The following is a 144,179-nucleotide window of genomic DNA, read 5'->3' on the forward strand; positions in this document are numbered from 1 at the left end:
GTAATAACTTACACATTATTTTAGCAGCATAAAATGACGAGGTTCGAACCGGTTCAGAGGCATTTTAGCGGTTCGGTTCAGGTTCGGCTAGAAATTTTTTAGCGGTTTAGGTTCGGTTCAGGTTTGATAAAAAATACCGGTTTTTAGCGGTTTAACGGTTCGGTTCAGGTTCGGTTTGGATCCTTGGTATTTAGACGATGGGACCATCTGTGGCCCCACGGCTAACGTACTTAGCACCTTAAAACACCTGGGAATCAATTCTCAATCAATCGGCCTGGCAAATAAAACAAAATTATGTTTTTTAAACAATAAGCCACAAAAGTTGGAAGGCTACAAAATCATTGCTCCCGATAGTTTAACCCTACTTGGGACCTCATTAGCCAATGCTACCATGTCTGAAGATTTCCTTCATAACATTTTAAAAGCTTTTACAGCATGGAGCACATTCTATGTCACCTCCTGGCACACCAAAGTTTATTTTTAATACCCAAATGCCTTTATATACCTAAATTTTTGAACATTTTCCGATCATCATCTTTTTTCAAAAACAACGAATTCATATCTATAATTCAGAATAAATTTAAAATATTTCTAGAAAAAATTTTAAACATAAATTTAAACTCATTCAATTGGTCACTTGCTCAGCTACCTTCTAAACTTGGCGGTTTAGATTTTTTTCCACTTAATTTTTTATCCTTATCATCATTCGCATCCAGATTATCAAACAATTCTATGATTATGCCCTACCGATCGTTTATTGATGACGCTATTGACAAATGGAAGGCAAATATACCCATTAACACTGACTTTCCATCAATCATCACACACAAAAAATTTTTCACACCTTTAATCTCGAAATACCAAACAGATATATCAGTCAATCCACCTTTAGATTGCATTCAACTCCTTCAATTATCTGACAGACTTGGTGGTCATGAATGGTTGGAATCACTCCCTAGTCGTAACCTTGGTAATCTCTTATCAGATGAACAATTGAGAGTAACCACTGGTTTACGTCTTGGATGTGACATCGTACAGCCTCATGCATGCATTAAATGCAAATCACCCGTCGATTCAAGGGTAGGTATGGCCTTAATTGTATAAGTCAAGGGTGACACCAACGCCACACAGCAGTAAACCACGTAATAGATAGAAGCCTAACAGCTGCCCACATTCCGAACAATCTTGAACCATAAACTTATCTCAAGTAGATGGCTTAAGACCTGATGGTATAACAACCATACCTAGGGCCCTCGGTAAATCACTTATATGGAATTACACATGTGTCTCATCATTCCCTTCAAACATAAATTTCAATTTAATAACACAAGCAGAAATTAAAAAGACAAACAAATACAAAAATTTTAAAAACTTCATATTCACTCTAGTAGTGACCTCTACGAATGGGCATTTTTCGCCTTCAACATTTATGTTTCTAAAAAATCTGGGTAATAAAATACAACTTTTCACAAATGAACCCAGAGAATTTATTTTTATTCTACAAAAAATTCAAAAGAAATTTCTAGACACTATTATGGTTCCTTTTTGGAAACTCATGATTAATTATGATTAATAGTTTTTTAGCTATGAATTTTAGCAATGCAGTTTGCCAATGCAGTATTTAGTCATACCAAATTTTCCTAATTATTTTTATGAATCAGCTAAAAATATTATATGTCAAATCATCATTAACATTTACATGTGATATCACCTTCCATAAACTCATAGCCATTACCCTAAAATATCTAGTATTATTAAATATATTAATTTTAATAAATACTTCAAAATAACTGGCATCATTATTCTTAACATAATTGACATAAATATGTGCAGTTTCCTTTTATTTTAGATTACCATTTTTATATAAATCTCTGAGTAAAATATTTGATACTATAACAATAGTCTTCCCATGATATAAAATGTTTTTAGATCTAAAATGGAGATAATTATTTTCTATAATATTTAAGAAAAATCAGCCCTTTTTATCAAAATCGCATATTTTTTATCAACGAATCGAATCCTTTCAATTATCGATTTATAGGCTTTATTTGGATATAAATAACCTGTTGATTATTAATGAGACTTGATAAAAAAAAATTCATTTACAAAAAAAAATAAAAAATACGCACCGATGACATGTGACGTCACAATGACAATACGTATCGATGACATGGCGTCACGATGACAATACGTATCGATGACATGGCGTCACGATGACAATACATATCGATGAAATGACGTTATGATGACAATATGTACCAATGATATGACGTACCGATGACATGACATCATGAATGACGTAGTGAGGACATCGGAAAATTATAATATAGATTATTTATATTTTATAAAAAAGGGTTTGAAACATTTCAAGTATCAAAAACTTTTAATTAGACCTAAAACAAATTTTTAAATAATTTTCAAAATTTTTTCCTCGATGAGTAAAATGCAAGGTCAACGTGCCAATTTATTACTAGACCTAATGGTTTTAGAACTTCTTTATAATATCAAAAACTTTTAACTAGGCTTAAAGCATAGTTTAAAAAAAATTCATAATTTTTTTCCTAGTGGAATAAACTATAATGGAAGTGCCAATTTAATGGTTTTGGAATTTCTTTCTAGTGTCAAAAACTTTTAACTAGGCTTAAAATAAATATTTAAAAATTTCCTTTATTTCCTCGTAGAATAAAATATAATGGCATTGCCAATTTATTACTGGAACCAAATATTTTAGCATATCTTTCTAATATCAAAAACTATAAACCCGGATAAGACAAATTAGTTTAATTTTTAAAATATTTTGTCGTCCCAGCAAGCCGAAAGCCAACCCATAGGATTGATCTGATGGGTCAGCTAAAAGCTTATTGGATTGGGTCTGATCTATGTCTAAATGTGTTGTTGGCTCGGATTTAAAGTCGTTTTTCATCTCAAACATTGCTGGGTTTTAGACCAAGTCGACCAGCATTTTAACAACAGGAGGTTAAAAATTTCTGCATAATAAGTCAATATTATTAAAAGAAAGCTAATAGAGAGATAAATTGATTGCATTGATACTCAAGACATGATATCACCAGGGTACTAGTGGGGGGGGGGGGGTATTTTATATATAATATGTCAACATGGGTATTGTTATATATGGTATTCCTTGATTTATTTTAGTCTAGTTTTTTATCCCTCTTTTATTTAGCCTTAAATTAAAAATAGTCTTTTTATCCCTCTTTTGTTTCGCCTTAAATAAATACATAAAAATTAAATATAGTTTTATTAGGTCTCTCTTTTGCTTGATTTAATTACATTATAAAACATATGGTTTTTATGTCAAAGTTTTTCATACTTCTAGATTCCTTAGTAATGTGTTCAGTAAATATAAATTAGATATTTAGGTCCCGGAGATTGTCCTGAATCCAAAGGTATAATTTGAGTTTTCCGAAAAGCAAGGGGGGGGGGGAGGTTATTCCCAATTATGTAAGATAAAACTAACACAACTCTTTTTCAAAAAAACGTTCTTTTTTTTTGCTTTGCCCAATTAGATTTTAATATATAATTGCGATTTTTATTTTTCCTATAAAAGGGACTTATTTTTATGTTTACGAGATATATTTTTTTGGTTTATAATCTTATATTTTTTTAAAATTTTAATAAAGTTTCTGTCCGTTTAATATTATTATGGCCTATACTATCTCATGGACTGACTGGAGAGGTTTTTCCAAATATACTACTCGTAATCAAAGAATATTAGGCACCCGAACCCTTGTGTAATTATTTACACCGGTTTTGGTTGCAAACAACAAATATAACCGATGGGAAAAAGGGATCATATTCCTCACAAATTGGACCAACTATTCGGCAAATTAAAGAATATATTTTCTCCTGATGTGTAGAAAAAGGGATTTCTTAAAATCAATAAATCAATCGTAAAATTGGCTGATCCACCAAACCAAGCCTGCTACCGTTTAAGAAACCGAAAACAAAATCCCAAGGAAACTATAGCCCAGTACATGGAATCTCTGGTCGAAATCGCACACAGTTGCTTTGAAAGAACGATTTATTTATAGCAACACAATTCATGTCAGGCATATCAACCACTATAAAATCTAAATTACTATCCCTAGCTCCTACGCATTTTCAAGAATATATGGAAATTGTTATGAAGAATTAATGGAATCGTAGATAACGATGACCAAAGAAAATTATGATAGTATGCAAGGCCCAAATTCTTTTAGATAACAAACCTATAACCTAAGATACATCCACCTAGAGTTGTTAATTAGTCGAGTTCTTTCGACTACGACTAATAGTCGTAGTCATGGAAATCGACTAAAAACTTTAGCGACTAAATTAGTCTATTAGTCGACTAATTTGGCCGACTAATTTAGTCGACTAAAATGACTAATATAGTCGACTAAAAAACTAATTTTATTTAGTCGACTAAAACGACTAATTTAGTCGACTAAGTTGATCTATTCAGTCAGCATAGTCGACCCATTTAGTCTACATGCTTATCGATTAATTTAGTCGACTAAATAAATTTTTTGAGCCTAACCGAACCTGACCACTGTATAATCGTGGTTAGTCTAGTTCTTCCGACTACTTGAGATATCAGAGAAGATAAACCATAGAAAAGTCGCAAATCTCATATTCGTTATTTTTAAGAATTTTTTGTTTTTCATCAAATGGGCAAAAATATACATGTTAAATTAAAATTTAAATTAGGATGTATCATAGAAAAGTAACAATTGTCATACTCATAATCGTTATTTTTGAAGTTTTTTGAGTTATTTTAAAGTAAATAGGTAAAAATATTTTGTAATCATATTAAATTTAAATTTAAGTGAAGATGTACCATAGAAAAGTGACGATTGTCATAATTGTTATCTTTTAACCTTTTTGAATTTTTTTAAAACAAATAAGTAAAAATATATATTGTAAAGATGTTAAAATAAAATTTCAATGAGGATGTACGATAGAAAAGTGATAATTGTCATAATCGTTATTTGTGAACTTTTTTGAATTTTTTCAAAGAAAATAGGTAAAAATATATATTGTAGCCATGTTAAATTAAAATTTTAGTGAAGAACACAGAAAAGTGACAATTGTCATAATCGTTATTTTTGAACTTTTTTGTTGAAACGAGCTGACTTTTATCCGCCCGTTTATTCTATTAGGCGAGAAGGAGAACACACTTTTTAATTAACCATTTAAATTTGAAAGTAAGGAGATTGATTTGTAAATCTACACGTATAAATAAATTTCTTGTTTTGAAAACTATTTAAATAAAAAAAGATTAAGTTTTGTTAATTGGTTAGTTGTGTAATCCCCAGACCCGTGGTTTGGGTCTAAAAATTGACTAAACCAGCTCTGATCATGAGCCTCGGGAAAAGACCCGGGGTTCACACACTTAATCGCCAAGCCTAATAAATGCGAACATGTATTTTCTTTGAAAAATATTACAAAACGATACTGAATTTGTTATTATTTATATAAAGTATTTAAAAATAAGTGGTGGGGGAGGGGGGGGGGATCAACTAAACCTTTTTTCACAAAATCGATTTTCATAATTCTCCCTCAAAAAAAATTTTTCTCGCAATTGATCAGACGTATCACGTTTTCTTTAAAAGTCAAAACAAATCTTTTCCTCTTTTAATAAATTTTTTCAAAAAAGCAAAAATATAGCCATTCATGGCACATTTCCCCTATAATATCAATATTATTTTTAATTTCATATAATAAAATATCGAATCCCGGAAAAAACCCCCGGATAAAAAACCCCCGGAAAAATACCTCCAGAAAAAAACCCCGAAATTTATTTTATTGAATTTACTTAAGACCTAATAATATCGGTATATATTTATTTGGATTTAATAAAGTTTAGGCAAATTAGTATTTTAGAAAAAAATATTATGGAAATATAATTTAATAAAAAATTTTTTTAGGCCCCAATTCATTACTTAAAGATTACTCATGTACACCATAAAAAATGCTGATGTTCAATTAGGTACTGGGACAAAAAAATACCCCAGTAAAATAACCCATGTATTACTAATTTTCGTTAAAATTATTTGCTATAAATATCCATCCTTAATTACTATATTAAGTAGACTAAATTTGACAAAATTTGCAATAAGATCTGTTTATTTTATTGAAAAATCATTATTATATATATACAAATTTAATCATTTAGAATAATAATTATATCGGTTGACATCGAATAAAGGAGGAAATGGCCCTCATAAAATCTAATCTGGAAGGCTTTGCACCCCATCACGGTATATTCCTCGCAAAGTTTCTTTAACCGAATCTGGGTATTGTAACTCTACAATTTTGTTTTGGTGTCCAAATATCTACACGCCATCGTTCAAGTTTGGTTTCATTGGCAGCCATCTTACATTTCATTTTTTTAATCAATACCCAGATTGATGGGCGTTTATTCCCAACCAGATATGAAAAACGATGATTCCAACCTTCGCATTGATTATTTATGTGTTCTTCATCGGATAAGGTGCTCTCATTCACGTTCCAAGTTTCTGGAGGAAGTTGAGGCACAATTAGACATGTCTAGGATTGAGAATTGCTTCTTATGACCCCCCTTGACTCCATTGATGTAATTTTTATCGAAATATTCAAGAATTTCTTTACCATTGGTTGGAGTAACCGATTTCAGGAATTCCATTGCATTGCCCATATCACATAAAGGAACAAATGCTAACGTCCATTATGCCACAAAAGAATCTTAGGGTTTCATCGATTTTGTATTGGATTTCCAGACCTAGCTTTTGTATTTTTCTATGGGTACTTTGACACAATTGGTAAAGCATCCTCTGATTATGATGTGATCCCATAATTGAAAAAATAATAAAATAATTTAACATATTAATGATCATACCAATGACAGTTTTAACCGCGCTCATAGCAAACTTTTCGAAATCCATGTATATATATATAATGGATCAGGAAATAAATCCTTTTCTTGTTTAGACTTATTATTTCGAATATTTATTGGTAAAATTTTGTGTTTTTTCTTGAGTACTGAATAATTGCATAAATTTTCTGGGGATATAAAATTTCCACCCATATCAATATATGATGCCATGAGCACTCACTTATAAATTTATTTATCAAAATTAATTATTGCTAGGTATACTAAAAAAATTAAATGAAAATTGAGAAGAAAAAAATTGAGAGAACATCAGAAAAATAAAGATTAAAATGACTTAAAGGAAGAATGGGAAGAAAAATATAAATTGAGAAAAAAATTTAAGAAAATTTGACAAGAAAAAATTTTTAAAAATTAACGATTTTCCTTTTTTTGAATAGGAATTTTTTTAGGGTCTTTTTGTACATTTTTAAAATTATTTTAGAAAATAAATGACCAATCCCTCCCCCGTTTCTCTCTCCCATTCTTATTTAAAATTTGTAACAATAGCAAGATTTTTTGGTTCTTTAAATTATTTCAATTTAAAATATATTATATTTATTATCTTAAATTTCAATGATTATTAGATGGCACCAGTAAGTTTTTGTTTGAAATTTTTATTTAAAAAAAAATTCTTATATTTTAAAAATTTTTTATCCCGTTTCTCTTTCCAAAAATAAAACTATTTTTTAAAATAATCTAATAACAAATAAATGGTTCCGTCTCAACGCTACACCCTTACTAAAAATCATAATTTAGTAAGCATAAAAAAATATTCGATTTAAATTATGATCAAAATATTTATGATAATATAAAATTATTATTTATTCATATTATTTGTTATTATCATGCAAATATAATAATGAATCCAAATTTTTTGTGTTCAAAAGCGTTCCTATTTTTAAAAAAATACCCGCAATGTCTAAAAATCGAAAGGCTTGGTAATACGAAAGGCTAAAAAATAATATTGAAAATAAAAATAACAAAGAAAATGATTAATGAGATATTTGATTGAGACTAATGGTTGTCGTATTTGGCAATACTGACGAGGAATCAATTATCTTATATTTCAATTATTAGGCAATTTATTTTTTAATAATCATTTTATATAAATTTTAAACCTTTAAAAAATCTGTCATTCCTTTATTGTTTATAGAATCAAATGGCATTAAATCTAAGCAGCACATCAAAACAAATTTCGCCCTATCAGATTTCATATTTATTTTAAACATTAAAAAGATATTTAAAAAATATCAAAATTATTAGAGCTGGAATGAAACAAATTATAAATTAGATTTAGTTTTAACTTTCAAAATGCTTTACAAATTAATTTAATAAATTATATATTAAGTTTATACATTAAAAAGAAATTTAAAAAACATAATAATTAGAGTTGGAATAAAACAAATTATGAATTTGATTTAGTAGTAACTTTCAAAATAAAGTTTTACATAATTTTTTTATAAATTATATATTAAAAATATCTCAAAATAGAGCTGGCAATAAATAAACTAAAAATTTAGTTGTTTTAAACTTTCAAAATAAAGCTTAATAAAATTAATTTAACAAACCAGTTAAAAATTTTAAATGAATAATAATAAACAATAATACAAACCTAAGAGCCATTTTTTATCTTTTATATTGTTCCTGCATCTTGGAGTTGGCTTTAAAAACATTTTTATTCATTTTTTCTGATAGTTTGTGATAATTAATTAAGTGCCGAGATAGATTACTTGTACTTATATTTTTACTAAAACATTTTATTTCATAACTAAAATATAAATAAAATATAAGTCTAAAATAAATAAATTACTGTGAAAATGAATTATGTTTATTCGAATCTTCCTCATCTTTTTTCGCCAATTTTAAACAAGGTTCACAATAAATATAATCAGGCATTATTGTGCTTTTCTTAATTTCATTCTTCAAAATAAGATTTCCAAAGTATCTCCAGACATAACTTGATTTATGATTAGTAGAGAGAGTTGTTATTTCATAATTGTTTATAGGGTGGTTTAAAACGTGCAAGTCCATAAAAATAATTAATATGAATAGTTTGTGGAAATAAAATATGATGTATGAATGCATGTAAATGATATACACTAGTCTATTATATATAGCAATAGAATACAATTCATATTTTAATTTTATTAATGTTAGTATTCAAATTCAAATTAAAATAATAATAATTTAATATATAAATATAATTAATATGCTTTCTAAAAATTACACACGCCGCGCCGCCACTATAATAAAACTCGGCGGATTTTCCGGCGTGAATAAAAATGCCGGCGGCCGGCGTGAGCCGGCGGCGCACAGGTCTATTTATAGTTCGTTTATACACTTTATATATTTTTATAATAATGAATTTCTTTTTGTTTAAATTAACAGTGTCCTTTTTATTATGTATGTATTTTTTTTAAACGAGTTCATCAACCTTCTTTGAACTATTGTTATTTTTGACCTTACAAGGTTAAGAAAATATTATTTATAAATTTTTTAAAAAAAAATAAATTCAGGTTCATTGACTTTGTATTTTGAACTGTTTTAATATAGTCTTTAAAGGTTAAGAAGATTTGAACTGTTTTAATATAGTCTTTAAAGGTTAAGAAGATGTTTATTTCGTTAAATTTTATTTTATTATTTTATTTATATATATTATATATATTTTTTTTTACAATGACCTATGACGATTAAAAAAATATCCCGATGGCCATGATTTTGTCTTAAATATTAACTAACTTGATAAATAAAATAAATAATTGACTAAAGGTATGATAATAAGAATATCATAAAAATGATAAAATAATAAATATATGTTTTATATAGTTTTACCTATCTTTTTTTTTATTGAGAAGCCAGCATGTTTATTTTATATATTTTTTAGATAGCATCTGCAGACTGACTTGACATGGTGCCATGGGTAGCTTACCCCTTCCCAGCAGAGGTCAGATAGACATTATTTTGGGGAATTTTTTATTTTTATTTTATAGTATTTGATTTTATATAGTTTTTCAAGAAGTTAATTTAGATTTAATATTTTACATCTTTCTTTTAATTTATTATTTGGTTCCTAACTATAAATAGTGTCAGATCCCTCCATTGCCACCATGCTAATATAGTGTCTATAGTATGGATAAGCAAAAAGATATCGAAACAAAATTTATTTATTATAAAATATAACTGACTATAAACCTAATAAATTCTATATTTATACTTTTCAAAAGTAAATAACAGTCAATGTAACTATTAGATTAATATTATATTAAGTGAAAGAAATAATATAATAAGTACGTAAGGTAAAATTTAAGTTAATATAATTCAAATAAGTTAACATTCCTCCCTCTGTTCTTTCTTCGATCTTTCTGTGTCCCTCGTAGTAGTCGTGGAACCTTTCCAATCGTTTGTTGTTTTTGTACGTTCTTCTGTCTCTATTATCCTCGATCCCGTTTTGTTGTGGTATGGGGGCAAAGCCACCAGAAAAATGAGACCGCTATAAAAAAATACCGGCCATAGCGTTGCCCGTCCGCCCCTGATAATCAATAATAATGATCATAATAATATCCATAATAAAACACAAAAAATACCTAGAACACTTCCCTTATTTTTCAGAGGTATTCTCAGGTATATTTAAATATATATATATATATTTTACAAAAAAAACTATATTATCATATTATACAAAAAACGATTTTTATCAAAAAAACAATTTTTATTAATTCACTTCATTGATCGTCATTTCCGCCAATTCCTCCTGCACTTCTTCAGCAACCACACTAGTTTTTAGCACAATTGGTCGTCTCACCTTTTGTTCATATACCTTTTTCATCGGAGTCTTTCGTATATTGAAATTTTTCTTATTATCTATTGGCATTTTTTGATCATCATGAATCTTGGGAAATCTTGAGATTTTGTTCCGCTGAACTTCCTTGCATTATCACAGGATTATGGAAATTTGATCTAACGTAATTTATTATTTGGGAAATCCACTGCTTTATGTTCATTTATCCCATGCATAAAACGTCAAATGAAATAGTGTAGATCGTTGAAATTTAGGCATAAAAATTGGTATCAAGGACATCTTTTCTTCTATCTCAGGCTTACCTGAATTTTGATTTACAAGCTCCATCCAATATGTGCTTCATTTATTAATAGCATAGTATTTGCTTATTTTAAATAATAGGTTTACATCAGTTAATAATTAATATACTAATTTTTTAAATAAAGTGTTTAATTTTAATTTATAAATTTCACACAAACAAAAGCAAAACCCTCCTTATATTTTATATTATTTTCAAAAATTATTTCAATAAATATTATGTTTAAATTATTTACATTTTTATTTTATCCACTTCTTTTTAAATGACTTTCTCATACCTAACTCTCCTTATATTTTATATTATTTTCAAAAATAATGTCAATAAACATTATGTTTAGGTTATTTACATTTTTATTTTATCCGCTTCTTTTTAAATGACTTTCACATACCCCCTTTTTTATTTACTATCCACTTAACCTTATCATTTCTTTTATTTTATTAATCCTGTATTTATATCCCTTTTTATAAACAATTTTATGCACATGTCTTAATTCCCCATTTCATCATAAAAGCTTACTATTTATTCCCCTCGAACATATTAATTGTTTATAAATTTTGCTCACATGTCTTTTATTCCACCATTTCATCATAAATTAAATTAAATTAAATATTACAATTATTCCCTTCGAACATATTAATTGTTTATAAATTTTGCTCACATGTCTTTTATTCCACCATTTCATCATAAATTAAATTAAATATTACAATTATTCCCTTCGAACACAATTTACATTACTCCCTTCTTTATCAATCTAACTTTTCTCCTTTTCAATTTTTTAATTACCAACTTGTTTTTTTCTCATCTATTATCTTATCACCATTTGCTGTTTTTTTATAATTATATTTTCAACCATATACAAAGTTTTTCCATAAAGTACCAACCTAGCAACATTCAACATAACTACAACATTCAACATGATATCACATTCTCTTCATAAATGGACTACGCGATTCATAATCATTTACCCCCCCCCCCACACAAAAATTTAATTATACAATTCAAACGATTCAATTTTACATATATACCAATTTTTATTTAACTCGATCTCTTAATTGATCACAGTGTTACTTCTACACTTTGATTTTCCATTATTACTGAACACAGTTTTTTCCCCAAATTTTCTTCAACATTGCCTTTTTCTCAATTTTCACTTTTTCCATACATTGTAACCCACACTAATTGAGTCACACTGTATTTTACTTGATCATTATTCTCCTGATTCTCAACAATTTCCGTGTGTCTCAACATATCCAAAAACATATTTATTTTTCTGCCCAATAATTTTTCCGCAGGTGATTTGCCATTATTACTCATAGCATTATTATAATACAGCTGCAATATCCACATCTCCTCTCGGTCTTCTGTAGTTTTTATTAACCAATTTTTTACTACCATCATCTCAGTCTGTCTATTTGAACTAGGATGATGGTGTTTTTTAAATCCAGTAGTAATAGATGCTGGACCTCCATCCAATACCATAATTTTAGGTATTCCAAATCTTGAAAATATTTTTTTACAATATTTCAACACAATTCCTAGTTTAATCCATGTACTTCAGCAAATTCTATCCACTTTGAAAATCTACTATTAAAATAAATTTTTTCCCTTCCCACTCAAAGAAATCTAAGTGAATTCTTTATGGCCCTTTTGTTTTTCGGCCAACTACTATTTTTATCTTTATGGGGCATGTTGGCATAGGAATATTTCGCAATTTTTTCCTAATTTATCCATTTCTCATTCATACCCGGCCATCTTACCCAATGATTCTATATAATTCCTTAATGTCCCGCATGCAATATATCCATCCTCTTAAATTCCAAGGAATAACAGCTCTATTTCCTCTCATGATACATTTATCCGCTATCGTTAATTCTGTTTCCACATTTTTAAATTTACTTCCCTGATCATTCCATGGTTTTCTTCTAGACATTCATAATTTTACTAAATTTAATTCTTTATCTTTCAAAGTATATTTTTGAATATCTTCCCATTTAGTAGGACTACCTTTTAAAACTCTAGTTAATGTTCTGATAAGAGCTTTTTCCCCAATTTCATCTTCATATAATCATATCCTGTTTTTCATCAATATCTCCTATCTTGACAAAAGGTCCGGTAAATGATTTTCTTTTCCTTGTCTATATTTCAATTCCAAATCGAAACTTCTCACCAACATTAACCATCGTTGCAATAAAGGAGAGATCATCAATTCTTTATTATCCTTTTTAAACAAATGTATCATAGGTTATGATCTGTATATATCACAAATTTTCTTCCAATCAAATATTCTCTGCACATCGTCAATCCAAAATTGACTGCTAAAGCTTCTGTTCAATTACCGAATATCTTCTTTCTACATCTTTGAATAATCTCGTAAAAAAAAATCACTGGTCTCGCCACTTCTTCTATCTTGTGCAACAAAGCTCCACCCATTCCTTTATTGGATGCATCAACAGTCAAAATCACTTTTAAATCACTATTGAAACATACTAAAATAGGTTCCTTGCTAATTTGTAATTTTAACAATTCGAACGCCACTTCTTGTTAATCTTTCCATTCAAAAAGTACATTTTTTATTAATAATTCATACAAAGGAGCTGATACCCTTGCAAAATCTTCTATAGATCGATGATAATAATTTACACTTATAAACGATTTTATCTCAGCTTTATTCGTCAGTTTTCGCATGTTTGCAATACTTACCAAATTCTTATCCAACGGTTTCATTTCTATTTCATCTATTTTATGCCCCAAATATACAACTTCTGTAACCCCCATAACACTTTTTCAATACTCGCTCTTAATCCTTTAACTCGAATTCTCTTAAAAACTTCTTCCCACCTTTGATTTTGCTCTACCGTTTCCCGTGTAATAAAAAACACCTTCTTACCCCTGAAATACACAGCCATCGTTCTTTTGGTGCTGAAACACTAAATTCAAATAGCAATCTACAAAATGTAAATAATCATTTAAACGTTGTTATTGTTAATTTTCTCGTAGATTCCTTCATAGGTAACACATATTAAAAATATATTTTTGAAAAATACTTTGCTTTTATAATTCGCTAATATTTCTTCAATTCTAGGTAATGGGTACTTAACCTCTACAACCCAGGGATTCAAAGTTACTCTAAAATCCGCACAAATCCTTAACTTACCGTTAGCCTTCCTTGCCAAAACTTGTTGCCAATTCACTATATCCAATAAAGCAAATGATTCCATCACGTAACTAATTATATATCTTTTTTTATTTCTGCTCTCTATTCAAAAGGCACTCTACGTCCTGCACAATATTGAGGTGTATATCCTTCTTTTAAAAGTATATCCACTCATAATCCGTCAAACAACCCAATTTTTCATCAAATATTTTTTTTTATTTTTTCTTCATGGCATTCCCACTAAATTTTCTTCTCCACACTTTCATTCTTTAATTTTTTCCCTTACCAATTTCACCGGATAATTTTATGATACAGGTAATTTTTCCCTCTCCAAATATGAGTCCTTACAAATCTCATCACATCTTATATAACTATTTCCCAAAAATTATCTTATTGTATATTTCCAATGTAATATCTTCTTCATCTATTTCCGAAATATTATCATCCAGATCAACCGAAATATTATCAACTTCCAAATCAAGAATTTTCTCAATTCTTTGACTATGTAACATACTTTTATCATCTTTATTATCCAAAATATCAGGCTTCTCCTGACCCATTTTATTCCTCATAATTTTTACATTTTTCTGAATTTTCTCAGAATTATTTACCAAATTTTTAATTTCACCACTCTTTAACATTTTATTTTTCACAATTTCTTTTACCTTATTATCAAAAATTTCTTGATTATTATTACCATATTTTCAATTTTAATATTCTCTAAAACCTTCCACCAATTTATTTTCCATGTTCTTAATATCTACCTCTTATATAGAAGTTTTTAATATTTCATTATTTTTATTATTTTTTTTCCCTCGGAATATATTCAAAAAAAAATTATTTTCCTGTCAAATTTTCATATCCAATTCAATCCCGAAATGTATCAATTTTCCTTCTAATATCCAAACATATTATTTCTTTATTTACGGTAAATTTATTTCCAATACCATAATTTCCGATATGGTTGCTTACAAAACATCGAAATTTCATTATTTCCACATTCACTTTACCCTTGGACATTGATCATAATTTTAATTTTTATAATCTTCCAGCGTTAAATCTGTAAATTACATATTTGTATATTCCTGGTTGCATTTCCAATTTTATAAACTCCATAATTCTTATTTTCATTTTATTCTTAACATTCATTGTCACTTCCTCCATTTTTTATTTCATTCTTAACATTCATTGTATTTTCACATATAATTTTATTCATTTGATCCGAATTCTTTAATGTAACCTCTCCAAATGTTTTTATTTATCATACAGTCATCCTACTGTACAATCTTTCGCATAATGTCCAATATTACGGCACTTAAAACAAGTTATATCTCCCACATTGCTTCTTTCATAGGTATTTTTCCGCTCCTTTTTAACATATTCCACAGCAGGAAATGCTTTGGAATTTCCTTGTTCATTTTTATAACATTTATCTTGATTATGTCCAAAATTTCCACAATTTTCACACGAAATCATAATTTTTGTTTTTCATCTAACAGTTTATAGGAACGTAACAATCTTCTGCATTATGTCCTTTATTTCCACATCTTTTACATATCTTCGGTAACACTGATTTATTCTTTCATTATATTACATGCTTATACCATACTTTCCACAATTATAACATGCTCCATTCTGTCTCTATTCAGCGGATCCTTCTATATACAACTCTAAATCCATTCCCCCCTCTATTATTTCCATAATTTTGTTCTATTATTCTCTCATTTCACTTTTCATTTTTCTCCTTCAATTCTTTTATTTTTATTTCTGCCATTTCTACTTTCAATATTTGTTTTTCCCTTTTTTCTAACTCACCTTTCTTCTCTCATTTCTCTTTTTCATTTTTTCAATTTCAATCTCTTTTTTTATTCTCATTCCATTTTTATTTAATTCTCTTTTTTTTATTTTCATTTTCCATATCAATTTCCTTTTTCAGAATCTTTAATGATATCTGGTTTATTAATATTAATTTCACATTTCCTTTTTTCAGAATCGCTAAAGATATCTGCTTTTAATATTCCGCTTTTTTTCCCATCATTTTTCACAATACACATTTTCATTATAAAAATTATCCATTTCTTTTTTAAATTTCCCAATTTTTTCATTTTTCTCCATTTCCATTTGATTCAATATTCTTATTCAATTTATATCTTACTTTCCATTCCTTTTCTTATATCAAGAATAAACCATAACCCATAATATTAAGATTATCACTATTCCAAAGTAAATACCTAATTGAGAAACATTTTTAATTTCAAAATAATTGGTTTTAATATTTTTCCTATTCAGCATCTTAAAATTTTATTTTTAAACTCCAAATTAAACTTTATAATAAACTAATTATAAATTTTATTAAAAATATTTTCACAATTTTAAATGATAAAAAGTAAGCTAATGCTGTTAGCGTCAATGTGTTATTTTCGGCAATGTACACATTGCCTGATTTTTTTAGGCAATGTGTTACGGTGGTAGGCATTGCCTAAATAACCAGGCAAAGTGTACATTGCCTGGTTTTTTTAGGCAATGTATTTTATTTTATAAATTAATAAATTTATAATTTATTTGAGAGATTAATTTATTATTTAATTGATATTAATTTAATATTTATTTGAGAGGAATTTATTATTTATAAATTTATTATTTTTATAATTTAAAGATTTTATTAGATATATTTTTAAGTAATATTTTTAAGATTGTCAATGTTTTTTATATATTTTTTTGAGATTTATATAAATATTTTTATATATATATTTTTTTTTTATAAAATAAATTTTCCTTTATTTTCAATTTTCAATTTTCAAATAATAAATAATATAAAGTATTAAAAAAAACGAAAATATAATATTTTATGTTTTAATATATTTAAAAATGTTTGAAAAATATATAATAATACTATTAAAAAAAAGAACGGAGATGGTGTGACGCAGGGAAACAAAAATGAAAAAGGGACGTGAGTGTTGTCTAGGATAGCTCTTTGGTTAGAAGACTACCATTGAAACTGATATAATTAGCTTTGAGAATCGCTATAGATAATCGTTGACGAAGAAAAAAACCCTCTCGAGGTTCTTCTGAGAGTTTGCTGATTTGTGATCCTAAGTTTTTGAAAAATGCTAAGGCGAGTTTGCCGAAGGTGCCAAGAGTGGTTGATATGATTGGGATGAAGCAATGATCGTTCATTATTTCTGTGTATTTAGAAGTTTTAAGTTGTTCCTTCTGGTCAAGGATGTTGATGGCGTGGTTGAATGGGGCCAAGGGGTCAATACAGGAATAGTCCCATACCAAAAGTTGGCCTCTCCTCCATGGGATTTGAGAGATCCCGTCAGGACGTTTACCGTCAGATCTAAAAAGACCCTGTGGTTCTAGAGTGGAAGGAATTTGGGCGGATTTCAGTGCATGTTGGATGATTGTATTACATTGCTTGTGTCTGATGAATCGTCCATTGCAGGAGCGACAATGTAAACTATGTCTACCCTTCGAGTCAACTGGCGAGTTGCACCCTGAGCAGATGTGAGGGTGAGTGATGGAACAATTTAGACGAATGCCGATGGCGTGGTTAAATTCATTGTTGGATAGCTGAAGCTGAAGATTGGTAGATGGGATGGCCTCAAGAAACTCATGTCCCGTACCATTGAGCAGGGAAGAGAATAGGGTGCGGTCGGTAGATTGCATGCTAGATAAGAGAGTTTCAACGCAGCGAGCAACTACTGGTGCATCCCAGTCTTTCTGTCTATGGGTTGTGGGGGGATGAGAATCAGCATTGATCCTTGTTTTCCAAATATCCATAGCCACGATTAAGGAAAGGACTTCTTTAGAATTATGGGCGGTGGTTATTGGCTTTGTCAAGAGACTACTCGATATGAAAGTAGTTATTGCTAAGTCATGTGAAGATCTGATGCCGAGACCACCAAATTTGGTTGAAAGAGTTGCTTGAGCCCAAGTGGTTTCGTTGAATCTGATATTTACTATTTTTTCGGTTAAGTCCTTTATTCCTTTTTCGTAAGCTTGGAGAGGAATAGGATATTTAAAAATTGGTGTTGACCGAAGTGCGTAAAGCTATAAATAGTGTTGAAATCCCACCTTATTTGCTTGAAAATGATTCATTAATAAAATGTGTGTATGGTAATTCTATAGAAATTGCTGATATAGATAGTCTTTCTACTAAAATAATATTAACCACCAAAAATAAAATTGCACTTACCCTCAACAACGATATCATTAATATAATTTCAGGCCCTATCAAACATTATTATAGTGCAGATTCCATTGAAAGCGATAATAAGGATGATATAATGAATTTTCCAATAGAATTTTTGCATTCACAAACTCCATCCGGTATGCCACCTCACAAGCTAACACTTAAGGTTGGTACAATTGTTATGCTATTACGCAACTTGAACCCAAAGAAAGGACTTTGTAATGGTACCCGTTTAATCATACGACATTTACATATTAATTTTATCGACGCTGAGGTATTGACAGGCACTAATAAGGGTTATCGAGTTTTTCTCCCACGAATAGATATAGCTCCAAGTGACTCTCAGTTATCATTTACTTTAAAAAGACGACAGTCTCCTAATTCCCGCTTTTGTGATTACAATAGATAAAAGTCAAGGACAAACTTTTGATCATGTAGGCTTATTCCTCCCTGAGCCCGTCTTTGCCCATGGACAACTATATGTGGCTCTTACTAGATGTAAATCTCAAAATAATATGAAAAATATGATTCTGCCATCAGAATTACAAGGAAAAATTTTAAAAAATGATAAAACATTCACACAAAATATCGTATATAATGAAATCTTAAATTCATAATTTGTAAGAAATTTAAAAAAGTCACCAACTTTGTTATTCACCATCAAATCACCAACTTTACATCATCTTCAAAAACGAAACCATCTTGAGCAAAGAAAAGAGAACTTCTTCACCATCGCTAAACCATCTTCCTCACCAACAACAGTAAATTCTATTTTGTAATTTCAATTTACATATTTCAGGTTATTTACGGCAAACTACGAGTAAGGATATTACAACATCATCTTCAAAAACGAAATCACATTGAGCAAAGAAAAGAAAACTTCTTCACCATAGCTAAACCATCTTCCTCACCAACAACAGTAAATTCTATTTTATAATTTCAATTTACACGTTTTTTTTCAGGTTATTTACAGCAAACTACGAGCAAGGAAATTACAACATCATCTTCAAAAACGAAACCACATTGAGCAAAGAAAAGAGAACTTCTTCACCATCGCTAAACCATCTTCCTCACCAACAACAGTAAATTCTACTTTATAATTTCAATTTACACGTTTTATTTCAGGATATTTACGGCAAACTACGAGCAAGGAAATTACAACATCATCTTCAAAAACGTAACCACATTGAGGAAAAAAAAGAGAACTTCTTCACCATCGCTAAACCATCTTCCTCACCAACAACAGTAAATTCTATTTTATAATTTCAATTTACACGTTTTTTTTCTGGTTATTTACGGCAAACTACGAGCAAGGAAATTACAACATCATCTTCAAAAACGAAACCACATTGAGCAAAGAAAAGAGAACTTCTTCACCATCGCTAAACCATCTTCCTCACCAACAACAGTAAATAGAGATTCTATTTTATAATTTCAATTTACGTTTTTTTTCAGGTATTTACGGCAAACTACGAGCAATGAAATTACAACATCATCTTCAAAAACGAAACCACATTGAGCAAATAAAAGGAACTTCTTCTCCATCGCTAAACCATCTTCCTCACCAACAACAGTAAATTCTACGATATAATTTCAATTTACACGTTTTATTTCAGGTTATTTACGGCAAACTACGAGAAAGGAAATTACAACATCATCTTCAAAAACGAAACCACATTGAACAAAGAAAAGAGAACTTCTTCACCATCGCTAAACCATCTTCCTCACCAACAACAGTAAATTCTATTTTATAATTTCAATTTACACGTTTTTTTTCAGGTTATTTACGGCAAACTACGAGCAAGGAAATTACAACATAATCTCCAAAAACGAAACCACATTGAACAAAGAAAAGAGAACTTCTTCACCATCGCTAAACCATCTTCCTCACCAACAACAGTAAATTCTACGATATAATTTCAATTTACACGTTATTATTTCAGGATATTTACGGCAAACTACGAGCAAGGAAATTACAACATCATCTTCAAAAACGAAACCACATTGAGCAAAGAAAAGAGAACTTCTTCACCATCGCTAAACCATCTTCCTCACCAACAACAGTAAATTCTATTTTATAATTTCAATTTACACGTTTTATTTCAGGATATTTACGGCAAACTACGAGCAAGGAAATTACAACATCATCTTCAAAAACGTAACCACATTGAGCAAAGAAAAGAGAACTTCTTCACCATCGCTAAACCATCTTCCTCACCAACAACAGTAAATTCTATTTTATAATTTCAATTTACACGTTTTTTTCTGGTTATTTACGGCAAACTACGAGCAAGGAAATTACAACATCATCTTCAAAAACGAAACCACATTGAGCAAAGAAAAGAGAACTTCTTCACCATCGCTAAACCATCTTCCTCACCAACAACAGTAAATTCTATTTTATAATTTCAATTTACACGTTTTTTTTCAGGTTATTTACGGCAAACTACGAGCAATGAAATTACAACATCATCTTCAAAAACGAAACCACATTGAGCAAATAAAAGAGAACTTCTTCTCCATCGCTAAACCATCTTCCTCACCAACAACAGTAAATTCTACGATATAATTTCAATTTACACGTTTTATTTCAGGTTATTTACGGCAAACTACGAGAAAGGAAATTACAACATCATCTTCAAAAACGAAACCACATTGAACAAAGAAAAGAGAACTTCTTCACCATCGCTAAACCATCTTCCTCACCAACAACAGTAAATTCTATGTTATAATTTCAATTTACACGTTATTATTTCAGGTTATTTACGGCAAACTACGAGCAAGGAAATTACAACATCATCTTCAAAAACGAAACCACATTGAACAAAGAAAAGAGAACTTCTTCACCATCGCTAAACCATCTTCCTCACCAACAACAGTAAATTCTACGATATAATTTCAATTTACACGTTATTATTTCAGGATATTTACGGCAAACTACGAGCAAGGAAATTACAACATCATCTTCAAAAACGAAACCACATTGAGCAAAGAAAAGAGAACTTCTTCACCATCGCTAAACCATCTTCCTCACCAACAACAGTAAATTCTATTTTATAATTTCAATTTACACGTTGTTTTTCAGGTTATTTACGGCAAACTACGAGCAAGGAAATTACAACATCATCTTCAAAAACGAAACCACATTGAGCAAAGAAAAGAGAACTTCTTCACCATCGCTAAACCATCTTCCTCACCAACAACAGTAAATTCTACTTTATAATTTCAATTTACACGTTGTTATTTCAGGATATTTACGGCAAACTACGAGCAAGGAAATTACAACATCATCTTCAAAAACGAAACCACATTGAGCAAAGAAAAGAGAACTTCTTCACCATCGCTAAACCATCTTCCTCACCAACAACAGTAAATTCTACTTTATAATTTCAATTTACACGTTTTATTTCAGGTTATTTACGGCAAACTACGAGCAAGGAAATTACAACATCATCTTCAAAAACGAAACCACATTGAGCAAAGAAAAGAGAACTTCTTCACCATCGCTAAACCATCTTCCTCACCAACAACAGTAAATTCTACTTTATAATTTCAATTTACACGTTTTATTTCAGGATATTTATGGCAAACTACGAGCCATGGCAAAACATTAACAAATAAAAGTCAAGATACGGTGATATACCCGACTAATGCTTAAAATTCTTACATTCCTCTCAATTTTGAAAATATTTTAAATCTCCTTTTTTAGATAAAATTTTCTATATTATAAAATTTATTATATTATATTTTTTATATGGCTACAAATGCATATGTGTTGTAACCCGATAATCATCAACTCTTGAAGTATAAATATTTTTTACATTTTCTTATAATTCATATCTTTGTCTCTTTTTTTCTATTTCTTCCTTCTTTTTTTCATTTCTTTGCTCCCCTAAAATCCATCTCCTACCTTCACGCGGGGAGTGAACAGCAATTCTGACTAACAGGAGCTCTGGTAAATAATGTTAGTATTTAGAGTGCTAATAAGAGATATTGTTTCATTTTTGTAATTTTAAATAAAAATTTCTAAATCACATCTCAAATTATAATTCCCCGTCATTCTTGACGGGTGATCAGTGTCTGATAAATAATGTTAGTATTTAGGGTGCTAATAAGAGATATTGTTTCATTTTTGTAATTTTAGATATAAATTTCTAAATCACATCTCAAATTATAATTCCCCGTCATTCTTGACGGGTGATCAGTGTGATGCTAATATGAGATATTTTTTCATTTTTATTCATTTTTGTAATTTAAAATATAAATTTCGAAATCACATCTCATAAAATAGGAAAATTTCTGATTCATCCATCATCAAATAAAGGTAAAATATATTATTCATCAGTCATTGAATAAAAAAGACAATTCATCACTCTTAGTCTTAATGGGTTGGAATTGGCCTGAAGGAGGAGGGGGAGGGGTAAAAAGAATTATCGTAAAAGAACGAATAAAATTCTCATCCCCGTCATTTTTGACGGGTTATCAACTAGTAATAAATAAAACACAAAAAATACATAGAACACAATGATTATGTCAAAAATATTTTTTGAAAATTAAATTTTTATATGAAAGAAAATACCACCTTGATTATGTATCTATTTGATGTGATCGGCGAATATTTAGTTATAGTGTAATAGTTTTTACGAAATAATTTAGTTATAGTATAATAGTTTTTACGAAATAGATTTTATCGATTTTTATATGTTTATCGTTGTTGAAAAAAAAGAAAGAAATATAATATTATTACTGTTTTTGTGTAGATTATTTTTGTATTTATTTTTTTTCGCGATGTTATATAAAGTAAAAAAAAAAAAAATCATTATTATTCCTTCTGCTCAAAGAAAATTTGAAAAAAGAATTTTAGCATTTTTAGTTAAGGAAGGAAAAAGAAAATAAAAATATATCAAGTAAAAAAAAAGAAGTATTTAAAATTAAAAAGATTAGGTCGTAAGTTAGAGTTGTAATAGGTTAGAAAATGGTGGCCAAGAACTCGCGACCTTCTAAGTGAGCAAACGATAGTGAGTTTAGTACCCATTTGTTGGGCGGTTATATTCAGCAAGCGATAGTTAAGAGTTTAATACCCAATTGTTGTGTGGTTACATTGAGAAAGCGATAGTTAAGAGTTTATTACCCATTTGTTGGGGGGTTAAGACAAAAGAACAAATTATACGAAAGTGCTGCCCAAATTTTGGCCAGAAAAAACCTGTTACACGGAAGTGCTGCCCAAATTTTTACGAATATAAACCTATTAAAATTCGCTCAAATTTTTACTAAATAAGCCTAGTACATGGAAATGCTGCCCAAATTTTACGAATATAAACCTATTAGAAATTCGCTCATTTTTTTTACTAAATAAGCCTAGTACACGGAAGTGCTGCCCAAATTTTTGCATATATAAATCTGTTAGACGAAATTTACCCAAAATTTTAGTAAAAAAGCCAGTTCCACGGAAGTGCTGCCCAAATTTTGTTAAGCGTAAGTCTGTTACAAGATTTACAAGGATTTTGTCATATATTAACCTATTAAGTGTGCATGTTTATGTGCATCATCGGATTATTTACGCTCCTTGTAATATCTTACTTATTGACATCACAAATAACCAAGATTTTTATTTTGAAATTAATCATAAATTTTTTATAACACCAGGATGAAAAGTTCAATTTGTTAAATACTGGGAGGTTCAGTATGATATTTTTGGAGCGCTGGCTATACTATTAATATGGATATGTAGTTTATTTGGGGCAGGAGAATGAGGAGTCGCAGTGTAGGAATTAATGGACAAACTTTGACCATTGAGGGACATAATGGAGAGGATATGATGGGTAAAGTTACTTGGTTACCGGTTCAGGAGTTAATTAAAGGGTGGATGGATAGCGATATAAACAGTAATATATGGTTCTGATAAACAAAGTTTAGAAAATAATCAAGTGTTGAGACCATGAGAGCCAAGAGAGAATTCTCGGGAAAGGAGATTGGAAATAAAAATTTTGAGTCTCGAGGGAGAGTAGTAATGAGTTGTTATAATTGTGGTAAGGTCATATGCTCAGAGATTGCAGTGAGGCGAAATGTTTTGGTTGTGGGAAGTTAGGACATATAGCCCTTTATTGTCCAGGTAAGCAAGAGAGATTAAGATGTGCGGGTTGTGGTAGGTTTGGGCCTAATAAAGAGGAATGTAATGCGAACAACTACAATAACAAGAGTGGTTTTCCTTAGAGAGGTATGAGTCAGAATGCTTCAAATGTGAGGATAATTGAGCGGGAGAGAATGGAAAAGGTGGGGGCAGTTAATGTCCAGGAATTGGAGGAATAAAATATGGAATGTTTTCGATGCCGAAAGGGTGGGCATGTGGCGCGGGATTGTGAGAATTTGTGACTATATGATATTGAAAAAACTGCAGTACGGGTCGGGGCAAGACGGTTAAGAGGGACAAGGACGGGGTTTAATCAGCAAAAAACAAATAAGGAGGAATGCGTAAATATGCTACAAGAGGGGATAGTACATGATCCTTGTCCTAGAGTGATGATAAATTTAGGGGGAAGAATGGTTCCCAAGTTGTTTGATACAAGCAGCCTTCGGTAATTGGATATAATCTTATATTGCTGATAAGTTTCAGCAGATAGAGGAATTATTAATTACTTCCAAAAATTAAAAAGAATTGGTCCATGGTAGTTTTTGGGGAGTATTTTCATGGTGGGGTTGTACCAATAACGAGTGAAGAATATGCTGGTATGACATTGAAAGAGAATGTGTTGCCGGGAATTGAGACCATGTTTAATGAGGGAACCATAGAAAATAATTCTAGGAGCGAAATAAGGAGCAATAATTTAAGGAGCGAAACTGATCAAAATAATTCAAGGAGCGATAATTTAAGGAACGAAATAAGGAGAAACAATTCTAGGAGCGAAACAAGGAGCGAAGCAAGTCAAAATAATTCAAGGAGCGAACCAAGGCAAAACAATTCTAGGAGCGAAACAAAGAGCGATAATTTAAGGAGCGAAACAAGAGACAATGGTTAAAATAAAATAAAAAATAGATATGGTTTTTAGAGATTTACTTATCTCCAGGTTTGGGAAAAAATTTTGAAAATTACTATGGGTTGGCCAGGCTTGAGAAAATTTTTTTATAAAATTATTTGGGCTCGGCTTGGAAAATATTTTTTAATTATATTGGGCTGAGCTTAGGGAAAATTTTTCAAAATTATTATGAGCTTGGACTCTTAGGATTTTTTTTATTATTAACTTTGGGTCAGACATTGGCCTAAAACAAACTTTTTTTGCAGGCCTGAGCTCGGCCTGATCAAAAAACCAAGGCCTATGAAAATCTGATTTTGATTGTATTTTTAAATTCATTATGATTGTTTAAATATTTTATTTCAGTTCCAACTACCAAAATTTTATGATCTTTCATTGGGCTTGGAAGAATTTTTCAAACTTATTATGGCTTTGTATTGCCTGGGAATTTTTTTAATATTAAATATTAGGAATAAGTAATCAGTAATATTTAACAAATAATATTGGTATTATCAAGTAAAAGCTTTAAATTTATTTTTACTCAAAATAGTATTTACCCTTAGTTTTAATGGATTGAACATGGCCTGAAGGGGGGGGGGGGTAAAAGAATAAAAATTGGACATTATTTTCAAATAACAGATAACACTTGAAAAGATTATGAGATGATGGTATCAAATAAACTGATGAAAAATGAAGCGAATCTTTGAAATTAAATGAAATAATATTTTTGTTTGGAGAGGTCTGTGAAGGTTGGGTGTGTTGTAATTGTGTATTTTATATTATATATATAACTTTATTTAATATCCAATGTCAATCAAATAATGTTTATATTTAGTTTCATATAATATCCAATGGCAAAATTATATGTTATACATGTCAAACATCAATATGATAATACTATGGATTAGATGGAAAAAAGTGATCATCTGACAACCAACTCCTTTGTTGTATAACATTTAAAATAATGATTGTATTTGATGAATAGAATATATGTTAATATATTGGAATTATTTTACTGGTCAATGTTTAAATTGGAATTATTTTAAATGGTTCATGGTTTAGGTCCTGTTTGTAAAAAATAATATTTGTTCGGATTGAACCTTTAAAAAAACGGGTCAGACCTTCGCAAACAAGCGTATTAAAATTTTGTAAAAAGAGAATTTAAATTTCAACACTAAGAGAATTTAAATTTCAACACTAAGAGAATTTAAATTTCAACACTATTCTTTAAAAATAATATTGAGCCGTATACAATTAAAAATTTTCAAGATTCTCTTCTGTCAAATTATATCTATAAAGAGGAAGTATAAACTTTAGGGCCTGAATTAAGTAGATGGAACCATCAAATAGCGTTATAGAATCAAAATATTATTGATATTTTTTAGTAAAAACTTATTATAAATCATCTTTAAAGAGTTAAAACATCAAAGGGGTTCAATACTGTTTGGAGGCATTTTTGAAGGTTCGGTGACAATTTTTTTACGGGTTTAATGGTTCAGTTTGAATCCCTTATTTTTATATATTATTAAAAATAAAATTTCATTTTTATTTAACTTATAATTATTCTTTATATAATAAAAATATTAAATTAAAATAATTTTTCTATTCAATATTTTTTGGGCCAATCATTTAAATTTATGATTTTTTTTTAAAATTCAAATTAAACTAAAGAAATTAGGAAATAATTTTCAATTATGATCCAAGTCCCTATAAGAGCCCTGCAAATTTATTTTGTTTTGTCTCGAGTACTGTTCGAAATTTTTAATTGAAAAATATAAATTAAACGCGTTTTTTGTCCTAATTCCAAGGGTAATAAAAGAAGAAAAACATCAATTTCTATTATTTTTATGCCAGTGCCCGAAAACAATTTTTAAAAATTCAAGCCTATTCCAGACCTATTTTTTATTTTCAAATTGCATGGCTCTCCTTATAATTATGAGGAAATAACCGATTCATATCTTTATTCTTATAATAGTCAATAATCATAATAATATGGATTAGAAAAAAATCAATATTTATTGAAATTCGTTCAAAGATACAATTAAAAAAATATTAATGAAAACAATTAAATTTCTCGTAAATTAAAGGCCTATTTATATCATAATATTTCCCATCACATAGATTAAATATAATTTTTTCTCTCAAAAGCCGATTTATATAATATTTCATTTTCAACTTCGTTAGTTTAAAAAAATCTTGGAAGTATAAAATATTTAAATTTTTTGAGTCTAAACAATATTTTAAGATTCGTCTCCATCTACAAATATTTTTAATAACATTGTTAGATTTAATGATGTAAATCTGATCCATATTTCTGTCATGTATTTTATTACATTTTATGCACGTATGATTTTGAATAGTCGATATATCTAAATTTTTGTGGCAAGCACCATGTTGATATTTCCTGCAAATGTTGCATACTAACATATTTCCTTCTAATATATCCTTTATTTGGCAAGGACATTGTATATTATAGACATTAACATCATCATAGTTACTACAAGTTTGATCCTTTGCAAGAGGAAGTGGAGAATTTAGATCACTTTCATAATCCAAGAATGTCGAAATATTTTTGTTCGTTGAAGCAATCTCTATATCCTGCATAAGATTTCTATTTGTAAACACATTTAACGATAACATATGCCATTTTGTTGTCATTTGTCCTATTTTTAATTGATTTAATTTACATAATTTGTCGAAATCCCTCGTAGAAATAAATCCAGGAGCTTGGTAATCAAGTGGTGTTATATCCTCATAATAAAAAATTCTCATAGATACTCGGGTATTTCTAGGCAATTTGATAAAAATATTTTTTAATTTCTCCAAAGATTGTATAAGATTTAATGGATTATCGGATTTATAAGAAGTTAGTTTATCAACATTTTTGTTTTTTTTAATTTTTACTTGCATTTTATTATTAGAACTAAATTGGAATATATAGTATTCTATAAAATTTTTTGCTATGTCCTCTTCTATATAGAAACCCATTATGACTTTTTTTAAATATTTCTTTTTGATGGCATCATAACAACCTTGCATCATTTTATAAACATAATAAGCATTCGGATCATGTTCATCAGCTATTAAAACGTTCAGATCCATACTTTTATCTTTTATTTTTTCGAATGCATTCTCAGGAAATATCTTGCGAATATATAATATGGAAGAAACAGAGATGCCGTAAACTTTTTGAATATAATTGATTGATAATTTTTCATTTAATTTGATAGAACTTTTAGATTTTGTTAATTGTAAAGTCATTATTAGAGCAGACGATATTTTTTAACATAAAATGAATTTATAAATAATTTTTGTTTTGTTTTGATAATTCATTGCTAAAATACGGTAAAATAAATAATAAATATTTTAGTAAAATAAAAGCCCATAAATTCTTTAACTTTGATTAATAATAGTATTTTTGGTTGACTTTATTATACTTGTACCAATTTGGTGGAATATAACATTCTAAATATTTTATATATTAAGTAAATATAATCACTTAAGCCATTTTTTTATTGTCGATATTTTTAAAAATGCATGAAAAATATAATTCAATACTACATATTACATTACAATACCATATTTAAATAATTACAGAACATTACTACAATCACTTTTTATATGATAGAAGTTTAGCGTTATTCATATTTTCTATTTGAATTATTATTCTTTTTTAATGCTGGTATTTTAGTATTTTTAGAAGATTTTTCACCGTTTATTGTAATAGGTGGTTCTATATTGTTTCTTTTCGTTAATTTTGGAAGACCTTTAGGTCTCGTTAAGTTTATTTTGTTGGAAAAGGTTAATGCATATGACACTCTTAAATTACTGTTTGCGATTGATTTCATTTTTGTCAATGGCGATGAGCAATCCCTTTTAGATGCTTTTTTTGATTTATCATGAATATTTAAGTTTTTCAAATATATTTGATTTTGTGAATAATCTTTTGGTGAGATTTTTTTTGTAAAAGTGCGTTGTTTTACCAATAAATTCGGAAACATCTTCATGTCAAAATTAGTATCACAAATATTATCATCTAAATTATTTTGATGGTCTAAATTATCAAAGCCTGGAGGTTCATTTATAACTCGGAATGAATGCTTATTTTCTAAAATTTTAATGCCGTCATAATCACTGTTGAGATGGTTATTATCTGAAATACTGAGATGATGATTATTTTCTTTTGAAATATTACATAATATCTTTGGATTACTGAAAATATTTTTTTTAGAATACAAATGAGTTGAACAATTATTTTCGGTATTGAAACTAGAACTGAAAGAATTAGTCGAAGATGTAATCATATTTGCATCATATTCACTGTCGGATACAAGTGATAACTTTTCATTTTCTATATAGATTAAATTTTCTTGAGAAGTGAGGCAAAGTTCTGAATTATAAATTTTAAAACCATAATCATTGTAGTGGACATTTGCAATATTTTTTTCTCGGAACTTTAAAGAATTTGTAGATGAAGTGATAAATTTAGGTAGGGATGAAGATTCAGTAACATCAATATTTGTTGAATTTGAGGTTGGAAGAGACGTATATGATATATTGTCACAATCATAAAAATTTAAAATATCGGATGATTCTGCCTCTATTCCTACATAATTGCTTTGATACTGAGATTTATTCTGTATTGAAGAATTGTTGAAAAGGTGGAAATTTGAACTTGATTTATCAGGAAATAGATTTACATTATTGGTATTCTCAAATATTCCATAATTACTTTTTTCATCAAAATTTTTATAAAGAATGTTAAGATTTGTGGTATTATAATAATCATTCGCAACATCTTCAATGTATCCATAATTAGTTTCAAGATTAAAAGATAAAGGATTATAATTTTTTGGTAAAGCTGAAATAATACATTGATCCAATAATGCTTTATCCAAAGGAGATGGATCAGAAGTCAATGATTCTTGACTTGATGTATGATTTGAATCGTTTTTATTCGAAGAAATGATTACGTCTGAAATTAAATTCATGTTATAATTTATATCTATTGATTTATCATCATATTCAATTTTTTTATTATTTGAAGATTGATTTATTTCAAAAAGTTTATGAGAATCTATTTCAACATCGTTCTCATCTTCAATTATTAGCGGGCTTAATGCATCTAAAGAGTCATGATGAGAAAAAATCATGGGAGTGTTCTCTACCTGAAATATATATTTTCGATCGGAATTATTTATATGATCATCATGAAAAATGTGGTCAATTAATACATTTTTAGGCAGAGAAGAGCTAACTTGGTTGTGAGGCTTTGAGGAATGTATTGAAGGTGCAAGAAAAAATTCGTCATCATATTCTTGTTTATTAATATTGTAATATGTGTTATCATCAAAATTATCAAGAATTTGGTAATTAGCAATTGCGATTCGAGGAAAATCTTTTATATCGTTAACAAAATTATTCGATGATATTGGTAATATATTGTCAAATGAAGAACTTTTTGAATAAGTGGCCGGTGTATCTTCAACATAATATGCTTTTAATTCTTCGTCATCATTCAATAAATTATTTTGAATAACAAAAGGGTTTTGTTGAGTGAAATAATATTGAGTTTCTTTCATAAGGACCACAGGATCATTTTTAGATGGGGATGGTGGCCTAGTGGCGTGGTAAGGAGTGCCTTCCGTTGCGTAAGTCTTTATAGCATCTTCAAACTCATTATCGTCCAATTTATTTTGATTGTTACGGGATTGTGAATATTCTTATTTACAATATTAATTCATTATAGTGATTTGGCCGACCATCTCAAAATTGAATGAATCTTGGCATGTTAGTTATTTATGTTGTAAATGTTAATAAATCCAAATTTTAGAGCGCCGCTCAACCATATCCAAAGATATACTTCTTCAAAGTCGAAAATCGCTTAATGCGTGATTTCATTAAATCTTGTTTTTTTTTAAAAAATACTTAAAATAGACTTATGATAGAGTTACAAATAATTTATCATTTTATAGCTATTAAATTTTTACATTGGAAAATATCGAAAAAAATTAAAAAACATTCGTATTTCCGGTAAAAATAAAAAATTAACATTAAGAAGGGATATTTTTTGGGTGTTGATATTCTCTAAAAATGTTTATTATCTTTATATTAAACTATTTAATAAAAAATCTAGATAGCCTTTTTGTTTTTTTAATTTTATAAATAAAAAAAGGTATTGATAGATGGCGTTAAATTAAACAATATTTATAATATAATAATAATATATTTAATATAAATATGTACTATAGTGATATTTAAATTAAAAAATCGATTAAGTATAACTAATATGATGGGCATTAAGTAAGGAAGCAGCCAATACGGATATGGCTATTAGGACGCTATATTTTAAAATTTTATATACAAACAATTATAAAAGAAATACCGCTTGTTTTAATCATATCACATTTTGTGCTTATTTCCTGAGGTGATATGGGATCTAATATTGTTAATATTTGATTAAAGGGCAACCATATCTTTTCCTCAATTGTGGGGTAAAAGATGGATGGTGATGGTCCATGGGGATATAAAAAGGAAATATATATATAAATATATCCTCAGTAATTTCATTCTTTTTTAGTACTGTGGCTAACCACCAAAAATCGTCATAAACACATGTTACGAATTCTTTATATGGGCAAAAGTCAAATTATCGGCATTTGAGATATTGTTAATTAAAAGTCCTCTGCATATGAATATATTTTTGATTTAAGTTTACTTAAACTCAAAAGAAATACAGCATGTATTTCCCAAGTTAGAATGGAACGAGCTAAATTGAATCTTTCTCGTAGATTAATCTCTTCTAAATTGTATTGTTCGTTGGATAAATATGTAAAATTTACTGATGGCATGTTTTGTTAAATCAATTGTGTTAAAATGTGTCCAGAACTGGTGCGCTGAAGGCTTGAGCTGTTGCTAATCTTTTTAATGTTCCGCCAAGGCCGTCACATGGACTGTTTCCATGGGATGTAGCTGAAAAATGCCATTCAGCTGCTACACCAAATGATTTATGATAGATTTATAAAAAAAATTCTATTTTTATATTGTGCAGCTGATCGGTCAGAGCAGTATTGGCTTTTTGCTGAATTGATTGGTCAAAAAAATAACGATAGTAGATCCAAATAGTGAAAGGATATATCTACAAATTATGGCCCCAGGAATTTCTATTAATAGGCCCAAAATGGGATATGATAAAAATAAGAGATATGTTTTTATAATAGTTTGAATATAAAATTTTAAAATATGTTTATTTTACAATATAGCGTCCTAATAATAATCAAATCTGCATGCCTGCCTGCTATATCGCCCCAGGACATCATATTGTTTATACTCAATTGATTTCAATTTTTATCCCAATACAATTCATATTTTCATTATATATAATAATGATTTTTAAATATAACCATCTATATTATCTTTTTTATTTATTAAAATAAAAATAATTCAAATAAAATTAAAAAACAATGAAATTTTTTATTAAAAAGTTTAATATAAAGGTCATAAACATTATTAGAGAATATAAACAGCCAAAAAAAAATCCCTTCCTAACAATGTTAATTTTTTAATTTATCAGGAAATAAGAAAACACTTGGAATTTTTTAATTTTTTTTCGATATTTTCCAATGTAAAATTTTAAGGGCTATTAAGATGATATATAATTTCTAACTCTATTTTAAGTATTTTTTTTAAAAAACAAGATTTAATGAAATCACATTGCGTGATTTTCAACTTTGAAAGCGTATATCTTTGGATCTGGTCGAGCTAGCACGCTAAAATTTTAGATTTACTAAAATATACAAAATAGGTAATAAAATGATATATAATTTATAGTGTTATAAACGAACTAGTTCGTGAACGAAATTAGTTTCAAAATCTTCAAGTTCCAATTTAAAACGTTTGATTGTAATATTAATTATTTTATTTTATATAATATAACTAAGTAAAATGAATCATTATATTTGAAGAAAAAATGCATTTGGACTATTTGACCCCAACAATAACGATAGTTATTTTAAAATTAAAAAAAAATAGTGGCCTAAAATATGGTCAACCATTGATAGACGCAGTATTAAATGGAACTAATAAAAGGTAATAAACCTATCAATATCAAATTTATTACATATATTTTTTTTTTGAAGATTTAAACATATATATGAAAGTCAATATTCTTTCTGCAATTATACATCCAGTATTCAAGCTTCAAGGGCCATGGATAAAACTTCCACAGAATGCAAGAACTGTTTATATCGAGATATCTTTTTTTTACGAGAAAGTAGACGATGGATTGGAGAAGGATAACTTATCTCGATTTTTTGAAGCAAAAGACAAAACAATAAATGTTTTTGATAAATTCCCCACGTTAAAAGAGTTGTTTATTAAGTATAATACAGCAATCCCCTCATCTGCCCTTGGAGCGCGTTTTGAGCAGCTAATGTCGTATTAACTCCCAAGTGTTCCTGGCTATCAGATGAAAATTTTGAAAAACAATTGTTATCAAAATTTAATAAGAAATTTTTTTATAAATATCTTTATATTCGCTATATTATATTATATTGTATTTATAATTATAATATCAAAATAAAATTTTATTATTTTTTAACATGGCTAATATATTGTGTTAAAAAATATAAGACATTTATTTATATTTAAATTTTAAAAAAAATTTATTATAAAATTTTGATTTTTTTGAAAGTGAACGTGAACGCGTTCGATTTTTGTCAGTGAACGTTGAACGCGTTCGTTTTTTTAGAAACAACTCTATCTTAAGTATTTTTTTTAAAAACATGCGCGATTTTCGACTTTGAAGGCGTATATCTTTGGGATCTGGTTGCGCACTCTAAAATTTTGAATTTACTAAAATTTACAAAATAGATAACTATCATGCCAAGATTCGTTTATGACGTTTAATGACCCATATATGAAATCATACTTTTATAATACTATTGTAATGTAATATGATATTCATTCCTTTTGTAATTATCATAGACCCTAGTATAACGATTTTGGTAGCAAAAATGATGAAGGCATGGTTTAAGGGTTAAACATGATATTCCATACCAAATCGATAACCTTTAGGCTTAACCCTTTTGATTTAATAAAATTTTGCATACTGTGAGGCATTAGGAAGCATCGAATCCAAAATTTTAGCCTCTTAGTACTAATAGTTCTTGAGATGTTAAGAGTTCCAAAAATGACCTTTTTGAAAAATACGATTTTTTAAAATTGAGATAAGTTAAAAAATAATGATGCTAAAAATAAAAATTATATCTCATTTTGTAACTCTATTAATGGCCTTTTATTAAATATTAAGAATTTTATAAGATAATAATGTTGCAGTTTTTATTTACGTTATAAATTTTGACCTGAAAGCTCTGTGTTTCGCTTTCGAAATTTCTTTGAATTTAATATTTTATTATCCACTTACATTATATCTATTTGCAGAGAAATTTAAACTTGGGAAAGCTATGGGGTTTTTAGTTATTGCGATTTTTAAAAAAATAGCTAAAAACGCTCCTATATAAATTAAAGCATTTTTGTAGAAATTATTATTTTTTTGTGATTTTTTCCATTTTTGAACATAAACAATAAGATTATCTAGCATTAATATCATGAAAAAATATCATTTAAGTCGCCGCTGATAGGCTTATTTATTGTTATTACTAGTGTTGTTAAACGACCCGATTTTGAAAAACGGCTATAATATTTTTATTTTAAATAGCCTGAAGATTTTGCTAATAACAAAGTTTGGACATCTAGTAGCGGAATTTCGAGGCTTAGACGATATTTTTCAGGCTAAAATATTGTGTTAGCCGTTTATAAAATTCGGCTCAAATCGTAAAAATTAGTTTTTTAAATTTCCTAAAAAGATAGTTACAATTCCGATATCTCCTGCAAGAAATATAATAATTAATTGTTGAAAAGTAAAAGCCATTTTTTATGCAACTGCCCTGCTATATTAATCAATTTTTATTTTACAAATATTTCAATAATTATATCTCTTTCATAAAATTATTTATAATGTAAAAATATAAATATTCAAATTAAATCCTTTTAAAAAATCTAAGCACTATGATTACAAAAAAGAAACTCAATTTTCAAACATTGAGGCGGAGCACTAGAGCTTATCGCAAAAAAATCTAGAAAATATAAATTCTGACAGTAAATAAGAAATAAATAATATCACAATTAGCATCTACATCAATAGATACAATCAATATTACTTTAAACTAAATTTGAATATCTCCCATTAAGAAAAATAAATTATCCAAAAAAGAAGCGAAAAATCAAAAACTATTTCAGATAAAATAATTAACAATCCAGAATAGGTTAATTGCTAAGGCAAACTTACAAAGGCCATATTCAGATCAAATAATTATGCCTGTACAATTTTTTAAATATGCCGAAGAGCGCATAAAAGGTATACATTTTTATTATGCTACTATATGAGGCAGAAAAAATAAGGCTAATTTATTATATCTATCTCAATACCTGGGACACAAAATTCACGCAGTGTTTCCAATCTTCTTATCTACACGATACTAAAATATACCCCAATTCGCAGAGGTTTATTGTGAAGAATATCGTATCCTGAAATTAGAGGATATATGACTTGTTTGTAAGAAAGCGATTGGTGGTTAGAATTTATGCAAAAAGTGGATGTAATTAGAGATGAAATGAAAATAAATTTTCTTCATCCAAGGGACGAACTAAATCTTTTGTTTATCCAGCGATATCAGATCTCCCATAATAAGAAATAATATTTTAACAATGCCATCAAAGACGAATTAGAGTACTTATAATTTATTGAAAAACGAAATTATCAAGGCGTCAAAAAAAAACATTAGTTGAAAGCCGAAAATAAGTAATATCTTTCATGAATTTTAATTATCCTATTTATATTTGCAAAATTATAAAATAATTTTATAAAAATTTAAATTTTTTCAAGGAAACGATGATTATATAATTTTATTTCATGATATTATTGCTGGAAAATCTTATTATTTACATTTTAAAATAATAATTTTAATAAAAATAATGGCAGCTAAAAAACCCCATGGCTGTCCCAAGTTTAATTATTTTTTTATAGATATAATATAAGATAATAAAATATCAAAAAAAAAATTTGGAAAGCTAAACTCCTAGAGCTTTCAGGTTAAAAATTTATGGTAAATAATAGCCGCAACATTATTATTTTACAAAATTCCTTAATAATTACTAAAAGGCTTTTAGTTACAAAATGAATATGTTTTTTTACATCATAATTTTTTCAAATTATCTCAATTTTTTAAATATTTTTTTTTAAAAAAGGTCATTTTTGGCACTTTTGACCAGGATTCATATGCAAAATTTTATAAAATTAAAAGGGTCCGGCAGAAAAGTTATTGATTTGGTATGGAATTACCCGATAAGCCCTGGAGTTCGCACATCAAAAATGCAATTATTTTAACTGGTTCGAGAACATTATAAGTTCCAATCGGAAATTTTTTTAACGAGTTCCGGTTGAACAGTTAAAACAAAATATTTAAAATTATTTTTTTAAGGGAAATGGATTAAAATTAATTCATAAATATCAGAATAAAATCTTATCTAAATTTATACTTTTTATTGAAATAGGATTTATTTGCAATGGAGAGGGAGAGGATGTTGGAATAGAGTCTCCTAATATTTGAGAGTCATAACTTTGAATATCAGAAGCTAGGGAGTCTAATTCGTCAGATTTCTCATAATGAGAATCCTTATCACATTCACTTGGTAGGGATATTATGGAACTCTGCGGAGAAAACATCATAGGAGTTTGTTCTGGAAGATATTTCAAATTTTCATCTTCATACATTTTTTCTACATTATTTTCTTGATCATAAAATCTACCCTTAACATCCATAAAATCCTGATAGTTGTTATTTCCTTTAGAACTGTTAAATAGGCCACAAAGAGAACCATCAAAAATACGTTCTATAGTTTGATTTAAGATCGATGGTTTAAGGTTGGTATTGCATAAGTATATCTTTATATATAAATTATAATTATTTAACATTAAATATTAAATAATAAAGTTAAATATCCATAATACCTCTTCATTCGATTTGTTGCTTATATTTTCGTCGAGAAATTCTAATTTGTCCGTCAAAATATTTGAATATAAATTCAATATAATATTCCATGAATAAGTAGATATAGTCTTGTGTTTGGATCGTAATAATTTATTAAACATTGTAAGAGCTCCATTCAATTTGAGAACACTTTTAAAATGATCAATATCTCGATTTGGCAAAATTTGAGACATTGAGCAGATAATGGCGCACGCATTGGAAACTATATTTAAGCTTGATGATCGAAGATGAGTAACTAAAGCGGATATAGTATTTTGCGAAAACAGAGAATCGTTATTAATATTTAAATAATCTTGAGCACATTTCTCATCAAAAACCATGGCGAAAATTAGATGTTTAAAAATTCCTCCACAAATTTCTGTAACAATTTGAGGCATATTAGACGAAATGGTAAGATCTCGAAAAAAGAGAACAGCATTTGATGAACAAAGTATTTTCCTATAAATGAAAGTCTGATTTGTCAAATTCCACATGGCGTTTAGGCTAATTATGAATATTTCTTTATTTTTCTTCATGGTTTCCATATTAGTGTCACCTAGAATTGACTAAAAGAATTTTTTAAAATAGAATAATAAATTTATTATTTACATTTTCCTTTTCAATACAATGTGCAAGATCTTTAATAACTTGGAACAGAATTGGAACGAATTCCAAATACTTATTAGATGTCAATACTTTAATTGTAAAATCATCAAGTCTCCAAGTTATATTTCTGATGATGGATAAACATATCTAAATTGATAAATCATTTGAATTTTTTTTTAAAACAAACTCCATTTATAGTCATTAAAAGCAATTTGAATATTTATTGAAGAGTTCAAAATGTTAGATTCGGCCTAAAAATTTTGATTTTCAAGTCCTGTTCGAAATTTTTTGGCAACCTGGAGATATTTTTCGGTTCGGCCCGGAATTTTCAAAATTTCGTTGTTTTGAATAATTTTGGCTATATTTTGCAAATCGTTTCAAATGAAAATATGAGCAGTAAATGAAAAAATATTTTCCTGATCAATTATTTATTTGCGAAAATGGAAGATATAAAAAGAGTTCCGTGAAGTTGGCCTAACGATTGGAAGCACTAATGATAAATCATATGCCATTTTTTAGGACTTCAAACTGTTGAGTAGCCGAAGTTAAGGAAAAAATGTTACAAGCAAAAACAAAAACTTTGGCCAACTTCAAGCGTAAAAGTCGATTGAAGGCACTAATGATGAAACATATATCATTCTTTAGTTTCAATCATATTTATAGCCGAAATTAAGAATAAAAAGTTTGCGAAAAAATAAAAATCAAATAATGGCGACATGCCAAAATAAAAACCATAAAAGCAGAAACATTTAGTTTTTCATCAATATTTAGTGCTTAATTAAAATATTTAAATTCCGTTATTAATTTAGTAAACTACCTTATAAAACAAAGTTATAAGATAAATAGAAATTATGACGTCACGATATAGGGGTGAAGTTGGCCGAACTATTGGAAGTAGTATCGATGAGACTTATATCATTTTTAAGTGCTTCGTTAGTAGAGGTTAGTTCTTCAATCAGTTTAGTAGCCCCTATTAAAATAAATAATTTATTAAAGAAAAAAACAAAAATAAACAAGAAATGGCGACTTTCCAAAATAAAAACTATAGTAGTATTTAACATCAGGTTTTCGCCATTATTTAGTGATTAATTAGTAATTTTTGATATTAATTTGGAAATCGCAATATGAAAAAATAGTTAAACACTAAATAAATATTTTGAAGTCATACTGGCTAGCAAAACTATGGAAGCACTACAATCAGGCGCGTACGCAGGAATTTGATGTGGGGGAGGGGGGGGGGGATAAATATAATTTTTTTAAATAAAATTATTGTTATTTAAAAATATTAAGCATAAATTTATTAGGACTAATAACTATTATATTTTGAAGTCATACTGGCTAGCAAAACTATGGAAGCACTACAATCAGGCACGTACGCAGGAATTTGATGTGGGAGGGGGGGGGGGGGATAAATAAAATTTTTTAAAATAAAATTATTATTATTTAAAAATATCAAGCATAAATTTATTAGGACTAATAACTATTTCTAAACAAATTTAAATTAATATGAATTATAAAAAATTAAATATATAAACCGGTATATAAAAATAAATTTGAATTAAAAAATATTAAAAGATATAACCGGCCGCATATAAATACTTTAAATAAATCTGAATTATAAAATATTAAGTGAATATAACCAGGATATGAATGACTATTAAATAAATAACCTATAATAGAAATTTAAATTTTTTGAGCCTTTAAAATTTATATATAAAGTATAAAAAATTTAAATGTTGGAAATATGAATAATTATATTTTTTATGTAAAAGAAAAATATATAAGACATTCAAAAATGATTGCACAAAAAATATTATAGAAACATTATATTTTTATAATGTAAAATCCAATCTTCGTTGGGATTGAGCTAATTTTTCAATTATCTCATCCGTGCTTGGTGTCAAATGCCTATGAATATTCAAAAGGGCCAGACCATTCAATCTACTTTCAGAAGTTGTACTTCTTGTGTACGTTTTTAATCTTCTTAAAGAAAAGAATGTTCTCTCATTAGTTGCAGTACTAATGGGAAGAGTTGCTAATATATATAATAATTTCAATATATTGGGAAAATAATCTAAAAGATGTTTGAAATGATGCAAAGTATCCATAGCATTTGTTGGGACTATATCAACCATAGTTAATCTTTTATACCATAGTTGGCATTCAGCTAATAAAGCATCATGAGATATATTAACGTCTTCATGATAAAAATCTGCCAAATATTTTTTTTTCTATCACCATCTGAAAAAGGTTCAGAGGGCTTTTGCGGAAGTAATATCTGCAGATTGCTAAGTGCAGCTTGATGAATTAAAAACCGTTCATTTACTTGGGTTATAAATGTATCCAAAAGAGGTATAAAGACATTTATTTTATAATATTCTTCTATTGACCTTATATTAATATTTGGACGATAAGCTTGCCTTGCTGCAAGTCGAGGTAAACAAATATTGAATTCGTATAGCCCTGCTTTTGATTCAACAATAACATATAAAATATGAAATTCCTCATCAGCAGTAGCTCTAATTTCCTTGAGTTCTAATAAAATTGTCTCTGCTATTCTCATCAACTCAATCAAATCAATATCAGGTTTTTGAAAAGTATTACATAAAATAATTGTATAATTAAATAATTTATTAATATATTCTAATGCGAAAAAAAAATTTGGTGTATTGAATCCAGTAACTTGCTTGCTTCTGAAGAAATATCTCTTTCAGACCATTGTGATATTTCTGTAAGAGCATTAATAATCGGCTTTTCTAACTCCATAAAAGCTGTTACTGCTTGATGTAGAAGACTTCATCTTGTTGGACAAGTTTTTTGCATTTTTTTTCTCCCAGATATAATTCTGTTCAAAATATTTCGACGCTTGGGGTATCTAAACAACTCATAGATGCTAGATATTTTACCTGATATAAATATTAAAAATTTAATTTAAATAATTAAAATTATACCTAAGCAATTTGATATCAATGGTATAGAACATGAATCCGATTATGCTAAGTTGAGTGAATGGGCAGCACAGTGGACATATATAGCTGTTGGGCATTTTTTTTTAATAAATGCCTGAAGCCCATTGAATTGTCCACTCATTGTACGTGCTCCATCATACCCTTGCCCACGTATCATATTTATATTTAGCTATATTTTTGAAAATAATTTTATAATAAGATTAATTATTACTTTTAATTTTTTAAGATTCTCAAATATTACATCAGCTAAAGCAGACCCAGTCATGCTTAAAACAGGAATAAATTGTAGAAACATTTCCTTGATAATGTTATTACGAGTATTTACAAATCGCGCACACAATGGCATCTGCTCAATGCGAGCAATGTCCGTGGTCTCATCTGCCAAAATTGAGAAGCATGGGGCAAAATTGATTTCAGCAATCAATTTTTCTAAAATGATATTGTTGCAAATATCAATTATCTCATTTTGTATCCTAGGGCTAAGATAAGTAGCATTTTTATTGCCACTAATGAGGCTCTCCATTAATACAGGATCTCCTAATGCTTTAAATTTTAAAAGTCCACGAAAATTAGCTTCGTTATCATTATTATTAAAATTTAAGCTTCCTGAATCCTTGTGGTCAGGTAGGCTAGGCCTTGCAAGCCACAATATAAAATAGCCTCAATAGTTAGTTTTATCTTACATCTATTTTCTTTTGCGATTTTAACCCTGTTTTTATCAATAAGAGATGAAATGAGAATCATATCCCCCTTTTGAATTAATTCTTTTGACGAAATCATCAGTTCACAGCTTTTGTGATAATTTGTTTTCTGATGATTGTCAAAAATTTCCCCCGAATCTTTGTATTTGTTGAAAGGAGTCTTAACAAGAGTGTTAAGCGTAACTAAATTTCTGCCAGCATATCGTGGTACATACAGGACATATATTTTGCAATACGCTCCACTGTCTCGGATGGAATATGCTAGCCATAACCATCTAGTAAAATAGCTATTTTGAAATTCGATTAGCACATAAAGTTTGGGGATATTGAAAATTGAGGGGTGGAATATAAATCTATTATTAAATGAAATTTTTATCATAGGTATCTTTAATATATATTTTTTTAAGAAGTATATGTCTTTCTTCTAGGCTAATATTATCTTTAACTGAAAAATTTGGCTATATCATATGGATGATAATTGTACTCTAGTTTTGTAAAGATTTTAGTTTTAAGTTTATGTCTAAATATTGAGATGTAAATTAAAATTATTTTTAAAAAAATTATTGCTGCACATTGTTGCAATCTCATTTTTTACTAAATTAAATATCGAAAACTATTATTTATTAAATAGTCTAAGTTATTATAAAACTGCCCAATATATTTTTAGAATAACTAACCTTTAGATGGCTCTATATCCTGACTCTCAATTATTCTTTCAACAATTCTTTCATTATTTGCTATTATGGGAGGGGTTTTTTGCTAAAAATATTTTAATATTAAGATTTTATTAAATTATTATACTATACTTTTCTGCTTTTTGGTATGATTTTCACTATCTTCAGTGTTTTAAAAAAAAAATCTAATATCCATGACTGGAAATTTGAAAATGGGAAATTTAAAAATAATAGATAAATATTACGCCAAGGAAAACTTGAAAATGAAATTAATTGATAAAATAAATTTAAATATTGTTCCATATTAAAACTGGTGGTACCAAATTTTTCAACAGTTCCCATTTGAAGCTTAGACAACTTTTGTAACGTGCAACAAGATAAGATATCTAGAACCTTTCAACATAAAAACATGCAATGAAATTATCATTGATATTTCAGTTTCTTGAAATAACCTTTAAATGAATATGTAATAAAATATGATGTTGCCAAGAAAACAGTTAATAATCAACAACAATAGTATTTTATAAATACAGAAAATATTAACATTGTACTCATATCCCACATTGAATATTGACTATGTTTCATTATGAAATCAGGTTCTTGAAAGAACCTATAAATGAATATGAAATAAAATAAGATGCTGTCAAGAAAACACTTAATAATCAACAATAGTACCTTATAATTTAATATTACCATAATTTCATCCTTATATCAATATAAAGACATTTCAGATAAATACAAAATATGTTTAAATACACAACATGTTCTGTCTGTTCTAAAAACATTTTTGTTACCAAAAATGGGAAAATAGCGACCCCTGGCCCCCGGAAAAATAGATGTCCTCTCTCAGGTGTCTCACTAACAATAGCCCAAATAGACCTCCCTTCATACAGCTACCCTGCTTTAAATAATGATATTCAACCTGTTTTTGATGCACCCTCCCAACCTCTGGAATGCTCTACCAATAATTCTCCAATCCCAGTATGGATAAATGATCATTTATATAATAAACTACCCTTGACGATATCTAGAATTCCTCGAGGAGTTAGAACACTCACGGCCAATAAACTTAATATGACTATTCAATCACTCAATAATAATATCACCAATGCTGACAACTGGAAAAAACTTTTTGACTTTTGTTTTACCCACTTGAAGGCTCCATCAACAAAATTGAACTTAACAAAACAAATTAAGTATCAATTAAAGAACCCAATCCTTAACAGCAATGCCTTTTGCTCTTCAAGACCTAACTATAATCATAACATCCCAAATTTAAAGGCTAAACTTATCAGCCGTAAAATTAACGCATGTAATATTAAAGCAGCTTTAAATTTAGCAGTGTCCGAAGACACCATATCCCCTGACAATTTGGACACTATACTCTTATTACAATCTATACATCCCCAAGATTTTAATGAATTACCACCACCACCTCTATCCATTCCTACTCCTCCTTTAACTGTCAAAGAAGTTACTAAGGCAATAGTCTCTTTCAGAAAAGACTCCTCAGGAGGACTTGACGGTTTTAGAGCAATATATCTTCAGGACCTTACCAAATCAACAACCACCAACATTGAACTTATACACAACATAACAACTCTACTTAATCATATTTTAAACGACAACATACCTTCTACTTATTCACGGTGCACGCTTAATAGCCTTAAACAAAAAAAATGGCGGCATACGCCCAATCGCCGTCGGCTCTATTTTCCGTCGAATTATATCTAAAATTATTTTTACCCGCATTAAAAGCAAGCTCACCGAGCGATTAGTTCCCCATCAGCTTGGCTTCAACATACCTTCCGGTTGTTAAGCAGCCTCCCACGCCACACGTATCCAACTTCACTCCACTAAAAACTGCATACTAAAAGTGGATTTTAAAAACGCCTTTAACTCTTTAAAACGAGAACACTTTTTCCCTATTTTCTGCGACGCTTTTACAGAATATTCTCCATATCTTTTTGCCTCTTATAACAATTCATCCTACCTTAAATTCAACAATACAATAATTGAATCAAGGCAAGGCATTCAACAGTGTGATCCCCTTGGACCTGCCCTTTTTTGCTTAGGTATCCAGTCGATCATTGAATCGATAAATCGTGAGACAAATTTGACCCTTAATGTTTGGTATTTGGATGATGGAACCCTTGCTGGTCCATATGATGAACTCCTAAAAATAGCGCCTATAATAAATAATCTAACCAATATTACAGGGTTGTCTCTTAATAACAACAAATGCGAATTTTATTCACCAGATGAAACCTTTATCGTTCCTCATAACTTCACACCCATTAACCTATCCAGGTTCACACATCTTGGATCTCCAATAGGCGGCAATAAAGCAATCGAATATTTCAAAACCAAATTTCTCATAATTTCCACCTTTTACATAAAATCCTTCAATCCTTCAAGTCCTTCCCTCCCATCAAGCTTTCTTCCTTCTCAAAAACTTTTTCTTTATCCCAAAAATCCATCACGCCTTCAGCTCTGCCCCACTTTTCTTATACCCGGAAATTCTCACCCAAATAGAATTAACAATCAAAGACTCTTTAGAAGGAATCCTTAATATAAAATTCAGCCCTAATTCTTGGATGCAGGCCTCTTTACTCTCGATATTTGGGGGTCTTGGCTTAAGATCACCCGAGTCACTCAGCCTTGCTGCCTTTTTAGCCTCAGAATCAAGCTCACGCTTAATTATTCTATCACTTAACAATAACCACACAGACCCCCACCTTCCCCACGCCCTAGCAATCTGGAAAGAGAATTCCTTCTCCGCTCCAATCCCCACATCAAGAAAGCAACATGACTGGGATCTTCCCTTAATAAGCCACTCCGTTGAATATCTAATATCGAGTGCTGCTTCTAAGGGATCCCCATCAATCCTTTCAGATTTATTATCTCCCATTACAGTTGATCATCTCTTTCTCCCACAACTGCAAGTTCCACAACTTTTGCCTTTCCTATTGGGCTATGAATGGTTAGAAGTTTTGCCCAGCTCACACTTAGGACTTCTCTAAACAAACGAGGAATTACGCATAGCAATAGGTCTCCGTCTTGGTTGTAAAATACTGGCCAACTCCACATGTACATTATCCCAACCCGTTGATTGTTTTGGACATCATCCTCTTCATTGTCGATTCTCTAAAGGTAGACATTCTCGACACAGTGCATTTAACGGCACCATTTTCCGTGCTCTACCCTCAGCTCAAATTCCAGCAACCCTCGAACCCTGTGGCCTCTCAACCGAGAATAATATACGGCCAGATGGGCTGACATTAATACTATGGAGTATTGGAATTCCATTAGCATGGGACTATACTTGCATCGACCGATTTGCTCCCTCCTTTAATAAAAACTCATTCATACGAGCTGAAAACTCTAAAATTAATAAATACACTTCCCTAACCAATTGCAATCTCATACCAATCGTATCCGACACAACCGGTTTTTTTGGCAATCATGTCCTAACCTTCTTCAAATCCCTTGGTAAAAAAATCCGCGCCATCACTGGTGACCCACAGGAAGGCTTCTATCTCAGACAGCGCATATCTATTGATATATGCAGATCTAACTGCATTGCCATCCACGGTTCTCTTTCTTGACCTCCTCCCACCCAACATACAATTTACTATACTAATTATTATTTTTTTTTTATTATACAGTTTTTTATATAAATTTTAATTTACAAATAGTTTACATGATATTTTTAATAAACTAACTTAATACATAAAAAAAAAAAAGTTAAAAAAAAAATATATATAAAAAGAACGAAATATGAATGATATAAAAAAATATAAACAATAATATTTTTGAAAAATATATCCGGCATCTGCATTTTTGGCTTTCCCCCGCTGCGTACGTCAATGACTACGATGAAATTTATATCATTCATTAGTGCTTAGTTAGTAGAGGTTATAGCTTTAATAAGTATAGTAGCCCTAGTTAAAATAAAAGTTATTAACATATTAAACAAAAAAATGGGGATACCAAATCAAAAATTAGAGAAGAGAAAAACATTCTATTTTCGCCATTATTTATTGAATAATTAGTAAATTAAAATTCCGTAATTAATTTAGTTAACCGCCTTATAAAAAAAGTTTAAAGCAAAATAAATGTTTCAAGGTCAAATTTTAACTAACGAGATTATGAGAAAGCACTAAAGATTAAACATTTATCAATCTTAGGTGCTCCTTTAGTAGAGATTAGTGTTCAGTTTAGCATCAATTAAAATAAAAAATTTATTCAAGTGAAAAAAAACAACAAATTGCGGTTAGCCAAAACTGAAGTAGTGCTAATTTACGCTATTATTTAGTGCTTAATTAATAAATTCAAATTTAGTAATTAATTTGGTTAACCGCCCAAATAAAAATAGTTATACGCTATCATGAATTTTAGTTATATTTAGATCTCATTATTATCAATATAATTATAGTTGCCGATTCAATAAAGTATGTAGTGTCATATCAATCCTTCAAATTTTCTGACACCTCTCTAGACGCTTAAGAAAATTTTAGAGAACCCATATCTAATTGAATATTACGTTTCTATAGATAGATTTGAACAATTATATCCAAACTCCTCTTTAGAAATTGTCAAAACGACTAAAAAAGTTATTAATAATAATACAAGTCCAACTCCATGTGGTCGAAAATATAATTCTCAAGCGTTATCTCTTTTTATTCAAAAACTGTTACTCGATAATATATATAGATTATGGAATAAGAGTGATATATTTTTCTTCGAATATTATTACTACAATATTTAGATGGAGGAATAAAGAAGGAAAAAAATTGTTAAAAATGTATGGAATAAATTTCAAAGAATAAAACAGAAATTGGCGAAAATAGGCATATAATCAATAAAACATTCTATATAAGAAATTATAAACAAATACTAATATAATAGGATTGTGGGTTGTAACATCATTATGGCTGAATTAGAGATATTATTTAATTTTTGATTCATATAATACAATATAATTTTATTTGAATTATATAGGATAATTTCATATTCACAATTTCTGTTGTCATTAATGTCATATTTTATATAGGGGCCAGTGCAAAACCATTTGATTTGATAAGCTCCCAAGATAAAAACATTCTTCAACCCTAAAGTTATATATATTATTCATTCGATATTTTAAAATAAACCTTATTGTATAGGAATAGGAAACGTCAGCAAATACTAATATATAAGATCGGTATAAATAGGATATTTTCTAATGATAAGGATGTAATTCTTAATACAACATTGAACTTCCTCGACATATGAAATTCTTTCTGTTAGTTTGATAATCCAATACAACATTGAACTGACAAATGAAATTTTTTCAAAACTCTAGCATAATATATTTTTTAATTTAATTTAAATAGGAAGTTTCAAGGACTAAATTGTAAAAGCAATGTAAAAAAATGTTGAAGAATATTAATGGTCAAACTTTATTGTTAATAGTATTATGATAGCTTATTATAACAGTACTAGTAGCAAACCCGTCAAGAATGACGGGCGGATTGACTTTTTGCCAACAATTTTTTACCTTTTTATTTATAATTTAAAGCCAAATAAAGTTAATATTGTTAGATGAGAGTTTTTCATACCTTATTTACCACATTAGCTAATCACATTATCTGAATACCAGAGCTCCCTTTAGTTAGCATTGCTGTTCACTCCCCACCGTGTGAAGTTTAGGAGCAAAGAGAGGAAAAAAAGATTGACTAAAAGATGGAAGAAATAAAAAAAGTTAAAAATATTTAATAATTGTTTATAAATTCATGGTTATATATTTTCAAGCCATTGGCATTTGTAGGCACATTGGTATGTCTCCGTGGAGATTTATAATTGCCAAATCACTTAGAAACGCATTAAAACAAAGGCACATTACTGATTCACACATCAAATTTTTGTTTAAATTAACTTATCATATCTTTTGTCAAAAATTTTCTTTCTTTCTTTATATTCTAATAACAAGGCTGGATGTCTTTTGCATACCATGGATTTCATAAGGTCGTTACAAATTTCCCAGATTCCATCTATTCGTTTTGAATAACATGTTCTATCCCTGTGGACACAGCAGGTGGTATAAAAATAATTACTGTTCTAAAAAAAATAACATTTCACATACTATTTCAATATTGATTTTTTGTTCATATGATTTACGGAAGAATTGAGCAGGAAAGGTGTGTTCAATCGCAACTGCCAAGTTTTGAATACCCGTTGTATTTATAATGTTTCTATTGGTTGGTAAATATAAGCCATTTCTTATAATCTCCATCTTATAGCACTCTTTATTACTATATATATTTTTGAAACATTTGTCGATGATATAAAAGATAGTTGCTCACATGATAAACGATATAAATCATTAGTATTAGTAACTAAAGTCTTGGGAAACATTTTCACCATTAATTCAGCTCTTATTGTATATTTGTTTATGATATATTTAATAAAATGCAATGTTATTTATTATATGATCAAAATATGAGAAATATAATTGCTATCGCAGCAGGTCACCGCCACCCCTTGGGAAAATGCATTAATAGGACATGTATTCCCTATTAAAAACTGTTTTGTCTCTATAAATGATATGTCATTGTAAAAAGATTTCCATTTCTTAATAATCACAATTTAATTTTTTAGTCTTCTAATAAGTGCAAAATTTCAGGACAGCGAGCTCCATAATAAAAATGCATTTTCTTGCTACTGGCTTTTCCGCCACCACCTTCCAGTTTTCAAGTAATAGCTTTTCATTAATTGAAACTTTATTAGTCGTAGAGGCAGTTGGTTGCCCATATTTATAATGTATTTGCATAATGTTTGATCATAAGGGATATGTCCTCAAAAAATAATGTATCATAATATCTGGGCAATAAATATAATTTTTCTTTTACAAATATTACACATTTAGATTTGGCTCTATTTTCCAATTCTATCCAATGATAGATTACTGGTTTTATTTAAATCAATTATCTCAACATCATCGACATCATAAATATCAGTTTCCATTTTCTAAGTCTAGATACAATAAGTTTTATGTATCTTTTAGCATTTCAGCAATTGTCGGGACATATTTCAGTACCGTTAAATTCGCTAGTACATGTGATTATTAAAGATTCTATTATCTTTTCTGCCTGCAAGGACCCACATTTAATTAACATAGCCAGTGTGCGAATTTTTTATATAAACCCTGCCATCTTCAACTTAATACATAATCAACTCTAATATAAATCTTGGGCATGTTTAATTTTTGTCCCATTACTATATTAAATGAATATTCAATATTCGGATTTATAAAATTCGCTATCGATCTAGCCACACAGTCTAGCAAAGCTAAAGAATGATTGGTTACAACTATTTTGGGAATTTTTGAACCACTTTATATCCATATATTTAACTAAAGTATCGTGGGCCTCAAAGAGCATTTTCACTATAGATCTTTGACTACATTTTAATTTTATTTCGATTACTTCCGCATATAAAAAAATATGGCCTATTTTTTGTAACCAGGGACTGTAGCATCAATTTGAAGTATCGATACATCTGTATCCTGACAATATTTATTGTATATACACATTTGATCTAGCAACCAATAATGAATATAAAATTTATCAGATCCTTCGGTATATTTTAAAATTAATAGTGTATTAATATTATTATCCGTTTTCAGATCAAAATCATTTTTAAAAGTTTGCCTACATTTTCTTAGAACATTTAAAGAATAAAGTGTAGTTGGTACTACCTTGCTAAATTCCATAGATTGGTTGGCCGTCTTTTTCTAATTCAATGCCAATTTTATTTTTTCTCAAATCACTTAATTATTTTTAAAAAAAGAGATGCATATGTGATTTATAATTAAATATATCGCAAATTAACTTTTTACTAAGTTTATCATGAATTGAACTAATCATATTCATTCTTAATATGGCCGTGCATTGTTTACAATGCGTTCTATAATAATTTTTAAGCATCCAGATAGGAAAGTTTCATCTGACTGGTGATGATTTTCTCAATGATATGAGTCCAGTCAGATCGTAACTTTGCTAAATCATCGTCGCAAGGATACATTTTATCCATTCATCGATTAAAATTACTATTTCAAACTGTTCTTTTCCTATTTTTTCGTCTTCAAATGTATCTTCCTCTTCCAACAAGTAATCATTAAATTCATTTTTAGAAACTTTTCTCTGCAATTAATATAAAATTAAATATAACATAAGAAATTAGAATAGAATATTGAAAAATACTACTTACCGTTATCATATTTTCATTTATTTTTAGAATATCCCAGAAAATATTTTTGGAACGGATATAGGTATATACAGACTTCGGTGACATTAATTTAGCAAATGCATCACTTATCTTTATCCATGTAGCAGCTGAAGTTCGATTAGTGTCCTTAATTATATCATTTTTGAAAGTTAGAAGGGTCTTATTTATAAATTCAACTGGTACAGCTGCTAATCTAGGCATTGTAGTTTTGTTTGATTACTAATTAAGTACATTTATTCAAAATGAGACAAATTCGATGTATTTAAATAATTTAAAATAAGAATTGAAGACCGGAGATATTAACCAATTGTCTTATTAAATTTAAAACTGATAGGGGTAATTGAGGAAGGTTTAAGCACTTTTCGTTCAAACCTGAATAAATTCATTAATATTAAACTTATTTAAATAAATATTCCGAACCAAGGTTGGCAAACCGGTCTATTGACTGGTCAAATAAGGTCAATTCCCTCAAAGTATAGTCTATTTTAAATAGTTATTATATATTTTATAGAAACTATTTTTTAGAAAACATCATTTGAAATTTTTTTTGGCACAACATTAATTTACTTTGGGCACGCTGACTAACAATAAGTGTAGTGTTTATAAAGGGCTCATTTTGAGCCGATTTTTAAAAACGGTTAACTATATTTTAGCCAAAGAAAAATTGCCTAGGGCTCCAGATTTCGCTAATAGATGTATAGACCTTTGTGCCAGCTATGAGCAAAATCTTCAAGCTTGAGTAAAATTTTTGTGGATAAAATGTTGAGTTAGCTGTTTTTAAAAATCGGATGAAATCGAGCCGTTTAACAACAAAATAAGTGTGTTACACCAAATAAGAGTGTTTAAATAAAAAAAATTATTTTTTTGATATTTTGATTAGAGGCTTTAAAGTATATTCATAATTAAGTAAGTTGATAGGGGAAAATTTTGTAAAAATTAATATAAAATATTTAAAATATATTATTAATATTTTTGATGGGTTTATCTATAATATATATAAAACCTGTGTCACAACAAATTTAGCCAATAGTAATCTTTTGAAAAATATTCGTCCAATAGAAATCATCATGCAAATGTTAAGCTTGCAATTTCTATCATGTGATTATATATATTTTTAATGATGATTTTATATGATACCCAAGATACCTAACCAGAAGACGTTAAAGATAATGGTATTTATGTTACATATGATTTTATTTTAATAAATATTTCAAATTGTATACTCAAGGTAGATAAATTATTAATAAATGAAAATCTATAAAATTAAAATATATAGCCTGGCCATTTCATCAGAGGGTTAATATTTAGATTTCCACAGTATCAATGTTTAAATTATCAAATATATTTTCTTATAATAAAGATATTATTGAAGAATGAATCAATGTCATGAGAAGATGCAAGCTTACTCAATACTCTGGAGAACAATGTAATTTTGCAACTTGGTAAATCAATGGAATTGTTATCATGGAAGCAGATTTTGGTTTTGTTATTTAATACAACTCAATTGCCGTTAGCATAGCTGATATTTTTAAAATTTTGCCATTTATTACATATAGGCTATCGTATAGGATATTCCATGCTATGCTTATAACTTTCAACTGAATACCTCTCTTATCTTTTTTGAAGATTGGCCTTTCTACATAAATTCCATAGTTTTGTATATTTTCTCATCCCTTCATAATTATTGAATGTATGTTATTCATATAACTTATTAAAACATTTTTGATTAAATGTATAACCATTTTGTTTTACTTATAAATAATTTGACTATGAATGGAGTTAACCTCCTATTATTTGTTAAATCTTTTTATTTTGTACCTAAGTAATAAATCATTTGTTATTTGGAGGGGTTGTGGTTTGTTTAAAATTTAAATTAGGATGAACATATTTTCATTGATTTTTATAAGGCATGGTACTTTAATATGTATTCATGAATTTCGTATAAATAGCAGGAGCTAACCAGTAGAATGATGGGTAAATCAAATATTTCCACTTCATTTGATGATAAATTATATTGAAAATTTTCCCAATAATATAAAATGGCAAAAAAAAATTACATATTAGACAGATTTAATTCTTATCAACCCCTTACATAGGACCAAATAAATTATTATGGGTTTTGCTGGGCTTGGGAAATATTTTTCACAATTAATATGGGCTGGATCTGGCTTGGGAAAAATTACTCAAAATTATTATGGTCTTAGATGCTTGAAAATTTTTTAATTTTAAATATGGGCTAGACATTGGGCTGAAATTTTTTTTTAAAGACATGGCCAGGCCTGATCAAAAAACCAAGGCCTATGCAACTTTCATATTCTGATTGTATTTTTAAATGCATGACTTTTTACATATTTTATTTCAATTCTCAACTACCAAAATTATTATGGTTTTTGGTGGGTTTGAGAAAATTTTTCAAAGTGCGTGGACCTGGCTTGTGAATCTTTTTAATATTAGATATTAGGCATAGGTGTAATATTTAACATAAAATATTTATATGGTTCTCAGGTAAAAGCTAATTTAAACTCAAAAGAATAGTATTCACTCTTAGTCTTAATGGGTTAGCTTTGGTCTGAAGTAGGGGTGAGCGGGGTTAAAAAGAATCTATATATGGTTTTTAGAGATTTACCTATCTCCAGGATTGGGAAAAAATTTAAAAATTACTATGTGTTGGCCAGGCTAGAGAAATTTTTTTTATAAAATTATTATGGGTTGGGCTGGGCTTGGAAAATATTTCTATAAATTATTTTGGACTGGGCTTAGGAAAAACTTTTTAAAATCTTGAAAAAATTTTTATTATTAACTATGGGTCATACAAATATTTTGCAGGTCTGGGCTAGACCTGATCAAAAAATCAAGGACCATGAAAATCTGATTTTGATTATATTTTTAAATTCATTATAATTTTTTAAATAGTTTATTTCAGTTCTCAACTACCAAAATTATTATGATCTTTCTTTGGGCTTGGAAAAATTTTATCAAAATTATTATGGCTTTATACCTTGTTGGGAATTTTTTAAATATTAAATATTAGGCATAGTGATCAGTAATATTTAACAAATAATATTGATATTATCAAGTAAAAGCTTTTATATTTTGACTCAAACCATAATATTTACACTTAGTTTTAATGGATTGAATCTGGCCTGAAGGAGGAGGGGGTAAAAAGAATGAAAATTGGATATTATTTTCAAATAACAGGTCATAAAAGTAAGGAGAAAATTCTCATTCCCCGTCATTTTTTATTATAGCCTTCCCCATTTGAAATTATTGAAATCTTAAGACTACTAATTTATACTGTTATTACACGGATCGGTAAATTTATAACTCAACTAGACCGAAAACCAATTTATAAAATATAAATAATTTGTCGAAATATTTAGGCCAATAAATTAATATTTTTTCTATATTTTAAACTTTTGTATAAACTGAATTAACTACCAGAATTGTTGTATTCCTGCATAATAATATTGATAAAATAGAGATCTATGTATAACTATAAAATTATGAATGAAAAATTTTATAACCAAAAAATTATAAATGAAAAATTTAAATACTTAATTTCTCGGATAAATTAAAAATCTGAAAAGGAATAATTTGCTAAGCTTCTAAAATATTTTATAGTACCCAAATATGGTAGATGAATTTTTGGAAACAATTGATAGACTAAGGGGAAAAAGACATTTGATTACTTAGAAATTTTTATAGGGTATTTAACCAAATTAATTGCAGAATATAAATATAATTTAACAAAATAATTGCAAAACAAGATGTTTATTGCTGTTCTAATTTTGTTTTGGTAGGCCGCCATTTAAGTTATTTTGTTAAAAACATTTTTATTTATAATAAACTGATTAAAGCACTAACATCTACTAACGAAGCACGAAAGATTAAAATAAATTTTATCGTTAATGTTTCCATAATTTTGCTGGTCAAAATTTAACCTTGAAACAATTTTTGGCGTATACCTATTTTTTTTGGTCGGCTAGCTAAATAAATTACGGAATTTGAATTTATTAATTAAGCACTAAATAATAGCGTAGGTTTAGCACTACTTATTTTTTTTGGTTAACCGCCATTTGTTGTGTTTTTTTTAAATAATTTTTTTTTTTATTTGTGCTACTAAATTGAACACTAATCTCTACTAAAGGAGCACCAAAGATTAATAAATGTTAAATCGTTAGTGCTTTCATAATTTCGCTGGTCAAAATTTGATATTGAAACATTTATTTCGCTTAAAATTTTTTTATAAGACGGTTAACTAAATTAATTACAGAATTTTAATTTACTAATTAAATTATTCAATAAATAATGATGAATATAGAATGTTTGTCGCTTCTCTAATTTTTGTTTTGCTGTGTTGTCACTTTTTTGTTTATTTCGTAAATAACTTTTTTATTTTAACAGGGGCTACTAAACTGATTAAAGCGCTACTATTAATGAAGCACTAAAGAATGATATAAATTTCATCGTTTGTGTTTCCATAGTTTTGGCTGGCCAAAATTCAAGCTCAAAACATTTATTTAGCGTATAGGTATTTTTCATATGGCGATTTACTATAATAATATCGATATTCAAATTTACTAATCAAGCACTAAGTAATGGCGAAAAGCGGATGTTAAATATTACTCAAGTTTTTGTTTAGACAAGTAGCCATTTTTTGTTTTTTTCTTTAATAACACTGTGTGACAAATTTCGACTTTTTTTGGGAGAAAATAAAATAAAATGTTTTAAGACAGTTTTTTATGCATATTCTAAATCTGCTGTCAGTTTTTTTCTAGCACGTCAGGTTTTTTATTTATTTTAGGTTAAGTGCACTTTTTGAAGGTTTATAACTTCGGTTCTAATGATCCCTACAACTAAAAAAATATCTTAATTTTTGCAGCAAACCTTCCTTATTATTATTATACATTTTTTTTTTATAAAATCCTTACTCAATTTTTTAACAACATATAAATTTTAAATTTACCTTTATTTAAAAAATCTTTTTTAATATAGCTTACATTTAATATACTTATTTATTGTGGCTTTCGTTCTCAAAAAAAAATTAATGAAAGAAATTAAATGTTTATGAAAAATTAAGCGCGAAAAAAAATAATTCTCCTCCTTTCTTCTTTCTCGATATTTGGCATGGTACTCCATTGGAAAATCATATATTTTGATATAAATTGATTTAAAAAACAAATATTCTTAAATACATCTAAAAAAGATAAATAATAATAAAAAATATGAAAAAATTACCAATTATTGCATTTTAAATGAATTTTGCTTCAAAAATGCTCAATTCAAAAAGAGTACAAATTAAAAAAGTGGGTACAGATATCTGATTTTGGTATAAATTGATCATAAATGCATAAAATATTACTAAATACAACTAAAAAAGATAAATATTACCTTAATTTTGCTTTAAAAATGCTTTATGCAGATAAAATTCAATAAAAGTGTACAAATTAAAAAGTTCGAAAATATATGTACCGACTTTTTTAATTTATAGATTTTGGTTGAATTTTCATGGCATAAAGTAGTTTTGAAACCTAATTAAAATTAATATATAATCTTGAGCATATTTGAAGCAAAATTATATAAAATTTATCTTCTAAAGTTAATAAATTTGATAGTAATTTAAATTGAAAACTTAAGGCCCCCAAAACGAAATTCTTTACCATTTTTCTCAAAAACCAATGGATAAAAAATTATAAAAATTGATAATTTATAAAGAAATATAAGTTTAACACTATCACCAATTTTCAGGGATTTTTATTCAATACTTTTTAAAATATATCCGTATAAAGACCTAAATTTTACCATTTTTGAGATTTCGAAAAGTTGTCTTTATACGGTAATATTTTTAATACTTGACGTGTAGGGAAAATTTGGAAAACGGATTCGAACTCAGCGTCAAATTCTGCACCAAAACTTGTTTTTATTTTCTTCTCCCATTTTTCTTGTCACACAGTGTAATTTTTTAATTTTAATAGGGGCTACCTACTGATTGAAACACTGACCTGTACTAATGAAGTACTAAAGATTGGTATAAGTTTCATCGGTAGTGCTTCCAATCGTTCAGCCAGCTTCACCCCTAAATCGTGACTTCATAATTTTTATTTAGCTTATAGCTTTTTTTATAAGGCGGTTAAATAAATTAATAATTAAACATTAAATAATAGCGAAAATAAGATGTTTGTCCCGGCTCTAGTTTTTGTTTCTGTGTGTCGCCATTTTTTTGTTTATTTCGTTAGTAACTTTTTTATTTTAACAGGGGTTACTAGACTTATTAAATTAATTTATACTAACGAAGCATTAAAGAATTATATAAATATTATCGTTAGTGCTTCCATAATTTTGCAGGCCAAAATTTGACCTCAAAATATTTCTTTAGCATTTAACTATTTTTTAATATGGCGGTTAATTAAATTAATAACACAATTAAATTTACTAATTAAGTACAATGAAAACCGGATGTTAAATACTACTGTAGTTTTTGTTTTGGCAAGCCACCATTTGATGTTTATTTTTGTTTTTTTTCTTAATAACTTTTTATTTTAATAGAAACTAAACTGTTTAAAGCACTAACCTCTACTAACGAAGCACCAAAGAATGATATAACTTTCATAAGTGCTTCCCATCGTTGACCAACTTCACGCCTAAATCATGATTTCAAAATATTTACTTAAGCTTATAACTTTTTTCTATAAGGTGATTTACTAAATTAATAACGAAATTTAAATATATTAAGCACTAAATATTGGTGAAAACTATATGTTCATTTGTTTTGGCATGTGGCCATTATTTGTTTATTTTCGCAAATAACTTTTCATTCTTAAGTTCGGCTACAAAAGTGATTGAAGCATTAACCTCTACTAACGAAGCACTAAAGAATGATAAATGTTTCATCGTTAGTGCTTCCATTTGTTAGGCCAACTTCACGGAGCTTATAAAACGTGTTGAAAATGTAATTTTTAGGTTAAATTTTTATTTTTTTTATTATTTTAAAAATATTTTTGTTCAAAATTTTCAAAAACGAATAAAATAAAAGGTAAAAATAAAATCTTTTATATTTTTAATATACATTGTGAATTCAGGTCCGAGAAGTTGGCCTAACCATTTTCGATCTTTGATGGTTTATCTATTGGACGGATATGTACCCGATGTGTACCGTTTTCAGTTCGATTTGTATCATACCGTTTTTGAGATATTGAGAGAATAAAAGGGTAGGACCAACTTTAATTTACAAATAAGGGATCGATTTATACCGATATAAACAATTTGTACCATTAACGTTTTCCAGATAGTGGTCATTTAAATTTTGACATCAAAATTAAATTTTTTTAAAATAGGTTCTTCAAGTTAAAAAAAATTAAAGCATCTTTAGGAAAGAAAGAAGATTCCTTATCTCTTTCTATTAAAAAATTTTTAAAATCTATTTTAAAGTTTTCTATTTTGGCGCAATATTTTTAACGGTCAATATCTGGAAAACGGTAATGGTACAAATCGAGTTTAAAAGGTACCAATGGGTATAAATCGATCCCATTTTTAAAATTCAAAAAATGAAAATTACAAAAGAGTAGGAGTAACTTCACGCTATATTTTAAAATTAAAGTTTGATTTTAAAAAAAACTAACGAAAATATTTATAATTTAACGCCTCATTAAGGAGGAAAAAAGGTTCTCTAGGTTGCTATTAAAAAAAATTAAAAAACATTTTTAAGGATTTTATTTTTTTGCGCCACATTATTAAAGGTCAATATCTGAAAATAGGTAATAATAAGTCGTACTGAAAACGGTAAAAATCATTATCTATTGATCTATATACTTTTATTTGTTTCAAATATGTCGGAGTTACAGTGAAGTTGGCCCCATCCTTTTACTCTTTGAATATCATGAAAACGGTGATGGTACAAATCGAACTGAGAACGGTAAATAGGTCCAATACGAAAATGTGGGGCCAACTAAATGGACCTGGTGAATTTCATGACAAATCAACATGAGTTTTAATGATCCCCTCTACTAGTTTGCATATATTTTATAACTAATTAATAAAATTTTAATCTCCAACTTTAAACAGTGACTGAGATAATGGCCTCTAAAAGTCGAAAAAATGGGGCATTTTGGGCAAAATGCTTTCCCTTTAATTTTAAATAACTTTGGATTAGAGCTAGAAGCGTCATTTAAATTTCTTTATATAGCCTAATAGTAGTGATGTTAATGTAAAACTAGTTACCTGTAACTAGTTACATTTTGGCTAAAAAATAACTGTAACTAGTTATATTTTTAAAATTGTAACTAGTAACTGTAACTAGTTAAAATTTTTGAAATGTAACTGCCAAAAGTAACTAGTTACTTTTAAAGATATATTCAAATAATTAATTTTATTTTTAATATGTTGTGATAAATTAATTTTAAATTAAATTTATTTTTTAAATTAAATTTATTAATTTAAAATATTTAAAATTTTGTGAAAATGTCTGATTGTTCCCAACAATAACACAAATACTTATATGTATGGCAGATGTGCAGGGATTATAATATTGTCAACCTCTAAAGGATACTATATTAGCTAGTATTGAAAAAAGGTAACTAAAATCAAATAATTATTTATAAATTAATAATATCATGTCATAGGTTTAATAATCTTTATGATAATGACAACATCATTGCTGCAATTCTTCACCCTTTATTTAAAACTGACTGGCCTTGAATTAGGCAAGAAAGGAATAAAGCAAAAAAGGAGAAAATTTTAAATTTAATAAATACCTTAATACCTCAAAGTGAATCCCAGACGAATGAATCATGCTCAAAACCAACATCACTTGATGTAGTTGGATTTTTTGACCTAAAGCGCCAAAATATTCTGGATAATGAACTTATAGAAAACTTTATCAAATCTAATAACAACACTTTTTCTTTATATAACGATTTTCCAAAGTTAAAATTACTCTTTATTAAATATAATGTTGTTCTAACATCAAGTGCTCCCGTAGAGCGCTTATTCAGTCTAGGTAAGCTCATTTTTGGAGATAAACGAGCACGTCTCCTAGATAATAACTTTGAAATTAATTTGTTGTTAAAAGCAAATAAACATTTATTAGATTCTAATTTTTATGAAAAATAAATGTTTTTTTTTCAATGCAAATATATATTTTTATATTCGATGTAAATATTCAATTTTGCGATATTTTTTTATATAAATAAATTGTATATTATTTTAAATAACTGATTATACTTTGTTTATCTTAATTTTTTTTATATAAAATAAATGCATTCAATAAATAAATAATGCGCATATGAAGGATGTATAAAGTAAGTAACTAGTTATTTTTGAAAATAACTGTAACTAATAACTAGTTACTTTTGTAAAAATGTAACTAGTAACTGTAACTAGTTATGTTTTTGCCAATGTAACTAGTAACTGTAACTAGTTATGTTTCAAAAGTAACTTTTAACATCACTACCTAATAGTATGTCTTTAAAGTTATATAATATATATTGTTAAAAATTTAGTGGCAAAAACCGGAAATAGAATCTCAGAAATGGTCATATATATAATCAAATCGGCATTTTTTTCTCTCTCAAATTTTTTTTATATATGGATATAGAACTAAATAATAAATGTGCAAAATTTTAAATTGGGTCCCTCAGATTTAGGATATACTCAGGCAATGAATAATTGGAAGCCATCCCCAGTTCCAATCTTGGCCTTCTCGTGACTGGCGAACAGCTACATATATCCCTTGGCTGTAATGCTATAGTACCCTCCATTTGCATCGATTGAGACTAATCCATCGAATTGAATTCCTACCACCTCTTGCACTGCAAGTTCTCTCATGAAATCAACCCCGCCATAAATTTATTAACATTCTCCTAGCTACCCTCAAAATGTTAATCTCCCATTCACTCTTGAACCAGTGAGCCTTTCAAATGAAAACGCCCTCCCCGATGGCATATCCTTCATTCCCTAGACTAACTTTCTCCCGCTGACTTGGGACTATACTTGTGTCGATTTTGCAGCAAAGACCAACCTTTCAAACAAATATGCTGGCCTCACCAACACAGTGTTCATACCAATCGTTGCCAATACCTTAGGCATGGTGAGGTCCTTAATTCCATTAAAACGATAGGGAAAAAAATGATACAGATCTCCGGGAACCCCTAATGAAGGATTTTACCGTCGTTAGCAGGTATCTTTTGAAATCTGCCAGTCGAATTTTTTAAGCATACATTCTTCTCTAGAATGATAACTACTTTTTTTTATATTTCTTTTAGTTCTTTTTAATGTTTTTATTTATAAGATATATATAATTTTATTTATATATATATTTTTTTTAATATATTCTTATATGTTTTTTTTTTAATATATTTTTAAATTATTTTATTTATATATATATTTTACGTAAAATTTAAAAAAAAATGTATACATTAGTCAATTGTAAAATTCCTAATAAATATTGGATAAATCATTAATTGTGATATATTTAAGATAAAACTTTTTAAATATTTTATGCATTTAAATGAGAGACCTGCCGAGATACCATATGCAGAGCCCAACCCGGATTTTAAATTCTTACTGGCCCGGCCATTTTATATATTCAGGCCCGGTCCGGCCGGAGTTTTTTAAAGTAGATTATATTTGTTTTTAATTTTTATAAATAATAATGGCTATTAACGGTTAACTCAATATCTGGTAAATTGCTAAATTTTGGGTTACTGGTGAATGTGAACAAAAATTATAATAAGAATCGTAACTAAAAATGGTTCTGGACCCGAATTCGGCTTCAGAGATTTTAGACTTAAATTGGTGGAAATTTTGATTAAATGAACTTAATAATCCGGCTTAGGAATTGGCTCAAGTCGGCTTAAGAATTATCTCAAGCCGACTTTCGAGCCGATATTTTATTTGTGATTAATTGTTAAACTGCTAAGCCAAGTCAGCTTAGTCCTAAACTTAGCCAGTTTTTGAATTGAAAAAGTGATTGAGGCTGACGCCAGTTCATTGAGACATGAGTCAGATCAGGAGTTGGCTCAGAATTTTGCTCAAGTTGGCTCAGAAGTTAGATTGAGTTAAAATTAAAGCCGAAAGTTATTTATATGTGATTGATACAAGAATATAATTATGTAGAATTTCATTTATTTATTATTTTGTAAAAAAAACCCGATCCAATCCTTTTACTAAAAATGCAATTCTTAAAACTTTTGAGTAATGAAACTTTGAATTATTATTACATCATAAAAAAGATATTTAAAAAAATAATAAATTTTTCCGAGTTTCAGTGAGTTTCTATTTTACATTTATAATATTTTCTAAATAATTTTTTTAAATAATACAAATGTTATTTATTTTTTTTAAATAGACTTTAAAAAAGTTTTTTTATAAAAATAGAAAGGAACAGCCAAAGTTTTATTAATTTTTAATTTTTTAAAAAAATAATACCAATTTTATTATTTATGCTTTAAATAAAAGAATTATTTTAAATATGGTTTCTGAATTATAGAAATATTTTGATAAAGATAAAGAGAATTTTGCAAAATGCGTTATCTGCGGAATTCTAATTTCACGGAAAGGAATAATGAAAAATTCATTTAATACAACAAATTCGGAAACATTTAAAGCGATTCCATCAAACGGAATTCGAAGAGCTAATACAAAAAGAACGAGAAATATTAGAAAAACAAATCAAATTTTTTAAAAAATGAGCCCTGAAAGTCAGCCAACAATATCAGCCATTCTTAATAAAACTAATATTTGGAAATATTCTGATCCTATGCCTCTTATATTTATTAAAAAAATTTTAATATATTATAATTTTATATGTTAAATACAATTTTATAAACCAACATAAAATGATAAATTATTATATTTATTTCATCTATTATAATATAAATTTTTTAAAAATTATTGTTGAAAAAAAAAATTAAATTAAATGCTTTTGCATAAAAAATATTGATTTCTTAATTACATTTGGTTCAAAGAGGGGTGGGAAAAATCTATAAAATATCGGATCGGTTTTGAACCAATATCGGATCGGTGAAAAATATGTGGATCGGCACAGCCCTAAAAATAATTTATTTTATTTATATTTAATGTTAATATTTTATTATTATCAACAAAAAAAAAATTTATATTTATATTATGAAATATAATTATATTACAAAAATGGATTTATTTATTTTATTTTTTTTTAAATAAAAAATATGATATGCTATTATTGTAATATTATTTTTGTCACAATTTATTAGTGATTTTCACGCCCAAAATTTTAAGCAAAAAATATTTTATAAAACATTTTGATTTTATAAAAATTTTAAATCTTCTTTGTAAAATCTATTTTGAGGAATTCTTTTGTGAAATTTTTTATAAATAAACATTCTTAGGTGAAATCTTTTATAGTTTTTTAATCATTTTTGCAAAACTATCTATTTTTTAAGCATATAAAAAGAGGTAGTTTTTCTAAATAATTTTTTAAAATATTAATATTAAACCTTTTTATGTTTTACATGATATTTTAATGTCACAATTGTCATATTTGTTATTTTTAAAGATTTTTTGATACAAAAGGGTTAAAATATAATTATAAAATAAAAATGTTAAATTATAAATTCAATGAAGATGTTCCTTGGAAAAATGATAATGATCATAATCGTTATTTTTAAAGTTTTTTGGCGTAAATGGACTTAGATATGTAATTGCTAACATGTTTAAATAAAACTAGAGTGAAGATATACCATAGATAAGTGACAATTGTCATAATCGTTGTTTCTAAAGTTTTTTTGACGTAAATGGGCTAAAATAAGAATTGTTAACATGTTTAATATAAAAAACTTTAAAAACAACATAACAATTGTCACTTATCTATGATACATATTCACTAAAATTTTAATTTAACATGTTTACAATCTATATTTTTACTCACTTGCGTCAAAAAAAATCAAAAATCTTTAACGATTATGACAATTGTCACTTTTTTATGGTACATTTTTACTGAAGTTTTATTTATACATGTTAGCAATACTCCCATTTACGTCAAAAAATTTAAAAATAACGATTATGACATTTGTCATTTTTCCAAGGAACATCTTCATTGAATTTATAATTTAACATCTTTACAATATAAATTATAATTTTACCTTTTTGTGTTAAAAAAATTAAGTCTAAAATCCTTGAAGCCGAATTCAGGTTCTGAACCATTTTTAGTTACGACATAAATATTCTTATTATAATTGTTCACATTAATCAGTAACCCAAAATTTAGCAATTTACAGATTTTATAAAAATATAAATTACTTATAAATAAAAAAACAAAAAAATTGAGCAGACCCAGCGGTCGACTATGAGCCGACTAAGCGAGTCGGCTCATGCGGCTTCTTGATCGGCTTGGGTCGGAGTTTTTTAAAATTACGGCTCGAGTAGCAAGAACTCGACTTTTTAACAACACTAATTGTGTGTACTATAATTACTTCGTTCCTAAATCTAGCACAATTTGGATAAACATATATGTAGACTTAAGAAATGTACTTCCTTGAATGATTAACCAAATCAAATCATTTACGATGAAATTTTATCCGACATAAAAAATTGAAATAATGTCCTAGCTTTTGTTAATTTATCTTAGTTTTTGTTCAATTTATTATTAGTTTTTGTTCAATTGTAAAAAGCAGAGATCCAAATCGAACCTGAACCGAACCTCTAAAATGCTTCTAAACCGGTTTGAGCCTCATGATTTTATGCTTATAAAATATATAACTAGTATATTGCAAAAATATAAATTATATTCGAATTGTTTTAAGTTTATCAATCACATTTGATTGATAAGTGTCAGTCATAATTTTTAGTATATTGCCATTTTACAACACTTTTTAAATATTTTAAGCTTATAAATTATAATGCTTAGAGAAAAATTAAATCCAATATTAAATTATTTACATATAGTATTATAAATGACACATCAAAATGTATTATTACTGATTGTTAAATAAATATGAAAGGCCATCATAAATCTTGAGCGTCTCATAAAAAGAAACCACCCTCTAGAATTCGATAAAATTAACAAAATATCACAACAAAAGCTAATAAAATAAAAAAAAGTTTAAGATATCATCAAGCCAACAGACTAGAAAAAGCATTAAAAGAACAAACAATATCAGTAAAACTAAATAAAAATAATCGTTGCTTGTACTGAGTTGGTCACTTTTAATGGCAGACCATTCAAATTAATCGATGATAGATGTTTTAAAAATATTCTTGATCCTATATTAGAAGGCATGGGTAATAAAATTAATTCTCAAAATATTCAATCTTATGTTGCAGAATTAGCCTTAAATTCGACAAAATGTAATCAAAGAAATAAATGGAAAGTTATTATCTCTAAAAATTGACTGTGTTACTCGTAAGGTCCATTATTGGGATTAATATTCAGTATATTCAAAAAGTAAAAATTGTTCTGAGAACACTAGCAATGAAATAAATTTTCGAACGGCCCACTGAGGAAAATTTAAAATTACTTTTAATAAAAGTATTAAATGATTATGAAATCTAAACATCACAAATATACACTATAACAACTGACAATGGGGCAAATCTTATTAATGGTAAAATTATTTATGGAGGTGATGATGACAATCAAAAATCTGTAAATGATGAAGAACAAATACAAATTGTTTGATATCATACTGGCAGTGCCGGGTACCCAATGTGAAAATATGTTTTTCACCAATTAAATTTATGTTATCGCCTTATAAATTTAATTTGAGTGAGACGAATCTTGAAAATATATTCATTGTGCGGCTTAATAAAAAAAATTTGTAAAAAAGTTAAATATTACTCATATTTAAATCAATGATATTTATTTGTTACATTTATAAATTAAATATTATTTTATTGTAATTAATAAAAATGGAGGTTTTATGTAATGTGTTTTTTATTTTAATGATAAAAAAATATTCTTCCCTATACATAATTCGAATGTAGGTTTGTATATAAAAGTCTTCAAATTAGTTTTTAGAGTTTCGAACCGAACCGATATTTTTATTTTTTACTAACCGAACCTGAACCTTAAACCGTTATTTTTATTTTTTACGAACCGAACCCGAACCTTAAACCGTTATTTTTATCCTAACCAGAACCTGAACCGAACCTTATTCGTTTCGGTTTGGATCCTTGGTAAAAAGTTATAATATTTTTTAATTTAAATGCCAATCAACAATATTGCTTATTGTTAATAGGTAGAATATAAAAACAAACCATAATGATGAATAATAAATAAGGATTAATATATTTTTTGGGGAATTATTTTTTTATTATTTTATCATTCTTCGATTTTATATACTTGGATTTATATTCTTCGATTTATCATTCTTTGATTTTATTCATTCTTTTGGATTCTTTAATTTTTATTGTATTTGAATAAAAACTTTGATGATAAATTGTGTGTGAATTAATAAAAAATTATAAGAACCTAGATAGAAAATTAAGTGAAGACTAAGAAAAATAAGTTATAAATAGTAGTTAAGTGGAGGCTGTAAAAATATGTTTAGAAAATTTTTTCAGAAGATAATTTTAATAATAACGATCAATGTGAAATCATTAAGCAATTGAAAAATAAATTTGAAACACGTTCTTGAAATGAAAAAATTTAGATATTGCTGGCAGGGATGTGAACCCGAACCCTCGTAATTTGGCTGAACCCGAACCCTGACCCTTTTTAAAAGTGGAGGGTCCAAGGGTTCAGGGTGTTAAAAATTTTTAACTTAAAATTTTTTTTTTTAAAATTAATGTAAAAATAATATAAAATTTTTATAATTATACCTATTGGCTGTAGTGATAATAATAATGATTGCAACATTGATGATCTTAAAATTTTACTTATAGATAAAGATAAAATCAAATTATCATCAGATAAAAAGGAGGATCAAATAATGCCTATTGCATCTTTAATAGTAAAGTTCTCAGAAGTTAGAAGAATAAATAAGGATATAAATATTTTAAAATTCTGGAAAGAAAATTCTTCAATATATCCAGAATTATATATCTTACTAGAATCTTCATGGCTGTACCGTCAACACAAGTACAATAATATTATAAAGATAACTATCTATTTTAAGTAAGGGGTAGAAAGTGAATTTTCATCTTTTAAATATATATTGTCTATTTTACGCGGAAATCTCAAGGATGAAGATATTATGATTGTGCGAGAATAAAACATTTAAAATATAAATTATTTCATTTTTAAATTTTCCATTTGTAAATTATGAATATGTATATATTGAATAATAATAAATGATGAAAAAAAATCTTATTTTGAGTCATTATTTTTATGTTCCTTAAACCCAGACCCGAACCCGGGTCCTTTCAAATTTTATTCCTGTACCCGAACTCGGACCCTTTATTTCGAAGGGTTCACTTCCCTGATTACCGATTTTATCAAATTCTTGTTAAAAACAAGAAAAACTTTAGAACAGCAAAAAATTTGGTCAAAGGAAAAAGGTGTTTTATACAATCCAAATATTATAAAGGCTGGAAGTGTTTTTGAGACTATTTTATAGATAATATTCGAAAATTTCATAGTTCCGATTAAAAGAGTGCCTAATGAAAACCGTTTTATATCAATAATGATTAAAAGAGAGAACCAATTGAAGGAAATACGAGTTTTATGCTATCATTAGGAATTATATTCTAATTTTAAAGAAATTCGTATTGGTATAAAAGTGAGCTTTAATAAATTTGCAGATTTAGATCAATTTTTTTCTAAAGTAAAATGATCGGTTTTTTTAAAATCAAAATTTATAATAAAATTCATAATCTAAAGCTAACATGAACTTGAATTTGGAATCAAAGCGGAATGATATTTTTTTATAATAGCCCTTGACAAACATTACCAAAAGGTTAGCAGAAAAATCTACCTTCAGTGTCCATATGAGAATCAAATATTAAAAACCTTAAATTCATTTAATTTTTATAAAATAAATATAACTGGAATTAATTACGCATATGTAAAAAATGATGAATTTGAAGTCAGACCCAATCCCGGAATAAAAAAATTCCATGCTTTATGCCATACCATATCTCCTAAACGTAGCTTGGCCCCAACTTAAAATTTTGCACATTTATTAATTAGTTCTATACCAATATATAAAAAGTGCATTTGTTTTTTTCAAGGACTTCTGCCTTTTCGATGGCAGAAAATGAGTATACTTTGCTTCAAAATCGACACAATTGTAATCCCAGGTCAGCGAGAGACCGTTAGTGAGGGGAATGAGATACACCCTCCGGGTGTAAAACATGAAATCATTTAGAAAAATTGCCTACAAAGGTCTCCTTTTACAAGGGTATATTTATAATAACATAATTTATATTGCGATATATTTAATCGTGACTTAAAATACTATAGTTTTGTTTTTAGAATATTGGCATTAAACTCTTGGAAGTTATGTTAGATTTTTTTAAAGGAAAGGATTTTTATGGTAGAATTAATACATTATATTAAAAATTCTTTGTCCAAAGGCCTGTCCCATTTTCAAAAGCTCTTCCATCATGAGTTTTGCATAGTTAATTAAATTTATTCTGGACCTTAAATTATTAAAGAAAAACCACCTTTTAAAAGATATTTTTTGAATGTTCAAAAATATTGAAGAATAATAAATAGGGATTCGATATTATTTATCTGATAGGATTGGGTCGATATCTCACCCATTTTAAAATATCGGTTATATAAAATTTTCCGATCCGATAAAAAATGGCCTTTTTATTAAAAATAAAATATATAATTTTTTAAAAAAGTTATATCTAAAAACCATTTATTTTTATAAATAAAATCTTCATTTTTATGTTTAATTTTTTAATAATAATAATTAATTAATAAACATTCTGCCATATGGTTATTTTTTTTGCGCATTCTGTTTATAAGTGTGCGATAATCTCTTCAGAATCTGTTTTTAGTGAAATTGACAGTCCCCATATGATAAATTGGAAATTTTGGTATTTCTAAAAAAAAATCTTCGACATATTAATTTTAAATATTTATTTCAAATTTCATAATATATTTGTTTATTACTTATTATGTAAATAGATTAATGTTATTACTTATTATATAAATAAGTGATTTATCAATAAGAATATTTTATATACTTTTAAAATTGCAATTGAATTGAATATAAACTATAACTGATCATTATAATATATTTAAATGACATATGTTATGATCGTATAGTTAAATTATAGATGTTATACTAATAAAAAGTATATTAAAAATTAAGACCATTGCTTTACAGAAAGCAAAGTTAGATATAATATCGGATCGGTAATCGGCCGATATCAAATTAATATCGGGAATATCGGATCGGCCTCCAAGAAGTGGTATCGGTCACCCCTAATAATAAACTAATGAAATTTTATTAAAATAAAGTTTTACGTATTTTATTTGATGACTTTTTTTATAACTTATTTTGATGTTGACTTTAATTTTTATATTCTTAATTGTGGGAGTTGAAAATTTTCCAATGTTATTTAGACTCCAATCTTTTAGGAGAATTGATTTTGAATGTTTTTCTTTTCAAGCCTATAAAATTTAATTTTATTATATGTAGCATAGTGATTAAGCTATTTATTTTGGTATACTATATTTAACATTCACATATTTAGACATAGAAAGGTATAACATTATTTTTGTAAATTAAATATTTTTCTTAAAGGAAATTTAAGCTCTTAATCCATTTAAATTTTGCGCACTTAATAATTTGGCTATATTTCTAGTTATTTCTTTACCCACAAAGGCCAAAATATGGCAGATATAAATATTATAGCTGAATAATGGCTAAACTAATGCGTGCAAAAAATTGGTAAAGTATTGAGACACGACTTATTTCTTCCAGCTTTCTCCAGGGGTTATCTTTTCAAAGACACTCACTAAAAACTTGGTTTAGCCGTTTTTTAAATCAAAAAATGGAGCGATTACCCGACTGTAGTCATTATCTACTATATATTTTGCATTCAGAATATAAAAAGATTGACTGAAATCCACAGTTTTTTCCATGATCATAGTTGAGGAGATGAAATCACTCTTAACATCGCATTAAATCAGGAGCATAAATTATTGTAAAAAATTCTACTAATATACCTCTTTTGTTGTAGTGAATTCAATAACAAATCAACAAAATAAACATTGTTTCCCGCTGACCTGGGTAGAGAACTGCACGGGCTGTCCGTAGCCCGACCCGACCCGACTCGATTGGAGCCCCGGGTCGGGTTTGGACATCAACAAAAAATTTCTCGGGTTCGGGCTCGGGTCGGGTTATAAAAGCTGTCCGACCCGAAAACCCGACCCGACAATAAATAATAATATTAATACCTTAAATAGTCAGAATAATTTATAATATTAATTATAAAATCATATTATTTAATATTTATCACATTTTAGGATTAAAATGTCAATCATATTAACATGTCATGTCATTATTAATTATTATTTTATAAACCTAACAACCGGATACCAAACTATTTTATCACTAAATTGCGTGTTTCCCGTGAATTACAAGATAAGACATATTTTATGTACTAAAGATAAGTTTTATTCATTATTTAATATTTATTTATCTAGCCTATACATTGTCTTTTTTAACATTTGTTTTAAAAAATTTCCATATAAAATTTAAGATTGGGATTTGATTCAGGGGAACTTATTTCTATAATTTAAATTTCACTACCATAAATGTTAATCATCCTAGAAATTAAAAAATATTATATAAAATTGGTAATGATATTCTAAGTTACATTTATATATAAAATATAATCTTTACTTATTTCGTTTTGGTATTATTATTTTTTTATCTATCTACCTTAACATGAGTTGTAAATTTTCCAGCTAATTTTGGTTGTCAATATTTTAAAATATGGCAGACAAAAATTAGGAAATTAATACAAGATTCTCAAAGAAAATAAGATGTATACTGTGATATGTAAAATTTAAAACATGAATATTAAAAAGAATCTGTATCTGTATCTTTTGTCAAGAAAATGAAAAAGATACAAGATTCTTTTCAGAATTAAGGATCTTAGATACAGATATTAGTATCTTATTAAAAATGTCAAAATATACTGAGTACAAGATATAAAGGGATCTTGTATCATGTATCTTAGATACAAGTATTCGCAGTACTGCCCAACTCTGTTTATTTCAATCTAATTGATTAAAGTCATTTTAAATATTTTTTTTAGATTTTAGACACAGCCATATTAAAAAAATTATCTCAATGGATGCAAAATTAAAAAGAATTGGTGAAAAGATTAAGACAAAAGAGTATGAAGTAAGGGAGAATCTTAATGGAAAATCCGATGTATGGAAGAAATTTTCATTTATATATGATTAAAATAAAGAAAAGCTTAATTATGTCATTTGTATTATATGCAAATTTATTTATGTATATAATTCAATAACAACAGGTTAGATATTTATACATAAAATATGATCTTATTAAATTATTTTAGGCACAAATCAACTTAAAAGACATAAATGTGTATATACAAGTACAAGTACAACAGCAGAGAGTAAAAAGACACAATTAACAATTGATAGTCTTTTTAGTACTGATCCGAAAAAACTCAAAAGTTGTACAAAATTGAAAAAAGAGTAAAGGTGCTTACTATGTTTTGTGGACGTGATTTGAGATCATTTGATACAATTCATGGGGAAGGTTTTGTTGATTGTTGCCAATATTTTGCCAAAATTGGTTCAATATATGGAAATATTGATGTTAAAAGCATCATTCCAAATCCTACGACAATTTCTAGAAATTCAGTAGATACTGCTGATGGTATCTGCAATAAATTATTTCCTATATTAAACTCATATATGAAAAAGGATCGATGTGCTGGTAACAAATTTATGAAAATATGGTTAAATTATTAATAATTTTTTATAGCCACCACAGACCTTTGGACTGATGATTATAAAAAAATATCATGTGTAACTCTAACAATTCATTTTATAAATGATTCCTGGAAACTAAATAAAAATGTATTGTTTACATGCAAATTTGAAGAGGAAAAAAAGACAGGGGAAAATATCAAAAAGGAAATTATTAGAAATTTCACCTTGTTAGGTATTGATTTCATTAAAAATATTTATAAAAATTCCATGTATTCTTTGTATCAGGATACAGCAGGGCCTATTTATCGGAAATTCCAATTATTACCGACCAAGGAGCTAATATGATTAAAGCTTTTGAAAATCATAAGCGTTTAAATTGTGCTTCTCATCTATTAAATACAGTATTGAAAAATACTTTTGATAACAAAAATATTGAATCTTGTTCGGAGATAAATCAATGTTTTAATGACTGTAAAAGTTTAGTAACGTATATGAAACAGAGTGGGTATGTTAAATTAACTTTTTAATAAAATATATCATTACATTTTAGATTAGTTAATCGCCTAGATAAAACTCTCCACATGTGTGTTGAGACTAGGTGGAATAGTAGGTTGAATATGATTGAATCGATCTTTAATCAATTTAATGACATATTGGAAATCCTCAATTCCAGAGGAGAGTCGATTAGACTTGAAAATATTGATTTTGAAATGATGAGGGATCTGATCAAGTTTCTGACGCCTTATAAAATTGCGAGTGATGAACTTGAGAGTGATTTAAAACCTACTATTCACAAAGTTATTTTATGTTATCATAAAATATTGAGTTTTTTAGCTAATCCTAGCTTACTATCAGGTAAACCAGCTTTCATTAAGATGCCGGAAAATATTGGTGGATAAATTTAAAATAGATTTATTCCACCAAATTTCGACGTTTTTGTGCCCAAAATTTCGGGATATGAAAATGTTATCCCGGGAACATTATAAAGATTTGTGTCAACATATCAACACGTTGATTAATGCAGAGAAAATCAACAGAGATGTGATTGAGCAAAAGTCTTTAAACAACTCACCATCTAACTCGTGCTCAACCGATAGAGTAGTAAATAAAGGTTTATTAAATTAATAATAAAATTATTTATTAAAAAATAATAAAGTAAATATATATCTTAATATTAATGAATATTTTTTTCTTAAGAAACTACAGAGGTGGTAGATACGTTTTTGGACTTCTCTCTATGGGAGGCTGACAATGCGTATTCTGATGCTAGCGCCGAAGTTGACGAGCTAAAAAAACACCTAGATCCGAATTATGTATTGATGACGATATTTTAAAATGGTGGAAAACAAACCATTATGAGTTTCCAAATTTAAGTATTTTAGCTCTTAAATTCCTGGCTATCCCTGCTTCGTCGGCTAGCAGTGAAAGGGCGTTTTCAGCTACTGGTAGGGCCTTTGAGGAGAGAAGGACTCGTTTAAAGCCAGATAAACTGGATGCCTCTTTATTTATATATCATAATTATTCACTTTGTGATAATTTTGATAATGATATTGATGAGGTCAATATAATATAATATGTTCATTATATTTTTTATATATTTATTAACTTTTATATCATATCTATATTCGCGTAAATGATGCTTATTGTATTATATAATCGTTATAATTTTTAAATTCGCTTGTATATTAATCGTTTTATAATATTTTTTACAAATTTAATAAAATGCAACTTAATATATATCTTGAATAGATTATGGCCGTCAAATAAACTTTTATTTAAGGTGGCTGAACTGAATAAATACACATAAATTTTTTTTTGGTTATTATAATATTAAAACTTAAATTGCAAAATTTTATTCGGGTCGGGCTCTGGTCGGGTTGGACTAAAAAATGTGTGCTCGGGCTCGGGTCGGGCTTGGACAAAAAAATTTTTTAAATTCGGGCTCGGGTTGCGAAAAAATTACTTTGCAGTTCTCTAGACCTGGGGCTACACTTGTGTCGAATTAAATTTTTTAAAGTTCTTTTTAATGTTTTTCTATATAAAATTTATATATATTTTTTTTTTATATAATTTTTAATATATTCTTATTTGTTTTTTTTTAATATATTTTATTTTATTCATATTTGTATTTAATTTTTAATTTATTTTCCATGGTAGTAAATGCTTTATCTTTTAAAAGGTTTCAATTTTAAAAAATAAATACAAATAGGAATAATACGGCTTTTTAAAAATAAAAAATTTGCTATAAAAAAGATCGAAATTGCATAAAAATCACATTCGATTTACTTATGAAAGGTTTTTTACAAAAATATTTAAAATTTTAGGTAAAATTTGATCAAAAAATTTATTTGAGCATTCTCAAAGGATCTTCTTTTTAAAAAAAATTTCTGCGATAGAAATCTGTTAATATTTTTCTTGAAATAAATAAATACCTTTTATTAAAAAAAATAAAAAATTAAAATAAAAATGAGCCTTTATAAATATATTTAAATGTTGGATATAAAACCATAAATTATAATGTAAATCAATGTTCAAAGCCCAATAAAAACCAGCATCAAGTTGCTTTTAGGAAATATAGACTAATCAATTATCTTTAGAAAAAGAAAGTCATTACAGCCTTAGTTCAACTCTTAATAAGAGGGGCTGATATTGATAAATAACTGGATTTAGTTTAAATATGTTAAATTATTTAATGAGTTGAAAGCGATAAATGTAATTATTATGTTTTAATTAATTTATGATCATAATTAAATGAATATTTTTTTAAACTTGTTTCATATGAATATCCTTGGAAAGGGCGATATTTAGTAATGCACGTAAAAAATAATTTTGTGAACAGAGTAGATGGTTAATCTCAGAGTCATGACTGAATGTTAGATTTGTAATAATCATACCACAATACCTTACACAGCATTTGATCCCATCAACAATATTAAATTTTAATTTATGAAATATATTTCCACAAGCATGTATCATCTGAATTCCTCTGTCTTTCTTCCTATCAACAGACTTATCAATTGGACGATTAAATAAAAAATAGTCTAATTGATATAGCAAGCTACAAGCAGAAGTACAGCCTTATCAAATAAAGTAATATAAAATTAAGAAATAAAATGTATTACCCAATTCAATCATTGAATTTCTATTGTCTTGATCAAATGATAGTTTAAATAAAGAAGTTAACGCGGAAACTGGTGGTTTTATTATATTTATCTTATCATTTATATCAATGTCAGAATTAATCATTTTAGAAGCTGTAATTAAATATAAAATATAGTCATTTAAAACTTTATCACCTTCTATAAAATCAATATCCGATTCGCTATAAATATTTACATGATGTTCTCTAAAATTTGTATCCACCAAAATCTCTTCATGCTTAATAAAATAATTTATTTAATTAAAAAAACATTAAACTAACTTTTAAACCAGAATGTTTGATATAAGTCGTGAAAACAAGGTTAGATATTTTGACAATGATTTCAATCAAAAAGTATAAATAAGTATTTAATTGGTTCAATAACTCAATAATTTTTTGAGTACCTTTGTTGTGATTATACAATGACGAACAAATTTTAGGTTTTAATATAACGAGATTTTTTAAGGCGATGCAAGCTAATTTGTTAATATCGACTTGTCTCCCATACCAAACATTTAATGCTACATTTGCGAGAGAAATGGAATTCGTACAATCATAGTTTATAGTATTTAGATCAACGTCTTGGAAAACCTTATTAAATATGGTTCCAATATCAAATTGGTATATAAAGGTTATTAGCCAAGAAGTGACTCCTGAACAAAGGCCTTTTTTTAAAAAATAAAATATAAAAAATATCGAACCTGAATTATTCAATAATTGACAACTATTTTCATCTTTAGATAACTCTGATAATTTTTTAATTGTTTCTACCTGATCGTTTCCTCCAATCATGTATAAAAGTCGAGTTATCGATTCAATCTTATTAAATTTATAAGCAACAATATTTAAAAATATAACAAACTTTATGTTGCAATTTCATAATATCTTCCGTTTTGTGATCATATGGAAAATTTGGTTCAATGCAATCTTTTACACCTTTAAAATAAAATAAACAACTAAGTGTAATGTTTAAATATTTAATTTTACATAAAAATTATGAAGATATTGTGAAAACCCCTTTAATTTATGTTGTTTCATTTACATTTCAAGTCAATTTTACTCAAAAATCTAGCATCAAATGTCTTTCTTTGCTTATCTATTCCATTCATTAAAGATTGGCTGGTAGAGGGTGGAGTAACTTGTAAAAATATTTTTAAGGATCAGTTTGGAATTAAGGAAAATTAATAAAAACTTAGAATTAAACAAATTATGTCTTTTTCCATCATAAAAAAATTATTAACGGTTTAGCCGAGAGATCTATTCAAAAATTTCCAAAGTTCTATTTGGAGCTACCTTTACCCCTCTAATCGAAATTTATTTGTAAAAACTATAAAATCAAAATACGATTTAAAAAGGATTAACCTTGTATCAAAAAAATATATCAATAATATCAAAGGTCTCTCTACACATTTTCTAGTAGGAATTTAACGTTTTAGGTATATTATTTGATTTCCTAATATATCATTATATCTGTAGAAATATTTTTAAAAATATGCCAGACAAAGCCCGAGAAATTTAATAATCATTTTTTTTATAAAGTTTTCATTATATAATAAGAATAATATAAAAAAGAAGAGTATCTGAAAAGATATATGAATAAATATATTTACATTTAAAAAACAGATTTTCAGTGATATTCCCATCAGTTTGAGTACCAATATGTTGTTTTTCTTTATCATATAAGGTAATATGATTTGATACAATTTGGGTTTGATCTTTTAATAAGTGATTATCATCGAAACACTAAATAATATATTCATTGTTAAATTTATAAGTAATTTACAACTTCCTTTCGCAATTCCTTATAACTATTCATATTTTTTCTTGCATAATAAAATTGTGTTAAAACATTCATAATATTGTTCGGAATAAAAGGTTCAAGCAAAAATGTTATTTCATAATTTTGACTGTTATTTATTATAACATTTAAATCTGTTTCCTACAAAATTGTTAAATTTTTATAATTATCAGACATTTAATGACGATGAATAATAGTGATTTAGTTCCTTATTATTATTATTAGTATGTATAATAAAAATATTTATTATTTAAAATAAAAAAAATTGATTATAATTTTTAAAAAATGATTCAAATAAATTTTCATTATTCGTACACGATTCACATTTTATGAATATGACCCTCACCCTAATATTTTGATTATCAATTTGAGCCATCTAAAGGTCTCTCGATCATTATGAAACTTATTTATTTTCAAATATGTTTATTTTTCATAATAAAGAATATGAATAAAAAATAAGCAATATTTTAAAATTTGTTAGGAGTAATTGTCAGTCACATTTCTCTAACTTTCATATAAAAACTTCTTATATAAAGAATTTTCATCAAAATATTACGACTGAAAAAAATTATGGCTATTTTATGATTGCATGATGATTTTTATTTATTTTAGAGTTCAAAAAATGTTTACCACTACAAGAATATAATTTAGCAATGAGTGGAGATTAAAAAAAATTTTTTGAGTTATTGTTTGAATATTTATTAAATTATCTATTATAAAAATATTAGGCATTAAAAGAATTTAATTATAAGCAATAATTTAATTATAGCATTTCTAAACCACAATTATCGCTCCAAAATTATTCATCATACTTTGTTTAATATATAATAATATATTTATTTTCATTTTATATTTAGATTCATATTTAAGAGGAAAATACATAAACTGGCTATTATTTCTAAATTAAAAATTATATCTATTTTAATAATCCTCAAAAAACGTCAATCAAATTTAGCGAATAGTATTCTTTTAAATATATTTGTCCTATAAAAATCTTTATACCTTATTCGGGCCAATGATAATATCATACTAAATTAAAACATTCATACACTTACCATTTCATTCACTTCAGATATCAAAGCAATGATCTAACAATCAAATATAATTTTTTCAGTTTTTTTAAAATTATATTATTTTTTATAAATTAAATTCTTCAACAAGACCCAACTACCAAAATATGAAAAAAACAAACCAAGTTAAAAAGCAGAATGAGCAAAATGCATTGTTACCATCATTCCAGTATGTGATGCTATAGAAAACTTTAAAAGCTATTCATATGCCAGTTCCAACAGAACATTGGGAGAAGGTATTATTATTTATTTTTTTGTCTTTAGCTTTCACCTTTTCTGTTGGTAAGCTCCTTCAACATCTCTCTCCACTTTATGTTATTAATACAATCTCTTTTATCTAATTTATACTTCTTTATATTGGCTCTAACTTTATGGCCCCATTGAAGTTTTGGCCTTCCTCTTTTACGTTTGCCCATCACTTCCAAACTCTTAACTTTATTTCCTATATAGTTCATAGGCCTTCTCATTGTGTGCCCATACCACCTAAGTCTATTTACCACTAACTTAGTCTTAATGGGCACTACCTTTAAACTACTTAGTATTCTTGTACTGCGCACTTTATCCTTTCTTGTTACCCCAGCAATCATCCTTAGCATTCTCATCTCCATGGTTTGTAGACTTCTCTCGTCTGATTCTTTGGTTGGCCATGTTTCCGAACTATATAGAATAGTTGGTTGTATTATGGAACTGTAAATTTTTCCCTTTAATTTGTGTGGGATTCTTTTATCAAATAGCACTCCAGATAAAGATCTCTACTTTAGCCACCCTTGATTAATCTTACTTTTTATCTCTTTTTCTATTGTGCCGTTTGTTTGTATAGTGGAGCCCAAATATTTGCAGCTTTCAATTGCCGATATCTGCCATTCATTTATATCAATACTCTCTGTTTCATCTCCTCCTATCACCATATACTCCGTCTTTTCTCTATTTACTTTTAATCCGTGCGTTTCTATATATATTTATCCAACTCACTAGTCTTTCTTTCATTTCATCCTTAGATTCGGCAAGTATCACAATATCATCTGCAAATATCATATTCCACGGGACTGTTTGAGGTATAGACTGTGCTAATACATCTATTACTGTAATGAAGAGAAGTGGGCTGAGAGCTGACCCTTGATGAACTCCTTCGGCTATTGTGAGCTGAAGTACCTGTTGTGCTACGGACCATTGTTGTATGGCCCATATACATATCCTGTATTATTCTTATATATTTTTCGGGAAAATTTTTGTGGCGTAGCGCCCACCAGATAAGTTTTCTTGGGATTCTATCAAAGGCCTTTTCTAGATCGAGAAAGACCATGTGTAGCTTTTTGTTCTTTTCCCTGTATTTTTCACTCATTTGCCTAATTGCGTGGATAGCATCGGTTGTTGATCTACCAGGCATAAAGCCAAATTGAGTCTCTCCTATTACGATTATATCTCTTAATCTTTTTTCTATTATTTTTTCGTATAGTTTTAGACAGTGTGATATTAGTTTTATGCCCCTGTAATTTTGATAATTATGTGGATCCCCTTTATTTTTGAAGATAGGAACTAGATAGCTCTGCCTCCATTTTTGGGGAACCTCTTCATTTCCAAGTATCTTATTGTATAGATTTGTGAGGAGATGTATTCCATCATCTCCTAGTGCTTTAAGGCTTTCTATTGGAATATCGTCTGGACCCCTAGCTTTGTTGTTTTTCATATGCTTGAGGCATGTGATTATTTCTTGTTGTGTTATAGGTTGTACAAGGTTTTGACAAGGGGAGTGTTCGTCTAGATGCAGTATGTGCGGATTAAAGTATTATAAATTTAGATATTAATATATTTTTAGATTGCACAAAAATATTTTGAGAAACATGGATTTCCATATTGCCTTGGCTCATTAGATGATAAGCGCATAAAAATAATAAGTCCTGCAAAATCTGGAACCCTTTTTTACAATTATAGATCCTTTAAATCAATTGCTTGGTTTAGCTTATAGCAATTGCAAATTTATATATGGAAAACAAAATGATGGTGGCACTTTCAGAAATAGTACTTTATATCAAAGTAAATTTTTAATAACTATTAATAATTTTTAATTATTTTAGAATTCGAAAATCAAACACTTTTTATTCCTCCTCCTAAACTTGTATCAAATAATATCATTGTCTGATCTAGCCTTCTCCTTAAAAAACCTATGATATCCTATGAAAAATACCAGTCCAGAAGAAAAACATTGTAAGTAAAGTAGTGATTGAATACACATTTGGCATAACTACTGATAAGTTTGCCATTCATTCTAAAGCTATCAGTTGAAAATGCCTATAAAATATATTATTTATTATGATAAAATTGAATACACACTTATACCTATTCCGAAAATTTAGGGATCAGTAGAATTTTAAATGCATCAAATACCAAGAGAAATAAGACATTTATTTAAAGACTATTTTAATTCTTGAATTTATGTATAAATTTAATATTTTATATCATTATATATTAAGCTAGCTGATAGCCCATTAAGATTGATGGGGAATCATAATTTTCTCCTTTATTTGATGATGGATGAATCATAAATTTTTATATCTTATGAGATAATTCAGGAATTTATATTTATTTAGATGAGGGGTTATTCTAAAATTTTCCATTTTTTTTATAAAATATGTTTATGAAGTAAATTATTTAGTAATTTTAATTTATGTGCACAATAAAAAATCATTTAAACTAAATTTTTATTTATATATTTGCAATTTATAATCTAAAAAATATTTCATAAACATATTATCAAAAATAATTAAAAATTTTAGAATAACCTCTTATCTAATTAAATATAAATTTCTGAATAAGATCTCATAAAATAGGAAAATTTCTAATTTATCTATCATTGAATAAAGGAGAAAATTTGAATTCCCTATCATTCTTGATGGGCTAAATATAATCTTTAGCACTGCCTAACCTACTATTGACTCTTAACCAAGTTCAAGAATCTATGAGTTATGGATTCTTCTTTTTATCTGACTATTTAGATTTTTAATTTTTATATGTAAATTTTAACTATATAGATGAATAACAATGAAAAATACAAATTTTCTTTCACCTAATAATCCTATCCTTTCAATAAAAGAGGTAACCTTATTTCCCATATTTTTTTAATTTAATATTCATTTATTTTTATTTCAATTATATCTTAACAATAATAAAGGATACGTAAACCTATCATTGACCCTTAACAAAATTTTTCGTGACTAGGTATATATTTTTCATTTTATCAGACTTTAGATTTTTATAAGAAATTTATACCCTAATTTTTTGTGACATAATAATTTACTGTTATTTATATTTTTTAAGTTATCTGCATCATTTTATAAGATAAAAATTAATATTTTAAATAGAAATAAATAATAATTAAACAAAATATAAAACCTTTTTGGAAATGAGAATAGAGGCAAATAAATATATAATCATTTTGTTTGGATATAATTATAGATATAAATTATATATTTTTTAATTTGATCTTTTCTCTGCCTCTGTGAGATTTAATTAAAATTGACATCCTAAAATAAATAGAAAATAATGTTACATCTTTTTTAAAGATTGGATTCCTAGGTATATAAGAATTTATATTCTTCATTGATTATCTATATAAAATAATATAGCTAATTTAAAAAATATATAAATAACATAGTAAATTATTATGTCAAGAATTAGGGTAAAAATTTACTCATAAAAATCTAAAGTCAGATAAAATGAAAAGTATATACTTGAGACACATTAAAATTTTTGTATTGATTAAGGGTCAATGATAGGTTTGATGGTGCATAATAGAAAAAATAAATTATTACAAATCCTTTATTGGTGGGATAAAATATTGAAATTTGTACTAAAATTAATGAAAAAATAATTTAGGAAATAAGGTTACCTCTTTAATTGAAAGGATAGTATTATTTGGTAAAAGAGAATTATAATTTTTGTTATTCACCTATATACTTAAAATTTTATTAAAATTAAAAATCTAAATCAGATAAAAAGAAAAATCCATGCTCATGACTTATAAATTCTTGGACACCAATGATCAATATAATATTTACCCCTTTTAGACCCCCTGCTTTATAAATATACAGTTATATGTTTTTAAGATTGATCATTTAAATAAAAAAGGCATTTAAAAGCTACTCTATAACACTTTATTATTATAAGATAAATTTGATATGATTCGTGCTTGCACTAGACGATTTAGGAAAAAATACATTTTCCATAATATTAATCCATTAGTGGAGCAAAATAACTATACCTAAAACAAATTATTTGTTATTCGATTCAATTTGATTCGATTCGTATTTTACAAATACGAATAACACAATTATTCGAATCAATAATTTTTTATCTATTATTCGATCGAATTATTCGAGAGTATTCGATTAAAATAATTTATATTAATAAATATCGAAAAATAATCATATATTATTAGTGGAATAATGAAGAAACATTTTATATTTCTAAATGTTGTTAACAGCTGTTTTTATTCGAATAATTCTTAATACAAGATTAACTTCCGAAAATTGTTTTATGATGAACGAAGAAAGTATTTATTTATATGTAATTTATAACACATATACAATTATAAATAACTAGCAGCTATCCCGTCAAGAATGACGGGCGAACCAGATATTTCTCCTTTGTTTGATGATGGAGCAATCATAAATTTGACTTTTTGCAAAAACATTGTGTTTAAAAAATTTGTTGTTGGTATATTTGTCTTCTACATGATATGAATATTATATTGATTTTTCTACATTATATATTACTAATAAAATTTGTTTGTCTTTTATCCATAGTTAAATTTTACAAAATAAATTTAATATGCTATCTTTTTTAATTTACGGTTAAATAAAATTTTCGAATTGAATCGAATATTTGACGAATCGAATCGAATAATTATTTTATTATTCGTACGAATACGAATAATTCCATTATTCAATTTAAACGAATACGAATAATTCCATTATTCGATTCGTATTATTGTAGGTATAAACATAACTGTGTTCCTGCGAATTTAATATGCCAATTTCGTCAATCTTTAAATTTTTTAGCCGAAAGACCTTCAGATGGTAAATTCACCCATTGTTGTCATAAGAGTAAAGTCAAACTTATATAATATCCTGAATATTTAAGAAATCTTTTTATTTAACCCTTTAAACCCCTTGCTCAAAAATTTTATGCGTCATATTCGTTTTACAATAGTTCTATTGCCTTTGCATCTCTAGAAGCAGGGATGTGAACCCTTCGACAAAAAAAGGGTTCGGGTCCGGTAATAAATTTAAAAAGGACCCGGGTCCAGGGTTCGGGTCCGGGTTCAGAGGAAACATAAAAATAATGACTCAAAATAAGACTTTTTTTCATTCATTTTATTATACTTTAATATATACATATTTAAAATTCAAAATGAGATAATTTATATTATAAATATTTTATTCAATCGCACAATCATGATATCTTCTAAAATATCATCCTTCAGATTTCCACGTAAATTAGTCAACGATGAAAATCCATGTTCTACGCTTACCTAAAATAGATAGTCATTTTTATAATACATAAATTATTGTACTTGTGTCGCCGGTACAGCCATGACGATTCTAGAAAAGGTATATTTGAAGAATTTTCCTCCCAGAATTTTAAAATGTTTGCATCTCTATTTATTCTCATAACTTCCGAGAACTTTTCTATTAAAGATACAATAGATATTTTTTGCTCCTTTCTATCAGATGATAATTTAATTTTTTTTTCTCTATCTAATATTAAAATTTCCAGATCATCAATATCGTTATCATTATCAATGTTATCGCTACAACCAGTAGATATTGTTGTAACCACCAATGTATTGTAAATAATAGAGTTTTAGGTATGCCATAAATCTTCAAGATGGTCTATAGCCATTTGTTTTTGCTCACTACTTAATAAAACCTGATATCGCGGGTCTAAATATATCGAAGCATATACAACACTATTTTGTAAATATTGTTGCTCTCTTATTTTCGTATTTTCTAATACTTCATTTGAAAAAGAACTTGTTAATCTCCCTAACTCTAATCGACATCTTAACCATATGCCATAAAAATCCGATAAACATAATTTGCTTGCACTTTTAATGTTGTTATTTTTAAAGGAACCAGCACACTAGTAAGCTCTTTTACTTGATTCCAATCATTTTCTGACAAAATGATTTCACATGCTTTTATGATAAAATCATTACAGAAATCTTTCAAACTTAATAATCGCTCTAGCATCATACATATAGAGGACCAACGTGTTGTGCAATCTAAAATTGCCATTTACATTTTCATGGATTTTAATATTCTAACAATTGTGGGAATTCTTAAATATTTTACAACATCCCTTGCTTTATCAATTATAGTTTTAAGTGACTATTTTTTAGGGAGATTCCACGAAAAAAATTAATAAAATTTTACATTATTTTTTAAAAATTAATAAAATTATAAAAATTTTATATTACATTAATTTAAAAAAAAATAATTTTAATTTAAAAATTTTTAACACCCTGAACCCTTGGACCCTCCACTTTTTAAAAGGGTCCGGGTCCGGGTTTAGCCAAAATACGAGGGTCCAGGAGGGTTCAGGGTCCGGGTTCACATCCCTGTCTAGAAGCACAAATTTGATAGTTACCAGGTAATTGGCTGTTTTAAAGTTCATGGGCAAATTTATCACATCTCATTTATATTCACATATTGATATTCTACATTTTGCTCAGTATGTGCTAGATAATCTCAGGCCATTGCAGGACGTCTTCAGCACCCTGCCAATTCTGATTGTAAATATCATGAGACATTTAGATGTGTTGATCCATATGCTTTAAGTTTTAAAACCTTAGGTGAAGTTGAGAAAGCTGGGTTATTCCTTGCAAACCTTCAGATGTATTGCTGCTAAATATTAATATATTTCGCGGAGATCGTTCTAGCCACCATCGGCGGTATAAGTTGCCTTTGATGACGTAGTTATAATATCTACAAATAATGATGGAGAACGTCCCTTTAAACGAGATATAAAATTTTTAGTAATCCTTAACGTGTTAAGTCCTAATTTAGACCCAATGGTATACCCTATATTATTTTCTCATGGAGATCCTGGTTGGGAGCCTAATATGATTGCTAAAGGGTTTGAAAATTTTTGACGTCAAAAATATCTGCTACAATTTCAAATTTCCAGTTTGGCGGTTAAACAAAATCTCTTTAACCCCCTTCTTAATGCTGGGAGACTAACTTAACAATATATTGTAAAGACGGGACATCATGCCTTTCTCCCTTATTCGATGATAGATGAATCAGAAATTAAGCATATCTTATGAGGTGTGATATACACCTCTTTTTTCGAAATTTTAATTATTTTTATAAAATATATTAATGAACTATATATTTAGTACCGTCAACCACCCCGTCATTCTTGAGGGGTTATCAGCTAGTATTTTATATGAATGTAAAAAAAAATTAAGGATTTTAATCCTATCAACATAATATTTCTAATATGGAAGAACTCTTATGACTGTTTCAGCAAACATAAGAATTTAAGAGAATTATGGGTTATATAATAATACGAATTTATTATTTACTTATTTCATATATAAAGGTTTGATTTATTTTAAACATTCTTGCAGAGTCAGGCCTGTGCAGACGGAGGGGGGGGGGGCAAGCGGGGCAGTCTTAATTAGGCAATTTTAGGAGCCGCTAAATTTTGTAATTATACTCAATTATTTTTAGCCTCATGAAAAATAAGATTTTTTTATATATACTCTCTTCTTTTTTTGTACAAAATCCATGTATTTTGAAAAAAGGTTTGGCATGTCTAGCCATAAGTATTATAACAAATTTTGATTTATATTTTAGTAAAAAAAACAGGTCTGTGAACCCTCCTTTGAAAAAAGGGTTCCGATTTGGGTTCTGGTTCAGTGAAATATTTCTGAACCAGGTTCAGATGAGTTCAGGGTTCGTGCCCAGAAAAATAAAGACTAATAAAATTTAGTAAAAATAACAGATATTTTACTATATTTAGGCCTTCCATAAAATTCATCATTATAATTAAAATATAAACGAATTTTCATATCTTCCAAAATCGAGATGTAAATCGATTTTTTATTCCTAACTTTGAGAGTGCATTACAACTTATAACTAGTGTTGTTCAGCTCAATTTGAGTCGATTTTTAAAAATACTAACTAAATATTTTTGCCAAAAAAATATTGTCTAAGCCTCGTTTGTTAAAAGATGTTCAAACCTTTGTGCCACCTATGAGTAAAATATTAAGGCTTGCATAATAATTTTCCTAATAAAAAATTCGCCGTTTAACAACACTACTTGCAACTAATAAAGCTATACCTTGTGATTATATTCTATTCATTGGTCTTACTATTAATTTTTTTGATAATGATGGTTTTATTTTGATTAAAAAACGATTACAATTTACAATATAAGATATAAGCTTAAAAATTAAATTTAAGTAATGTATTAAAAAAAACTTGAGGAGGTGCCTCTATGTTATGGCAATAAGTAACCTACAAATTTCCATTGAAATAGGTTGATGCGTAGACAAAATCTCCTAAGGATCATCCGAAATTAAGCGCATTTTTTGGCAGAGTGATTTGAAGAAATCCTTGGCTATGGGTCCAAAAGCATCGATTGTGTCAGAAACAATGGGGTTAGAGTGATATTAGGAATGTTAATATATTTATTAATTTTTCTAATTTTAAAACAAACAAAAATAAATATTCCTTTAATAAATATTATTATCTATAAAAATAATTACAAAATATGCCTGTAAAATATTAAAATTTTTACATATATGGAGTGCTCTGAAATATAATAGAAAGAATTCCACGCAAGATAATTTTTGCCAAAATATGTTTTTATATTGAAAATAAAAAAATTTATTTATGTTTTAAATATATTTGCATGTTTTTAATATTTAATTTAATATCGTTTTATATATATTATTTTAAATATATTTTTTAAAATAAATAAAAATGTAATATTTTCTGAACCGTAAATTTAAAAAAAGAGGTTTAGGGTTTTATCAGTAAAATATTGAAAGTTAGAAGGATTCGGATTCACAGCTCTGAAATAAACTTAATTTATTTTTTAGTTAAGAAATTTAATTTTTTTATTAAAATTTTTTGAAAACAAAATTAAATTTTCTATTAGCAAAGAAACAAATAACTTTATAATAAAACGATTTCTACAAAATGATTATTTTGATAAATATTTGGTCCATTTCTCGTAAAGGTTCTGTTTTTGTGGTTGCAATCGCTAAGAACTTTTAAAATATTCTAATTAGTCTATGTTAAAATAAAAATAGACCCGGTTAAAATTACTCTAATCTAGATTGAGTTATTATTTATTAAGATATAGATTCAAATATTAAATTTTTAATTTAATATATAGGGGAAATGTGCAATAAATGGTCATGTGTGAAGACTGGCCACCACCCTTTAACTTTTTACCTATTGGACCAATATCTCTCAAAATTGGTCAAAATGTATATATTTATGATATGTACCTTACCTAAGTTAATTTATTGAATAGAGGAATTAAATAAAAAAAAATTTCAAATAAACTGTTTTTAGTACCTCTTTCTGGAAAAATCACGTTACACATTTTTTTGTTTAGTGAATAAATTACTAATTTAAATTAATGATATTTTATATTAATATTATCCTTAAGCATTAAGCATTATTCACACAAAAAATTAGACTTTAAAAGCTTTATTTAATAGACATATAAAGGCGCTTAATAATAATAGAGGGGTGAGTATTGACTGGCCATGTATTGATTGGCCACAATTCGCACATTCTCATATTCATATTAAACTTAAAAGCTCTTGCAAAACAACATTTGATGAAATAAAATGATGAACAAGCTTAAGAATGTTTAGTATAAGATAATTAAGATATTAACTTATAATATTATCATTAAATAGATGTGGTAATAAATTGAGATTTTAATAATAATTAAATTAGTGTATAATTAATTTTTTATATTACTAATAAATGTAGAAACATTAACGTAGGTCTTTTACAAGTATTTCATATTGTATTATTTCATATTTATATATGACCAGTTAACACATAGTATATCAGAAAAACAACTTTCACATAATCTCATTTAGCTCATAAGGTTAAATACATAGAGCTTTGATTCAAATTTTATTTTAAAGATTAATATTTAGGCTACACATTGATATAAAATTTGTTTGATTAAACATAAATTTTAATACCTTTTTTCAAAGAAGCAAAAACATAGCCATTCATGGCACATATCCCCTACTATATAATATGCTAATTTCAAACCCTAAAAAATAAACTATATTAATATAAATACTGGTAAGTGAATTGAATTTTTGTAGACGCCATAGAATCATAACCAAAAGATTTTTAAAATGGGAAGAGGAAACAAATTTAATTCAAGTGCTGAGAAAGAAAAAGAAAGTAGTGCAAAGCTAATAATTAATTTTTTTTTAAAAAGACTATTTTAAAACAGTTTAAAATTGAAAATATGCGCCACACAAGTGAGATACCAAAAATATCCAACTCTATGATGAGTTCATAGATATTCTCAACTGATAATCTGCGAATGTTTTTAGTAGAAAAGGGCCCTCAACGAATCGAGAATTTTAATTTTGCTTCAAACTAGGGCTGTGCCGATCCACATATTTTTCACCGATCCGATATTTTCCGATATTGGTTCAAACCCGATCCGATATTTATATTGATTTTTCAGCACCCTTCTTTGAACCAAATGTAATTAAGAAATCAATATTTTTTATGCAAAAGAATTATGCATTTAATTTAATTTTTTTTTTCAACAATAATTTTTAAAAAATTTATATTATAATAGATAAAATAAATATAATAATTTATCATTTTATGTTGGTATATAAAATTGTAATATTTAACATATAAAATTATAATATATTAGATTTTTTTAAATAAATATAAAAGCCTCTAGATTTTCAGGCAAAGGATCAGAATATTTCCAAATAATAGTTTATTAAAAATACTGATATTGTTGGCTGACTTTCAGGGCTCTTTTTTTAAAAAATTTGATTTATTTTTTCTAATATTTCTCGTTTTTTTGTATTAGCTCTTGGAATTCCGTTTGATGTAATCGCTTTAAATGTTTCCGAATATTTGTTGTATTAAATGAATTTTTCATTATTCCTCCCCGTGAAATTAGAATTCCGCAGATAATGCATATGCAAAATTCTCTTTATCTTTATCAAAATATTTCCATAATTCAGAAACCATATTTAAAATAATTCTTTTATTTAAAGCAATTGGTATTATTTTTTAAAAAAATTTAAAATAAATAAAACTTTGGATGTTCCTTTCTATTTTTATAAAAAACTTTTAAAATCTATTTAAAAATATAAATAACATTTGCATTGTTTAAAAACAAATTATTTAGAAAATATTATTAATGTAAATAGAAACTCACTGAAACTCGAAAAAATTTATTATTTTTTTAAATATCTTTTTTTTATTTAAATATATTAAAAAAAAATTTTTATTAAAAAAATAATAAATATGATGTAATAATAATTTAAAGTTTCATTACTCAAAAGTTTTAAGAATTGCTTAGTAAAGGGATCGGATCGGGTTTTTTACAGATATCGGCCCGATCCGATATTTTTGGAAAACGGTAAATATCGGTACCGATCAGATCCGATAATTAATATCGGCACAGCCTTACTTCAAACCAATGAGAAAACTTTCCAATAATAAAATTGTCTAGTCGTTGGCTGGCTCGATAAAAAAATATTTTAGTTAGACTGTATACCTGAGATAAGCCACCAGGATTGAAATAAATTAGCGGTTTATTGGCTTTCTAAAATCAATTCCAATATAGCTAGGCCTTTATAAAAACATTTTTATCATTATCTACTAAAAAAAATTGTAGTGGACATGATATCTGATCAAATATGAGAGGATATTTAAAGGGGTTCAAGCTCGAATATTATAAATAAATCTGTGTCATTTTTTAAAGCCTTGTGGTTGTCACAGTTTAAATCTACTACTTGATGACATGGCACGATTATCAATAGTCGCAAATTAATCTTTTTGGAGTTGTCTAACGAATATATATATATATATACTCTTTTCTGTTTAGACTCAGCGTTGGCAGATTTTGAAGGATCACATCTAATATTATGGAAAAGTATATTGCGTTTTTAATAGGATGAATAATTTTTCTACGATTATATTTCATATTAAGTTAATAATTTCATTTTAAATTCTATTCCAAAGTAATGATTATGATTTTCTAGCTCAATCCACTGTGCAGACTATCAATATGTTTGTGAGAGGATTCATGATCCTTTATGCGATTTGAAAAATGTTTCCAGTTATTAAAGCCTTCATTTAAAAATTTTTTGTCGAATTTGAAAAAAATTTCCAATAAAAATAATATATTGGATCTTTATTTATCGAGTATACTAGCCAACGACTTGGAAAGTTTTCGTATATGGAATGAAGCAAAATTAAAATTCTCGATTCGTTGACTCCTTTTTTTACTAAAAACATTCGCAGACTATCAGTTATCCATATATTTTAAAATATGATAAAAGTTTATTTTTTATAATAATCTGTGAGTCATGATTGGCCATAAGAATATCAATGTGCTCATCACCGAGATGAATATCGAGTATTTTGGGCATTTCACTTGTGGAGCATGTCATATTTTCATTTTCATCTTAAAATAGCCCCTTTTTGAAAATTCTTTTTCGTTTCAAGTACCTTAATCAAATTTGTTTCCTCATCCCATTTTCAAAATTCTTTGGTTTGGTAATTCTATACTAAATCTAAAACTTTTCGGTTCGACCTTTTTAATTTCGATTAAATTCTGCCTACTGAGAGAACTTAATTAGAAAGCATCGAATCCAAAATTTTAGCCACCTAGTACTAATAGTTCCTGAAATATTAATAATCAAAAGTACCAAAATGACTTTTTCCAACAATAAGATTAATTTAAATGAGATAATTTAAAATATAATGATGCTATAAATAAAAATTATATGTCATTTTGTAACGGTATTATAGGCTAGTAAATATTAAGGATTTTTGTTACGATTTTTATTTATGTTATAAATTTTGAATGAAAATTCGAGGTGTTTCGCTTTCCGAATTTTTTAAAATTTATTATTTTATATCTATTTGTAAAAAATTTAACCTGGAACAGCCATGGGCTTTTTCAAAAATAGATGTTGCTTCTATATAAAAAAACGCATTTTTATTAAAATTATTTTTTAAAAAATTCTCATATTTAAAAATAATATTTTTTAAGTCGCCGGATAATTACTATTGACAACTTATAAAGGTTAATTGTTTTTATAATAAAGGATTAAATTTACTAAAAAAGATAGTTAGATTCCGATATCTCCTGCAGGAAAATATAATAATTACTTGTTGAAAGATAAAAGCCCGTTTTCATGCACAGAGCCCTGGTATTAATTAATTTTACAAATATGTCCATTTTATATTTTTTTCATAAAATTATTTATATTGTATAAATATAAATGCTTAAATATTTTTATAGAATCTAAGCACTTTAATTATAAAAAGAATCTCAATTTCCAAACTTTGAGGCGGAATACTATATTTAAAAATATATTCCGACAGCGAATAAGAAATAAATAACACCACAGTATCCACATCAATGAATACTCAATATCATTTTAAACGAAATTGGAATATCTCATATTAAGAAATAAAAACTAATTGAAAAAAATTATCTAAAAAAAGATAACGAAAATATCAAAAACTATTTCAGATATATAATTAACAATTCAGAATAGGGTTGTCAAGGCAAGCTTACAAGGACCTTTTTCATCAATTTTATAAATATGCTGAAGAGCGCATAAAAAGAATAAATATTGAGGAAGAAAAGATAAGGCCAATTTAATAAATCAATCTCAATACCTGGGAAACAAAATATTCACGTGTTTACAAACTAAGCTCAATACAAATATATTTCAATTATCAGACTTGTTGAACGATTAAATTAGAGGATAGTTATCTGAGTGTAATATAATGATTGGTAGTTATGATTTGTATAAAAAGTGAATGCAAATAATCTAAATGTAAATAAATTTTCTTCATTCTAAAGGACGAGAAAATTCTTTTGTTTATCTAGCGACACCATAATAATATTTTAATGAGTTCATAAAAATCAAATTTTTTTTATAATACATATGGCTAGACATACCAAACCTTTTTAAAAAATTATACATGGATTTTTTACAAAAAAAAAATGTTATTTTTCAAGAGGCTAAAAATAATTGAATAAAATTATAAAATATTTGGCGGCTCCTAAAAATGTCTGATTTCTCCCCCTCCCCCCTATATGGCCCTGTCATCGTATTAATTATTTTAACCAGGGTTGGCATGTCGGTCAATTGACCGGAGAAGTATTTGACCTCTAAAATATCATTGGGGAATAAATATTTTGATATAATTAACTAGTATGCATTAAAAGAATGTTTATCAATCTTATTAGGTTAGAATTTATTTAAAAAATTTTATAATATAAAAACATAAGATTTTTTTTATTACTAAAATAAATAAATATAATAATTTAGTCGAATATAAATTATATAATTTCATTTTACTTCCACTTGCTATATTTGAATTCAGATTTGCAAAAAATTTATTCAATTCTGGTAAAAAGTTATATATTATAATTTATATAATACTAAGCCAAGTTATTGAAATAATTGGTCGATAATGTATTATATCATCAAAAAACGTCAATCAAATTTAACCAATAGTGTTCTTTTAAAAAATATTTGTCCAATGATAATCATCATAGCAATTTTAAGCCATTAATGTTTCCCACGTGATGTATAATATGGCGAACATATAATATATTTTTAAAATATTTGTTGCTGAACACAGAGTAAACACTATTTATTTCTATCCAAAGAATAGGCAAACCATCATTGCTACCATCATTCCAGAGGTATGTGATGCTATATGAAAAACTTTAAAAGATATTCATATGCCAGACTAGAGAATATTGTGAGAAGGTATTGAAATTAGATATTAATATATTTTAGATTGCACAAGAATATTTTGAGAAACATGGATTTCCAAACTGCCTTGGCTCATTAGATGCTAGGCACATAAAAATAAAAACTCCTAAAAAATCTAGAACCCTTTTTTACATTTATAGATATTTTAAATCAAATGCTTGGTTTAGCTGATAGCAATTGCAAATTTATGTATATAGATGAAAAATTTCTGATAATTGCTGGATTTGTTGGACACAAGGAAATAAAGAAAGCCATTGTGAAGTGTATATATGGAGGAAATATTAATCCATTTTTTTAGGATAAATAATATATTTACTAATGTGCCTGGGTCAGGACTGGGTTTTTAATAAAAACCCTAAAAAAAATTCATTTAAATTTAGCCTGACGAACTTAAAATATACATTTTTTTTCTTCTAATGATAATAAATTTCAGTATTGCAAACAAAGTGATTGCTGCCTAAATAGTAAATACACTTAAATATTGTTTATTTTCATTTAAAGCAATAAATTAAATTTTTGGATATGGGCTTGGGCAAAATTTTTGAAACTTATGATGGGCTTGGGTTTGAATTTTTTTATTAAATATGGAATGGGCCTGCAAATTATTTTTACTGCTGACCTGGACTGGAGGCTGATGAATAAATCAAGAACCATGAAGGTCTCTAATTTTAATAGCTCAATTATTTCATTTCCGATCTACTTAAAGGAATGAGCAAACCATAGACAAAAAATTTCTGATAATTGCTGGATTCAAGAGTTGGACACAAGGAAATAAAGAAAGCCATTGTGAAGTTATATATGGAGGAAATATTAATCCATTTTTAGGATAAATAACAAAAAAAATAATGCCTGTTGTGACCTTGCCTTAAATTTACATATATTTTAGGGATTTTTAAGAACCCGTTTTCAAAAATATAAGTTACTAGCTGATTGCCCGTCAAGAATGACGTGGAATAAGAATTTTCTTTTTTTTTAAATGATGGACGAATAATAAATTTTACCTTTATTTGATGATGAATGAATCAGAAATTTTCCTATCTTATGAGATGTGATAATTTATATTTATTTATATGAGATAATCACATTCCTGTCAAATTGTCAGGTTAAATAGAAATGACAAATGATTAGATTTTATTAAGAACAATTTAATAAATACCAGAAAATTAGTTGTATATGAATCGAATAATTGATTAGTATTCGAACAAAACTAAATAATTAAATTCGTCATTATTCGATTCGAATATTTTTTAAATAGGCCTATATTCAAGTCATAAAAATATATATTATGCCATTAAAAGAAAGAATATAGAAAGGATAATAGAAAAGGACACAATATATTTCAGGTGTCGTTTATGTAATGTCAGAGGTGTTTTTCATAAAGGTATGTCAAAATTATCAAGATACAAGTATCTAATTGTGATGAGGACATGAGAAACAACCATTATTTTATCTCCACTTACCCCGTTAGATACCAAGGTATCGAAATATATTAAATAATTTATTTTTGTTTATTAATATAAAAATCGGGGTTGGGCATAAAAATAAAAATATTTACAAACCAGGCTGGACCTAAAAATGTTACAAATTTGGGCTGGATCTAAAGGTAAAAATAATTTTATGAAAACTGGAGGTTCATTTAAAAAGTAAATTAAATTATAGCCAATTAATAATAGCAAAATGCTGCAAAGTAGATATTCAATTGATATTTTTCAATTTTCCTTAAAATTTACAAAAACATGGTAAGATACTTTTATGAACAAGCTTTTTAAAATCTGGAATGTCATAAAATAATAAGTTTGATCCTTGCTGAGAGTAATAAAAATAATATTTTTAATTATATAATATTTAATATAATTATATAACAATTAATTGGCTAGTCCTGCCAATTATAAAATATATTTAGTACATGTTGTTCAGCCTGGCCCATAATAATTTTTTCAGAAGGAAAATTATCATCAGACTCTGGCCTGGCCTGTAAAATATTTTGCACAACATTTCCAGCCCGGTCCAAGAAGATTTCTGAAAAATAAATACAAATACTTTTTTATTTTTTGTTCTAATGAATTTTAAATGCAAATTAACAATTTATTTATTTATATTTGTGACATGACATCGAGAAATTAAGAATCTGTAATACTAACAACGTCCACATCCACATGCCATTTAACAATTTTAGATGGAAAGTTTTTTTAACAACTCCCTCATATCCTTATTTTAAAAATAGATGGGTAGCATGTAGTATGGAAAAAAATATTTTCATCATATGCTTTTAGATGGCCCCTCTTAACTCAAAAGAAAATTCCATCCTCTTATGTTGAGGAAGACGATTATATTAGTTTTGGAAATATACAACGTTAATAATGTTTCTAACAATGTATTAAAAAACTCATTTAATTATTTTTCACAAATTATTTTAATAATATGTTTTAGTTAGATAAAAATAAACAATATTCATTTTTAAAAAATCAAATTTTGGTCTAGTAATTCTAACCTTGACCAGTAATGGGTTAAATAAATCATGAATTCAAAAAGCATCAACGGGCTTAATATAAACAAAGTATATTATTTAAAAGATAGGAAGAGTACTCAAGGGCGCGAAAGGGTTAAATGTACAAACCTAAAATATTAAATTAATAAAAAAACTAACTATCTTATGATCCTTGATATTTGAGTGAAGCCTTCTTGATAATACCATTTCCCGATAACTTCGCCTAAATAAATATATAAAATATTGAGCTATATCTTCCGTAATTATTGGTGATATCCTATTTCTACAAATTTCCATTTGATTTGTCAAAGATCTACAACTATTTTTTTTATAAATCAGATTAATGTACTTAATAAGTCAGTTATAGCAAAACTATTTGTTTTCAAAAATTAAGTTGATTAATATTATTATGACTCTACAGAGGCCTGGAACAAGAACATTTTTGCATCCCTGCACCTTTTAGGGCCAAAAAGTGTTTTGTTTCTGTTGAATAATGAAAATTAGACTATTAACTTTGTATTTACCTTTTCTTATTTTTGTATATTTAATTGAGCCTAACTTTTTATTTTTATACTCTTACAATGAAGATTTACAAACAATTCCAAATGCTCATAAAAAGAAAAGTTATTATAAATTAAATTACAAGTCATAACTTTTAACATAAAATAACTTATAACATAAATATTAATCAATCATAGTGGATATAAATGAATGCATTTGAAGAATATTTATTAAACAATGAAATAACAGTTGATTTTCTAATAACTTACCTGATTATATTTTTCATTTTTTTGATTTCTTGAATTATGAACAAATGTTGAAATTAACTAATCATGAATTCATAATGATAAAAGGGTATTACGAATATAAAAAATCATTATATAATAATATTGACCATTTTCATTCTAAAACTCATTATAAAAAAGTTGTACTAGTAATACTAGTAATTTTCATAATAGAAATAATCCAGGAAATTATAAGAATAATCAATATAAAAATTAAAATAGTAATTGTCATAATAGAAATAATTCAGGTAATTATTATAAGAGTAATCAATTAAAATTATAATGAATATAATTATAAAAATTCATAATCATAAAAATTTTAATAAAAATAATTATTAATATAACGAACAATCTTATATTCATAATAAGAATGAAAATGTTCATAAACAAGTAATAAAATTTTGAAATAAAATATGTTGATTTAGAAAAAATACCTGATTTATTTATCGCTGATTATGATTCTGATCTTTATCAAAAATAGAAAAACGCTAATTGGATAAATAGGGAAATTTTTAAGGAACTTAAAATACCAAATGCTATGGACATATATAGTACTAAACTAATTAAAAAATTTTAAGTTATAACTAAAAATTTTTAAATAATTTCTAGACAATTCATATATGATGATAAAATAGAATCTTATAAATTAAAAGATATAAATCATATAATAAAATTTAAAGAAATACTTGTAATTGAAGAAATTAAGGATACAAATATTAAAGAAAATAATAAAATTATAAATTCATTGAATCTTACAAATAAAATACATTAATCACAAAGTACAAAGAAATTCTAATAGTCAATATTAAAAGTGATAAAAAATTTAGGAAACATAACATTTTGAAGATAATAAAACTTAAATCGTACTTAAAGGATATATAATAAAGAATAAAAGTATTATAAAGAGAGACAATGTCAAAACTAAACATCTTAATTTCAGAAAATATTTTAAAGATGCGATAAGGAGATTATTTTCTAAAAATTTGAGGCTAAGGATACTATCATTTAAGCAATGATGATCTAAATTATTATATAAATACATTTTTTAAATTGAAAATCAAGGGTGTGAAATTTAATCTTTTTTTTTGAAGAGAGGGAAATGTAATAATATTTTATTTGCATATTTTAACCTCATGGATTCAAATCCATTTGATTGTGAAAAGGACATCAATTGGAGTTCTTTAAAAAAGAATTATTATAAGATTATAATTACTTTGTAGAACGTTTTTAGATGGGCTTAAACAAGGATGATTATAATTTTCTATCATGTTTTAACAGGCCCAATTCTAGGTCTATTTTAGGGAAAAAAATTTACAATTGCCCCTTCCCAAAATTTTTTTTGGTTCCATATTATTTTATTGATAAATTTTTTAAAAATAAGAATGTAATGGGAGAGAAATAACTATTGTTCAAACCATTAACGGTATTAAAAAAAACTATTTATTCATATCTACTGAAACACCTTATAGCACCAAAGCATCTCATATTTTAATGAGGAAGGAGAAAATGTAAATATAGTTATTAATTTGGTGGAAGAATGAAAATAATAAAGAGGCCAAGATTCAGAATAAGGAAAATGAGCCTGAGCTTGCAAAAACAAAATGGATAGGTTAGATTTTTAAGTTATTCTTATACCAAATATTTTACAACTGATTTAAATCAGGTATCACCAAATAGGCCAACATCTAGTGGTGTTAAAAAGCCCGATTCGGGCCTTTAAAAAACGGCACAATCAAAATTATAACCAAAATAATATTATGTAAGTTTGAAGATTTTTCTAACAGATGGCAGAAAGATGTGGACATCCATTTGCCAAATGACAAGGTTTGGTTATATTATTCTATCTAAAATCTTAATCGGGTCGTTTTTAAAAATCGAATCAAATCGGTCTATTTAACAATAATACTAATAATGAAAGAATATTTTCTTTAAAGTTTTATAAATACGTATAGGTTGAATAATTACTTGAAGCTAAGGCCATTTTTTTTACCTTCCTGTAAGATCTATAACTTAAAGAATGAGAATCAAATCTATACCAAAACGGGTTTTACCAACTGGAATAAATTTCTTGTATACAGGGGCCTTGGGAAACAATATAATTGCAGAATATATAGAAGTGGATCATAAGACTAAAAGATTTTTCCAATTTTTTTGTATAAACTAATTAGCAAATTTAAATAAAATTTAAATCAGATGGCCATTTCAATTTTCTAGACATAAAAAAATTAAAATCTTTATTGGCAACCAATATTACTGATGAGGAATTAATAATTGAAATTGAGATTGTTAAAAAATAATTTGTTAAAAGTTTAGAAAAATTAAATATTTGTTACATCAGATTTTGCCAAATTTCTCTACCCATACAAAAATGCATTTCCAAATGTTTTTCAAATATTCTGTATCAGTTATCAGTCAACTTCTTACCAGTAATATAAAATTTATAATCTGATTTTTGGATACTGTAAAATTTTTCATTTGAGTAGTCATATAAGAAAGGGTTAATTTTTGGATGTTTTCAAGGAATTTAAAAATATATCTGAACTAGGGGTGTACTGATACCACTTTTTGGAGGTCACTTTGATCCGATATCCCCGATATTGATTTGATATCCGCCGATTACTGATCCGATATCTTATCTAATTTTGTATTAGATACCAATGGTTTTAATTTTTAATATATTTAATAATATAACATCTATAATTTAACTATACCATAACATAAAATATATGTCATTTAAAAATATTATAATGATCAGTTATAGTTAATATTCAATTCAATTGCAATTCTAATAGTATATAAAATATTTTTATTGAAAAATCACTTATTTATATAATAAGTAATAACATTAATCTATTTACATAATAAGTAATAAAATTTTGAAAATATATTGTAAATATTATGTATAAAAAATATTCATTCTGCATTTAAAGAATTGTATAAATGCTACATAGAGCCATCTTCATGTATTAACCGCTTTTTGTGAGACCTCATTCTCTAAGAGTTCTATCAAGCACTAGATAAGAGATAGATGATCGACGTAAACAAAATTTAGTATGGCTTATAGAAAAAAAATAATATAGAATTTAGTTTTTAATTCATTTATGTTAAAATTTAAAAATCAAAATCATCATTTACAAATTATAGCAAAAAAGTTCTATGAGTGCCTACTATGTTCTATTTCAAAAAATATCAACCCCCTCCCCTAAGTAAACAGCTTCCACCCACCCTTAGATAAAAATTCATGGCTAGGCTCTGCTTTATATATGCATCTTAATTATATTAAATTAATTTGATATGCAAAATAATTTTAAAAAATTTGATTGCCAAAAAGAAATAAGAATTAAGTGAAATTCAAAAAATAAAAATATAAGGAGAAATAAAATCATAAATATTTTGTTTAGTGAAAAGAGGTAAAAATGGTCAAAATTAACAAATAATATAATCTAATATTTCAGATAGAGTCAAATATGTAATCTATCAAAAACTATCTACCAAAAAAAATCACAAGTAATTTCTCGTGCATAGATATTTTTAATAATATTGGATTTAAACAAATTTAGTTCTAAATGCTTATTTCTGATAAATTATTTAAAAAAATATTGACATAATTTTATTTAGGAGTGGGAAAAAAGTGAGTTGTAATGAGATATGTTAAAAAAATCTACAAATTTGCCAAGGGGAAATCCCCACCCTCTTTCCTTGTAAATTGATAATTATTATTTTTCATGACAAGTGTTAAATAATATTTAATCTAGGGTTTTTAAAGTGGTTGAATAATTTGATGAAGGCAGAATAAATGATTTGATGAATAATGACTGTATAATATTTTTAGAAAAATTTAAAATATGATAATTTTTTTTAGTCAGTTTGAGGCTTACTTTCCTGCAAGGCGTACCCATCAGTCCAGTCGGTAATTCATCAATAATATAGGCCTGGCCCATCCAAAAATGATTAATGTAATATTACTTCCTATTTCCCTTTTTTTATCTAATATGACAATTAGAATTTATAAAAAAAAAAATCTTAAAAAAAGGAAGTAGAAATATATTTATTTCCAATAGAATAAAATAGATAATTAAATTATGAAAGTTATTACTAAATATTTAAATTTAGCGCATAACATTAAAATATAAAATAAATATTTAGATTTCATTCATCCAGCCTTATAAAAAATTTGGACTACATGCCTTAATGGGCCAGACCATTTGTTCAAAAATATTATTCGCAGCTATCTAAAACTTAAGAAAAATCAGGTCCCCCCATTAGATAGATAGAAATGATTTTGGACTATGAGGACATTATATTTTAACCATCTGGTTTGCCTAACCACCCCCCCCCCCCCCAAGAACAAGGATGTCACTTTTCCCTCTGATAATAGTTAATTATAATAGATATATGTAGTGTTGTTAAATGGCTTGATTTGAGTCGATTTTTTAAAAAGGCTAACTCAATATTTTATCCAGAACAATATTACACAATCCTTGAGATTTTAGTCATAGATGGCAGAAAGGTTTGAACATCTATTAGCAAAATATTGAGACTTGGGCAATATTTTTCTGGCTATAATATTGAGTTAGCCGTTTTTAAAAATCGGCTTAAATCAAGCAATTTAACAACAATAGATATATGTTTATTGATAATTATAAAATCAGCTATGTTGACAATATAATCTAATCTTCTTTTGATTATATAATAAATAACATTTATTTAATTTATTTAAATGTTACCTATGTCATTTTATTATATAAAAAATAGTTGAAACTTTTTTTTGGTCAAATATTTACCCATTGAAATCGGCATGTCATAGTTAGTGCACATCTTTAACCAAAAATAATAAATGCATTTAAAATAATATTGATTAAAAAGGGTAGGATAAATGCTTATTAAATGTGCAAAAAAATAAAAATGTTAAATATCCACTTTTAGATTCACAAATATAAAAAATGATAAATACCTTTAGAGTGGGAAAATATAAAAAATAATATATACCCATTATAATTTAATAACGAGCTCACGAATTTTTTAAAATGTTCTCTAACTTTGTTGAATTTGGCGATCTACACCTTGATTTCCCAATCATTCATTCATTACCACTCCAGAAATTACACTAAGTGCAATTTCATTACCCACAGAAGTTGGAGCGTGCATCTGTATATTCATTAATGTATAGATTCTATACATGATGTATACCCATTTTATTATAGTGGACGGTGTAGTAAAGGAGTAATTTATTATAATATTTTATTTACATATTATGTATTATATTTGTCAGTTATAAATGATTATATATATGGATATTTTATTATGTTTTATAATAATGTATGATGAGTATAATAATTATGTACGATAAACTTCCTAACATTATATATATGCATTTATTCATATATTTATTTTCTATTGTGAAAATGGTGGAATAAAATGTCAGAAAGCCAATTGTATAATTGGCGACGAAAAAAAAGAACATATAATATGAAGCCATTGGGTTTTATCTAATTAACTAAGGAAAATTATTGGAAAATATCATTTCAATGGTATTAAACTATGATATTATTTGGAAAATACATTAATGGTCTATGAATTTATTATTATGCAATCTTAATCTTGTCTTGAAAGATGAATTATGAAAAACAATAATTGATTATTCTTGAAATTCCAGAAGAATGAATGCAAGCAATTATTAAAAATGAGAAAGATAAAATTATGAATATGTAGAAATCTGTTAATAATAATTTAACAATCATTTGGATGTATATGATAAAATGGTATAATCTATTACTTATTAAAATATGGTTTGTGGAAATCTGTTGATAATAATTTAACAATCATTTGGATGTATATGATAATATGGTATAATCTATTACTTATGGAAATATGGTTTGTGGAAATCTGTTGATAATAATTTAACAATCATTTGGATGTATATGATAATATGGTATAATCTATTAATTATGGGAATATGGTTTGTGGAAATCTGTTGAGAATAATTTAATAATCATTTGGATGTATAAGATAATACGGTATAATCTATTACTTGAGGAAATATGATGGTACAATCTTTTACTTATGGAAATATGGAAATTTATTACTCTTTGTAAAATGGACATTATTGGAACAATTATATGGGAAAACATGGAGATTGGTTTATGGATTATGGAATTTGGACATTGAGAAAAGGGTTACTGATAGAAGCTGGCTTATTTTGACATTGTGAAAATGGAAACTGATAAATATACCTGACTAATTAAGACCTAAAGATATAAGGATGTTGGGCTCTTAAATCACGTGACTTATGCAAAACTATTGGGGCTTCCGTGAGCCAGATGTAGCCATATTTGGGTTGAAACTACATCTTATCCGATGTAGGGATTTGGATTACCTCATGGGCTATCCAAGGATGATAGCAATCTCTTGGCCAGCTCTAAGCTAATAGTGACCTCGTGGGCCATTCAAAGATGACAGTGATCTCTTGGCCAGCTCTAGGATAATTATCAATAAACTCGATAGCAATACTCCGGTGGGAGATCCATCGATATTGATTCTCAGGTGGGAGATCAAGGCACAATGACTCGACAACGATTCTCCGGTGGGAGATCAAGACAATAAACTCGATAGCGATACTCCAGTGGGAGATCCATCTATATTGACTCTTCGGTGGGAGATTCGTCGATATTGATACTCCGGTGGGACTGGGAGATTAATCAACAAGGAAAACGATATTGATACTCTAGATGAGATCAATCAACAAGTAAAACGATATTGATACTCTAGGTGAGATCAATCAACAAGGAAAACGATATTGATACTTTAGGTGAGATCAATCAACAAGAAAAACGATATTGATACTCTAGGTGAGATCAATAAACAAGGAAATCGATATTGATACTCTATGCGAGATCAATATTACCAAGGCAGCGGTAAATGGAGACCAAAGACTAGGATGTTTTAGGAGAAATTTTAAGTTGTGTTTCCTTTCAATCAATGAAGGGGAAAATATAGTAAAAGAGTAATTTATTGTAATATTTTATTTACATATTATGTGTTATATTTGTCAGTTACTAATGATTATATATATGGATATTTTAATATGTTTTATAATGTATGATGAGTAAAATAATTATGTAAGATAAACTTCCTAACATCTGTATATATATATATTTTCTATTGTGAAAATGGCAGAAAACCGATTGTAAGACGGTAACACTATGAGTCAGCTATCATAGTTGAGAAGAGAGAGATAAGAAATAGAAGATCTCTTAGTTCCGTTGCCGGTAGAATAGTGTTAATAATTGTAAAGTCATGTAAAGAAAATTATACACCTGATGCTTGGTTTGGAATAAAATAATCTATATGTTTTTGGTAAATATTTTTGTATGGAAGTTAACGTAATGTCAATAAGGCCTGTCGTTCCAGAGGTAACTAATCCAAAATTGTAAAGTTGGTCCCTGAAAACCATTTTCCTAAAAGCTTATTTTCTTTTGTTATTCTGTTTTTGTTTATTTTTTTCCTTATTATTTTGTCTTTCTTTGGAGATATGGTGTGTCCTTATAAATCCTTGTTTGTGCTAAGTTAAATGATTCCCGGAATCCTCCGTATTATTATATATAACACATTATCATTATTATTATAGAGGAAAGTAAAAGAAAAAGAATTGTCACAATTACCATCATCATTTCATTCTAGCAATTGTTTCCAAAGGTAACAGGTGCCAAAACATAAATTTTCACTGAACTTCAGAGGGAAGATGAAAAAGCAATGTGAATGTAGTCTCATTTCTTTCAAACGATTCCTGTTATAGTTTAGACCATGTCTGAGCATGTATTGTAGGTAGTGTTGTTAAACGGCTCATTTTGAGCCGATTTTTAAAAACGGCTAAATCCATATTTTAGCTAGAAAAATATTACCTAAACCTCGAAATTTCGCTAATTGATGTCTAGACCTTTGTGCCATCTATGAGCAAAATCTTCAAACTTGCGTAATATTATTTTGGATAAAATATTGATTTAGCCGTTTTTAAAAATCGGCTCAAATCGAGCCGTTTAACAACACTAATTGTAGGTGTTTCTTTAGGTGTTTTTTGTTCTTGCTGAGTGCTAGAAATCTGTAAACGAGAGATTGGTCAAGTCCATATCCTTCAGAAATTTTGCCAGCCAATAGTATTTGAGAGTTTTCTGCTTCCTATAAACTGGGGACCACTTCTTGAACAAGAATATCATATTCTTGAATATCTTAAACTATGACCAAATAATTTAAATCTCCTCAAAGGAATGAGTCGAATTGATATGATAAGATGTCGCATCTATTCCAGAGAGTTGAGTTTGAGGTAGTGGCGTCGCTAGGGGGAGCGAGCAGGGGCTCGAGTCCCCTGAATAATTTGAATAGCCTTCTGAAGCAAAAAAATTTTTTAATGGAATTTTAACCCCTTGAATTAAAAATAATTTTTTTTGATTGACCCCTGAACGATTTCTTTTATGATTCTACTAAGTAATATATAGATTTATTTTATTATTTAAAAATTAATAAGACTGTCTAAATTTTTATTAAATGATAATTTTAATTATTAGATTAGATTATTGAACATAAATTATATTTTCACTATGCCAGCTTGCAATCAAATTCTGTGTTAAAAATAAAATATCAATATCACTCACTAAATATTAATTTAGCTTTAACAGTTGAAACTTAATAGACTATTATTAATTAAATTATTATATAATCTTAATTAAAAATATAATCAATTAATAATAGAAAACTAACAAATTTAATATAGTAATTAGCCGAGTTCAAAATGACTAATTAACTGTATATTTATTTTTAAATTATTTTATCTTACCTATTCCTAGGGATGTAAGACAGGGGAAATTTCTAGTGATGTTAAAATAACTAGTTACAAGTAACTTACATTTTGGCTAAAAAATAACTGTAACTAGTTATATTTTAAAAATTGTAACTAGTAACTGTAACTAGTTAAAATTTTTGAAATGTAACTGCCAAAAGTAACTAGTTACTTTTAAAGATATATCCAAATAATTAATTTTATTTTTAATATGTTGTGATAAATTAATTTTAAATTAAATTTATTTTTTAAATAAAATTTATTAATTTAAAATTTTGTGAAAATGTCTGATTGTTCCCAACAATAACACAAATACTTATATGTATGGCAGATGTGCAGGGATTATAATATTGTCAACCTCTAAAGGATACTATATTAGCTAGTATTGAAAAAAGGTAACTAAAATCAAATAATTATTTATAAATTAATAATATCATGTTATAGGTTTAATAATCTTTATGATAATGACAACATCATTGCTGCAATTCTTCACCCTTTATTTAAAACTGACTGGCCTTGGATTAGGCAAAAAAGGAATAAAGCAAAAAAGGAGGAAATTTTAAATTTAATAAATACCTTAATACCTCAAAGTGAATCCCAGACGAATGAATCATGCTCAAAACCAACATCACTTGATGTAGTTGGATTTTTTGACCTAAAGCGCCAAAATATTCTGGATAATGAACTTATAGAAAACTTTATCAAATCTAATAACAACACTTTTTTTTATATAACGATTTCCCAAAGTTAAAATTACTCTTTATTAAATATAATGTTGTTCTAACATCAAGTGCTCCCGTAGAGCGCTTATTCAGTCTAGGTAAGCTCATTTTTGGAGATAAACGAGCACGTCTCCTAGATAATAACTTAGAAATTAATTTGTTATTAAAAGCAAATAAACATTTATTAGATTCTAATTTTTATGAAAAAGAAATGTTTTTTTTTCAATGCAAATATATATTTTTATATTCGATGTAAATATTCAATTTTGCGATATTTTTTTATATAAATAAATTATATATTATACTTTGTTTATCCTAATTTTTTTTATCCTAATTTTTTTATATTAAATAAATGCAGTCAATAAATAAATAATGAGCATATGAAGGATGTATAAAGTAAGTAACTAGTTACTTAGTAATTAACTAGTTACTTTTGAAAATAACTGTAACTAATAACTAGTTACTTTTGTAAAAATGTAACTAGTAACTGATGTAACTGATGTTATGTTTTTGCCAATGTAACTAGTAACTGTAACTAGTTATGTTTCAAAAGTAACTTTTAACATCACTAGAAATTTCCCATATTTCTCAGGAAATTTCCCCTTATAGTTTCCACAATTTTTATAATAGGTTTTTTTGCCTAAATCAACATGATTTTTTTAATAATAACAGTTTCCCAATTTTGAAAATGATCTTATGATAAAATAAATACGATTTTTATTAGATTTTATAAAATCATTTTTTCCTCGTAGGTTCGTATCATAAATTATAATTGTGTTTTGTTTTTGAATTATGTCAATTTCCCTATTTACATTTGCAAAATTTTAGAAGATACTTGTTAAAATCAAATAGCTAGTCTGAAAAGTATATTTATATTATAAATAAATACCAATGAAATTTATAAATAATATATGAATATTTTAAGTTATGTTAATAGAGAAAAATTGTTTCCCTAAAGTTGCCTAGCCCAACTCGTTGGGCAGGTATAGTTTTGATGATAAATAGCTTGTTAAAAAATAAAGATATTTTACAGGAAATGGCTATTCTTGATATATTTACTGATCGAGATAAGAGACTTACTCTTCTTGATAACGATGGGTTTTTAAATGATCTAATGCAACTATATAATTTTATTAAAGTCATATTTACGCAAATAGAGATAGTGGAAGGAGATAAAGCCAATTTATCTGATGTCCCTCAAGCGTTTATTCATATCAGGGAGACATTTAACGCTTATAAAACAATATCAAATATATTGTCGCAGAGCGAGATTTTAGAAATAGAGCAGTTTATCAAAAGCCGAAAAATTTTTTGTTGTCGGGACATTCATTATGCTGCTCATATATTTAACCCAAGGTTTTGCGGATTTAATTTAAGAGACAAAGAAGTTGCAAAGGGGTTGGATATTATTAACCGATTTTCTGGATATCTAGATTTAGATATTGCAAGAGTAATAGGAAACCTATCCAAATATCGTGCAAGGGAAGATTTTTTTAATATAGCAAGTCTTTGGCAAGGCGCATCATTTACAGATCCAGTGAGTTGGTGGAAAGGTTAAATACTTTTATATTTCTGTAAACAATAACTTAACTCTTTTTCTAATCTTAAAATTGTGTTATTCAATATTTTATTAGGTCTATGTTGCAATCAATACATATCGACCCTAGCCATACGAATTTTATCAGTACCACCAACAAGTGCAGCATCCGAAAGAATATGGTCCTCCTTTGGAAATATTCATTCTAAATCTAGAAATAGAATAAAAAATGACAAAGTTCGCAAAATTAGTTTATTTAAGAGCCAATCTACATTTTATGGGAAAGGAAATTTCTGAAAATGACAAATTGCTGGATTCCAGAATTTCAAGCTCTGATCTGGAATCATTTTCATCTTCAAACGAAGATAATTAACTATTCAAAAATTAATTGTTTAAATATTATTTAGTCTATATATAATATTTCAAATAAAACATGTAAAGTAATTGCAAATTAGTTGAAAATAATTTATATTTGTTTAATTATAATGTTTATAATCTATATATTTTCAATAAAACATTTAAAAAAATCAATATTGACCTGTAAAGTATTATAAAATAGATAGTTTCCCGTTTTTTCCCGTTATTTCCCTATTTTCCCGTTTTTTCCCCAAATTTCCCGGAAAATTTTCCCGAAATATAGTTTCCCGAGAAATTTACATCCCTACTCCTAAAAATATTTTTAAGGTTAATAAGTATAAAAGATTTCTTTATAAAAAATAAGTAAATAGACATATAGTTTATAATCCTCTATTATATACAGTTGGTTATAAAATATTAGATAAAAGGCCACTTTTATAGAGGTATTTGACCGTTATATAATATATTACAGTTAATATTATAATGAATTTTACTAATATATGCTTTTGATAATAAATATTGAAACAATTAGCATTAAAGAATTTAACGCCATCTATTTAGTAAAATGTAATTTAAAATTAAATATTTTATTATTTATTTTACAATGGATGTAATCATTTCTTCTCTTTTTGTTTTTTTAGGAAAGCTTCTCTTTTTGTGTTTTTAGGAAAGCTATTTTTTTCTTTTTCGAAAAATAATACAAGTATATTTTTGATATTATTACAAACTACTATTATTTTAAGATACAATATTTCAAATAAGGTGGTGCAGGCTTGTTAATCGATCCTTTTAAACCCGATCACGATCTTTTGAAAAAAAAGAGGATCGAAATCCAGGACCGATGTTTTTTTTAAAAAGGATCGCGATCACCAACACGATCTTTTTCTTATTTAAATTTCTGATCGATGCAAAATTAACTAATATAAAAAATATATAAATATGGTATAAATTTATTGTAATTGAATAATATAATATAAGTATAACAATTAGAATATATTTATTTATAATTAATTTAGCCTTTAATAATAAATTTTTTTCTAAATTATCCTCATTTAAACAACCACGTTTTTCATTAAGTACATGTTTAGCTTTACTATAAGCGCTCCACAGGAGCGCTTGATGGTAAAGGTGTGTTATATTCAATAAATGTTTTTTTTAATTAACATAATTATTAAAAATATTCACTGAATCATCATTAGAATAAAAAAAATTATTAATGGAAAGAGCATTTTGTGACGAGTTTTTCCCAAAAAAGGTATCGATCCATGCATTCATTTGAAGGATTTGCATATATTTGACCCTGCATATTTTCTAAATGGGCAATTAACCTTTCTTTTAGCAACAAATTTTGTGGCATATTAATAAAAGGCCAATTGAGCTTAAATTTTGGGTGAATTGATGCCAATATATTAATGTCATCATATAGTGAAGGAAATCTATAATTTTTATTATATGCATATAGTTATGATCTTCACAAATAATAAAAATTGTATTTTTAAAAGAATTAATTACTTCTAAATGCCTCTTTAGGATTGAACGGCTAATCTTTGAAGAAGATATTTTGTTTTTGCATAAAGAGCATTTTGCATAGATCATTGTATGGTTACTTCCATCTGTTTCACATAAAGTAAAATACTTACGTAAATTATGAAATGGTAAAAGATTCTCATTCTCACTTATATCTGCTGTCACATCAATAGAAGTCATCTTCTAAATATATAATAGAGGACATTATTAAAACCTAGAATTTATATTATAATATAATTAATAAATAAATATAACTGGTTCTTACAAAAAATTTGGGAAATCGTTGAAATATAAAATCTGGTGGAATGGTGGTTGATAAAATATGATGTAGATAGATATTTTTTTTTAAATAAAAATTTAATTTTCAAAATTTTAATTTTATTTATTCTTTTTAAGTAAAAACATAATTTTTGATCGGGATCGAATATTTAAAAAAATAATCACGATCCTCAATTTAAGGTCATTATCTTAAATCCGAGAAAATTGACAAATTTAGGATCTAATCCAGGACCGGGGATCTTTTGATTCGATCCTTTAACAACTCTAAGGTGGTGCGACAATATTATATAGAATCTTAATTGTTTCATCATATTATTCTGGTCCTTATTTTATAGGTATAAAATGTTTCATTTCTATTATGGCATCCTTGCCTTATAAGTAACTCAAGGCTTCAATACATTTGCATAATTATTTCTTCCAAAGATTTTTAGTGTTTTTATTTTATCAATTTATTTAACATAATAAATTCTGATATTAGTTTACATCGTGAGCAGGGTTGCCATGCCCCCCCCCCATCAGCGGGAGACTCCTGCAATTTTTTTGTTTACATGCAGACATCTCTTTTCCGCCAAACTATCGCAATTGGAAATCTCCCGCAAAAATCTACCGCAATTTTTTAATTTCTCCCGCAATTTTTTTAAAAAGTATTTTAACGCTTTTAATATATAAATAATTATTTTTTTAGAGACATTAATTGAATATTTTTATATATTTAAAATAAATTTTAAATATTAATTCGAAAACATGTGTAGTTTGTAAATTTCTTTCTATGTTTTATTTTTATCCAATAATAAATCAACATCATTTCATTAATATAAGTCAGTACAGGGGAGTATATCAACATCGATTGCAATACAAAAATATTCTCAAAAATAATAAATAATACAGATGCAACTGCAACTGCATTTGCGGAAATCGTATACATTTATCATGTAGTTTAACATTCACAGAGCTATATCATCACAATGTAAGTCGAATCTTTTTCTCATGATATTTAACGACTCCAATATAAGTGCTAACCTTACTTGTGGCAGAACAAAAATGAGCAAGGCTATCACAAGTGTTTTAGTACCTGAATCCTAGAGGTCAATTCTAGATGAATTGAAAGATGGGCATCCATATGCAATTCTAACAGATACATCTAATAAGAGAAATATTAAAACATTTCCCTCGAACATTTCCCTCGATCCTTCGCTATTTCAACAAGAATAAGAATATTTCAATAAACCTGTTAAAAATTTTGCCTCGGATAGTGAAAAATCCAACGATGTCGCTGATTCAGGGTTATCAATGATTTGCATGTCAGCTTTCTGCGCTGATAATGCCTCTGTAAATTTCGGTAAAAACCAAAGTTACTGAATTGAGGGCTGTATATGCCATATACTTAGACATGTTCGCCAACAGCATTTTCGGCGGCGGCGTGGCGGCGTCAAATATTTTTCTAACATAAATTTTTTTAATTAAATTTATAAATTCATTGGAAACACTTTTAAAATAAAATTTATACTTTATTATGTTTATAACTATAATTTAATGATTTTATTAAGTTATAATTATCATGAATAAATATTATTTTATTAAGATTTAAAGGACATAATAATGATCTTTTAGAGTTCAGAGTGAGCCCAGCTATAGAAAATACACGCTCGCTGGGTGTGCTTGTAGCTGGAACGCATAGGACCTTTCTAGCTTAGAAAGATCCAATGCTCTTATCTTCCAAAAATCTAAGACATCTTTTATCTACAAATTATAAGGCGAAAATAATGAATAACACTCTTTTTCTAAACTAGTTAAATAGTGTTGTTGTTCCAGGTTATTGTTTTGAATAGATGAATGTTTCGTAGACAATGACTTAAGATAATCGAGTTTTGAAGCAACTTCCGTCGTTTCACATTCGTTTAATTTGTCCGTGTAAGGCCGTAGAGAGGTAGCGTGTTGACATAAAAATTCAACCGGACTAATATTTTTTTCCTTTAAATATTCATTTACTATGTTTATTGATTGAAAACGAGGATCCAAAAGTGCTCCTAACACCTAAGTAAAAAAAATAAAAGAAAGAGAAATAATATATAAAAAATAATTTATGTATTTTAAAATACTACCTGAAGATCGGTTATTGGAAATCTATGATCAAATTTAGTAAGCATATTTTGTTTAAGGGATGCTATTGGTGGACTATCATATTCTTTTACAATTAAATGATTTTTAATTTCACTACGAATTAATAAGGCTAAATTTATAGTAACTCCTTTTTGGACAGATCAAAATTCAACAGTTTTTGAAGGTTTTAAGAAAATTTAAAAGTTTATGCCCCAAGTCCCAATCGGTGTTAAATAATTTGAGATCCAGTTTCTCCATTCTATTTAATAGAATATTTATAGGATTTTTGTTATTGCCAGTCACACTTTCCAGCATTATTAAACTACTATGCCAACGTGTAGGCACATTTAATTTTAAGGTTTTATGTTTTTTCTCATATGATTTTTGATTTTCACTATTATCATCAAACCCCAAACGATCTTCATAAAAAGAATCATTATCATCCAAATCTAAAATATCCGATGTATATGATATCGATTCAAAACATTTTCTATTTTCTATATCGTTTATATTTTCAAAATCTGCTGTTTTGAATCTTAAGGCAACTATAACTTCTCTCACTTTTTTAATGAGATTTTCTATTTTATTAACTTTTTTTATTCCATCGACTGTCACTAGATTATGTAATCCATGCCCCAAACATAAATGATGGTCATATTCTCCTACACGAACACTTTTCTTTACATTGGGTCCTGCATCCGTAACCATTTGAATTTTCTTGGACCCTAAATCAAATTCATTTTCAACCTTTGCTATTTCGGAAAGAATAGTTTCAGCGGTATGTTTTTAGTGACAAGATGTGTAGCCAATGTATAAAATACAATATTAAAATTATTATATATTTCTTGAAATGTAAAAGTGATATAATTTTGCCGTCTATATTTGTCGGTCCACATATCAAAAGTTATAGCACAAAATTTAGGACCTATATTAATTTGTTGGCATATGTATGCTTTCATTGATAAATGCACATCATCTAATCCACTCCGGCTAAGTGTAGTTCTATCTGGTAATTCTTTGGCATCTGAAATAATGCCATATTTCTACATAATAAAAATTTAATAATAAAAATATTATGCCATAAAAAATTTTAAATGTGGGATGTTATAAAATAATTAAATATCCTAACAAATAAAAATTAAGATTGCTCTATAAAAAATTATAATGATTTTACAAATAACCTTTAGAAAATCTTGCATTCTAGTATTATTTATAGAAGAGAATGGCATTAAATCCTTGCAACACATGAGAACATAATTCCTTACCAGAATCCATTTTTTATCTTTTATAGGGTCAGTTGTATCTTTTACAATGGGTTTGAAAAATAACTTTAAATTTTGTTTAGATATTTCTTCTTTACATGATAAATCATGTTTGTCAAGTAAATGTTTTATTATATTTGATGTGCTGATATTTTTTGAAAAAGATTTGATTGGATAACTAATTAAAAAAATTTACTTTAAAATGAAGAATTATTTTCATCCTCACCATCTTTATCAAGTGCTATTTGCAAGCATATATTAAGACTTTATCTGTAGCAACACTGGTTCTCTTATTATTTATGTCAGTTTTAATATTAAGGATCCAAAATGTTTCCATGCAAAAGAAGGCTTTGCTTGCATGGATATACTATATTTTGTTACAGGGTATTACAATGCTGCATCCATTATAATTGTTTTAGTCCTGGTATTTTTATATATGTTATAATGGCAACAAAATAAAAATTATTATTTAAAATTTCCTATTATGATAAAAAATAAATTTTATATAACGAGTTGTAAATTATTTGAAGCATCAAAATAAAAGAATAAAATATAGAATTACCTTTTCAAATTTAATGTCCTAATCTTATTTTATCTAGCACGTTGATCACAAACCTGCCCAAAGTGAGCGAATATGGATTGTTACAAATCAAATTTATAGCAAATAATATTTATTAATTAAAATCGCATTTTTTATTAATTCAAAAAATTTTAAAATTTTTCTTATAATTACAATTCATAAATAATATATAAAATAAATAAATAATAAAAAATATGTATCACACCGCCACGCCGCCGAAATTTTACATCGACGGCAGCGTGTTGAGCGCCGACAATTTTTTGAGATTTCCAATTACGGTCGTTTTGCGGGACATTCACATAAAATATATTTTTTAAATCAAAATCCTTTTTTTTAACAAAATTTTATCTTGTTTACATTCTTTTATATTTAAAAAAGATCGTTGGTTTTTTTTTATAAATTAATATATTCTAATAAATCAAGACGTATTTTATTTTTAAAAATAGTTACCGACTTTGTATTTATATAAATTATTTATAAAAATAATAGGCGGATAATTAAGTCAATTCAAAAGACCCGCAAATAAATTTTTTTTAGCAATTTTTATATTTCTACCGCAATTTTCATATTTTTCCCGCATAATACCAAATTTCTCCCGCAATTTAAAAGTTTGACCTGACAACCCTGATCGTGGTCATGGCCATTACTGCAAATTAACCAGCATCTATTATTTGTGTTTATGTAATTTAAGATTATTACTACAGCTGCTGAGAGCATATGATTGCATATTTTAGATAAACAATAAAAGTCAACTGTGTCGTTTATATATCGTTAAAAATGGAAGATAGTCTTTTAGAAATTTAATCTAGATTACTTATCTAGCTTCCATCATGTCATCTAAGTGGAAGTAACCACCATATAGTTTTATGGTTAAGATTGGTCGTTTATCTCTTCTTCAATAATTGTTAATTTGGTGTAGGCCTATAAATTTTTCTTAGTCCATTTTATAAAACATTGTCTAAAATGGTAACAGAAGTTATATTAATTTCATAACCTTTTGTCAAGAATTATATTATTGCATTATGTGGTTTTTAAAAACCATTATCAATTGAGACATATGTATGAATTAATTAACCTTTTTTATCACTTGTAATTTTTAGACGCAAATTTTTTATATCAGTGATCGAAAATATTTTATATGTAATAAATAGATTGTGTATTAAAAAATATTATTTTTAGAAATGTCTTGTATTGTTTTAAATATTTATAAGCCAGTAGTGTTATTAAACGGCTCGTTTTGAGTCGATTTTTAAAAACTGCTAACTCAATATTTCATCTAGATTAATATTACCCAAGCCTGAAGATTTTGTTTATAGAAAGAACAAAGGTTTGGACATCTATTAAGAAATCTCAAGGCTTAGGCAATCTTTTTCTGGCTATAATATTGAGTTAGCCGTTCTAAAAACCGGCTCGAAACGAGCCGTTTAACAACACTATAACCCAGTTTATTTTGTATGAATAATATAATAGACAAAATATTAAATTTAGAATAATTGTTCAGAGTTAACAAATTTTAAAAATATACAATATACTAATATAGACCGGCCACAGACCGGGCAAAAGCGGGACGAAGGCCCGCAAATTGGGAAGCACGGGGGGCGAAGCCCCCCGTAAAATTTTTTAGTTGAGGCCCTGAAATTGTAAAAGCTAGCGACGCCCCTGGTTTGAGATGTTGTATGGGTAATATGTTTTAGTTATTCTTCTTAGGGCATTTGTTTATAAAGGTTTGGGATGTGTTAATATTGCTTTTAGCGTTCTGCCAAGTCTCTAATCCCTAAGTTAAAATGGACATAATTAGGGACTTGAAAAGTCTTATATTTTTATTTGTAGATTTGGTTGGAAGACCATAATATTGTCCTTTAGACCTTTGAAAAGTTTAAAGAGTGAAGGTATCGGAATCTGGTATTTTTAATTCTCATTTTTGTTTCCAATATTATGATGAGGCCTAAATACATGATCTTGGTTCTTAAGTATTTATCGACACCATATCTATCAAGTTATCATCAAAGTTAAAGGGATTTATGTTGGCTGTATATTTATTAGATGTAATTAACTTGGTTTTTGAGTAGTTAATCCATATATACAATTATTACCAAATAATGGTAATATATTTCTTAGCTTCTGAGTTAGCCAATATGGAAACATCATCGACATAACATAGAATATTCAGCGAGTTGTGCATGTTAATATTGTGTTGTTGCTCCAGATAGCGTAGGTTAAGTGCATATTCTTGCTTGAAGGATTTATTCATAATATCATTCATTATTACATTAAATATTATAGGAGAGAGGATGCAACCTTGTTTAATACCTCTGTTGGCTTAAAATGGTTGTGATTTTATATTTAGATGTGTGGTACTACTCTATGATTGTCGTAAATTATTTTTATTAGTGAGATTATATATTTATCAATTCCTATGTTTTCCAGTAAGGGCCATATCTTATGCTGCATTATGGAATCACTTGACTTAAATCAATCATTAAGCAAAAATGGGAGACTTATGCATTCTATCTTTTTCCAGAATAACCTTAAGAGCCATGATTAGTTTCGTAGTGTTTCTGCCCTTCCTGTACGATGTGATAGCGTTTGAGAGTTTCCTATTGATGGTTGGTTTGATCCTGACGTGAACATTTTTGTATTAAAGAGCAGTGCAATACCTCTGTAATCCTACAGGCTAATAGAGTTCTTGTTTTTAGGGAAATTTAATATTATCGATGTCATCCATTCTTATAAAAAGTTTCTGTATTCCATATCTCATTAAAAACGGGAAGCAGTAAACTGACAGTTAGATCTGCATCCATCTGCTAGAGTTCCGCATAAATCCCATCGATTCCGGCCGCTTTCTGCATTTTTAGTCGATTATTGGCACTGATTATATTTATTTTGCTCTGGTTAGGTAATTGAAATGGAATCACATAGCCACCTCATATTGTAAGGATTTATTTAATGATTTATCCATATAGCTAATTGTTCCTTGGGGTCTGTTATAATTTATTTTCCATGTGTAATCTCGGTTTAGGATTGGATTTAAATGTAATAAATTATATAGATTTAGATAAGTTGGCAAATAGTCTATGTTGTTAATTTAGTGATGAACTCTTCTTTTACATCCAAATCTTTCAGCTGTGCCAAGTCTTTCCTAGCAATGAAATTCGCAGCGCTTAGATGGTTCCGTTGATTATACGTTAAAATGCTTTTGTTTATCCTAAACTGGCATTCTAATGGAAAATGGTCGGTAAATAGTGTGAGGTTTAATTTGCTGATAACCTTGATGTCTCTTACCCATTTGAATATATTGGTGGAAATTACAAAGAAATCTTTGTGAAGGTGTGCCAAAGAAGGACATCTGTAGGTCATGGTGATAACTAGGATAATTAAAGAAGATATTTCCTATTTTAATATTAAAGTGTTAACAAATTTATATTAATTTCTTGCCATTGAAGTTCCCACTATGTACTAGGCCAATAATTACGAATACGAATAATAAATTATTTGTTTTATCTGAATACGAATAATCATTTATTCGATTCGAATAAAACAAATTATTCGAATAAAACGAATTATTCGAATAAAACGAATTACTGGAATAAACGAATTATTCGTAATATTTAATAAATTGTTTAATAAATTTAACATTTGTCATTTCTATTTGTTGACCTGCCAATCTGACAGGTGATGTGTTTGTGTTTATAAAAATTCTAGCACAAATTTAAAAAATTTTTATTTGCCACATTTTTTGAATCTCACGAAAAGTTTATTTTTTGAATCTCATAATAAATTATATTAAAAATTACAGACACCAGAGGTATATAAAAATATATTACATCTCTACAATAATTATTGTTAGCTAGCCTAATTATGTTAGAGGAGAATGCTTCTGATGAAATTATGCTTGATGTTGAAGATAAGAAAATTTCCTCACTAAAGAGAGCAATCATATGGGATCAATATCAAATCCTTAAAGACGGTGAAAAGGATGCTTGCAATCATTGCAAGAGTATTATAAAATGTAAATGCAAAACAACATTTCCTCTTATTAATCATTATAATAGGTTTCATTCACACCTTAGTAAAAAAAATAATAAAATTGACATTTTTTTAAAGTCTACACCAAATTCTTCAAAAAAAATTAATTTTAAGGATAATTTATTAAAATTATTTATAAATAATAATATATCTTTTAAAATTATTAATTCAAATGATTTTAAAAATTTTATAAGTGATCTTGATTGTTCTGTAAAATCAATATGCTCCAATACTCTTAAATTGCACATGTATAATACATTTGCAGAAAAAGAACAGTTGGTAAAGAAAATAATATCTAAAATAAAAGTCAGATTAATTTTTCATCTGACATTTGGACTAGCCCAACACAGGTTCCTTTTTTAGGGCTAACAGCCCATTTTATTGATGATAATTTTAAAATAAATAACATAATTTTGGATGTCAGTCCAATAAATGAAACACATTCAGGTGAAAATATATTTAAAGCCTTTGTCAAAATAATTAAAAATTATAATATAGAGTATAAAATTTTTTATATAAGATAATGCAACTAATAATAAAACATTTATTGATACATTTTCTTTTAAATATCTATTAATAAAAATAGGGCACATCCGATGCTTTGCCCATGTAATTAATTTAATATCCAAAGAAATTTTAAAAATTTTAGATCCTTCAATTCTAAAACTAAGAAACATTATTAGAATGATTCCCCCTAAAAATTAAATTTATTAAAAAATATATGTAGTTCCCTACACCCTCCCCTAAATTTTTTAAAACCAAAATTGGATTGTGAAATAAGGTGGAATAGTGGTTTTATATCATCAAAAAAGTAGCCATTGAATTCATTTAAATTAATATAAAATTAGAGCTAAATCTAAAATTTTGAGCTAAATTCACCAAAATCTGTATTTAACGAAGTAACATTTCAATCACGCAATAAAATCGCCAAGTTTAAAATAGCCAAAACATCCAATAACATCCTCAAAAACGTCCTCAAAAAATGGCCGCTATTCAAATAATGGACTTTTGAATCATATGATTTTATTAATCATTATTTCTTTAAAATGTAAAGAGTAAATGTGATTGGTGCCTCGCTAAAATTCAAATAATGAACTTTTGAATCATATGATATTATTAATTTTATTCCTTTGAAATAGTAAATGTGAAATTGGTACCTTATGTTTTGAGAAGAATAATGTGTAATGTTTAGAAAACCTCATGCCATATTATTCTATAGGAAGGTTAATTGTACTCTTAATGAATAGGCTATTCAAAATTAGAATGTATTAGAGAAAAATCTCAAGTGCTAGCCTTATGTTCAGTTTTATCTGTGTTAATAAGATTTATATTTTAAGTGTGATTAATTTTAGATTGATTAAGTATTCATGTCAATTCCTTCTCAAAAACTATAACCCTTATATTTTTGATTGCTCTTTGTCATCAAACCAATGGGTAAATGAAGAAAACAAGAAAATAACAAGTTATATTTTGTGTTTTGGATTAAATTTTATTTCTACTTTTAAAAATCAAATAATAATAATATGTATAATAATCAACTGGTATATATACTAAAACATTTCAATAGATATTTAAATTAATACTCAATTAACATCAAAATAAATTATTTCACAAATTTGAATAAACAACACAATTAACATTCCCCTCCTCGACAAAGCATCAAGTTGCTGCTCGGTGGGCGCATAAGTCTGTCTGAGTCGCGTGAGTCCATACGTTTTCGTAGGTTTGTTAAAATTGTTGTACGTTATCATTATCATAAGGAATAATTGATCAAATTTGAATATATGGAATACGGAATAAATTTTTAAATTTGGAAAAAAGAATTTGAAATAAAAATTTTGGAGTATGGAATGATAAATATGTAGAATTCCGTAAGAATGATAAATCAAAAAAGTTTATATAAAATTTCGCGTTTTTTATAAAGCGTTTTATATATTTTATTTTAATAATTTAAGTAGCGTTTTAATATTTTATTTGTAGCGTTTTAATATTTTATTTTAATAATTTAAGTTGCGTTTTAATATTTAGTTTATTTTTATTTATTTTCAATCTCCGAGGTTTAAATATGCAAATAAAATATTATTCACATTTCCCTCTCTTTAAATAAAAAATTTAAATTTCACACCCTAGTTTTAATTCAAAAAGTGTTATTTTTAATAAAAATTCTTCATAAGATAATTTTTAGAAAATGATCTCATCACATCATTTAAATACTTATCTAAAATGAAGATGTTACAATCTAAAATGAAGATGTTACATAACTTGTCTTCAAAAGCTTTATTTCAAAAACATATTAAGTATTACTTATAAGAGTTATTTAAATCAATCATGTGATTTAAACCTTTTAATTCATGTTTTAATTACATTTTAATATATTTAAAGTTAAAGTTTTATCTTCTTGTTTAGGATTTTTAATGGTTTATTTTTAATTATATCTAAAAATTCATCTTTAGGTTTAGTTAATTTACAACAATTGGTCATCATAAAGAAATCAAAAAAATATCTAAGAAATTAAGTAAATAATTTTTTTAAGGCTTTTTATGTGTTCAAATATGTCCATTATTGATTTAAATTTAAGTTATTTTAATAAGTAAATTTACAACATGCCTTTATCTCGGAATAAAATTTTAATTTATAATAACTTTTCTTCTTACGTAGATTAGAATAATAAGTAATCATCATTGGTCTCACAATATAGAATTCATAACCTAACGTCCAAATTCCATATTGGTTCTTTCTAGGTTGTCACATTAGGTTAGGTGCTGGTTATCATATTCCAATCCAACATCCAGAGCCAGGACACCATGAAAAAAGAAGCTTTTTGCATGAAAGAACGTGCTAAGGTATGATTCTTGGTCATCACAATAGATAAGGTAGTCATCTCAATAGGTAGTCATCTCAATAGATTAGGTAGTCATATCAATAGATTAGTTAGTCATCATAATAGGTAGTCATCTCAATAGGTTAAGCAGTCATCACAATAGGTTAAGCAGTCATCACAATAGGTAGTCATCACAATAGGTAGTCATCACAATAGGTAGTCATATCAATAGATAAGGTAGTCATCTCAATAGGTAGTCATCTCAATAGATTAAGCAATCATCACAATAGGTAGTCATCATAATAGGTAGTCATCACAATAGGTAGTCATCACAATAGGTAGTCATCACAATAGGTAGTCATCACAATAGGTAGTCATCACAATAGGTAGTCATCACAATAGGTAGTCATCACAATAGGTAGTCATCACAATAGGTAGTCATATCAATAGATAAGGTAGTCATCTCAATAGGTAGCTCACTTTTGTATATGTATATATCAGAATAATATTTGACTATATATATTTTTTTTAAAAAACAAGTCATGTCCTTTGAATTTAATTTAATTTTTACTTTTTTTTTTTTTAATTTTCAGGCAAATTTTATATATTTTCTTCTTTTTTTTTACAAAAACGTACCGGGGCGCCATGAAGAAAACAAGAATAAAACAAGTTATATTTTGTGTTTTGGATTAAATTTTATTTCTACTTTTAAAAATCAAATAATAATAATATGTATAATAATCAACTGGTATATATACTAAAACATTTCAATAGATATTTAAATTAATACTCAATTAACATCAAAATAAATTATTTCACAAATTTGAATAAACAACACAATTAACAGTAAAAAATAAATGATTTATTTTAATCTTTTTTTTAGAGTTTACTGTATAATTTTAAAGTATTAAATCACAAAGTTGCTTATCATATTTAGTTTATTCAAATATGTACCAAAAATGTCATAAATATGTTTCTGTGGCTACCCATGCAAATTAAATTGAATATGGTTTTAATAAAGTTTTTTTATGGTATTTATATAGCATCAAATTTTCTTACAATAATATATTATTGTCTAATATTCATAATTTTTTTAATATTATGATCTCAATTTTATTCCAATTAGATAAAATTTAATATGAATTTAAAAAAACAAATGCTAAATTATATTAATTTGCCCTTATTTATTGGAATTAAATTGAATATCCTTTCAATTATTCCTTGCTTGATCGTGAATTATGAGAATATAAGATGTAACATTGTAAATTCAGCTGATGGAACTTCTTAAATCCCAATTTTGATATAATAATATTTTATTCAAAGTACCATAAAAACTTTATTATCAAGAAGTTAATTTTTTTTATTTCATACTTGCTTAAAAATTTAACACAAAATATATTTTTATATCTTTGTATTTATTTTAAAAGCTTAATTTTTCCATTAATTTTTCAGTCCAGTTAGGCCTATTGTGAATATCTACATTATTTTTCTATTTTATTTTCTCAATCATCAAGAATAAATCTTTCAATATTATAAAATCGAGAAAATTAAAAATAACAATTCCGAGAAATCGATATTATTTATATCATCTCTCCCCTTAGAGAATCTCATCTATTTCAGCTTTGGTCCTCGTGTGTCTTTTTTATTTTCTTGACCTTCCTCCATTTCCTTTCCCTTCCGAACTCGAAGTTATATCCATTTCATTGACATTATTATCATTTTTGTATTCATGCTGTTTTTTTTATCAATTAAGAAACTATTATTGTTTTATTCATATTTTTGAAAATAAATTTCGTGGTCTATCGCTGAAATATAACATGCTTCTTTCCCCTTTAAAATATTTAACATATCATAATATTTTACATCCATAACATTTTTAGGCACAGCTCTTTGAGTAATATATATAAACTAGATGATAACCCATCAAGAATGACGGAAGATTAGAATTGTAATCTTTACTCAACCATTGATGAATAATAAATTTTGCTTATTGATGGATAAATCCAAAAATTTTCTATCTTATGATCATCAAATAGTTAAAATTTTTTACACGAAAACAATGTTACTTATTAGCATCTCAAATACCAACAATATCCACCAGAGCTTTGTTATCAGCATTGTTGTTCACTCCCCATCGCGTGAAGGTAGGAGATGGATTTTAGGGGAGCAAAGAAATAAAAAAAAGAAGGAAGAAATAGAAAAAAAGAGATAAAGATATAAATTATAAGAAAATATAATAATTGCTTATACTTCAAGACTTGACGATTATCGGGTTCCAACACATATGCATTTGTCGCTATATAAAAAATATAATATAATAAAATTTATAATATCTAAAATTTTATTTAAAAGGGAGATTTAAATTTTTTTTCAAAATTGAGAGGGATATAAGATTTTCAAGCATTAGTCGGTCACCGTATATTGCCTTTTATTTGATAATTTTTTTGCTTTGCCCATAGCTTGCCATAAATAACCTGAAATAAAGCGTGTAAATATAAATTATAAAATGGAATCTACTGTTGTTAATGATGAAGATGGTGTCCTGTTTTTGAGGATGAAGAAACTTTCTTTGCTCTATGTGGTGTCGTTTTTGATTCTTTGCACTATATAACCTGAAATAAAGCTTGTAAATATAAATTATAAAATAGAATCTACTGTTGTTGATTATGAAGATGCTGAATACCAAAAGTTGTTGATTTGATTGTGAATAACAACAATTGGTGACTATTTTAAATTTCTTACAAATTATCAATTCAAGAATTCATTTTATACGATATTTTGTGTGAATGTTTTATCATTTTTTAAAATTTTCCCTTGTAATTCTGATGGCAAAATCATGATTTTCATATTATTTTGTGATTTACATCTAGTAAGAACTACATATAATTACCCATGGCATAGACGGGCTCGGGAAGAAATAAGCCTACATGTTCAAAAGTTTGTCCTTGATATTTATTGTAATCACAAAAGCGGGAATTATAGGAAACTGGAGTCTTTTTAAAGTAAATGGCAACTGAGAGTCAATTGGAGTTAGATCTATCCGTGGGAGAAAAACTAAAAAACCTTTATTAATGCCTGTCAATACCTCAGCATCGATAAAATTAATATGTACGTATGATTAAGCGGGTACCATTACAAAGTCCTTTCTTTGGGTTCAAGTTGCAGTAATAGCATAACAATTGTACCAACCTTAAGTGTTAGCTTGTGAGGTGGCATACCGGATGGAGTTTGTGAATGCAAAAATTCTATTGGAAAATATCCTTATATACATCCTTATTATCGCTTTCAATGGAATCTGCACTATAATAATGTTTGACAGGGCCTGAAATTATATTAATGATGTCGTTGTTGAGGGTAAGTGCAATTTTATTTTTGCTGGTAAATATTATTTTAGTAGAAAGATTATCTATATTAGCAATTTAGATAGAATTATCATACACAAATTTTATTAATGAATTATTTTCAAGCAAATAGGGTAGGATTTCAATATTTGTAGGAAGATCAGAATTACTGCTTAAAAGGCCTTCTCCAATTTTGAGTAACCAAACATTATAATCAACTTGTTCTGATGGAATACGCATATTATCAATTTATGTATTATTTTAAAATGACTCCAAAAATCTTAACTTTTTATACACGATTCTATAATATCGACTTTGGAGCCTTTAGGTACTACTGGTAAAGTCTGTCTAAAATCACCACCTAATTAAATAACTTTTCCTCAAAATGGTTGGGAATTTTGCATTATGTCTAAGTAATTGATCAATGCATCGCAAAGCGTGTTTAGTCATCATTGTGGTCTCATCAATAATGATCAATTTGCTATTTTTTAGATCTAGTGCTTGCGAACTATGTAAATTCGTATGTGATGTAGAGGTTTCAAAGATAGGCAGAGGTAATTTATATCCGCTATCCCTTTAAAAGAATAGAGGATATTCCGGTTGTTGAAAAAGGCAATACAATTTGATTATTTGCTCTTATATAACACATTAAGGTAATGTAAAGATAGTTTTTCCTGAACCCCCAGGGCCATCCACGAAGAAATATCTTCCTGAAATTATTTTCTAATTTAATCGCTTGTATAATTAAGTCAAAAGCATATTTTTGTAATCGGTTTAATTTCGATATACGCTCGATTGAATCGGCATCTTCAACATGGGCATCATAATGTTGTTTTGGGGGAATTTTTATAGGTGAAGGAAGATCAAAACTTTTACAACATAAACCATGATCAAGAAAAACTTTTTCAATGTCCATTAAAGCCATGTTTATTGCAATTACTTCTGAATATTGACGCAAATAATCTTCAATCATCGTAAATCTGAATTTATTCCAAAGATAAGCAGGATTTTCAGGCTGACAAAAAATGCAGATAAAGGCAAAAGTACTACGAAGTTGCGACGGCATTTTTACTGAACCCTCTTCTAAGCATGATTCCCACTCTTTATTATCTGATGACAAATTTTATTCTTTAAAAGTACTCATTAAAATTCCATTAATAGTTTTTAAATTATCAAAACTCGTAGCCCCGCAGACATGAAGTGGTAATAATCGAAGAAAAAATCGTTCACCAGAATTAGTATGAAGAGAATACATTCTCGAAATGACATTTAACCATTTTTTTCTTGGTTTTCATGGGAATTTGTAAACACATAATGATAAGGAATTTCCCCGTAAAGATATTGTCTAGCATTTAGATCTGCCTGATTTAACTCAAACCATGCCGTTAAAGTAGTATGTTTGTTTTGTGATCTCACTAAAGCATCTCTTTCATGTTCAGCCGAGAAATATACTGGCGGTTGTAAAGGTAAATGAATTCCTAACCTAATAACAGCGTGCGAGCGGTCATGCATATTATTTTATAATAATCTCCACATTGATTCGCATGCACTTACATATCACGCACTTAAATGTGATTTAATTTCGTCATAAATATTTATATTTGAAGCAACATTAATATAAACATTAGTACAGTCATAGCCCTTATAAATATACTTAAAAATATATTTTACTGATTTAATAGACGTACAAATTTCTATGTTAATATGAGCATTAAACATTAAAATTAGATATCGATAGTGTTGTTAAATAGTCGAGTTTTTACGACTCTCAACTCAAGTTGGAGTCGCAAAACTTATTTTAAATTGAGCGGCTCAATGAGCCGCATGAGTCGGCTCAATTTATCGGCTCGATGAGTCGGCTATATATATAATAATAAAAAAATAAAAAATAATTTTATTTGTGCCATTATAATTATAAATTGTGGCATAAACCCCTTCAACGGCTTCCTACCTAAACCATTGGTTTTTTAGGCCATAATAAATTGAAAATTATTTTTATTTATTAATAATGATACGCATAATTTTATTGTTCAAATTATCATAATATTTATAAATTGAAGCTATTAGGTGAAATGAAATCTTTTATAATTTTTTTAAATCTTTTTCTAAAATTATCTATTTTTTAAGTATATTAAAAGAAGTGGTTTTTTCTAAATAATTTATTTTTAAATATTTATAGCAAACTTTTTTATGTTATTTTTATGATATGATCTTTTTAAAGATACTATACTATTAATGTGATAATTGTCATATTCGTTGTTTTTTAACATTTTTGAAATTTTTTGGCAAAGGGTAAAATAAAATTTATATTGTAAAGTTGATAAATTATAAATTAAATGAAGATGTCTTTGGATAAATGATAATAATATCGGTATTTTTAAGATATTATATTTTTTTGAAGCAAATTGGCCAAAATTAGTATTGCAAACATGTTTAAATAAAACTTAAATGTAGATGTACCCTAGATAAGTGACAATTGTCATAATCGTTATTTTTAAAGTTTTTGATTTTTTTTGACGTAAATGGGTAAAAACATAGGTTCTAAACATGTTAAAATAAAATTTCAGTGAATATATACCATAGATAAGTGACAATCGTCATAATCGTTTTTTTTAAAGTTTTTTGAATTTTCTTGATGCAAATGGGTAAAAACATAGATTGTAAACATGTTAAAATAAAATTTCAGTGAATATGTGCCATATATAAGTGACAATTGTCATAATCGTTATTTTTAAAGTTTTTTTCAATTTTTTTGACGCAATTGGGTAAAAACATACATTGTAAACATGTTAAAATAAAATTTGAGTGAATATCTGCCATAGATAAGTGACAATTGTCATAATCGTTATTTTTAAAGTTTTTTGAATTTTTTTGACGCAAATGGGTAAAAACATAGATTGTAAACATGTTAAAATAAAATTTCAATGAATATGTACCATAGATAAGTGACAATTGTCATAATCGTTATTTTTAAAGTTTTTCAATTTTTTTGACGCAAATGGGTAAAAACATAAATTGTAAACATGTTAAAATAAAATTTCAGTGAATATATACCATAGATAAGTGACAATTGTCATAATCGTTATTTTTAAAGTTTTTTGAATTTTTTTAAAGCAAATTGGTAAAAATATATATTGTAAACATGTTAAATAACTTCACTAAAGATGTACCCTAGATAAGTGACATTGTCATAATCGTTATTATTTAATTTTTTTAAACTATTTTAGATATAACATAGAAAACTAATTTATATGTAATATTTTTAAACTTTTTAAAGCATATAAATTTTGAGAATTATTGATTATTTAAAAATTATTGATTATCCCCAAGTCAAATATTTTAAAAAAAATAATATTGTCAGAGTATGTTTCTTATATTTTAGTGGCTTTATTATGTATGAGATTATTGGAAAGAATTTTTAAAGAAGTATGGGTAAATATTAAAAGGAGTGATACTAAAGAGAATATAAAAGATATAGAAAAGTAACAATTTTTATATAATTATTTTAACTTTTTTGATTTTTTGTGTAGCAAATAGGTTAAAATTTATACTAAGATGTAAAATTAAAATTCCAATAAAGATGTACCATAGAAAAGTGACAATTGTCAAATCATTATCTAACTTTTACCATTTTATATCGTTTTAAATAGTAAATGCATGACATTTACTATTAAATAACGCTAAAATTATAAAAGTTGGAAGACTAAACCTTTCTTTTGTATCTCTTCTTTTAAAATTCATCTAAATATATTATATTTTAACCAAATTTCAAACCCATTTTTTTAAAAAAATTCATCTCTATACATTAAACTTTTGCACAAATTTAAACACCTCTTTTGTATCTCTCCTTAAAATCTTAAACTTTTGCACAAATTTTAAACAACTCTTTTGTATCTTTCCGATGCCTCCCCAATAAATCCTCCCATTTTACTCCTCAATGAATCCCCCGATTTTTCTCTTAAAATCCCACTCCCCTTTATGAATTCTCCCCATATCCCATAATAATCCTCCCGCTCATAAATACAGATTTTTTAATTCATATTAATCGATTTCTTTTTATATAAATGAACTTTTAAATTAATTTTTCTTTTATTTCGAGAATCATATTTTAGATATTCGTCATTCCATTTTCAAAAAATTAACCACAATTAGGTTGTTGATTAACCAAAAATTTTCAAGAAGAGAACGGCTTTCGTCATTAGAAAATTTATGCCGCAATCGAGCACATTTAGAGATCGGATTTTTATTTTTTGATCAGTAATAAGATTTGAGATCAATTATGCAACATTATTCTAATATTAACAAAAATAAAAACATGTTTTAGAAATATATGTCCCTTGCTTTTCAACAACGTGTGTTGAAAACTTTAATGATTTGATTTCATTTGTTATTCAAAAATGTGGGTGTGAGAATCATAATGATAGAGTTCAGTAATTGTTCAACAACGTAGGTGTGAAAACAATAATGATAGAGTTCAGTGGTTGTTCAACAACGTGGTGTGAAAACTATAATGATTAGACTTCATTACTTTTTCAACAATTTGTGTGCGAAAAGAGTATATTTCAGCAGTTTTTTATCAAAGGATGTAAACGGTATAGAGGAGAAGAAAATAAATAGATATTATTTTGCTTTAAAGACGTGAGCGCACAAAAGTGTATAAAGTATGAGCAAATAAAGTTGCAATTTTTTTTAAAAAAAAAGATATATTTATATTTTGGGAAAATATTTAGAATTTTTTTTAAATTCAAGATTATCAAGAGAAATTTAGATTTAAAGGACAACTACAAGCAAATTTTTCAATGAAGATATGGGTGTAGACTTTATTGAGGGTAAAGGGGTGGTAGAATTTGATATCATTATATAATTTATTTTGGTATATTCTGACTATGTATTATAAATTTAAGATTTAGTATAATTATGCCATATTAAATAGACAGAATTAGATTAGGGAGATAACTGTAGACATTAGGATAAATTTAATGTATTTAGATTATGTAGTTTAAATTTGAGAATAAATGTAAGAAAAAATGGTAAAATAAGAAGTTATAAAGGGTTAAATAGATTATTTTAGGTAGAAGTTGTTTAGATGCGATCTGAAGTAGCGTCGCTATGGAGGGGGCACGCTGGGGCTCAAGCCCCCTGAAGCAAATTTTTTTTAAAAAAGGTCTCCTTAATATCCCCTTGAACTAAAAATAAATTTTTAATTACCCCAAGAACGATTTCTTTTATAATTCTATTAAGTAATATATTAATTTTATTATTAAAAAATTAATAAGACTATATAGATATTTATTAAATAATTAATATTTTAATTATTAGATTAGATTAATACGTATAAATTAAATTTTTACTATGTCAGTTTGCAATCAAGTTCTGTATTAGAAATGGAATATCAATACCATGCATAATGTTTAAACATCAATTTAGCATTAAAAATTGAAGTTTAATTGATTTTTATTATTTTAATTATTTTAAAACCCTAATTAAATAAATATAATCATTTATTAATTGATAATTATTAAATTTAATATTTTAATTATCCGAGTTCAAAATCACTATTTAAACTTTAAAATGCATGTGAAAAATTCATCTATCAAAAAATTTTAAAAAACAAAACATGTGGTGAGTAATTTAATACAGTTTTTTAATTTCAAACTATACCTTAGATAATGAAAGACGATTAATTGTGGTTCTACAGTGAAACGAGTGTTAAAAATCAACTAACAATAAAAGGTGATAAATATAATAAAATTTTATTTTAATTTAATACATATTGAAATTAAATATGGACAAGCAATTAATTAACAAGATTAATCGTTTTTAAATTAATAAAAAAAATTATGTTGTAAATATAAATTTGTAATAAAAAATGGAAATTTTTTTTTGATCTTCTTTGAAAATGTTCAAGTAAGATTTTTGTTTAAATTTTATCTAAAATTCTAAATCATTTTTTGTAAAAAGTCTTTTTGATATTTGAAAATATTTTAGAATTTCTTAAATGTAATCTATTTTGAAATTTTGAACCAATTTATTTCGATAAAAATATGATAATACTATAAATTTTTATAATAACTTCGATAAAATAATTAATACATAAAAAATATAATTATAATTTATCAAAATATTCTTTTGTTCCACGAATTTGATGATGGTACCTATTTAGAAATTAAAAGAGTTAATATTATAATTATTAATACAAATCAATTAAAAGGATTACCTAATTAACAGTTGCCCGCGATAACCCAACTCCATATAGTTTAGTATGTGATTGTAAAAGTTAGTAAAATCATTAGGAATAAATCCGTGTAAGAGCTGAATAATATTCCCAATAATTTCATCTCTTGAATTAGGGCGGGGGTTTATTGCTCGATATTTATTTTTCAAGACTCCAAAAATTTTTTTGATGGGATTTAGCTGAGGTGAATATGGTGGTAGATATTCAATTCTATCTTTATATGCATCGATAAAATGGCTTCTATGGATAGATGCATTATCCATTACAATAATTGCATCTGGTGGTAAGACACTGATAAGCTCTGTCATAAAATCACGGAATAACAACCCATTATAAGCTCCTTTGAATATTTTATAATGGATTACCCCTCCAATTCCAATTGTACAAAGTATGCTTACATTTTTACCCTTAGAGGATGGAATTTTTATTACTGGACGGACATTGTATGGTGCCCAGGCGTAGATTGGTACAACGTGCAAGTTTATTCCAGTTTCATCTAAGAAATATAATTTTTCTCTTGGGGTATTTAAGATCTTTAAACAATAGATTTGACTAATATTGATTGCCCAGAAGTATTTCTTCTATCAGGCTCCTTGCTAGCTCTTTTTTTCGACCAACCTATATTTTTTATATATTTGCTAATTGTTGTTTTCGTTCTTGGACTATCAGGAGGTAAATTTTCTATTATCTGCTGGATAGTAAGAGTATTATTATCCATCAATAAATTTATGATGAGTCTTTCAATTATGGAAGTATCTTTATTTTTACTTCCTCTTTTTTGAATATTATATTCTTTTAAAGGTTCTCCATTTATATCTGGGAATGTTTCCCGTCTAAATATATGAATTGATGCTGTAGACATTTCGACGTATTTTGCAATGTCTTTAATTTTCATCTGTTCTCTTTCTGGTATTGATAACATTTTAGTAAGTATATCTATTTTTTCTTTATTCCAATATTTGTGTATTATTTTTGGTCTTTGAATTCTCGACGAAGATTTAGAGTTTCATTTAAATTGGAAAAATTAATATTACTATTGGATAATAAAGATTCTATATTAAACATTTTTTTTTATTATTTAAGAAAAATTTAAAAAATTAATAAATATTTTTTTTACTTATTTAAGAAAATTTTAAAAAATTAAAAAATATTTTTTTACTTATTACAAAGTTATAATTATATATTATTCATAGATATTTACAATAAAAATAAATTCATCTCATCCTTTTTATAAATAAGCAATATATCTCGCAAAAAATTTATTTATTTAGTAACATTTTTATTTAAAATATTAAATAAATATAGGAATTAATTATAACACTAAATTCAAATATTAATCAATCAGTTAGAATATCATATAATAGAACATTTAAGATGTTAGTAATTTATGTAATACTAAATATAAAAATAAAATCATAAATTCAATATTAATTAATGAATAAAATTTAGATATAAATTGTAAGTAATTAGGGGGTATCAGTCATTGAGAATATGAAGCTGAGGTAATTGGATTTTATTATATTGAGGGCTAATCTTTGGCGTAGGTAGTAACCCTCGTTGGGATCTTCGGTCCTAGTAGAGATCCGTTTCCCCAGCTCTTTAAAGAAGGCAAGGGCGTGAGAGCCGAACGATGTTAGAGTCGTGGCGATTAGTGGTAGGAATGTGTAATTGGCCGGAAGCGATGGCGAATATTTAGCGAGTTTATTCGTCTCGGCGTCTACTAGAGCATCTCTATTTATATTGGAAGGGGCAAGGGGATCGATGCATGAGAAATCCCAGGTTAGAAATTCCCCCCTCTTCCAAGGGATCATGGTAGAGCCATCGGGACGCTTACCATCAGAATTGTAGAGTCCAGTGGGTTCTAGGGTTGATGGGATACCGGCAGATTTTAGGGCCCTGGCAATAGTATCATTGCATTTTGAATGTCTAATGAATCTGCCTCTACAGCGCTTGCAGTGTAAAGAGTGACGGCCTTTGGAGTTGACCGGCGTTTGACAAAGGATGCAGTGATAGGGTATTACCATATCACAATTAAGTCTTAGACCGATGGCGTGACGTAGCTCATCATTGCTTAGGAGCTGGTCAAGGTTTCGCGATGGAAAAGCTTCGAGAAATTCATAAGTGACAACCATACAAGTATTTTTTTCATTATAACAATATTTTTCTTCAAATTTATAATATTTGCCATAATTTTCATAAAAAAATTAATTTATATATTAATATTTGTCACTTTTTTAGAAGAACTTATACAAGTATTGTTTTTATTTTAACAATATTTTTCTTAAAATATATATTTGTCATAATTTAAAAGCAATGATATTTTAATTCATATATTAATATTTTTACTTTTTCAGAAGAGCTTGATCTGGGTACTAAAACAACTGGGCCTATGCAACCAATATTAGGCGCATATCCTCATACTGGATTGGGGAAAGATAGAAGATGTTTTCAACCTCAGTGGTACAAATCCTTTCCTTGGATAGAATATAGCATTACCAGAAACGCTATTTTTTGTTTTCCTTGTCGTAATTTTCCCACACAACCTCAAAAGGTTATCTCTTTGATATAGGTTATCAAAAATTTCGTAAGGTAAAAGAATTCTTAACAGCTCACGGAGCAACAAATGGTCATGCAACGAATGTGATTTTCTGGAACCATTTTAAACAATCTTTAATAGAAGGGACCATTAAAGAAAAATTTGTAGCTCTAACTAAATCAGCAATAATAAAAAGAAGAGAATATTTAAAAGATTATTAAAAATTATAATACTATGTGGTAAGTTAGAACTTCCCCTTAGAGGACATCATGAAAGTAAGACAAGCAATAATCAAGGGAATTATTGTGAAATATTAAACTGTTTGAAAGAGTATGATTCATTTTTAATGGCATATAAACCACCAGGCAATGCTCATTATTGCTCACCTCCATCACAAAATCAAATGCTATCTGCAGTGGGAAACATAATCTTAAAGTACATAGCTTCAGAAACAAGGGAGGCCCGTTATTTTGCTGTCATGGCTGATGACACTCGTGATGTTAGCTCATATGAATAATTTAGTATATGTGTTAGATATGTTGATAAAACAAAAACACCAAAGGAATCTTTTATATCTTTTGAAAAAGTTGTAGACTTAGATGCAGAATCATTAACAAAGACATTGATATTAACCTTAATAACAATTCTATAAATGCGATTTGCGTTGCTCAAGCTTATAATGGTGCCAGTGTTATGAAAGGGCTTCTTTTAGGAGTCCAGGAAAGATATGGCAAAAATCACAAAATGGCTATATATGTGCACTGCTATGCACATAAACTCAATCTTGTATTGATCTCAGCATGCAAATATTTACCTCAGTCTAGAAAGTTTTTTAATGTATTAGAATCTATTCATGCTTTTTTCTCAATATATATTATCCATCATAACAAATTTCTTGATTTACAATTAAGATTAGGGCTAAAATCCAAAAATATTGATGCCTTGAGTTCTACACGTTGGGGATCCCATATTAGAACAATAGAGGCAGTAAAAAACACTTTCCCTGCAATTATTTATTATCTAGAAAATATAGAGCATGGTGATATGGTGAAAGCAAATGGAATTTTATATATTCTTTTACAATATGATACAATTTTGTGTATGTTTATATTCCAAAAATTATTATCTATGTGTTCCAATATTTCTATTTTTTTGCAAAAATCAGATTCGGACATATCAACAGCATTGGCTCTTATCGAGTCTCTTATCATTTCTTTGTTAAATTTAAGAAAAAATTCTTATTTTTCTTCATTATTTACCGAAGTAAATAAATTCTGCAATTTATATAATATAAAAATAACAAATAAAAAAATAAATATACCTTCTACCATTTTAAATGATTCTATTCAAATAGATGATATTGTTTCTCCTAATTATTCTGATCAAACAGAAACTTTTTATAAGTGTCATGTCTTTTATCCAATTTTGGAATTATGATAAATAAATTAAAAAAGAGATTTTGTCAAGAAAACATAGATATATTAATAGCTATAAGTGCTTTACAATTCCTCCTCCCCCCAATTTTTAAATAATGATATCATTAAACCATTTATCTTACATTATAATCTTCTTGATCCAATGGAAGAATACGCAATATTAAAGATTTATATTTTAACCTATAATAAAACACATGAACCTATGTGCAAATCGATAATAGATTTGATAAAAATCGTACCCATTGATATATTCCCTCGTATATACAATTGCCTTAAAATTGCGCTAACTATACCTTTTAATTCCTGTTCATGTGAAAGATCGTTTTCAGCTTTAAAACGGGTAAAACATATATTTGATCGACAATGGGTCAGGAACGATTAAATTCGTTGGCTCTATTGAGCATTGAAAAAATGTTATTAATAACATTCCTATAGGTCACATTATAAATGAATATGCAACAATGACTAACCGTCGTAGAGAACTTATTTTATCAGATAATTTAACCTTATAATTTATATTATGAAACGTAATTTTAGGCATTAGTAAAAGCGAGTAAATATATCGTTTAATATTTATTTTATAATTTTTTTTACCATTTCTAAAATTAGCTTAAAGAAATGGCACTTATAAAAAATTTCTTTTTGATATATATATTGACAATACAATAATATATAAGATCTTAATTGCTTTCATCATATCACTCATATTTTTTAGCTACTATATAATTCATTTCTAATTTGGCAGCCTTACCATGTAAATAACTCAAAGCTTCAATATATTTGCTTAATTTCTTCTAAAGATTTTTAGTGTTTTTGTTTTATCAATTTATCTAACATTATAAATTCTGATATGAGTTAACATCATGAGTACCAGCATCTATAATTTGTGAGGCTATGTAATTTAAGATTATTACTACAGCTGCTGAGTGCATATGATCGCATATTTTAGATATGCAATAATGGTCAACTGTGTAGCCGTTTATATATCATTAAAAATGAAAGATAATCTTTTAGAAATTTACTATCTCACATTAATTTTCTCGGTTACTTATCTAGCTTCCAGGGGCGTCGCTAGCCTTTACAATCTCAGGGGGCTCAGCTAAAAAAAATTTTATGGGGGCTTCGCCCCCTACCCCCTAAATTTGTTGACCTTTGGCCCGCTTTTGCCCGGCCTTGGGCCGGGTTTTATATTAATATATTATACATTTTTAAAATATGCTAACTCTAGACAATTATTCTGAATTATTTTGTCATTATGATATTTTGCATACAAAATAAACTAGCATATAAATAATGAAAACAATACAATAAATTTCTAAAAATAATATTTTTTAATACAAAATCTATTTATTACAGTATAAAATATTTTTGATTGCTGATATAAAAAAATTTTGCGTAAATAATTACAAGTGATAAAAAAGGTTAATTAATTCATACATATGCCTCAATTGATAATGGTTTTTATAAACCACATAAGGCTATATAATTCTAGCAAGTTGCATTGACAAAAGGTCATGACACTCACGATGGTAACCCATATCAGAATTTATTATGTTAGATAAATTGATAAAACAAAAACAGTAAAAATCTTTAGAAGAAATTATGCAAATATATTGAAGTTTTGAGTTATTTACACGGCAAGGAAGCCATATTAGAAATGAGATTGTAATAATATCAAAAATATATTCATATTAAAAATTTAGCTCAAAACTGTTTTTCAAAGAAGAAGAAAATAGCTTTCCTAAAAACACGTAAAAAAAAGAAAAGATATCTAATTTATTACATCCATTGTGGGATGAATAATAAGAAATTTAATTTTAATAATATATTTAATAAATAGATGGCGTTAAATAATTAAATGCAAATTGTTACTTATATTTATTATCAAAAGCATTATTATTAAAATTTTAAAATTATTAACTGTAATATATTATATAACTGTCAAAAATGTCTGTAAAAATTGGCATTTTACATAATATTTTATAAATAATTATATATTATAAAGGATTATAAACTATTTATCTACTTACTTTTTATAAATAAATATCTTATACTCATTTGGATTTAGACCTTGAAAATAATTTTAGGAAGAGACATGAAAATTATAATTAAAAATCTAAATGTAGTTGATTAGTGTTTTGAACTCGGCTAATTACAATATTAAATTTGTTAATATTCAATTAATAAATGATTATATTTATTTAAGGTTATATAATAATTTAAATAATAAAAGTCAATTAAGCTTCAACTGTTAATGCTAAAGTAATATTTAGTTATTGATATTGATATATTTTTAACACCGAATTTGATTGCAAGCTGACAGAGTGAACATATAATTTATATGTATAATCTAATCTAATAATTGAAATATTATTCATTTAATAAAAATTTAGATAGTTTTATTAATTTTTAAATAATAAAATTAAATCTATATATTACTCAATAGAATTATAAAAGAAATAGTTCAGGGGGCAATTAAAAAAATTTATTTTTAGTTTAAAGGGATATTAAGGAATCATTAAAAAAATAATTTGCTTCAGGGGGCTATTCAATTTTTTTAGGGGGCTCGAGCCCCTGCGCGCCCCTTCCTAGCGACGCCACAGCTAGCTTCCATCATGTCATCCAAAAGGAAGCTCTAACTACCATAAAGTTTAATGATTTGGATTGGTCATTTACATTATCTTCTTCAACAATTGTTAATTTGGTAAGGCCTATAAATTTTTTATTATTAGTCCATTCTATAAATCATTGTCTAAAATGGTAACAGAGAGGAGAGTTATATTAGTTTCATGACCTTTTGTTAATGTAAGTTTTAAGAATTATATAGCCTTAAGTGGTTTTTAATTACCATTATCAATTGAGGCATATATATTAATCAACCTTTTTTATCAATTGTAATTCTTTAGACGCCAAATTTTTTATATCAGCGAAAATATTTTATACTGTAATAAATAGATTTTGTATTAAAAAATATTATTTTTAGAAATGTCTTGTATTGTTTTATTTATATGCCAGTTTATTTTGTATGGATAATATAATAAATGACAAAATATAAAATTCAGAAGTAATTTCCAGAGTTAGCTAATTTTAAAAAAGTATGATATAGTAATATTAAACCCCGAAGGCCGGCAAAAGTGGGTCAAAGGCCTGCAAATTGGGGGGTATTGGGGGCGAAGCCTCCCATAAAAAATAAATTTTTTTTAGTTGAGCCCCCTGAGATTGTAAAGGCCAGCGACGCCCCTGGCGATCTGAAACTTTGAAACAAAGATCAAGTGAGAATAAAGACAAAGTCGATATCTAAGAACTATCGTAGAAGACCAGAAAGTCTAAAAGATCTATACGGCGGTTACAAGAATTAGATTCCAATGACTAATCAATAATAAGAGAACGTTAAAAACAAGCGACTATATACAACAAATGGTCAAGACATTCTTGATGCAATCGTTAATCGATGACCAATATAGCCAAAGTCTAAGATACGAAAGTCGACGATCATAAAGACAAGAATTCGTGGAAACAATCGTTAATCGCAGACAAATTATCGTCAATCGTTTACTATCATTAGTTACAAGAAACCGCTAGAAACAAAAGACTAGGATAATTTATCAATAGAATTTAAGACTGACTATAAGATACAAAAGTTGAAAAAGAGACTAGAATTTATCGATAATTGTTTACAAGCAATAATAATTAATTACCCTTATAATCAATTACTGCTATAAAGAGCTATTAGATACAAGAGAAAACATTAGGAATAAGCAAAGATTAGGATAACTTATTAATAGAATTGACGGACTTTAGTTGTAAAGAAAGAATAGTATCAATCGATAATCGTTGCCTAGCAATGGTGGATTGTTGAAAAGCATTGCGTTAATTGAATTTGTCAGTGGCCTACAGAGATAAAGAGCTAATCGTTTACCATGGGTCGACAAGGAACAGATGATATAATTCAAGAATTTCATGCTGTAATCGGATACGAACTTCATTAAAAACTAAGAATACTAGACAAGGAACAGCCGTCGTTAGAAATTAGAAGACATTAAAGATTAAGAAGAATAGATTTGGTGGAGATAAAAGATCAGTAAAATCTAAATCGAAAGAAGTTGGTCACTCAGTGGAAGGGTGTTGTATTTTGCCTTACAAAAGAATGCATTATTCAAACAAAAATAATGTTTTATTATAATTATTAAGTTATTTTCTAGATCCCAGTCTATGTAAATTAGATGAAAACGCGTGATACTTGTAGATTTTTCATACGTTAAGAGTTTTAACAATTTGGATTTAATTACTTTTGGCCTTAAATTTTTTAACTTTTCATTTTTCGACTTAAATTTTTTAATTTTTCGCCTAAATTTTCTTAACTTTTTATTTTTTCGTATTTTTAATTTTATTTTTTCTTACTCTTTCCTTTATGTTAATTTATAATTTATATAGTATTTAATAAAGAATTTAATTTTAATATTTTATTTATAGGCCCCAAAGTTTTAACTACAACAATATTAGTATTATAGTGTATTATATTATATTAGTATTATATTATATTAGTATTATATTATATTAGTATTATATTATATTAGTATTATATTATATTAGTATTATATTATATTAGTATTATATTATATTAGTATTATATTATATTAGTATTATATTATATTAGTATTATATTATATTAGTATTATATTATATTAGTATTATATTATATTAGTATTATATTATATTAGTATTATATTATATTAGTATTATATCATTATTATATATTATATTTCACCTTATTAGGATTTTATTATATTATAATATTACATTATATTAGTATTATAGTGTATTACGTTATTAGTATTATAATATATTACTATTATATTATTATTATATATTTTATATTATATTCACTATATTATATATTTGTATTTTATTATGTTATAATATTACATTATAATAGAATTTCTTTCTTTCTTTCTTTCTTTCGTTGTATTATATAGGAAACATTATATTACTTCTGGTGTTTTAAATTACATACAAATATATTTAGCTATTTTGATATTGGCGATTTCGTGGCACTACCAAATATATTTATAATATATATTTGGAAAATCGTGATGTTTGGAAAGGCTCTATGGCCTAGTAGGCAAGAGCTTGGCTTATTGATTCCATGGTCCCTGGTTCGAATCCCGAGAATGGTCATGTTTATTTTCTTATTCTAACTTAGTGGTTCCATCCTTGGGGGGATAATATATAGGAGGCCGGGTTCGACCACGTGATTCCGTATTAATATATTAAATAATAAGGGTCTTATTACATTTTAATAAATTTTGGTCGGTATTTAGCAAATTAGGTTGGTATTTAGAATATTTCCATACATTCACTTGGATCAACCGATTTCGTTTGGGAACCAAAGTTAGCTAGGACGGCCTCGGGAGGGCCTCCTTTGATCGTAAAATGGTCCATTTTCAGTCAAAATGGATGATTTTTAGTATTTAATATATTAAATAATTCCAAGCAAATCCAAGCAAGAAATTTTTATTATCATCTTTCAGATTATATACAATCTTATACATTTTTTTTATTTAATATTAGATAATTCCAAGCAATTTTTTATCAAATCCAAGCAAGAAATTCTTATTATCATCTATCAGATTATATACAATCTTATACATTTTTTTTTATTTAATATATTAGATAATTCCAAGCAATTTTTTATCAAATCCAAGCAAGAAATTCTTATTATCATCTATCAGATTATATGCAATTCTTATTATCATCTATCAGATTATATGCAATTCTTATATCAGATGCAAGAAATTTTTATTATCATCTATCAGATTATATGCCATTCTTATATTAGATGCAAGAAATTTTTCTTATCATCTATCAGATTATATGCAATTCTTATATCAGATGCAATCAATTTTAATATATCAGACATTGTTTTAATTATATTATGATATTTTATATTGTGAGTATTTTATGTAGCTATGTAATATATATTTTAATATATCAGACATTGTTTTAATTATATTATGATATTTTATATTGTGAGTATTTTATGTAGCAATGTAATATATATTTTAAATCTATACCTATTAATAAAATTTAATTAGCAAATTTCATAAACAATTTCTTAATATAAATGAACTTTATTAATATGATTACTTAGGATTAGTTTTATTGATTAAGAATATTTCTTATGCATTTTCTCAATATAACTTATGATTACTTAAGATTAATTTTAATGATTAAGAATATTTCTTATGCATTTTCTCAATATAACTTATGATTACTTAAGATTAATTTTAATGATTAAGAATATTTCTTATGCATTTTCTCAATATAACTTATGATTACTTAAAATTAATTTTAATGATTAAGAATATTTCTTATGCATTTTCTTAATATAACCTATGCTATATAAAATGATTCACTAATTTCTTAATATAACTTATAAATAAAATTAATTGATAATTGAGTCATAGGATTTTATTTATCAATTTGTCTATAATTTTTAACTAATATTGATTAATAAGATTATTTATATTCTTTTCTTTTGTTATATATTTATTATTGGTTTTCTTTAAGCTCATCCCCATGTCTAAAAGCATATATATTTGGATATACTGGGTATGTTGGAATTCTGATCTGCACAAGATATGCATTGAGAATCTTTACCTAAATTAATGTATGTAATCTAGATAGGTTTAGTATTAAATATACCTTCAGCTGTTAGATAATCTTGTGTCACTTCAAATAAACTACCTACTAAACCTCTGCTTTTACAATCTCTTCTTCTGCAGCGGTAATATACTGTAGGCTCAGCTATTCTATGTATGGTATATTGAAAAAGGTTATAGCAGAGTATATCCTTACCTAATATAATATATCATACTTTGCAATGATTCATTTCTTCTTTTAAAAAATAGTCTTATATTATCAGCTACAGTATTAAGCATAATGTTTTTAAATGATTTTAATTTAACGCGATGAAATAGACCAATCAGAAAAAAATGGACCAAATTTACGATCAAATGACTTTACGATCATAGTTAGGCAAATCACGGCCTCATGGGTGTTTCATTGTAAAATATATTTTTAAAAATTATTTTTATTTTTTATTTTAGTATTTTTCAATATAATCTAAATGGTGACAGTTCTAAAGAAGGAATGGAATTTATTCATAATTCTTTAATTAAGGCTGGTGCTATATTATATAATTTATTCTCAATTGAATGTGAAATTTATCATTCTATAGCAAATCCAAGTCTAAAAATATATCTAATTTATTTTATTTTCATATAGGCCATACAAAAATCATCTATAATTTTGCACTATCTGATTTTGCAAATACAACATTTTCAATTGTTGAATCCTCGAACAATATAAATTTATTACTGGCTGATAAATCATATGAATTATTTTTTTCAAAATTAACTTACCACGGTTTTTCCAAAAAATTACCAAAAATTGAATGCAAGGGCTCTAGTTATAAAATTAAAGATATATTAGTTAAGCCTGGAATCGTAACATTTGGAACTAATTTTAAAGGCATCTTAATTCAAGTATAATCACCAGTAATATTTTATACAATAACAATGATCTCTAGAGTTTACCTATATTGAGGAAAATTATTTTGGTAAATAGCAGGGTCCTAGACAGGGTTCCCAGATTCTTTCATACAAATAGTGGGAGAATTTAACCATAATTCAAAAAAAAATTTTTATAACAAATAATATTTATTTTTTTCCAGTGATTATTTCTTTATTTAAATGAATATATCTAATATACAACAGTAAAATAAAGGAAGATAGTATATTATTTTTTTAAAATAAAATTAACCCATTAATGGTAACGTATCATATCTGCAGCATTTATTATTTATTAATTTTTCACATATAAATTTTGTGAATTGAAATATTTTACATATGACTTAGAGGTGAGCACGGGCCTAATTTTTCATTCATGGCCCACCCACTCACGGTGGTAATAAAAAAATATCACACCCATTCACGCTTAACACTAAAAAAATTTTGACCCAACCTGCCCGCTCGAGACAAGCAATATTTTGATTCACTGTGTTTTTAAATTTTTCAAAACTATTGCTATAATTTTACACTTTTTTGAATTCATTCTATTTATTTCTCTAATTTCATAATCCATATTAATAACAAAAAATAAATACAATCTATAAATCGAAATTTATTTGGAAAAAGAAGAATGTCCATCTTTTTTTATTTCAATTGTGTACTCCTTTCCTCTGGTAAGAGATTGGCTACAGAAAATAACCTTTCACTAGAAGCCAAACTTACAGCTGACAAAATTTTACTTGATAATTTTCTCAAAAAAGGAAACGAATATCCCTGCTTCCAAAACTTGAAAATATTGTCTTTTTATTTATCTTAGATGTTGATGCTTCATCAGAATCATCTAGAAATATACGGTCTTTTATGAGTGTAGGATGAATTAGGAAAGTGATAGTTGGTATTGATCATTTAGAATATACGGGTTTTTATGAGTTTAGGATAAGTTAGGAAAGTTATAAATGGTAGTTGGCATCGACTTATGCATATCATCTAATTATATATCATTTAGCATTTTTAAGATTGTTTTATATATATCATTTTCTTCTTTTATTAAAAACTTAAGTCTTTTGAAATTCGGATCTAGAATTAAGCCTACTATAGTGGCTGCATAATAATCTTTTAAATGAAATCTTCTTCTGTATTTTAAGGTTTTGATTATTATTGTATCATGTTCAGAAGGTTAACAAAATTTTATTAATTTTTGTTTCCATAGACAAACCTTATTTATTGTGGGACGAGAATCTGCTCTCAGATTATCCAAGCATTCTTTAAATATTGATAAAAATTTATCTAACTCACGTATGATGCTGATATCAATTGTGGCTAATCTATTTAATTCTTGCTTGCTAAACAATTACACCTGTATTTCAGGATATGATTTTAAGAAACTCTGTATCATGATATATACAGAGTTCCATCTCGTTATTCTCGCTATTACATATGTTTAAAGGTGTGGCTTAGTTTGCTATTAGCTGTGTTTGAAATATTGTACTATTTTTTTTATACCATTTATATTTAAGGCTATTTCAATTAAACAATTGTTAAAAATATAATGCATAATATTATTTAGTATATGCTAGCGTTTCGTCATCTTTGAATGCATTTATAAGATTTCCTCCATTGTCACTCACAACTATACATTTATTTAAGTAATTTTCTACTTCTTATTCTCCTAAAATTAAATTGACTATAATTTTAATTTTGACGCTTTTTTCATCCATTGCCCTTGTGGCCAAAACAAATGTTTTTAATTAAAATCCTTAATGATAATATGTCCTATAATGGTTAAAAAACTTAGATTTTTATAGTCATCCGTCCAAATATCAGTGATTATGGACAATGATCATGCTTTTAATCTTAAATGTTATTTCATGGTATATTTTTGGACCTATAGTATTCATGAGAGTTTTCGGTTCACAACTTTTATATTTTGTTATCCATATGTAACACCAACATTTATTTCTTGGCCTAGCTTATAAAATCCTTCACTTTCTGTTGCATTTAAAGATTGAAGATCTTTACAAATAAAATATAACTGACTTTTCTGTAAAAAGTTTAAGCAAAATTTAGCATAAAGTTTCGCGATAAAAAACACTTAAACATAAAAAGAAAATAGAACTAACAAAATGATACCGGATGTTGTTTATAAAATGCAGAAGATTTTTAGTTTTCATAAATTATTCTTTTTTAAAAAAGAACTAAATTAAATAAGAAAATATATAATATTATTATAAAATTGCAAATTTATATTTATAAAAACAATTTAAAAAATTAAAATTTCCGTGATTCATGGGAAATTTATGTTCACACCCGATCACTCCCGCGGAAAATTTTGGGAAGGCCCGTCACGCCTTTGAATTTAAAATTTATTCACACTCACGCCGTGACCCACCGTGACACGATGGGTCACGCCTAATTTCACGGCCTGCACCCACCTCTAATATGACTTATAGCTCGAAGACTAGTGATCTGCATCGGGCCTAATTTTTCAAGCCCAGCCCGAAATTTTTTTAAAAAAAGTTTTGCCGGCCCGGCCCGAACCTGAAATTTTTTTAAAAAATTTTGCCGGCCCGAACCCGAAATTTTTTTTAAAAAAAATTTACCGACTTGGCTTGACTCGAATTTATTTAAATATATAAATTAATTTTTATAATCATATGTCGTTTAGTTTCAATAAATAAAATCAAGTATTTTTATTTTACATAAAAAATTCAATATAAAATTAATAAATTTAGATGTATTTTATAAAATATCCATCCGACCCCACTCGGCCCAAATTTTTTTAAAAAATATTAGGCCTGGCCTGGACCGAATCCGATTATTTTAAATAAATTAGGCTCGAGCCTGGCCTATCGGACCGGGTACGGGCTGGGCCTAACTTCGCAAATCTCTATCAAAGACTTTACTTTAAAATAAAAATAAAATGTTTTTTGTTATACCATTTATGCAATGTTGACCACATAAGGGTTAAATAAAATAAATTTTCTAAAAAAAAATTGGCATAATACTTTATTATAAATTTTTGTTTATAATCTTACTAAAAACATGCCATTTTTTCATCATATTTTTATTATTTATAAAAAAAATCCAGAAAATTTATAATTTTATTGTTATTTTCATTATATTTTTTCACTTGAATACAAAAATTATTTAT

At 27.0% G+C, this 144,179-nt stretch overlaps 2 protein-coding genes across 6 annotated transcripts; both read right to left on the bottom strand.

Moving 5' to 3' along the window:
- Positions 1 to 27,609: 27,609 nt before the first annotated feature.
- LOC135928692 (HORMA domain-containing protein 1-like) lies at positions 27,610 to 28,630 on the bottom strand. Its single transcript, XM_065465149.1, has 2 exons — positions 27,703 to 28,630; positions 27,610 to 27,626 (listed from the first exon to the last, which is right to left on the bottom strand). Exons 1-2 carry the CDS (start codon positions 28,628 to 28,630, stop codon positions 27,610 to 27,612), a joined length of 945 nt encoding a protein of 314 aa, XP_065321221.1.
- Positions 28,631 to 28,977: 347 nt separating this feature from the next.
- Positions 28,978 to 100,738, bottom strand: LOC135929181 (putative uncharacterized protein DDB_G0282133). Of its 5 annotated transcripts, none has more exons than XM_065465722.1 (14): positions 100,628 to 100,738; positions 95,240 to 95,399; positions 76,456 to 76,608; positions 76,280 to 76,412; positions 75,532 to 75,605; positions 75,371 to 75,488; positions 74,952 to 75,322; positions 74,827 to 74,908; positions 74,653 to 74,784; positions 74,300 to 74,607; positions 38,068 to 38,211; positions 37,440 to 38,024; positions 36,968 to 37,373; positions 28,978 to 31,091 (listed from the first exon to the last, which is right to left on the bottom strand). In XM_065465722.1, exons 1-14 carry the CDS (start codon positions 100,681 to 100,683, stop codon positions 29,008 to 29,010), a joined length of 4,806 nt encoding a protein of 1,601 aa, XP_065321794.1. In that variant the 5' UTR covers positions 100,684 to 100,738; the 3' UTR covers positions 28,978 to 29,007. The 5 variants fall into 5 exon arrangements, with proteins under 5 accessions (XP_065321794.1, XP_065321796.1, XP_065321795.1 ...); XM_065465724.1 differs by having other exon boundaries at positions 100,650 to 100,729; XM_065465723.1 differs by lacking the exon at positions 100,628 to 100,738 and adding an exon at positions 97,831 to 97,916.
- Between the last annotated feature and the right edge of the window lie 43,441 nt (positions 100,739 to 144,179).

The sequence above is a fragment of the Gordionus sp. m RMFG-2023 genome, chromosome 4 (assembly GCF_954871325.1).
Source record: "Gordionus sp. m RMFG-2023 chromosome 4, tfGorSpeb1-WG-v2, whole genome shotgun sequence".
Lineage (NCBI taxonomy): Eukaryota > Metazoa > Nematomorpha > Gordioida > Chordodea > Parachordodidae > Gordionus > Gordionus sp. m RMFG-2023.

Bases quoted from the DNA above. Each gene is read 5' to 3' on its own strand.
- LOC135928692 (XM_065465149.1), bottom strand. From the start codon at position 28,630: ATGACTTTACAATTAACAAAATCTAAAAGTTCTATCAAATTAAATGAA.
- LOC135929181 (XM_065465722.1), bottom strand. From the start codon at position 100,683: ATGTGCACTAACTATGACATGCCGATTTCAATGGGTAAATATTTGACC. The intron at 95,400-100,627 runs GTTTCAACTATT...TAAAAAAAATAG, and splicing joins AAATATTTGACCAAAAAAAA to TTGTAGATCTTTGACAAATC. The intron at 75,323-75,370 runs GTTCGATATTTT...GCCTTTGTTCAG, and splicing joins TCAATTATTGAATAATTCAG to GAGTCACTTCTTGGCTAATA.